The sequence below is a fragment of the Salmo trutta genome, chromosome 30 (genome assembly GCF_901001165.1).
Source record: "Salmo trutta chromosome 30, fSalTru1.1, whole genome shotgun sequence".
In the NCBI taxonomy this organism is placed as follows: Eukaryota; Metazoa; Chordata; class Actinopteri; order Salmoniformes; family Salmonidae; genus Salmo; species Salmo trutta.
In genome coordinates, this window is record NC_042986.1 from 13,853,871 (window position 1) to 13,998,049 (window position 144,179).

A 144,179-nucleotide genomic window follows, 5' to 3' on the forward strand; every position below is an offset into this window, starting at 1 on the left:
CTCGAAACCTTAATGACTTGGAGAAGATCTGCAAAGAGGAGTGGGACAAAATCCCTCCTGAGATGTGTGCAAACCTGGTGGCCAACTACAAGAAACATCTGACCTCTGTGATTACCAACAAGGGTTTTGCCACCAAGTACTAAGTCATGTTTTACAGAGGGGTCAAATACTTATTTGCCTCATTAAAATGCAAATCAATTTCTAACATTTTTGACATGCGTTTTCCTGGATTTTTTGGTTGTTATTCCGTCTCTCACTGTTCAAATAAACCTAACATTAAATTATAGACTGATCATTTATTTGTCAGTGGGCAAACGTACAAAATCAGCAGGGGATCAAATACTTTTTTCCCTCACTGTAAGAGTCACATTCTTTCACAGATTATTTCACCTTGTCCCATTAAGCTACTCCTACTGCATGCATGTGACCCATCTAAGCCTTTACATGGGGCTTCAACTTTGAGACAGGTGGTAGTAATACTGTACATGTGCAGGTCTTTTAGTTTCCCATTGTCTGATATTGAAAAGCTCCTAAACCTGAACATATTCTGGTTTAATATGCCTCTTACTATTAGGGCAGGACAAGAAACCCAAAGGACAGTGTTGGGAAGAGGTGCATACTGAGCAGGGAGGGAATGTTTTTTGCTTGATGTGCAGATTACGAAATTCAATGTCTGCTATGGAAACCCAATACGAACCTGTGAAGGTCATGGCAACCTTATAAAAAATACCAAGACTCATCCAGCAAGAGTAATTGGATAGAGTCACTATCACTCTGATTACAGCAGTTATGTGGGTGATGGCATGCCGTTGTGCGTATGAGTACCCCACCCTTTGAAAAAGAGAAATCACGTTTCTTAAAGAGCACATGAAGAGAACTGAAACGTCATGGATTTACAATCTTCAGAAGGATAAGAGTACAGGGTCACTCCAGTCCAGACCCCGCCACCGACTGTCTACCAACCATGCACTGTTTTGGAAATGGGGTGGCTGTGAGAACATGAGAATGTTACAATTATAAAACAAGAGTGACAGGGAGGTTTGGGCTCCACTTCTCTTGGACACACGCCTGAAACTTGCTTGTGGCATGTACACCACCCAGACAGCCAGCCAGCCCAGGCATGAGGAGGTCAGAGGGATCACATGCCGGACACAAGCAGCCACGTGAAATAAAATAAAGCTAAGGCCCAGAGCAGTCAGAGGCAAATGCAAGTGTCTGGAAATATATAATTTTATACTAATTCAATTTCTCAGAAAAAAAGTGTACTTTGTTTAACAAGTAAAAATAAACAGTGGGGGATTTGGCCTCAAACGAAGGATTCATATGCAGAAAATAACCTCATACCTACTGCAAAATATGGTGGTGGATATTTGATGTTATGGGGCAATTTTGCTTCCACAAGTACTGGGGGCCTTTTTAAGGTCAACAGCATCATGAACTCTATAAGTAAGAGGACATTTTAGGCAAAAATGGGGTTGCGTCAGACAGGAGGCTGAAACTTGGTGGATCTTCCAGCAAGACAATGTTCAGTCTACAGACTTGAACCCCTTTGAAAACATGTGGTTTAAATTGAAGAGGGCAGTCCATAAGCGCTGCAGACCAAATGATATCTAGGATCTGGAAAGATTCTGTATGGAACAATGGTCTAAGATCGCTCCCAATGTGTTCTCCAATCTCATTAAACATTACAGAAACATACTAAGTGTTGTTATTCTTACAAGGGGAGGGTGCACAAAGTATTACAAATAGGGGTGCCAATAATGTCAACACCTATCTGAGTTTTTTCTCTGAGCAATTGTATTAGTATAAAATAATAAAATAAAAAATGTTGAGTATACAGAATGGCTCACTATTTTCATTATTTATGTATTGCTCAGTATTTGCATTATTAAATGACTATCGGCCTGTAGTACTCACTTCTGTCATCATGAAGTGCTTTGAGAGGCTAGTTAAGGATCATATCACCTCCACCTTACGTGACACTCTAGACCCACTTCAATTTGCATACCGCCCTGATAGATCCACAGACAATCCAATCGTCATCACACTGCCCTATCCCATCTAGACAAGAGGAATTCCTATGTAAAAATGCTGTTCATTGACTACAGCTCAGCCTTCAACACCATAGTACCCTCCAAGCTCATCATTAAGCTCGGGGCCCTGGGTCTAAACCTGCCCTGTGCAACCGGGTCCTGGACTTCCTGACGGGCCGCCCCCAGGTGGTGAAGGTAGAAAACAACACCTCCACTACGCTGATCCTCAGAACAGGGGCCCCACAAGGGTGCGTGTTCAGCCCCCTCCTGTACTCTCTGTTCACCCATGACTGTGTGGCCACTCACGCCTCCAAATCAATCATCAAGTTTGCAGACGACACAACAGTAGTAGGCCTGATTACCGACAATGATGAGACAGCCTACAGGGATGTGAGGGCCCTGACGGGGTGGTGCCAGGAAAATAACCTCTCCCTCAACGTCAACAAAATGAAGGAGCTGATTGTGGACTTCAGGAGACAGCAGAGGGAGCACGCCCCCATCCACATCGACGGAGAAGGTGAAAAAGCTTCAAGTTCCTCAGTGTACACATCACTGACAATCTGAAATCATCCACCCACACAGACAGTGTGGTGAAGAAGGTGCAACAGTACCTCTTCAACCTCAGGAGGCAAAGACACTTACAAACTTTTACAGATGCACCATTGAGAGCATCCTGTCGGGCTGTATCATCGCCTGGTACGGCAACTGCACCACCTGCAACCGCAGGGCTCTCCAGAGGGTGGGGTGGTCTGCCCAACGCATCACCGGGGCGACACTGCCTGCCCTTCAGGACACCTACAGCACCCGATGTCATTATTTTACTTTAGATTTGTGTGTATTGTTGGGAATTGTTAGATATTACTGCACTGCACGGAGCTAGGAAGACAAGCATTTTGCTACACCCGCAATAACATCTGCTAAATATTTGTATGTGACCAATAACATTTGATTTTATATTATACATAATTTTTTGCTCATCTTTTTCAAGGGTGCCAGTCATTTTGGAGGTGACTGTAAATGACATGTGATGAGAGATTGGTGGCATTGGCATTTGATGAAATGCACCCATTGCATTCTTATTCATTGGTGGCACCATAGACTGTAGTCTCTCACGCTGGGACAAGGAGTAGGCCCACCAAAGCTGTTAACAGACATTGCATGTTCAGATTCAGCAAAAGTGTAGATTCAGTGCCTTCAGAAAGTATTCACACTCCTTGACTTTTTTCACATTTTGTTGTTTTACAGCCTGAATTTAAAATGGATTAAATTGAGATTTTGTGTCACATGCCTACACACAATTACCCCATAACGTCAAAGTGGAATTATGTTTTTAGAAATGTTAACAAATTAATAAAAAATGAAAAGCTCAAATGTCTTGAGTCAATAAGTATTCAACCCCTTTGTTATAGCAAGCCTAAATAAGTTCAGGAGTACAAATGTGCTTAACAAGTCACATAAGTTGCATGGACTCACTCTGTGTGCAATAATAGTGTTTAACATGATTTTCGAATGACTACCTCATCTCTGTACTCCACACATACAATTATACACATACAATTATCTGTAAGGTCCCTCAGTTGAGCAGTGAATTTCAAACACAGATTCAACCACAAAGACCAGGGAGGTTTTCCAATGCCTCGCAAAGAAGGGCATGTATTGGTAGATTACAAAAAAAAGAGCAGACTTTGAATATCCCTTTGAGCTTGAGAGCCCTCCCTTTGAGTATACTCTACAATATTAACCTAAAGTACAGAGTAAAAAGAAAGAAGCCTGTACAGAATAAAAAATATTCCAAAACATGCATCATGTTTGCAATAAGGCACTAAAGTAAAACTGCAAAAAATGTGGAAAAGAAATGTACTTTATGTCCTGAATACAAAGGGTTGTGTTTGGAGAAAATCCAGCCTAGCACATGAATGACTACCACTCTGTCACATCTGCTCCTGTCACAACCTCTAGTGCTCATCTGGTGTCTCCTTGACCTGCCTCCACTCCCCCAATGCTCTCTCCCTCTGTGTGTGTGTGTGTGTGTGTGTGTGTGTGTGTGTGTGTGTGTGTGTGTGTGTGTGTGTGTGTGTGTGTGTGTGTGTGTGTGTGTGTGTGTGTGTGTGTGTGTGTGTGTGTGGGAGGAGACAGGTGTGCTGGAGTCAGAGCTGATCCCCACCAGCTGCAACCTGTTCCATAATCAAGACCTCTACAAATACTCAGTCCTGTCACTTCCACACTGCCAAATCGTAATCTCTGCCCAGTCACTCTATGTTTCTAGCCGTTTGTTCCTGTTGTGCCTGGTTTCCCTTGCCTGACGCTGTTTTCCTCTCCACTACAGTTCTGCACGCTCTAACTCTGGTCCCTGTCTCCAGTCCGACTTCTTGTCAGTCCTGCTACTCTGTCCTGGATTCCACACTTTACGCTCCCTTGGATTCCCCTCCGGACCTGCTTACCCTGTCCCAACCCCTCTTGCTCAAGCCTCAGCCTCCGCACCTGGTTTCCAGCAACCCGCCCAAGTTTCCCCTGGCCTGCACTCAATCTTCCCCCTGTGTTTTATTAAATACCTTGATTACCTCATCCCAGTCTCCTCATCTGAGTCTGCTCCTGTTCCGCTCCTCGTGACACACTCTTCATACTTTCAAGCATGGTGGTGGCTGCATCATGTTAAGGGTATGCCTGTCATTGGCAAAGACTATGGCGTTTTTCAGGATAAAAAGAAACGGAATAGAGCTAAGTATAGGCAAAATCCTAGAGGAAAACCTGGTTCAGTCCGCTTTCTAACAGACACTGGGAGACGAATGCACCTTTCTGCGGGACAATAACCTAAAACAAAATGCCAAATATACTCTGGAGTTGCTTACCAAGACAATATTGAATGTTCCTGAGTGGCCTAGTTACAGTTTTGACTTAAATTGGCTTGAAAATCTATGGCAAGAAATGAAAATGACTGTCTAGCAATGATCAACAACCAACTTGACAGAGCTTGAAGAATTTTTAAAGGAATAATGGGCAAATATTGTACAATCCAGGTGTGCAAAGCTCTTACAGAGAAAGACTCACAGCTGTAATCACTGCCAAATGTGATTCTAACATGCATTGGCTCAGGGGTGTGAATACTTATGTAAATGAGATATTTCTATATTTCGTTTTTAATACATTTGCAACATTTCAAAAAATATGTTTTCACTTTGTCATTATGGCGTATTGTGTGTAGATGGGTGAGAATGTAATACATTTTGAATTGAGTTGAATTCAGGTTGTAACACAACAAAATGTGGAGTAAGTGGGTATGGGTATGAATACTTCTGAAGGCACTGTATGGGCTGGCAGACAGATCGAGGAACCTCCCAGTCAGAGCACTGGTGGGTGATCAGTTAGAGCACCTGCTCAATAGTTATTCTAAACTAGGGGTGGCCAACAGTCCTCCCTGAGACTTTAAGTTAAGGTGAGGCCAGATATGAGTCAAAAACAGCAGGTTCATGAGGATTGCCACCCCCACCCCTATTGAAATACAGGGATATCTTTGTATAGGCCAAGGGAATCCCAAGCCATGTGCCTAAACCAATTACCATCTCAAGTAGTTGTTAGGCTAGAAGGAACTTATTTGTGAGTTTCTGATGTCCACATATTGTAGGATTTAGGCCTACATATAACAATATCATTTCAGCAGCTCAATCAATGCAACAAAAAGGGTATTTCATTATGAGAATCACACATATTCAATGGCTCCAACTATAAAAGGGATTAAAAAGAAATTAAACTAGTTGAAGTAAGTGCCAGCCATGTCTTGTTCAGAGTATAGGCCTACGCCATGTTTTAGGGGGATTCAAATGATCTCAGCCCAGATGGCGACAGGGAAGGAGGCAAGCTGTCATCTGAACACCTCCAATATTAGACGCCAATTTTAAAATAGCCAGTCATCACATGAATTCAATAATGCCACTTGGATGAGACTCAGTATGTGTCGGCAGGGCAAATCCCAATTCTCGGATTAACGCACCACTTGTGGCCTTGGAGCTCTGTAAACGTAATTTGTACCGCTCATGCTTACTTACCTGTGGCTTGAGAAACATCAAATTCCCACCAATTGGAACAAGGACATTTTGGAGATATGAAATAAAAGTGCCCGTGAGAGATAACACAGTATCACCAATGTAATAATCGAAGCAGACTGGACAGGTTTTTCCAAATTCTAATCGATATAATCCGTTCGGTTGTTGAAATTAGTTATATGAGTAGTCAGTGGAAAGAGGAAAACATCAATAATAGGCCTAGATGTATATGGAGACGATATGTTTCAAAATGTTATTCTATTTTTTGTTTGCTTGTGTGCATACAAAGTCAAGAAAATAGAATACTCAGCTTCAAATTCATTAACACTGCCATCAGGTGGACATGACAAGTGATGCAAAGGCCACCCAAGAATGTCGAGAAGCGCGCGCGAACACACACACACACACACACGCCTACTTTAAAAGCCTCGTGTCATAGCTTGGCAAAGAACCTTCAGAGAGCAGTGTGTCGTTACACTAAAAAGAATGGAAGTCTTTGCGGTCTCGTTTTTACTCAATAAATGTTGAACCTTTTATTAACCTTCATCTGACTTGAACGCTGACCCTCGTGTCATGCTTTATTTAGTTGTTCTTGAAATATCATAGTTCGGGGAGTAGCCTATTTCACTGGGAATTTGAGAATAATTTCACCCAAGAATCACATTTTCTGAGAATCATGAAACATTTGCCATTCTTCGCTTCTAGCCTACAGAAGACGATTGAATAACTTCATAGAGTTGGATAAGTCCGATTTAATTGAAGAAAAAAGAAAGCAGACAATTTATTGCAGGAAAAAAACGATTTCAACAACATGGATGTCGCCGGGAAAATACTGAATAAAACAGTGTCCGAAGAAGAGCACTCAGGATTTGACACTGTGCGTGTATGCTGCAACGTTTCAGCAGCAGCAGCAGTTATCACCGACAATGGATTCGGTGCGTCTCATCCAGAGGAACATGACCTCTTCATAATGCGTGTGGTGCAGATCGCGGTCCTGTGCGTATTGTCACTCACTGTGATTTTTGGCATATTTTTCCTTGGTTGCAATCTTCTAATTAAAACAGAAAGTATGATCAGTCTTTTTGTAGAAGACCGGAGACCGTCTACGGACAATGATATGATCATGGTTGCCTCATAGGCCTACTTGTTTTTTAAAGTAATGCATTTAAAAAAAAAACATCTTTATTTTATTTTCAAATCATTAAGTTTCCAGTGTGTTTCTTGAATATTATTATTCACTGTTCTAATCACTTCTTTTGTTGAAAGAGAACCCTTTAAAAGTTGAATTGTCAAAATCGGGCTTGTTTTCCTTTTACAGCCTATACCCTACCCTATAGAATGTTTTCCATCATTGTAGGAACACCAATAAAAATCTATGTGTGGGATATCAGTAAACTTCTTTTGCTTCTTTTGTGCGAGTTTAAAAACAAATTACATTATGCAGTTGAATGCAAATAGCTAATGTCAAAGGTAAGGCATGTGTCTTCTAATAAACGTGCTGCTGGAGGCCATCCACTAATCAGGTTGACCAAAGCGGGTGGCAAATACATGTAACCGAAACTAGTGGAAAAACCATAATCCAAATAAGGGATTAGAATGCCATACGATCTAAAATCCACCTGCCTCCTCCGCATCCTATAGCTCTCAAATCTTACTACAAACTTTTTAGCACTATAGCTTTCCGCAGTCATGTATCACAAGCATCGTGTTTTACTAGAGAGTATCTTGGTTTAGGAGATCACGATCAACCACAACCTGGTTAATTCATCTTGTTTTGGAGCTATGCAATATATGGTTGTACTCGAGGCTTTTATGCATAGCCTACAGTTTTTACACTTACAAACAAATAGAGTAAAATTCAAAGGGAGTGAGAGGTGTACTAAGCCACAGCAATGCGCCCATGCAACCTCTGATTATGGAAGGGATCTATACATTCATCTTCAGTAGATAACCAACAGTCATTTACAGTCTATTGATGATTTTGAACGAAGATAGCACAATGCGATAATTATTTCCTGTCTAATGCACTGCTACATGCCAAGGGCTATGTCAGACCATTCATCTTTGGTGATTTGATCATGCGTATTTAGTTGCTCTGACCAATCGCTATTATGATCGTGTCTTTAGGTTCAGACTGCTAGAGGAACTCGTCCCCCATATTTCAAGTAGAACAGTCGGACTCCTAGAGCTTCAACCTTGAGCTCATCATCATCATCATCATCATCATCATCATCATCAGTGAAAACAGCTGCAATACCTTCCCATCACGACAAGGGCAGAACGGCCCGGCACTCCAGTCATGTGTTATGAATAGGAAGCGACAAGGGAGTCCCACCCACCCCCCATCTGTTTCCATTTTGCTCCTTGTTCAGTCAACGAAAAGGTGATTGACAGCAAGAAAAAAATCTCCACTTGGACACTTATGACAGAAACATAAAGACCATACTAAGATGTGTGTACACACAGTGCATAACTCCTAGTCACTTTCTTTGTGTATCTTTAGCGATACACACAGCTACAGCTTTGCTGTAAAATGCTAATATTTTCAGGAAGCAGCCACAGCAAGCGCAAAACTTAACCATGTTAACGGAATTTTGCTACCCATGACGACCATGTTTGACAGAGAAAAATAAAACGTGGATGCATTTTCCACCAAAGGCAAACAACTTCAAGAATATAGGCTAGCACAGGGGGAGCTGTCAGACAAAAGCTGTCATCGCAGTCCCTCTTACCAGAGAACCCACTTGCTCAGAGCTGGTGTGCTCAACTGCCACAGTGGATTAAATGAGCCAGCTGAGATGCGTCTAGTTAGGGCAGACCTGTGGCTCTGAAACAAATTTAATGAACATTGACAGTGATGACGCTTGCAGTAGCTAGTCTTTATGAACAGTACATCCAGTCCAACTTAAATCCAATCTGATCAAATGTCCCTTCCATTTCACTCCTTCAGTTCTCTGTAGCACAACATGCAAATTAGTAAACATGTAAACGTTCATGGGGACAGAACATTACTCTACCTCACATTATGAACCATTTTTACAGGCCAAAATCCAATTATATCAAATTAAATCACTGAAAGATCAAAGCAAGATCCATTGAGGCTAAATCAACTTTACACAGTCAGCGTAATGAGCATCTTGAAGATATCTAATTATGTGCAATACCGTGGAATATCTTAATCTCTCTGCAGGAGGGCGTCAGGAACATACACTAACAGCCTACATGCAGAGTTTGTATAAGGAAACACTTCTGCAAAAATCATATTACAAAAGGGGACACACAAACACTAATCACCATGTCAAAGGTTAGGTTACAAACCATGCATTTACAGTCAAACAAAATAGTCAATGTGATTTATTTTCTCAAATGTGCATAGTCAATGAGTCAAAGTGAAGTAACATTTTATTTAACCTTTATTTAACTAGGCAAGTCAGTTAAGAACAAATTCTTATTTACAATGACGGCCTACCCTGGTCAAACCTGGACAATGCTGGGCCAATTGTGCATAACAAAATGTTGCTAGACTGCGGGACGGTAAACATTGGGTACATTACGGTAATCATACAGCCAATCACGCAGACAGAAGCTGTCAATCTGCCCTTCTAAAAATGGCGCTTTCCTGTGCGAGGGTGTGCCGCCGTTTCTCTGTGGATTTGTACGGAATCAGAACTAATGGGGTTACAGTTATATACTCCTCTTTCACGGCCACCTCTGGAGCAAGGTATGAAAACCCATGCAATATGTTATATACTTGTATCGTGATGTTGTCGAGTCGCTGTTATGTGGCACTTCTCTGGAGTAAACTCATTGACTGTTCGATCTGGGCGGGCAACACCCAACCACTGTTCACTGTCAGATAAAGGCTAACTGTACAACATTTTGAATTCTAACGTTACATTTTTGGCATGACAACGACTACGAGAGTTGTTGGACATAAGTCGGCACAAATGGATCTGAACCAGCTTGTAATATTAAAGTTCTGTTTTTTTTTTAAATCTTATTTTGATACTGTCGAGTTGTCATACAAACAGTACTACTTTTAAAGACGAGTCAAACTCTTAAGTACTTGACCGTATGAGCCGCTCTTGTTTCATTACAATCGTTTTGTGTCCTTTACAGACACTACTCATCCCCCAAATCCAGGCTAGGGATTGGCCTGCAAATTGTGTCAAGGCTGCAAGGGGCCAATGCCAAATATGAACTCTTCCTCCAAAGATATTTTCCTCGGTTTTATGTTCTCTATCACACTTTTACGAAAGGTAAGACTACTTGCCATTGAACTATGTTAAACTTTATAAGTGATATTGATTGGTAGTCAAGCCGCCTCAGTTTATCCTTTGTTTGGCATAATGCATCTCTTTTTGTATCTATTTACAGATCTACATTACCTTAGCAAAATTATCTAGATACAGTAAACCAATAAGATCTCACGTTTGAAGGCAGAAGAACACACAGGTGGCCTAGCTCAATATGTAACAATTCCATGCATCACATAGGCAGGCTTCTGTGCTGCCAGTACACTGAAAATTAGCCATCTTTTGTATTATAATTTTTCAGGTATTCAACTCCTTTTCCAAGATGCCAAAGAGGTGACGGTGATAAAAACAAGGATGCTCACCAACAGTGTCGAAGTCCAGGACTTGCCCTATCGTGATATGGAGAAACTCAGGCAGGTCGGTCGAGGCTAGGGCATACACTTGAATAACAAGGAAAGTTCTTGATAATGTGGTTAGCAGTCTTTAATCTGCATTAAAGGCTTTGAACTGTAACACTTTGACCTGCAATACATAGTACTACTTTTACTATGTCTGCATGTCCAAGTCTGAAAAGTTTTCCTTAGCATGGGTTATAGTAAATGATAACTTTTCCTTTCTTTGTTTTTCAGTTTCGCAGAGACATGATCAAAGCCATTCCACTGCTGTTAATTTCTATTCCTCCATTTGCCAACTACCTGGTTTTTGTCCTAATGTGAGTTTATTTCAGTCATCTCCTCAACATCCTCCTTTGATTCATAATGCATGAAATGTATGCATTCACTACTGTAAGTCACTCTGGATAAGAGCGTCTGCTAAATGACTAAAATGTAAATATTTAGTTAGAAAATAGCCTAATTCTCAAGTCAATGGGAGTTAAAAGGTTGATAAATCATTGTAAACATACAGTATGCCCCCAATAATACATTGTGCCCCCCTTACAATGTATTAACCCCCCCCTCGTGTCCTGTCTTCCCTTCATCTCCCTGCCTTACATATTCCTCCATCTGCCCTTCCTCCCTCTGCTTCCCTCCTCTTTTTCACAACCAGGTACTTTTTCCCCCGCCAGCTCCTGATCCGCCACTTCTGGACCCCCCAGCAGCAGACTGAGTTCCAGGAATTGAACCATTCCCACAGGGCCCAGCACCACTGGGCTGTGCTGAAGGGTCTTGAGAGTGCAGGTTCACATGTCAAAGATGGCCGCCTAAAGATCAGCCTACTAGACCTCTGCAACAAGGCGGGTGATAGAGAAACACTTAACCCCTCCCTTGCATACGTCAGATGTTAAAATGTGTCCATTGTCCAACATTTTGTTGGGCAAACATGGATGTTTTCCCATAGATGACTAATGCAGCTAATAAATGCCTCTAGACACTGATGTCAAATAAAATGTTATGTCACATGCGCCAAATACCTTACAGTGAAACGCTTACTTACAAGCCCTAACCAACAATGCATTTTTTGTAAATACCAAAAGATATAAGAAATGAAAGTAACATGATTGAAGAGCAGCAGTAAAATGTCTAACCAGTCCATGTTTATTTTTTTAGGTGCAAAGTGGGGTACACCCTAACATATCTGACATCCAGGCAATTCGAGGCTTGTTTTCTGGAGCTCCCCTGAGTATCAAGAGAATAAACGCAAATCAGATGGTTAGTTTTTAGTCTTTATTCAGAAAATCCCTAAAACATGAGTCCATGGGTTTACTGCATGTACAGTACCAGTCAGACGTTTGGACACAGCTACTCATTTGAGTTTCTTTATTTTTTTACTATTTTCTACATTGTAGAATAATAGTGAAGACATCAAAACTATGAAAGAACACAAATGGAAGAATTTAGTAACCAAAGAAGTGTTAAACAAATCAAAATATATTTTAGATTCTTCAAAGTAGCTACCCTTTTCCTTGACAGGTTTGCACACTCTTGGCATTCTCAACTAGTTTCACCTAGAATTCTTTCCTAACAGTCTTGAAGGAGTTCCCACATATGCTGAGCACTTGTTGGCTGCTTTTCCTTCTCTGCGGTCCAATTCATCCCAAACCATCTCAATTGGGTTGAGGGCAGGTGATTGTGTAGGCCAGGTCATCTGATTCAGCACGCCATCACTCTCCTTCTTGGTCAAATAGCCCTTACACAGCCTGGAGGTGTGTTGTGTCATTGTCCTGTTGAAAAACAAATGATAGTCCCACTAAGCGCAAAACAGATGGGATGGCGTATCGCTGTGGTAGCCATGCTGATTAAGTGTGTCTTGAATTATAAATTAACCGGAGAGTGTCACAAGCAAAGCACCATTACACCTCCTCCATGCTTCACAGTGGGAACCACACAAAGACACAGTGGTTGGAACCAGAAATCTCAAATTTGGACTAATCAGACCAAAGGACATATTTCCACTGGTCTAATGTCCATTGCTTGTCTTTCTTGGCCCAAGCAAGTATTATTGGTGTCCTTTGGCGCAATTTGACCATGAAGGCCTGATTCACGCAGTCTCCTCTGAACAGTTGATTTTGAGACGCTTCTGTTACTTGAGCTCTGAAGCATTTATTTGGGCTGCAATTTGAGGCTGGTAACTCTAATGAACTTATTCTCTGCCGCAGAGGTAACTCTGGGTCTTCCGAGGAGTCAGTTTCATCATAGCGCTTAGTGGTTTTTGTGATTTAAGACATAAATCAGTCAATCTGGAAAATTTTTAAAGTATTGGACTGTTGTTTCTCTTTGCTTATTTGAGCTGTTCTTACCATAATATGGACTTGGTATTTTTCCAAATAGGGCTATCTTCTGTATGACACACCTGATTGTCTCATGCATTAAGGAAAGAAATTCCACAAATTTAACAAGGTACACCTGTTAATTGAAATGCATTCCAGGTGACTACCTTATGAAGCTGGTTGAAATAATGCCAAGTGTGCAAAGCTGTCGCCAAGGCAAAGGGTGGCTGCTTTGAAGAATCTCATAACACTTTTTTGCTTACTACTATTCTACAATAAACACTTGAATGAGTAGGTCCAAACTTTTGACTGGTACTGTATCAGACTCACTGTATTTGTCTCAACTGAAAAATATTACATCAACATAAGTCCCTCTCTCTCTCCAGAGGCAACTCTGTCCCCTGTTCTTCCTGACTCCCCGCCTCCCAACTCCCATGATTGGCACTCGACTGAACAGCCACGCCATAGAGCTGCTACAGCTGGACCGTGCTCTCAGCAGACATGGCCTGCACCAGTTGGATGACTCTGAGCTGAGACAGGTCAGTGCACATCTCTTGACCTCCTAGTAAATACAGTGGGAATAGCAAGTCACCAACCCCTTTCAAAATGTTCACCTTTTGTTGCCTTACAGCCTGAAATGAAAACAATGTGACTTTTTCCAGCTTCATTTACACACAACCCACAATATCCCAAGTATTTTTTTTTCTTCTCAAACTCTGAAAATGTATTAATAGTAAAATACCCTATTTGGATAAGTTCCCCCCCCCCTTAGAGTTGCAATTGCAAACTTTGAGGTATAACCAACCACCTTCCAGATCACAAATCAAGCTGATTGGCTTCCATCTGTGATCAATTGTAGTGACTTTGATTAGTTCAGAATAAAAGCAGTTCATAAAGGACTCCACTGCTTAGTAGTGCATTTCAAAGCAAAGAATCCACAATGGGTGGAAAGGTACTTTCAAAAGATCTGAGAAAGTTGTGTAAAGGCACAAGTCAGGGGATGGATGTGAAAGGATTTCAAAGGCTTTGTCTATCCCTCGGAGCACAGTTTCGACCATTTAAGGAGTGGAAGGCGTATGGCACCTCCCAGACCCAGCATAAATCGGGCCGTCCCTCCAAATTGGATGACCGGGCAAGGAGACTGATCAGAGGCTACCAAGAAACCAATGGTGACTTTGAAGGCGCTTCAGGCCTTTATGGCAAAGACTGGTTAATGTGTGCATGTGACCACTATCACAAGTGCTCCACAAATCTGGCCTCTGTGAGGGTGGCAAGAAAAATACCGCTCCTCAAAAAAAATCCACAAGTCTCGTTTGAGCTTTGCCAAAAAGCACATTTGTAGATTGAGGCCAAGTAGCAAAAGGTGCTTTGCCCAGATGAGACCAAAATTGAACTTTCTGGCCTTGACGCAAAACGATATGTCTGGCGAAAACCCAAATACCACCACGCCTACGGTGGCAGCGTCCTGTTGTGGGGGTGTCTCATCAGCAGGGACTGGAGCACTTGTCAGGATAGAAAGGAAAATGAACAGTAAAATATACCAACAGATTTGAGAACCTAGACCTCTGCCAGGAAGTTGAAAATGGGAAGATAGTGAAACGTGAACCATGACAACACAAAGCAACCATACAGTGGCTGAAGGACAAGGTGAATGTCCTTGAGTGGCCTAGTCAGAGCGCCAACCCAATCGCATCTGTGGAATGACTTGAGTGCAGTCAGCATGCAATTTGACTGAGCTTGAACAATTCTGCAAGGAAGAATGGGCAAATATTTCAGTCTAGGTGTGCAAAGTTAGTGGAGATGTATTCAAAGAGACTCATGGCTGTAATTCAAGCAAAAGGTGGTTCCACCAAGTATTTACTCATCCGAATAGGGTATTTTACAGTTTAATAAATAGATTTTTTTTCCCCTCTCACTTGGATATTGTTAGTTACTGTGTGTAAATGACAAGTCTTTCAGGCTGTAAGGCAAACATGGACTTTCTATACCCACTGTAATCAGAATGTCAGCAAAAACCCACATGTACAAATGGAACACATACTAGTCATATTGATAACTTGACCCTGGTCTCATCAGGCCTGCTATGTCAGGGGGCTTGATTCTGGCAGTCTCAGCATCAACCAGTGTCAGGAATGGCTTTCACAGTGGCTCCAGTTCTCCTCTCACCTGAAAGGTATCTAATCTGTTTCCTGATAGCGTGGTCTTTTCAATTAAAATATGTGGGGGAGGATGATGTTTGTCCTCATGACTCTCTCTATGTCCCTCTGTCCCAGAGTCAGAGGTGTCTCTGCTTGTGCACAGTATGGTCTTTCTCTCTGCCAACTACCCAAAGCCCTCCCACCATTGACAGGAAGGAACAAGGAGTGATCTGCCACTTCCATTAATTCAGCCATCTCTCACCCTGCTGGGCAGGGCAACTTTTCCATAGGGTGCCAACATCTGCAATCTACCAACGGAAGAAATGCCAAGCTTTACAACTCACTTTAAGAAGGACAAAGTGATTACTTAATGTAGTGGATTTGTGGTGAAGGAAAATGTGATTACTGGCCAATGTTTTCAGGCTCAAATTGTCACGTGTACAGGATACAGCAGGTGTAAATGGTACAGGGAAACGCTTACTTGCAATCTCTGCTCAAGTGCAGTACTCAGCCTTGAATGTCGTTTTGTTTACTTGTAAAGCTGATGTTTTCACATAAGATGTGGAGCATAGCTGGGGGGGGGGGGTCAATGTTCAGCTAACCATATTAATACAGGTTACATTTGGAAAAATAGATTGTCTGCAGACATTCCAACCCACACCTACTACATAGCCTTTTGAGAGCATATGGTGTCATAGTACTGTACCACCATAACCCCCTGTATAAGTAAGCTTTTCAGATTGGGGAAGAGCAACTTAGAGTTGAGTAGATGGAATGTTACAGAATCTCAAGACGCTGGGGAATGCCATTCAGCAGATGCTTTAATCATGTGGTCCTGGGAATTGAACCCGCTATAAAGGACACACTGCAATTCAACAGGCCTCTAACATGTTTCAGCTATGACAGCATGGTTTACTTGATAGGAAATGCATTTCATTTAAGTGGAACCTTTCGAGTAACTGCACAGCTACAGTGCTGTTAATGTTTTTTTTACCTGGAAATACTGGTGGGGGGGAAGAAAATGCCCTCATGTGCCTTGCTGCAATGAAATTAAAATGATCAATAGTCAGTGGTTTTGAAGTTGCCAATAAGATTCTCATACTAAATATGCAAACTAATGTTCTTACTCTTTCTACTTGTTCAACTCCTTTTAGATTGCTCTGGTGTATTAAGGTGATTGTGTCAAATAAAATGTACTATCTGAAATACTTGTCAATGTAGAGAAATGCTATTTACAGTAAGAAGAAACGAGTTAGATCTGCACATTGCATTGTCACCAATTACTTACGTCAACTGTTCTGCTCAGTGAGGCTCTACAGCAGATGCTCCACTAGGACAACACTAGAGGGCATCAGTCAATCAACACTAAATTGAAAAGGTATTGACTGAAATCTTTAATAAAAATCCTTAAATTGGGGAACCACGAAGAACGACACAGATGAAATAGCTTTTATGAAAAATACATTCTAGAGTAGATGTTCATAAGATCAAAAGTTAAGAACATTTCACTTTCAAAAACAAGTGCAAATGGCAATTTGCAAATGCTGCCCTATTTAAATAAAAATATAATTTTCTAAAAAAATAACTAAACATTGATATTCTTGGCAGGAGTCATTCGGCATCAGTGCAAAGGCACGTGTTAACATCTTGAATAAGTAAATAAAAATAAAAAAGTTATTGAAGTCAATTACAAATGTTTGAACATAACTTGACCTGACAGTGCAACTGACTGTCAGCCACTCCCCTCTGCTATTGGCCAACTGATCACATGACTTCGTAGCCACTGCGAATGCCCCCCATCAACATGCAGGCGAATATGATGCCCATGATCTGAAAACACACACAAAAACACAGTTAGAAAACATGCAAAATTGTGTTGGTGTTGAACTAGCATCTACAACCAGCAGCTCTTCCAAGCCCAGGATTTGTATGTGCAAATGTATATACTTCGTTGTGTGTGTTTGCTCCTACCTGCAGGAAAGCGATCACCAGTGCTGCTATAATGACCCACATGATGTTCTTCTTCAACAGCTTCTCTACAACAGTTTCACACCCCTACATAGCAATCCGAGACAGAAACGTCATTCCCGACCCATACACTGTTCTGGAGGTATTTTTGCTTGGATGAATTGGTATTTTAGTTCACATTTTCATAAATCAACCACTGGGTTGGACCTTACCGTCTGGTGTATCTTGAGTGCATCTCCCATGGCCCCCTGACCACAGCCAGCAGTGACATTGATGCAACAGGAGTCTGGAACAGAGTCTTTCACAGACCCGAACTTGCCTTTCCAGTCAGTGGCGTTGGTCACGCCACAACATTTCAGCTGGATGAAGAACAGCAAGAATGGTGAGAATAAGTTTGAGCATGACACGGGTAGACAGAGAGGAAGAGACAACCGCAAAATGAGGTAGTAAGGTTGTTGGTTAGATGAGGGGGAAACAGACCGGAAGCAGGGCAGGATATTGCTCAATAATGTCAACAGAAGACGAGACAAGATAAACATGGCATAGAAGACTCACACTAAAAAGGATAGAATGTTACATGGGGAGGTACCAAATTAAGCAAATAAAGTCCAAAATACATACACAATGCATCTTCTTAACATTATGACAAATGTCTCTTCACATTTGCAGAGTCAATACAGTGCCTTCAGAAAGTATTCACACCCCTTGACTTTTTCCACATTTTGTTATGTTACAGCCCAAATGTAAAATGTATTAAATTGAGAGTCACTGGCCTACACACAAATGTGGAATTATGTTTTCAATGTTTAAAAAAAACATTAATATAAAAGGAAAAGATTGAATATCTTGAGTCAATAAGTATTCAACACCTTTGTTATAGCAAGCCTAAATAAGTTCAGGAGTACAAACATTCATAACAAGTCACATAAGTTGCATGGACACACTGTGTGCAATATTAGTGTTTCACATGATTTTCGAATGACTCCCTCGTCTCTGTACCCCACACATACAGATAATTGTAAGGTCTCTTAGTCGAGCAGTGAATTTCAACCACAAAGACCATAGGTTTTCCAATGCCTCACAAAAGGGCACCTATTGGTAGATGAAAAGAAAAAAAGCTGACATTTAATATCCCTTTGAGCATGGTGAAGTATTACACTTTGGATGGTGTATCAATACACCCAATTATTACAAAGATACAGGCAGCCTTTCTAACTCAGTTGCTGGAGAGGAAGGAAACCGCTCAGGGATTTCACCATGAGGCCAATGGTGACTTTAAAACAGTTAGAGTTTAATGGCTGTGATAGGAGAAAACAGAGGATGGATCAACAACATTGTAGTTACTCCACAATAGTAACCTAATTGAGACAGAGTAAAAACGAAGCCTGTACAGAATATAAATATTCCAAAACATGCATACTGTTTGCAACATGGCGCTAAAATAATACTGCAAAAAAATGTGTCAAAGCAATTAACGTTTTGTCCTGAATACAACGTGTTATGTTTGGGGCAAACCCAATACATTACAGAGTACCACTCTCCATATTTCCAAGCATAGTGGTGGCTGCATCATGTTATGGGTATGCTTGTAATTGTTAAGGACTGGGAAGTTTTTCAGGATAAAAAAGAAACAGAATGGAGCTAAGCACAGGCAAAAACCTAGAGGAAAACCTGGTTCAGTCAACTCTCCACCAGTCACTAGGAGATTAATTCACCTTTCAGCCATCTCAAACAAGGCCAAATCTACACTGCTGTTGCTTACCAAGAAGACATTGAATGTTCCTGAGTGGCCGAGTTACAATTTAGATTTAAATCAACTAGAAAACCTATGGCAAGACCGGAATATGGTTGTCTAGCAATGGACAACAACCGATTTGACAGGGCTTGAAGAATAAAAAAAATATTTTAAAAAAATGGGCAAATGTTGCACAATCCAGGTGTGGAAAGCTCTTAGAGACTTACCCAGAAAGACTCACAGTTGTAATTAATGCCAAAGGTAATTAATGCCAAATGAGATATTTCTCCATTTAATTTTTCAATACATTTGCTAAAATTCCTTAAGACATGTTTTCACTTTACCATTATGGGGTATTGTGCGTAGATGGGTGAGCATTTTGAATTCAGGCTGTAACAAAATGTGGAATAAATCAAGGGGTATGAATACTTTCTGAAGGCACTGTAAGTGGTGTCGCACATTACTACACCTAAAAATATCAAATGCATGTCAGTTTCTTCGGTCAGATGTAATGGTTGATACTAACGTCAACTTGCAGGTTGTCCAGGGCCTTCTTGAATTCAGCGGTGCCATTGCTGTACTTGGTGACCATGTCATTGAGACCATCATGGACAATGACTGTCAGCTAAGTAGAGGACAAAAACATAATTTAGTAATTCCACCTGTTAACCATGTTGATACTATATAGACAGTCTGTAGACTGTACATACAGTTACTGTATAGACACAGATGTGTAAAAAAGCTGCCTGAAATACATGAGTATACTCACTTTGCCTCTGAAGACATATCCAGCGATGGCAGCACCAATCTCAGTGATAATGATCAGACCCAGAAGAATAGAAAACTTGAGAAAATATATGATTAAAAAAATATATTAGCGCAAAGTTCAGATAGAGACACTACATGACCAAATGTACGTGGACACCTGCTCGTCAAATCTCTCATTCCAAAATCATGGGCATTAATATGGAGTTGGTCCCCCCCCTTTCTGCTATAACAGCCTCCACTCTTCTGGGAAGGCTTTCCACTAGATGTTGGAACATTTGCTGCAGGGACTTGCTTCCATCCAGCCACAAGAGCAATTGTGAAGTTGGGCACGGATGTTGGGCGATTAGGCCTGGCTGACAGTCGGCGTTCCAAATTATCCCCAGGGTGTTCAGTGGGGTTGAGGTCAGGGCTTTGTGCAGGCCAGTCAAGTTTTTCAACACTGATCTCGACAAATCATTTCTGTATGGACCTCACTTTGTGCACGGGGGCATTGTCATGCTGATACAGGAAAGGGCCTTCCCCAAACTGTTGCCACAAAGTTGGAAGCACAGAATGTCATTGTATGCTGTAGTGTTATGATTTCCCGTCACTGGAACTAAGGGGCCTGGCCCAAACTATTAAAAACAGCCCCAGACAATTATCCCTCCACCAAAATTACAGTTGGCACTATTCATTCGGTCAGGTAGCCTTCTCCTGGCATCTACCATAACCCAGATTCGTCCATCGGACTGCCAGATGGTGAAGTGTGATTCATCCCTCCAGAGACTGCGTTTCCACTGCGCCAGAGTCCAATGGCGGCGAGCTTTACACCACTCCAGCAGACGCTTGGCATTGCGCATGGTGATCTTAAGCTTATGTGTGGCTGCTCGGCCATGGAAACCCATTTCATGAAGCTCTTGACGAACAGTTCTAGTGCTGACGTTGCTTCCAGATGCAGTTTGGAACTCTGTAGTGAGTGTAGCAACCAAGGACAGACGATTTTTACACGCTATGCGCTTCAGCACTCTGCAGTCGCCCTTCTGTGAACTTGCGTGGCCTACCACTTCGCGGCTGAGCCATGGTTGCTCCTAGATGTTTCCACTTCACAATAACAGCACTTACAGTTGACCGGGGCAGCTCTAGTAGGGCAGACTTGTTGGAAAGATGGTATCCTATGACAGTGCCATGTTGAAAGTCACCGATTTCTTCAGTAAGGTCATTCTACTGCCAATGTTTGTCTATGGAGATTGCATGGCGGTGTGCTTGATTGTATATACCGGTCAGCAATAGGTGTGGCTAAAATAGCCAAATCCACTAATTTGAAGGGGTGTCCATATACTTTTGTGTGTGTGTGTGTGTGTGTTATATATATACACTTTTGTGTGTTATATTAAAGGACTTAACACATTGATAAGCTGATGAACTGAACATTAATAAGGATTTAGATTGAGCTACTGTAAAATCCTTCTCTAATTCAGGTAACAATGGATGTAACAAACACTGCATTCACTACAGAATAAAAGGTTGCCTAGATGTAAAAGAGAAGTATGGAGCGTTGTCAAATGTTGGTTCAGACTGCTTTTCAACAAGATCAAACATGCATGCGCTTAATGGTTTGGATACATTACGTTTTGTTTGGAATACCAGGGTGACCACCATGCAGCAGCCCCCTCCCCTAATACAGGTTGTCATGTGGCATGTGTACATACCATGGTGACCATGCAGTAGCTCTCCTCATAAATGTTATGTCATGTTATATGTGTACATACCATGGTGACCATGCAGTAGCTCTCCTTCCAGGCTCCACAGCAGCCAAAGAAGGCGATGAAGAAGACGATGACCCCCACAACGATGAGGACCAAGGGGGCTGATGAGGCTGAGACATTATTGATCACTACGGTGCTGTGGAGAGCCACCTGAACCAAAATTCCCAGCACTACCAGAGCCAGACCACACAGCTAGAGAGAGAAAAAAAGAAAAAAGTTAAATGATTAGAGGTCGCAGAAATACACATTTAAATCGTTCAAATTATTTAATATTAAATTTACATCATGCATGCATGGGCTTCTACAATCATTGAATATCTGTTGCGTTGTACAAACACTTTGAAATATGTTATGTGAACAGGATCGTACTTAGCCTAAACCCGAACAGCCAAGTTCGTAGTGTGTACAACTGAAGGATAAATTGGTATTGTATGAGGTCATACTTTTAAATGGCAAGAAAGTGCTTAAGTGTATGTCAAATTTCAATCAAATGCGTTTATAAAGCCCTTCTTACATCAGCTGACATCAAAGTGCTGTACAGAAATATGTGAATGTCAGACAAGTGTACATCAAATCCTGCCTTATTCCCATTTTTAAGTTATCATTCCTGTATTAGTTCATTTAAATGATCAAGGGCCCTAATGCGAATAAGTCATTTACAGATGTTTTTTTATTTTTTAAAGACACTGTCATTCTAGAATGACAGTTACTATCATGGTTATTTGCTAATGGTGTCCAGCCCTAGTCATTTAAACAAACATCCCGAGTAGGTTGAGTAAACAGGAGGGTCACACACACACACACACACCTCTGTATGCATTGGGTGACAGGTGCTGAACCGCTTACAGCAAGGCTGTACTACATGGAGACATGGATCATTTATGTATTAGGATATAGGTCCAATCTCACTGGTGTGTTGCTCACAATCAGATGACAGGACAGGCTACTAGTTATCCAGGATACTAGTTACTAAGTATGACGAAACTATGGAAATAAACAAATCATGTACCATATCCTAATTTGAGCCATAGTTTAGATAGGTTTAGGCTCTAGGTCAAATGTGGGTTATATAGCATGATGCTACATCATCACTTTCTGTTTCATAAAAGGTGTTTTGACTCAGATTTTATGAAGACTACCTCTTTCCCCCTTTCAAAAAAAGTCCTGGAAATAAATGTGCAGTAGCTCCAGGAACAACAGCTCGGAGAATGTCGAGAAAGATCGGTTGTGGTTCGACCAGTTGACTTTCGGTATCAAGATAAAACACCTAGACAATATAGCCTAATGTTAACAGGAGGAAGAACCCAGCGAAACCTACACCCACAATGGCAGGTCAGTTCTGTGGAAAATCACCTGACTGGTGTGATAAGTCATTGCCCTAGTTTTTTTTTTTTTATCCAGGTGCATCCGGTCCAAACTCAGGTCCTTTCATCACAGGTAATACCAATGTAAATATTTGGCATGGGTTAGGAATAGGATTGGTCAATGCCTGGTTTCTATATTAGTGGAGACAGGTAGGTACACAGAGGGATGAAAATGACGACATGCAGAAGAAAGAGGCCATGACACTAATTGTAGCCTTACATCTCAATACAAATACTCACTAAGATTATCATGTAAAAAGAAATGTACAGCCATTAAACACCCGAGAAGAATGAATATGAGAAGAAATCAAAATCATATTGGTCACATACTTAGCAGATGTTATTGCGGTTGTAGCGAAATGCTTACGTTTCTAGCTCCAACAGTGCAGTAATATCTAACGATAAAAGAAAATGCACAAAAACCTACAAAGTTAAATAATGTAATTAAGAGGAAGATTAAGAAGAGCAATGTCAGAGTCTGGAATATTAATATATGCAGTGCATTCGGAAAGTATTAAGACCCCTTGAATTTTTCCACATTTTGTTACAGTACAGCCTTATTCTAAAATGGATTAAATAGTTTTTGTTCCTCAATCTACACGCAATACCCCATAATGACAAGGCCACTGTGTCCTTGGGGACCTTTAATGCTGCAGACATGTTTTGGTATCCTTCCCCCAGATCTGTACCTCAACACAATCCTGTCTCGGAGCGCTACAGACAACTCGTTCAACCTCATGGCTTGGTTTTTGCTCTGACTTGCACCGTCAACTGTGGGACCTTATATAGACAGGTGTGTGCCTTTTCAAATCATGTCCAGTCAATTAAATTTACCACAGGTGGACTCCAATCAATATCTCAATCAAGAAACATCTCAAGGATGATCAATGGAAACAGGATGCACCTGAGCTCAATTTCGAGTCTCATAGCAAAGGATCTGAATCCTTATGTAAATAAGGTTTGTTTTACAACGTTAATACATTTGCAAAAATTTCAAAAAACCCGTTTTTGCTTTGGCATTATGGGGTATTGTGTGTAGATTGATGAGGAAAAATTTGTATTTTTATTACTTTTAGAAAAAGCCTAACGTTAACATTTTTTTTTAAAAAAGGTTGAGGGGTCTGAATACTTTCTGAATGCACTGTATGATGGGACATAGTATATGGATAGAATATGTAGTACATCTGTAGAATAGAATAGTGAATGTACAGTAATAGTTACAGGGCCTTCAGAAAGTATGAACATAGGGCAGCAGCCTTTAAGGTGCGGGTTGAGTAACCGGGTGGTAGCAGACTAGTCACAGTGACTAAAGTTCAAGGCAGGGTACCGGGCGGAGGCCTGCTAATGGTGACTAACATACTGATGGTCTTGACAGAAGCTGTTTTTCATTCTCTTGGGCCCAGCTTTGATACACCTACACTGACCCCACCTTCTAGATGGCAGTGTGGGGGGGAGGGGGGGGGGGGGCGTGGCTGAAGTCCTTGATCTTCTTGGCTTCCTGTGACACCGGGTGCTTTAGATGTCCTGGAGGGCAGGCAGTGTGACCTCTGGAGAGCCCTGTGGTTGCGGACGGTGCAGTTGCCGTATCAGGCGGTGATAGTGCCTGAAAGAATGCTCTTAACGGGGCATCTAAAAGTTTGTGAGTGTCTTAGGGGCCAAGCCAAATTGCTTCAGCCTCCTGAGGTTGAAGAGGCGCAACACCACACTGTCTGTGCGGCTGGACCATTTCAGATTGTCAATGTGTACACCAAGAAACTTTCAACTTTTCACCGTCACTGCAGCCCCGTCGATATGGATGGGACGTGCTCCCTCTGCTGTCTCCTGAAGTCCACAATCAGCTCCTTCATTTTGTTTACGATGAGGGAGAAAATGTATTTATTTTCCTGGCACCACTCCGCCAGGGCCCTCACCTCCTCCCTGTAGACCGTCTTGTCATTGTTGGTAATCAGGCCTACCACTGTTGTGTTGTCTGCAGACTTGACGATTGAGTTAGAGACATGCGTGGCCACGCAGTCATGGGTGAACAGGGAGTACAGAAGGGGACTGAGCACACACCCTTGTGGGACCCCTGTGTTGAGTATCAGCGTAGCAGAGGTGTTGTTGCCTACCTTCAACACCTGGGGGCAGCCCGTCAGGAAGTCCAGGACCTAGTTGCACAGGGCGGGGTTCAGACCCAGGGCCCAGAATTTAGTGATGAGCTTTGAGGGTACCTAGGTATTCCCCTGGTCCAGATAGGATAAGGCAGTGCGATTACGTCCTCCATGGATCTAGTGGAGCAGTATGCAAATTGCAGTGGGTCTAGGGTGTCAGGTAAGGTGGAGGTGATATAATCCTTAATTAGCCTCTCAAAGTGCCCGTGACGTGGCTGGTTTTCCCTTTAGAGTCCGTGATTGTCTGGAGTCCCTGACACAAACATTGTGTGAGCCGCTGAATTGCGACTCCACTTTGTCTTTGTACTGACGTTTTGCCTGTTTGCCTTACGGAGGGCATAACTGGACTGTTTGTATTCGTCCGTGTTCACAGTTACCTTGCCGTAGTTAAATGTGGTGGTTCATGCTTTAATTTTTGTGTGAATGCTGCAATCTATGGTTTGGATAGGTTTTAAAAATTGTCAGTGGGAACAATATCCCCAATGCACTTCCTGATGAACTCAGTCACCGTATACGTCAATGTTATTCTCAGAGGCAACCCGGAACATATCTCAGTCCGCGTGATCAAAACAATCTTGAAGCATAGATTCCAATTGGTCAGACCAATGTTAAACTGTCCTTACCACGGATAGTTCCGGTTTTAGTTTCTGCATATAGGAAGGGAGGAGCAGAATGGATGCGTGATCTGATTTGCCGAACGGAGGGCGGGGGAGAGCTTTGCAGCCGTCCTGGAAAAGAGAGTAACAATGGTTGAGAGTTTGAGGCGCGAGTTACGCAGGCGAGATGTTGATCAAACTTCGGTAGCATTTCCCTCAGATTTGCTTTATTAAAAGTTCCCAGCTACAATAAATGCTGCCTCAGGATATGCGGTTTCCAGTTTGCACAAAGTTCAGTGTAGTTCCTTGAGAGCCGTCGTGGTATCGGCTTGAGGGGGAATATACATGGCTGTGACGATGACCGAAGAGAATTCTCTCGGGAGGTAATGCGGTCAGCATTTGATTGGGAGGTATTCTAGGTCAGGTTAACAAAAGGACTTGAGTTCCTGTAAACTGCCACAATGACGAATAAAGGATACAATTTAGGAATGTTGTATTTCTGGTCAAAATGCTGGTGAGTGACCGCCAATCTAATATCCAAAAGTTATAGGTAATAATGCAAAAAACATTAAGCAAATAATGTGAGAAATAACAAAAAAATATATAAAGTGCAAAGTTGCTTAGGAGCTAGGAACAAGACAAAGAGATCCCACTCTGGAACTTCGATATGTCTGTACAGTATATTATGTTCAACGATATATTGAAACATTTGACATAAACAAAATTGTATATGTTCAATATTCATGTTTACATTTTTCTACATTTGTAAATTAAGGTTTCAAAAAAGGTTTTGGAAATCAAAATGTTACTCACATTACAGAGCAAGTGGTAAAGCTTCATAGGTCACCAATGTTTGATTTGTAGCAGAGCATGTAAGGAGAGTGGAGCTTGAGCGTTGCCAATTTGACTGGAGTGCGGAGCGAATTTCCTCAAAGGCTGGAACATTGGCCTTCTCGCCCGCTCCAATTTCACTTCACAAGCTCAGGACATGCCCGGCCCAGCATGCATTTCTAGTCTACTTGTGTGCTGCTATAGCCCCTTGCTTTAGCTACTGTCATGGAGTTAGCTAAATATTTTCATAAAGAAACTGATAAATCAAAGGGGTGCAAAATTAGGGTGACTTACAAAGAAGGAAGGACCAAGAGAGGGAGTGATGTAGCATCCACAACTAAATAATCAGGAAAAGTGTATTTTTAGAAAGCATGTTTTAATATGTGCACATGCTAACAGAAAGGAACGAGGTGGGAAGCTAGCTAAGTGTGTTTTTCTAGCAAAGTATTTATAAACAAAAACCCTAACCTCTTAAAAGTTTTGTTCATGTTTGTTCTATTATCTATTCAATACGCTGTCATTGATTTTGGCACAATAGGCCCGACATATTACCTCGTTCAAAGACGCTTTCCGTTTTGGTAGGGTTATTTTGCCTAAACCTTTGTCCTAACTATAGAAAAATTCAAAAACAACTCTGCATCCATGCCCAGCCTGACAAGAGTAGCCCGAAGGTTGTTTAGCATCCCCAGTGGCTCTGCAAGCTTGGTATTTACCGTTTCTGGCCTGCTCTCCAGGCACCATCGCACAAGCCGCAAGCCACAGAATCTGTCCAAACTTGTGTTTCTAAAACTGAATTCAAAGGCATTGTAGACAACCTAACAAGGAATGTTTTGTTTCATTTGTATTTAATTCTGAGTAAGTCAAAGCCTATATGCACAATAATGATTTAATAAAGAGGAAATGTTTAAAATGTTGGGCGCTTAATGTTCCTGTCAGCCTAGCGTGCCGCACTCGCAAAAGCTTCACAATTTATTTATTTGTAATCTAAATCCTTCTTAGTCACCTTCAAAATCATATGGTTTGGTTTCAATACTTCAAAACCAAAATGGTAGGTCCAGGTAGTCACAAAAATAGATGGGTGTTTGTTAAATGGGGACAGAGCGATGCACATGCAGTTTCTGACCTCTTATTACAACATAGCCCATGGATTAATCAAGAGATCTTAACCTTTCACATGAAGGCAGACCATAAAAATGAACGAGTCACATGATATTTTCATAACACTTTGAACAGGTCACAAGACTCATCACATGCCCTCTCACTCACTCCCTCCCTCCCTCCCCCCCTCTCCCGCTCAAGTCATTACTTCCTCTTTCAATAGAAACTTTGTTAAACATTAACACCATTTTTTATATTTCCAATAGGAGTGTGTGTGCGTCCTGGGTCAGCTGACAGACTCCTGCGTATTGGCCTTACAATAGGAGGATTAAAAGACTAAGTGATGGCAGTCTTGAGGAGTTAGAAAGAAATAGATTAAATAAAGATGAAATAAATACACATAACTAACTATAAGCTACATATAAACTAGGTCAAGTAACTAAAATAACAGTTTAATGCCAAACAATTAAGAGGCTCAGAAACTGAGGTAAGCTAATGGAAAGTAAGAAACATTGCTCTCAGTCTCACACCAAACATAAAAATGTCCTTTTGTGGCATATCTAACTACATCACAACCAACAGTTGTGGAGGAGGCTTGTATAACTTTTACAGCTGTAAAGAGTCATGATCACATGCCCTTTTCCAGATTTGTAGATGTTTCTTTTCAGTATTAGTGAAAATAAGGGACTTTTCTTAGTAAGCCTACCAATTACCTAACTTGTCTAACATATCACATGGACCAAACTAATACACCACATTAAAACTACATCAGTTCGAGGAACTGTGAAACTTCCTTAATTAATCATGAGATGTGTTAACTGGGTGTCAGAGGGATTTCACAATCAATCTAGATGCGGGTTGTATTAGTGCCACCACATGTACAGAACTCAAAAAGGCCAGAAGCAGCACATCCTAGCCAGTCACGATTTCAAACCTCCACCTGCATTACTCACCCAGAAGATGAAGTTGAAAAAGAAGAGTAGGTACTTCACACATTTCATTCTTCCCTCGACACCCATGGTGAGTCCGAATCAAGACCCTGGCTCAAGACAAAGACAAATAAATTTTAACTAGTGAGACTGTAAAGAACTATTATTATTATTATGTATTACAAATACAAAATGGCGTGGAGGAGTTTTAGGATATCACTTGTTGCTTCATCCCCTAGTGTGCTCTGCTAAACACACAACAGGACAATGACTCATCACACTTCCAGGCTGTGTAAGGGCTATTTGACTAAGAAGGAGTGATGGAGTTCTGCACAATCACCTGACCTCAACCCCTCCACAATCACCTGACCTCAACCCAATTGAGATGGTTTGGGATGAGTTGGACCGTAGAGTGAAGGAAAAGCAGCCAACAAGTGCTCAGCATATGTGGGAACTCCTTCAAGACTGCTGGAAAAGCATTCCAGTTGAAGCTGGTTGAGAGAATGCCAAGAGTGTGCAAAGCTGTCATCAAGGCAAAGGGTGGCTACTTTGAAGAATCTAAAATATATTTTGATTTGTTTAACACTTTTTTGCTTACTACATGATTCCATGTGTTATTTCATAGTTTTGATGTCTTCACTATTATTCTACAATGTAGAAAATAGTATAAAAAAATTAAGGAAAACCCCAGAATGAGTAGGTGTGTCCAAACTTTTGACTGGTACTGCATGTCTACATTCCTGTTAGTGAGCATTTCTCCTTTGTCAAGATGATCCATCCACCTGAGGCATATCAAGAAGCTGATTAAACAGCATGATCCTTACACAGGTGCACCTTGTGCTGGAGGCAATAAAAGGCAGCTCTAAAATGGGCAGTTGTAACACAACACAATGCCACTGATGTCCCAAGTTGAGGGGGCACGCAATATGCATGCTGACTGCAGGATTGTCCAACAGAGCTGTTGCCATATAATTAAATTTTCATTTCTCTACCATAAGCCACCTCCAACATCGTTTTAGAGAATTTGGCAGTATGTCCAACTGTTCTCATAATCGCAGACCATATGTAACCACACCAGCCCAGCACCACCACATCTGGCTTCTTCACCTGCAGGATTGTCTAAAACCAGCCACCGGACAGCTGATGAAACTGTGGGTTTGCACAACAGAAGAATTTCTGCACAAACTATCAGAAAACGTCTCAGGGAAGCACAGCAACGTGCTCGTCATCCTTACCAGGGTGTTGACCTGACTGCAGTTTGGCGTCGTAACCGGCGTCAGTGGGCAAATGCTCACCTTCGATAGCTAATGGCATGCTGGCAAAGTGTGCTCTTCACAGATGAATCCCGGTTTCAACTGTACCGGGAAGATGGCAGACCTTGTGAATAGAGTGCCCCATGGTGGCGGTGGGGTTATGGTATGGGTAGGCATAAGCTACGGACAATGAACACCATTGTAATTTATCGTAGGCAATTTAAATGCACAAAGATACCGTGACGAGGTCCTGAGGACCATCCAAAATGAACAATAACGTCTTCTGATCCCTCCTGTCTCAGCCTCCAGTATTTATGCTGCAGTAGTTTATGTGTCGGGGGGCTAGGGTCAGTCTGTTACATCTGGAGTATTCTCTTGTCTTATCCGGTGTCCTGTGTGAATGTAAATATGCTCTCTCTAATTCTCTCTTTCTCTCTTTCTCTCGGAGGACCTGAGCCCTAGGACCATGCCTCAGGACTACCTGGCATGATGACTCCTTGCTGTCCCCAGTCCACCTGGCCATGCTGCTGCTCCAGTTTCAACTGTTCTGCCTGCGGCTACGGAACCCTGACCTGTTCACCGGACGTGCTTGTTGCACCCTCGACAATTACTATGATTATTATTATTTGACCATGCTGGTCATTTACGAACATTTTAACATCTTGACCATGTTCTGTTATAATATCCACCCGGCACAGCCAGAAGAGGACTGGCCACCCCTCATAGCCTGGTTCCTCTCTAGGTTTCTTCCTAGGTTTTTGGCCTTTCTCAGGAGTTTTTCCTAGGGAGTTTTTCCCAGCCACCGTGCTTCTTTCACATGCATTGCTTGCTGTTTGGGGTTTTAGGCTGGGTTTCTGTACAGCACTTTGAGATTTCAGCTGATGTACGAAGGGCTATATAAATAAATTTGATTTGATTTGATATATTGTTGTCATAATATATGCACAAGTCACCACTTCACTGTTGACGTTGAGACTGGTGTTTTGCGGGTACCATCTCATGAAGCTGCCAGTTGAGTTATGAGGCATCTAGATCTCAAACTAGACACTAATGTACTTGTCCTCTAGCTCAGTTGTGCACCGGGGCCTCCCACTCCTCTTTATATTCTGGTTAGAGCCAGTTACGCTTTCTGTGAAGGGAGTAGTACACAGCGTTGTATGAGATCTTCAGTTTCTTGCCAATTTCTCACATTGAATAGCCTTCATTTCTCAGAACAAGAATAGACTGACGAGTTTCAGAAGAAAGTGCTTTGTTTTGTTTCTGGCCATTTTGAGCCTGTAATCGAACCCACAAATGCTGATGCTCCGGATAGTCAACTAGTCTAAAGATGGCCAGTTTTATTGCTTCTTTAAATCAGAACAGTTTTCAGCTGTGCTAACATAATTGCAAAAGGGTTTTCTAATGATCAATTAGCCTTTTAAAAAGGATAAACTTGGATCAGCTAACAATGTGTCATTGGAACACAGGAGTGATGGTTGCTGATAACGGGACTCCATTAATAAATCAGCTGTTTCCAGCTACATTAGTCATTAATAACATTGTATTTCTGATCAATTTGATGTTATTTTAAAGGGACAATTATTATTTTTTTTCTTTCAAGAACAAGGGAATTTCTACATGACCCCAAACTTTGTAATGGTAGTAATAGTTTGCCTAATAAGAGTTTGAAATTGGGTATACTTCTACTTTTGATAGTTAAGTATATTTTAGCAATTACATTTATGTTTGATACTTACGTCTATTTAAAACCAAATACTTTTAGACTTTTACTCGAGTAGTATTTAATTGGGTTACTTTCACTTGAGTCATTTTCTATTAAGGTATCTTTACTTTTACTCACGTTTGAATAGGCTAGTTGATATAATATTGGAAATTCTGAATATTATTTTATATTATATTAAAACAGTTCGAAATGGAGGCAGAAAGGCAGAGTAGAGAGATGAATGTGATTGAAAATGCAGGTTCTTTCATCAGGATATTTTCCACTGTTTTTAATTATCGGCGTTATGCCTATGCATTTTACTTAGTTGACTATGGAAGATATGTCTACTGCATTTCTTTAGCCGCCAATGGAGCACAGTGTATCAATGTGTCCATATGGCAAAGGCTAGTGCTCTCGCCATAATTGAAATTAAACTAAGATTTGTATCATTTTACTTAAACACATGACAATGACTTTGAGAAATGAAAACGTTATTGTAATGTAACTGTTCCACGAAAATGCGCATATAAAAATAATCATAACTGGCACGCAGAGCGGTAGAAATGGTAGGCTAAAACGTAAGCTTCCCCAAATTTGACACTCACGAGCTGCCTATGTTCTTTACTATTACACCCATTTAAAAAATGGCAACGCGCAAGCGCCTGCACACATGGGCTCCAGTGAAAACGTGCCCGCCGATGGAAATCAAAGATCCGTACAATTGATTCGTTCTGCCGCTAGCCCTGAAAGGCCTCATATGATTGACGTGACAAATGGGCTTATTAAAAAAAATATATAATGTAAAATAAATCAGGAGTAAACAATTGATATTGGAACTATTACTGACTGGGGAGCCTAATAGGAATTCTGACTTTTAAAAATTTTTTACTTCTTAAAAATCAAGACTGCGACACCCATCGCTGAGGTAACAATGACCAACCAAACCTTTAAATCAGAGGGCGCGGGATACAATGTAACTATTGTTCTAGCTTATCGTTCGTAACCAAATTCAATTAGTTAATTATATAAACCAAATTCAATTAGTAAAGTTATCTTGACTACTAAGTAACCGTAAAGACAACAAAGGTATATTAGACTACTGCTTTAGTTAAACGTGTCGTTTCCGCATTCTCAAAACGAAACTTTTTTTCCTTTCTTTATGGATTTCAGATTTAACAGTCATATTATAATATTAAAGAATTGAAAAACAAACTTGAATGAAATAACACTAACCTTTGTTTTCAAGTTGGAAAAGTAGAGGCGGCGAAGCGATGTGAGGCGTTGTTTGAAATTTGGAAACAAGTTCTTGGGGAAGTTGACGAAGCAATTCTCCGTTTTGTAAGCCCCTCCCTCCCTCTCTACGTTGCCCTCCATGATCTAATCTGGTTCCAGAAAGTGTTCATGGAAAATGACCGTCAACAAGTTTCACTATCATCCGCAGTACACACAGTAGCAGTTCCATTTGCACAGCCGTTATTAGGCCTATCAGTTGAGCCTGTAATATTTCAAGGTGAAGCAAAATTCATTTAATTTCATCGGTGATGCCCTAGCCTGTAAAATGCATACACTTATTAATGTAACTTTAGGCCTAAAACAAATGTGTAGTAGACTTAATTTAGTGACGACTGAAATAATTAAATCAATCTATTTGTTGCGCTCAATACAGAAGTGCTCGGACGAAACAGACGCGAGGCTACAAGACTGTTTCGCTAGTACAGACTGGGGTATGTTCCCAGGATATATTTGATAACATTGAGGAGTTACCACAACAGTCACAGGCTTCATCAATAAGTGCATAGACAATATCACCCCCCTCCCCCGTGACTATAACAACGTATCCCAACCAAAAAACATGGAATACCGTTTACAATGAACGGGACATGGACACGCATAAGATATCCCACTACGACCTCCGACGAGACATCAAACATGCAAAAGGACAATATAGGAGGAGGGTGGAATCCTATTACATCGGCTATGTCGTATGTGGGCCCAGCGATACAGAACACCTAAACGAGCTAAATGCCTTTTATGCTCGCTTCGATGAATATAACACTGTGCCTTGCGAGAAAGCACCTGCTTTTCCAGATGACTGTGTGATCTCGCTCTCCCTGGCCGATGTGAGCAAAATGTTTAAACAGGTTAACAATCACAAGGCCACCGGGTCAGATGGAATACCAGGGCACGTTCTCAAAGCAGACCAGCTGGCAGGTGTCTTCACAGACATTTTCAATCTCTCCTTGTCCCAGTCTGTAATCCCAACATGCTTCAACGTGACCACCATTGTCCATGTTCCCAAGAGTGCCAAGGTAACCAACCTACATGACTATCACCCTGTAGCACTCACATCTGTAATTATGAAGTGCTGGTCATGGACACACATTACATTTTTACATTTTAGTCATTTAGCAGATGCTCTTATCCAGAGCGACTTACAGTAGTGAGTCAACACCATCATCCCAGACACCCTAGAGTAGACCCTTTCCAATTCGCATACCAATTGCATTTCACACTGCCCTCTCCCACCTGGACAATAGGGGAAATAACTATGTAAGAATGCTGTTAATAGACTACATTTCAGCCTTCAACACCATAGTCCCCTCCAAGATAATCACCAAGCTAGGGACCCTGGGACTTAACCCCTCCCTCTGCAACTGGATCTTGGACATCCTAATGGGTTGGCCCCAGTTGGTGCGGGTAGGCAACAACACATGCTGACCCTCAACACGGGAGCCCCTCGGGTGTGTACTTAGTCCCCTCTTGTACTCCATGTTTACCCACGACTGCGTTCAACACCATAGTGCCCACGAAGCTCATCACTAAGCTAAGGACTCTGGCACTAAACACCTCCCCCTTGCACTGAATCCTGGACTTTCTGACGGTCCGTCCCCAGGTGGTAAGAGTAGGCAACAACACGTCTGCCACGTTGATCCTTAACACTGGGGCCCCTCAGTGGTGTGTACTTAGTCCCCTCCTGTATTCCCTGTTCACCCACAACAGCGTGGCCAAACACGACTCCAACACCATGACACAACAGTGGTAGGCCTGATCATTGACAACGATGAGACGGCCTATAGGGAGGAGGTCAGAGAACTGGCAGTGTGGTGCCAGGACAACAACCTCTCCCTAAATGTGAGCAAGACAAAGGAGCTGATCTTGGACTACAGGAAAAGGCGGGCAGTACAGGCCCCCATTAACATCGACGGGGCTGTAGTGGAGCGGGTCGAGAGTTTCAAGTTCCTTGGTGTCCACATCACCAAGGAACTATCATGGTCCAAACATACCAAGACAGTCGTGGAGAGGGCACGACAAAACCTTTTCCCCCTCAGGAGGCTGAAAAGTTTTGCCATGGGCCCTCAGGTCCTCAAAAAGTTCTACAGCTCCACCATCGAGAGCATCTTGGCTGGCTGCATCACCGCTTGGTTTGACAATTGCACCACCCTTGACTGCAAAGCACAACAAAGGGTGGTGCGGACGGCCCCTGCCATCCAGGACCTCTATAACAGGCGGTGTCAAAGGAAGGCCCGAAAAATTGCCAGACTCCAACCACCCAAGCCATAGACTGTTCACTCTGCTACCGTCCGGCAAATGGTACCGGAGCATCGGCTCAAGGACCAACAGGCTCTGAGACAGCTTCTACCCCCAAGCCATAACTGTTAAATAGCCAAACTGCTAAATAGTCAATTAATGGTACCCAAACTATCTGCACTGACTCTATCTTGCACTGACCCTAAGCTCACTCACTAGACTTTATATACACACCATATACACACTCACTCACACACACACTACACAAATCCCTCACATATTCAAATACTACATATGTGCACATACACACACACATAACACGCATCCTGACACAACACAAACAAACACACACACACACACACACACACACACACACACACACACATACTTTTACACTCATAATTTGCTGCTGCTACTGTTCTTTATTTTACTCTTATTATTAACTATCTGGATGCCTTGTTACTTTACCCTGCTTTCATGTACATAAGAACCTCGTACCCCTGCACATTGATCTGGTACTGGTACTCCCTGTATATAGCTCCACATTGATCTGGTACTGGTACTCCCTGTATATATCTCCACATTGATCTGGTACTGGTACTCCCTGTATATAGCTCCACATTGATCTGGTACTGGTACTCCCTGTATATATCTCCACATTGATCTGGTACTAGTACTCCCTGTATATATATCTCCACATTGATCTGGTACTGGTACTCCCTGTATATAGCTCCACATTGATCTGGTACTCCCTGTATATAGCTCCACATTGATCTAGTACTCCCTGTATATAGCTCCACATTGATCTGGTACTCCCTGTATATAGCTCCATTCTTGTGTATTTTATTTTATTCCTCTCGTGTTAGTTACTATTTTATTTTGTATATATCTTTTAAAACTTTGCATTGTTTGTAAGGTTTGTAAGCAAGCATTTCACTGTAAAGTCTACACCAGTTGTATTTGACGCTTGTGGTAAATACAATTAGATATGATCTGTTCAGTGTCCTCAGATGACTTGAAAGTTCCTAAAAAATGTATATATATGTATACTATTCAAAAATGCCATGTTTTTTTACATGCAACTCTGCCTCGTCACTCACAGAGCTATGGCATGGAGACAGTCCTCCACGGAAGACAAATTGGCATTATAAATCATGAGAGCATCAGTGCAAAGAGATGCTCTCATTGATAATGTCTTGCTCAACTGCTAACTGCTATGGAACATGATGCAATGCATCCTCACGTGTACCAGTGTCAGCTTCCAGTCAAAGAACATAAGAGAGGCAGGCCTTTAGTACAAACTACATTGTACATCTGTACTGTATGCACATTTCAGTATGATTATTACGTCAGATGGACCACATTGCCTACATATTTTGCGGAACAGTATAGAGAAGTAAGAGCTGGTGAGGGATGGAACCATAAGGAGATATAGGGCAGGGCAGGCACAAATAGGAATGAGCTGATCGGAGCTCTCAAAAGCTGTGTTGCATGGGGATGAGGTTATCGAAGGCCAGGGGACTTAGTCATGATTACAATTCTGAAAGAGTTCACAGGGTGATTCACAAGTTGGTCGCATTCACACTATATCACATGGTGATAATCTTGTAGTGTGAACATTTTATTTTCATTTAAGATTCAACTATATAGGCTCAACAACAGTAGCCAACTCACAGACAATATTGTAGTCATTGTTCTACAGAGTTTCTATTTTGAAAGGACCAAAGAGCAACAAGACCAAACTCTATTAAGTGCTACAGATAGTGCTGTTCCCTGTGACATAGGGGATGATATCAGAGGATCTGATGGTTAAAAATAAGTGGCAAGAGTTGTGGAACAGGGTGTGTAAGGGAAGACACCTGTATAAGATCCAGGAAAAGGTGGGGGCAGAGAGGTCCTCAGGCTGAGAGAGAAGGGAGGAAAGTGTAGTCACAAGGCTGAGACTGGGACGTACAAGGCTAAATAGTACATTGAAAGTGGTGGGGAAACATCCGACTGGGAGGTGTGATCATTGTCAGGAGAAGATGAACACAGTGGAACATGTTCCATTTCAGTGCCAGAAATATGTGAGAAAGGGAGCACATTTTATTAGATTTGTGGAGTAATGGGGCTGAAGAGCCAGGATTAAGTGAACTGCTGGGGAAATCTTCAGGGGATGTAGTATTTAATTATGTATTTCGTTTCCTTAGGGAGATTAGATTATTGGGTAGGATTTAGACCTTCACTGTCTCTAGTTCACACTCCAGTCGGTGGCGGTAATGCACCTTAAATTGGTTGCCAACAGCCGTATAAAATCCACAGACGAAGAAGAAAAAATAAGAAGAAGAAGAAGAAGAGTTTTTCAAATAATCTCAAAGCGGTTCAAGAGCAAAAAACAAACAAGCAATGTACAGTATTATGACAGGTCGACCAAGAGAGGCCATGTCTTTGAATGCTGCATCCTCTGAAGATGGAGAGGGTCAGTTCATTGCTTGAGTGAAGGGAGCTGGTCAGAGGATGGTAGATGATATTGATGGAGTCTGCTGATGATCTTGTAGATATGGGCAAGTCTGGGAACCAGCCTGAGTCTTATAACCACTGGGCTTCCACTCTGTGTAGCCCCCACTTGGTTGATGCAGCTCTGGGCACCAAAAAGCTCACTACACAGAGTTCAGAATAGTAGCCAGTCGTCCTCACTACAAGCCCTCTGCCTCAGCACTGCTGTATTCATTAAGTTCTCAAAGGATCACGAACTGGCAACAAGGTGAAACAAACAAGCTGGTAATGTGTCCCTATAGGTGCATTTTTTTAAACTAAAACATTAGCTAGCTAGCCAGCCAAAAATATTTAGCCTGTCAGTCAACCACAAATCCGTGGCTCAAAACCACCAGATGTATGCAATAAAAACTAATTGTTATCAAAATAAATTTTTAAAAGTTGAAAAAACACATTTGTACAATAATTACAGAGCTCTCTGCCTAGGCTTCCTATAGTAGTTAACCATCTGCGTTGAGGGACCAAGCGGTCAGCACTATTGCAGAAAATAAAGTGCATGTGAATAAAGTCCTTCGTGTTATGTAGTGTTATAATTCACAACATCAAAAGGTGATGTGGTGTATGTGATATAGAAACACCACCTACAGCAATTGATTGAAAATCGAGCCACTTTACCTTTAAGGTAAGCGGATGGCTGTCCCCTGTGGTAGAAGAAAGACAGAACAGGAAATATTGTACCTTTTCAAGTAGATTGTGACGCATTAGATTTTTTTTCTTCCGCAGACCAAGGTGTGATTTATTTATAATCTACAGTCTTTCAAATAAACATCACACGAGTAGAAAAATATACCCCCATAACAAATATACTTATAATCAAGATTTGTTCTATTTGTGCCCATATGTCTTATTTTCGCATTATTTCGACACATTCATAAGGAACAGTTTACCTCTTACGTGATTGGGTAGTTGTTTCTGTAACAAGAACCACGTGGTTTCGGTGTAGACTTCTGTCATGGCGGGATACATGAAATGGAAAAATGGACCCCTCTCCAAAATAGTTTTGCTAATTGTGCTTTTGTGTATATTATGTACACACCAAACCGCAGGTATAGTATATAGCTAGCTAGGAAATTTGAGGCGGGATGGGGAATTGATAGCCAATTTGAAATGAGTGATGCTAACTTTTTGTTTGCGATGAGGCAAGCTATCGAGCTAACGTGCAATTTTAGCAAACGTTTTAACTGGTCCAGCCAGGTGACCTAACGTTATAGCTAGCGAACTAACGTTAGCTATTCTGTCAGTATCCAGGTGAGATTAGACCCTTATTATATACACAGTCATTGGATTTTATATATATATATATATATCATTCTAGCTAGCTAAGTGATTAAAATGGAAAGTTAAACTAGTACCAGAAACTAACGTTAGCTAGCCAGCTGCTGCAACCCTCCGAGTCCACATTCCACAACCTTTACTTGCTTAGCTAACGTTAGCTATAACATACATGTTCGGCTATAACCACGTCAGCTAACGTTAGCCAAATACTTAAATCGTGGTCTGTTTCTGGTGTCTCACTTACGTTACATAAGCTAGTAGATATGTAGCTACTAGCTAAACCCTGTCATGGAAGCCAATGTCCAGCTTGACTTTAGTTGGCTTGCTAGCAGATTGTGCAAAGCATACAGAAGTTTGCTGGTGAATACAGTCCGTGCCCTCACATCTTGCAATTTTCACAGGAAGTAATATCAACATAATCAATATCAAAGATGGCCAGGAGTCTGAAAGAACAGGGTCGAGTCACTTCTGCTATCTCAACCCAATTGTCCCAGGTTGGAAGGAAACATGGACAAGAATCCAGGTAAGAGAAAAGTAGGCTAGTCCCAAATCTGTTTGGGCTCTTGCCAACTTCATTGTTGTCATGCCAATGAGTGACAAGGAGTAAGGAGTTGGCATGATAGCACAAACAGGCTGGTTCTCAGATTTTACCAGTTAAATGTAGACACATACATTTTTTGTATATTTAACTTTTCTGAAATATTTTATTAAAGGGATATTTCAAGATTTTGGCAATGAGGCCCTTTATCTACATCCCCAGAGTCAGATGAACTTGAGGATACCATTTATGTCTCTGCTTGCTGTGCTAACTAGCGTCAGCACAATGAAGAAGTAGATACCCATAGACTTCCAGTCATTGTACTAACACTAGTTAGTATTGGCTTGTGAAACTACCTCGAGCTTCCTACGTACTGCAGACAGACATAAATATGGCATCCACGAGTTCATCTGACCCTAGGGAAGTAAATTAAGGGCCTCGCTGTCAAAATTCCGAAGTATCCCTTTAAAATATGCAAATATGGTGATATCTCATTAAATATGTGAATATTTGCATATCGCGCTATTCCATTTTTATGGACACTGGTTGATATTTTGGTTTAATTTTGATTAAACATTCTAGGACCGGACGTGTCCAGAGCACATAGAAAGATGAAAACAAGTATTTATCCACAATCTGTAAAATACAAAAGACAAAAAAAAAAGTTTCCTAACATTTTCTTATGTAGAATCAAAAATGGACAACAACAATTTTCTCTGGGCGATTCTGGAGAATATACAGTTGAAGTCGGAAGTTTACATACACCTTAGCCAAATACATTTAAGCACAGTTTTTCACAATTCCTGACATTTAGTCCGAGTAAATATTCCCTGTCTTAGGTCAGGATCACCACTTTATTTTAAGAATGTGAAATGTCAGAATAATAGTAGAGTGATTTATTTCAGGATTTCTTTCTTTCATCACATTCCCAGTGGGTCAGAAGTTTACATACACTCAATTAGTATTTGGTAGCGTTGCCTTCAAATTGTTTAACTTGGGTCAAACGTTTCGGGTAGCCTTCCACAAGCTTCCCACAATAAGTTGGGTGAATTTTGTCCCATTCCTCCTGACAGAGCTGGTGTAGCTTAGTCAGGTTTGTAGGCCTCCTTGCTCACACAAGCTTTTATAGTTCTGCCCACAAATTTTCTATAGGATTGAGGTCAGGGCTTTGTGATGGCCACTCCCAATACCTTGACTTTGTTGTCCTTAAGCCGTTTTGCCACAACTTTGGATGTATGCTTGGGGTCATTGTCCATTTGGAAAACCCATTTGCGACTAAGCTTTAACTTCCTGACTGTTGCTTGAGATGTTGCTAAAATATATCCACATCATTTTCCTGCCTCATGATGCCATCTATTTTGTGAAGTGCACCAGTCCCTCCTGCAGCGAAGCACCCCCACAACATGATGCTCCCACCCCCGTGCTTCACGGTTGGGATGGTGTTCTTCGGCTTGCAAGCCTCCCCCTTTTTCATTATGGCCAAACAGTTCTATTTTTGTTTCATCTGACTAGAGGACATTTCTCCAAAAAGTATGATCTTTGTCCCCATGTGCAGTTGCAAACCATAGTCTGGCTTTTTATGGCGGTTTTGGAGCAGTGGCTTCTTCCTTGTTGAGCGGTCTTTCAGGTTATGTCGATATAGGACTAGTTTTACTGTGGATATAGATACTTTTGTACCTGTTTCCTCCAGCATCTTCACAAGGTCCTTTGCTGTTGTTCTGGGATTGATTTGCACTTTTCGCACCAAAGTACGTTAATCTCTAGGAGACAGAACGCGTCTCCTTCCTGAGCGGTATGACGTCTGCGTGGTCCCATGGCGTTTATACTTGCGTACTTTTGTTTGTACAGATGAACGTGGTACCTTCACGCGTTTGTAAATTGCTCCCAAGGATGAACCAGACTTGTGGAGGTCTACAATTTGTTTTCTGAGGTCTTGGCTGATTTCTTTTGATTTTCCTATGATGTCAAGCAAAGAAGCACTGAGCTTGAAGGTAGGCCTTGAAATACATCCACAGGTACACCTCCAATTGACTCAGATGATGCCAATTAGCCTATCAGAAGCTTCTAAAGCCATGACATAATTCTATGGAATTTTCCAAGCTGTTTAAAGGCACAGTCAATTTAGTGTTTGTAAACTTCTGACCCACTGGAATTGTGATTAAGTGAAATAATCGGTCTGTAAACAATTGTTGGAAAAATGAATTGTGTCATGCACAAAGTAGATGTCCTAACTGACTTGCCAAAACTATAGTTTGTTAACAAGAAATTTGTGGAGTGGTTGAAAAACGAGTTTTAATGACTCCAACCTAACTGTATGTAAACTTCCGACTTAAACTGTATCTAAGGATAACCACACAAAATGTGGTGAATGCAGATGCTTCTGAAGCTGAGAAAAGGAGTTGGCATGTGGTTAGAGTCTCACTTTTGGGAAATTTAGTCTGCCAAACCCCTATTTATACCCAATCACCATATCTTCAAATTAAGTTACTAAATATACTCCAGTTTGTAACACTATGAAATGGGCTTTGAAATTGGGTGTAATTTAATGTACTGAGCTTCGAAATTATTGATGTATGTCCATTTTAAAGATATGTTGACGGTTATATGATAAACCAAGGAAAATAAACATTTTCATAAAGTTTACATTTTTGTTTACTTTTTGAAAATATTAATGGAAATTTCATTTCAGCCTGTGGTGCCTTGCTTTAACAGAAAATGCCTTTGGGAAGTATTCAGACCCCTTGACTTTTCCCAGATTTTGTTACGTTACAGCTGTATTCTAAAATGTATTAAATCATTTTTTTTCCCGTCATCAATCTATACACAATACCGCATAATGAAAAGCAAAAAACAGGTTCTTAGAAATTTGTGGTCATTTATTTAAAAAAAAATGTATAAATGAAATATTACATTTACATAAGTATTCAGACCCTTTACTCAGTACTCAGCAATTACAGCCTCGCGTCTTCTTGGGTATGACGCTACAAGCTTGGCATACCAGCATTTGAGGAGTTTCTCCCATTCTTCTCTGCAGATCCTTTCAAGCTCTGTCAGGTTGGCTGGAGAGCTTTACTGCACAGCTATACTCAGCAAAACAAAAAGGTCATTTTGAAAGACAGGGTCCTGAAAAGATAATTCGTAAAAATGCAAATAACTTCACAGATCTTAATTGTAAAGGGTTTAAACACTGTTTCCCATGCTTTTTTAATGAACCATGAACAACTAATGAACATGCACCTGTGGAACGGTCGTTAAGACACTAACAGCTTACAGACGGTAGGCAATTAAGGTCACAGTTATGAAAACGTTGGACACTAAAGAGGCTTTTCTACTGACTCTGAAAAACACCAAAGGAAAGATGCCCAGGGTCCCTACTCATCTGCGTGAATGTGCCTTAGGCATGCTGCAAGGAGGCATGAGGACTGCAGATGTGGCCAGGGCAATAAATTGCAATGTCCGTACTGTGAGACAGCACTACAGGGAGACAGGACGGACAGCTGATCGTCCTCGCAGTGGCAGACCACGTGTAACAACACCTGCACAGGATCGGTACATCTGAACATCACACCTGCAGGACAGGTACAGGATGGCAACAAAAACTGCCTGAGTTACACCAGGAACGCATAATCCCTCCATCAGTGTTCAGACTGTCCGCAATAGGCTGAGAGAGGCTGGACTGATGGCTTGTAGGCCTATTGTAAAGCAGGTCCTCACCGGTAACAACGTCGCCTATGGGCACAAACCCACCGTCGCTGGACCAGACAGGACTGGCAAAAAGTGCTCTTCACTGACGAGTCGCGGTTTTGTCTCAGCAGGGATGATGGTTGGATTTGCGTTTATCGTCGAAGGAATGAGCGAGGCCTGTACTCTGGAGCGGGATCGATTTGGAGGTGGAGGGTCCGTCATGGTCTGGGGCGGTGTGTCACAGCATCATCGGACTGAGCTTGTTGTCATTGCAGGCAATCTCAATGCTGTGCGTTACAGGGAAGACATCCTCCTCCCTCATGTGGTACCCTTCCTGCAGGCTCATCCAGACATCCCTCCAGCATGACAATGCCGTCAGCCATACTGCTCGTTCTGTGCGTGATTTCCTGCAAGACAGGAATGTCAGTGTTCTGCCATGGCCAGCGAAGAGCCCGGATCGCAATCCCATTGAGCACGTCTGGAACCTGTTGGATTGGAGGGTGAGGGCTAGGACCATTCCCCCCAGAAATGTCTGGGAACTTGCAGGTGCCTTAGTGAAAGAGTGGGGTAACATCTCACAGCAAGAACTGGCAAATCTGGTGCAGTCCATGAGGAGGAGATGCACTGCAGTACTTAATGCTGCTGGTGGCCACACCAGATACTGACTGTCACTTTTGATTTTGACCCCCCCCTCCCCCTTTGTTCAGGGACACATTATTCAATTTCTGTTAGTCACATGTCTGTGGAACTTGTTCATTTTATGTCTCAGTTGTTGAATCTTGTTATGTTCATACAAATATTTACACATGTTAAGTTGGCTGAAAGTAAACGCAGTTGACAGTGAGAGGATGTTTCTTTTTTGCTGAGTTTATTTTCAGGTCTCCAGAGATGTTCGATCAGGTTTATGTCCGGGCTCTGGCAGGGCCACGCCAGGACATTCAGAGACTTGTACCGAAGCCACTCCTGTGTTGTCTTGGCTGTGTGCTTAGGGTAGTTGTCCTGTTGGAAGGTGAACCTTCGCCCCAGTCCGAGGTCCTGAGTGCTCTGGAGCAGGTTTTCATCAAGGATCTCTGTACTTTGCTCCGTTCATCTATCACTCGATCCTGACTAGTCTCTCAGTCCTTACTACTGAAAAACATCCCAACAGCATGATTCTTCCACCGCCATGCTTCACCATAGGGATGGTTCCAGGTTTCCTCCAGACGTGACACTTGGCATTCAGTGTTCCATCTTGGTTTCATCAGACCAGAGAATCTTGTTTCTCATGGTCTGAGAGTCCTTTAGGTGCGTTTTGGCAAACTCCAAGCGGGCTGTCATGTGCCTTTTACTGAGGAGTGGCTTCCGTCTGGCCACTCTACCATAAAGGCCCGATTGGTGGAGTGCTGCAGAGATGGATGTCCTACTGGAAGGTTCTCCCATCTCCACTGAAGAACTCTAGAGCTCTCTCAGTGACCATCGGGTTCTTGTTCATCTCCCTGACTAAGGCCCTTCACCTTCGATTGCTCAGTTTGGGCGGGCGTCCAGCTCTAGGAAGAGTCTTGGTGGTTCCAAACTTCTTCTATTTAAGAATTATGGAGGCCACTGTCTTCTTGGGGACCTTCAATGCTGCAGAAATGTTTTGTACCCTTCCCCAGATCTGTGTATCAACATAATCCTGTCTCAGCACTCTACGGACCATTCCTTTGACCTCATGGCTTGGTTTTTGCTCTGACATGCACTGTCAACTGAGGGACCTTATATAGTCAGGTGTGTGCCTTTCCAAATCATATCCAATCAATTGAATTTACCACAGGTGGACTCCAAACAAGTTGTAGAAACATCTCAAGGATGATCAATTTCGAGTCTCATAGCAAAGGGTCTAAATACTTACTGTTCCAGTCAGAAGTTTGGACACACCTACTCATTCAAGGGTTTTACTATTTTCTACTTTCTCCAATTTTCTACTGAAATAAGACATATGGAATAATTTAGTAACCAAAAAAGTGTTAAACACAGATTTAGATTCTTCAAAGTAGCCACCCTTTGCCTTGATGACAGCTTTGCACACTCTTGGCATTCTCTCAACTAGTTTCACCTGGAATGCTTTCCTAACAGTCTTGAAGCAGTTTCCACATATGCTGAGCACTTGTTGGCTGCTTTTCCTTCACTCTGCGGTCAAACTCATCCCAAACCATCTCAATCGGATTGAGGTCGGGTGATTGTGGAGGCCAGGTCATCTGATGCAGAACTCCATCACTCTCCTTCTTGGTCAAATAGCCCTTACACAGCCTGGAGGTGTGTTGGGTCATTGTCCTGTATAAAAACAAATGATAGTCCCACTAAGAGCAAACCAGATGGGATGGCGTGTCGCTGCAGAATGCTGTGGTAGCCATGGTGGTTAAGTGTGCCTTGAAGTCTAAAGAAATCACTGACGGTGTCACCAGATAAGCACCCCCACCACATCACACCTCCTCCGTGCTTCACGGTGGGAACCACACATGCAGAGGTCATCCATTCACCTACTCTACGTCTCACAAAGACACTTCGGTTGGAATCAAAAATCTCAAATTTGGACTCATCAGACCAAATGACAGATTTCCATTGCTTGTGTTTCTTTGCCCAAGCAAAGCTTTTTTCTTATTGGTGTCCTTTAGTAGTGGTTTCTTTGCAACAATTCCACCATGAAGGCCTGATTCACACAGCCTCCTATTTTTTTGTATTTTTTTTACCTTTATTTAACTAATGTTGAGATGTGTCTATTACTTTAACTCTGTGAAGCATTTATTTGGGATGCAATTTCTGAGGCTGGTAACTCTAATGAACTTATCCTCTGCAGCAGAGGTAACTCTGGGTCTTCCTTTCCTGTGGCGGTCCTCATCAGTGCCAGTTCCATCATAGTGCTTGATGGCTTTTGCGACTGCGCTTGAAGAAACTTTCAAACTTCTTGAAATTGTCCAGATTGACTGACCTTCATGTCTTAAAGTAATGGACTGTTGTTTCTCTGCTTATTTGAGCTATTCTTGCCATAATATGATTTGGTATTTTACTGACTTGGTCTTTTACCAAGTAGGGCTATCTTCTGTATACCACCCCTATCTTGTCACAAGACAACTGATTTGCTCAAACACATTAAGAAGGAAGGGAATACCACAACTTTTAACAAGACACACCTTTTAAGTGAAATGCATTCCAGGTTTTTACCTCATGAAGCTGGTTGAGAGAATGCCAAGAGTGTGCAAAACTGGTCATCAGGGCAAAGGGTGGCTACTTTGAAGAATCTGAAATATAAAATATATTTTGATTTGTTTAGCACTTATTTTGGTTACTACATGATTCTGTATGTGTTATTTCAGAGTTTTAATGTCTTCACTATTATTCCACAATGTCGAAAATAGTAAAACATAAGAAATACCCTGGAATGAGTAGGTGTGTCCAAACTTTTGACTGGTACTGTATGTAAATAAGGTATTTCTATTTAAGTTTTAATACATTTTTAAAAATGATTGAAATCTTTTTTTGCTTTGTCATTTATGGGGTTTTGTGTGTAGATTGCTGAGGATTTGTTTTAATTTAATCCATTTTAGAATGAGGCTGTAACATGTGGAAAAGGTCAAGGTGTCTGAATACTTTCCAAAATGCACTGTATGTTTTACATTTGTGTGTAGCTAATACTTGTCTTATTGCCGACCAGATTCGAGTATGGAGCTCGAAACAGCTGAAGGTGACTGTTGTGGAGGATGAGGAGAAGCTGCAGGAACTAGAACACTTCAGTGTCTGGGGTCTTGTGCAGTACCTAATGCTTGAGCAGACCAATGAAACCACCCTCAGCATCAGCCTGTTCAGCCCAAAGACCTGCTTCAAGATCGACCCCATCAACCTTGGAGCACAATACACTGTAATGCCCATACGAAGTAAGTTAAAGGAAAGGTGGGGTATCTTCATAAGTTACATGCCTATTACATATTGATTTCATGTGGAATCTTTGCTGTCTCTGCTTTACTCCTGCAGAATTTGACATTTACATGTTTGTGACATTCCTGGCTGGAGTGCTGTTATTCAACTTTGCAGACTCACTCAGCAGGTAACTAAATGAATTGTGTTCACATTTTACCCTCTATTTTAATGACATGATCCTGATAATCTCGCCTTTATGATTGACATGGCTGCGGGAAGATGTTTAGGGGTGGGGCTGTAGAGAATTTATTCTCCCCGCGTTGCTTAGGACAATTTCTGTCCGCTCATACAGGAGTAATAAAGGCCCAGTGAACACCATTTTTTTTTCTCACAAAATGTGGATTATTATTTATTTCTGATTTATCAGGTGGTGCACAGCACCCCTACTTCCCGCAGCTAGGATGATTGATGTGTTTTTGTGTTGCTATCTAACAGGAGTCAGGTATTCTATTACTCTGCTGGCATGAGCACAGGTATGATTGCCTCCCTTATCATCCTCATCTTCATCATGGCACGCTTTCTGCCCAAGGTAAGAAGTCAAGTCTTCTATATCAAGGCCTCACCCACTACTAACACATTTTGATTTGAACAAAGCAAAAAGTCGGGGTGTACCCTAATAGTTCATATTTGGGAGACATTTCTGATTTGTATCATGTACGAGAGTCATAAAAATATATGTTTAGATTTCATACCCCATATCTTCATTTTCTTTTCTCAGAAAAGCCCATTTTACATGGTAATAGTTGGTGGCTGGTCCTTTTCCGTTTACATCATCCAGCTTGTGTTCAGGAACCTGCAGATGATTCTGAGAGAGCACTGGCACATGGCTTTCGGTAAGTATCGATTGTAATAAACACAATCGCAACAAACTGTAGGAAGTACCTTGTTTATCGCTCAAACTTTTTTTTTGTGGTGTAAGTTCACAACCATTGCTCCATGTTTGTAGTAGGAACAGTTGAATTAATTGTTTCTGTGTACTTTAGGCTATGCTGCAGTGGTTGGGTTTATCAGTTTTGCTGTGTGCTATCATCATGGCCCTCTTGTGGAGGAAAGGAGTATAAATATCCTGTCCTGGACACTGCAGTTGTTTGGCCTGCTACTGATCTACAGTGGGATCCAGGTTCAGCAAGTGGCGTTGGCCATCATCGTGGCTGCCTTCTGCTCTAAGAACCTGGAGTATTCCATTTCATTGATCCTTCTTGCTTGGCGGTAGTTTTTTATAACTCTAAAGATTCCTTTATTCGTGTTTATTGGCATTTTTAATAATGTTAGAATTCTCATTGTGTAGCAAAGTCAAGCCAACTCTGCGCTGGAAGCCAGAGCCTCGTCGGCTGCTGACTGAAGAGGAGTTCCAGAAACAGGGGGAAGTGGAGACGCAGCATGCCCTGGAGGAGCTGAGGAAGTACTGCAGTAGTCCAGACTTCAGCAAATGGAAGACCGTCTCTCGACTTGCGTCCCCAAAAAGGTGACAGTCAGTAGCATTGAAATACATACTGAAATGTATGTACTGCTATCCTGAAAAGCTAGATTTCGGTCCCAGGGTGACTTGCCTTTTTAGGTCTACTACTAGTCACGTAACTGTCTCCCATTCCTGGTTAAAACTAAACATATGATCAGTATTGTTCAAAAGCTTGACGTTAAAAGCAATGATGTTGTGATCCATAGGTTTGCCGATTTTGTGGAGGGCTCACCTCACCTGATATCGAATGAGGTTTCTGTGCACGCGCAGGAATATGGATCGTTCTTTGAGGATGATTTCTTTGACACGGATGAGGAAGATGATGAGGAGAATATGATGAATGCTTTGAAAAAAGAAGACCTTGGATGGAATGACAGAGACTTGTGAAGGTGAATAGATGTGGTTATTTTCCTGTAGCAAGGTTAATGGAGCATAGTGCTGACTGGCTTTCAGCCCCTACAGCTCTCCTCCAACCATAAGACAGGTGCTCATGAATCGTCATGGAGATGGTAGGATCTGGCCATGGTAGGATCTTGCTAGGCCTGTGAGATGTCTGGCATCCAGATTGTGGCATACATTATATTGTACACTGAGTGTACAAAACATTAGTAACGCCTTCCTAATATTGAGTTGCTCCCCCTTTTGCCCACAGAACAGCCTCAATTTGTCGGCGCATGGACTCTACTAGGTGTCGAAAGCGTTCCACAATGGTGCTGGCCCATGTTGACTCCAATGCTTCCCACAGTTGTGTCAAGTGGGCTGGATGTCCTTTGGGTGGTGGACCATTCTTGATAAACACGGAAAACTGTTGAGCTTAAAAAACCCAGCAGCGTTTCAGTTCTTGACACACTGAAACCGGTGCGCCTGGCACCTACTACCATACCCCATTCAAAGGAACTTACATTTTTGTCTTGCCCATTCACCCTCTGAAAGGCACACATACACAATCCATGTTGCAATTGTCTCAAGGCTTAAAAATAAAAAAAGTTACCTGTTTTCTCCCCTTCATCTACACTGACTGAAGTGGATTTAACAAGTGACATCAAGAAGGCACCATAGCTTCACCTGATCAGTCTGTCATGGAAAGAGCAGGTGTTCCTAATGTTTTGTATTCTCAGTGTAGATTGCTTATGGCAACCTGTTTTGGTTATCGACACAAAGCCAGATTCTGACTAGAGAAATGAGAATGTAGTATTTCTCAAATTAGGACTGAGTCCTGTGTTTGAATTCAGCTAAGAAACCTATTGGTCAGTAAGTGAAGGATTATGACCACTAAGAATGGGGTATTTTATTTTATTGGAGGAATGTCACAACTTTATCTTGGTCTTAACTGCAAGGTCATTTTTGGACATTTGTTTTCTTTGGTACTATTGTTGATTTTACGTAACAATTTTTTTTTGCGTCATCAAACACGTGCCGATGTAAACGGGGAGCAATTCATAGCTGACAAGTTTAAAAAATAAATAAATAAAGGCGAACTGACATCTGTTTGGGAAGAAATTCATATTTCGGTATTTAAAGCACGATGTTTACAGCCATTGACCCTGAATTTATATCATTTTTAAAATGTAGTGGAATAAAAACAGTAATGTGTAAGTGTACCATTGCAAGTATTATAACCTTTCTTTGACGGTGTGTGACATGTCTACATTAGTTCTTAGTTACTTTCATGTTTTGTTTGGACTGAGATTTATAGGTTTCTTATCCATCTAATGTGTTTATAAATCCCTTTTTACATCAGCAGTTGTCACAAAGTGCTTCTACAGAAACCCAGCCTAAAACCCCAAACAGCAAGCAATACAGATGTAGAAGCACAATGGCTAGGAAAAACTCCCTATAAAGGCTGGAACCTTGGAAGAAACCTATAGAGGAACTAGGCTCTGCGGCGTGGCCAGTTCTCTTCTGGCTGCACCAGATGGAGGTTATTTGGAGTACATGGCCATTAAAGCCAGATTGTTCTTCAAGATGTTCAAATGTTCATAGATAACCAGCAGTCAAATAATCACAGTGATTATAGAGCACGTGTCAGATTCATTCCACGGAGGGCCGAGTGTCTGCAGGTCTTTCCTGTCCCTTGTATCTGATTAGTAAGGAACTCCCCTCACCTGGTTGTCTAGGTCTTAATTGAAAGGAAAAAAACAAAAACCAGCAGACACTTGGCCCTCCATGGAATGATTGTGACACCCATGTTACTTCTGAGGTGCTGACCTTTTGCACCCTCTGTAAATGTCAGTTGGCTTTTCAAATCTGAGCATTCAGAGGTCGAGACAGCAGGTGCAGTAGAGAGGGGGTCGAAACAGCAGGTCCTGGACAAGGTAGCACGTCCAGTGAACAGGTCCGGGTTCCATAACCGCAGGCAGAATAGCAGAAACTGGATGAGCAGCACGACCAGGTGGACTGGGGGCGGGGACTGCCAGGGGTCATCAGGCCAGTTAGTCCTGAGGCATTGTCCTAGGACTCAGGTCCTCCAGGAGGGGAGAGAGAAAAGAATTCGAGAGAGAGCATACTTAAGATCACACACAGAACACCAGATAAGACTGGAGAATTACACCAGATAGGACAGACTATCCTGCCGGCATAAATACTGGGGACGGGGTTCGAGGACACAGGCCCGTCCAAAGTTACCCTCGGACAGCATTTCACAAGCATTGCCTTAAAAATGGATAATACTTTTATACTGTGAGATATTGTACTTTTGTATTCTGGCCTCTATTCTGTGTTGTGGAATTGGCTATGCATAAGCCTTTACAGATTTGGTGGCCAGGTAGTTGTGTACTGTTCATTGTAAATAATCATGTGGATGTCAATAAATTAATGATATTGTAAAATCCCACTTCATATTGAGACATAATTTCCACCAGTGGAAAGCCCACTCACCTGTTACTGTAGAAGGGGAATACTGAGAGGAGCATAAAGCCCTAGAAAGATGGTGGTACTGAATGATGCATTGTCTGTATGAGTTGTACTGAAACTGCTATACATGAACAACAGGGGGTGCAATACACCTTTTATGTGGATATACAGTATTTCACAGTAAGCATACAGGTAACCCAATTTTGCAGTTACAGTAGTCTCTGGTGAGGTGGGTTTCCTCCAACAATAACCTGCCATCAGAGAAGACTTATCTTTCCCCACCCATTTTTATGAGGTTCTCAAGCTACTCAGGGACAGTTACCTAGAATCCCCAAAGTTTTCCTGATGAGCAAGAGCAGAGGTTCACAAAATTATTTCCAAACTGAATAATGTATTTTTTTTCTTCTTTTTCACATTTTGGAGAAATATCTAGTTTCATGAGTTGTGGTTTCTTAAAACACTGATAGCTGCATATTCCTGGATGATTCTATGTGAAACTTCAAGGGTACTTCTGATATGCTTCAGATAACAACCTATACTCTGAAATTCAGTTAATAAATGACACAGTCCCCCTGTATTTAACAGAATGCTGTTGATGGGAATAGTTATAAATACTGGCGTTGTTATTTTTGCATGTTGTAATTCAAAGGCATGCATCATAAAATCACTGGTTGTGGAAAAAAAAGTGGAAGCAGAACCACTGATGACCTATTTGACCTGATGACCTGTTTTTTGGGTAAACCTGGATATTCATCATCAAGTAATGTGGTTGTAAATGGGGGTATCAACATGTATCCTGGAGGTATGGCTAATTGGTATTATTATGCTGTATATTTATTTTAACTAGGCAAGTCAGTTAAGAACAAATTCTTATTTACAATGACGGCCTACCCCGGCCAAAACCGGACGACGCTGGGCCAGTTGTGTGCCGCCCTATGGGACTCCCAATCATGGCCGGATGTGATACAGTCTGGATTCGAACCAGGGACTGTAGTGACTCCTCTTGCACTGAGATGCAGTGCCTTAGACCGCTGCGCCACTCTGGTATTTTCTGGTATTTAGGGACAAACACCCAATGCTTTGACTAACTAAAATGTTCACCTTGACAACCTTCAATATTACCACGTTTCAGAATAGATTGTCATCCTGTTAGCTGCTGCAGGGATGACCATTGATGTTCTCTTGATAAGTATGTGAATTGGACCATTTTCCTGTCAAACTGCAACGAGTACTTTTGGGTGTCAGGGAAAAGGTATGGAGTAAAAAGGACATTTTCTTTGGGAATGTAGTGAAGTAAAAGTAGGCAAAAATATATAAAGTAAAGTACAGATACCCCAAAAAACGACTTAAGTATTATGTTTTATTATTTTTTATTGAGTACTTTACACCACTGCCGCTCACTCATTATAACTTTATTATTGGGAAGCTGTTGTGCGGTAAGATCCGATTCTGATAATAACTGACATGCACCATTACAGCCAATCCTGAACGAACAATGGAATGAGCATGTTTAGGGATTTCCTGGTTACAACAAAAGGTGAGTTTCTAGCTAGATTGTAAGGAAAGTTTCATCTAAAATGCTAAATGTCATGGGTTAGCACCTATTCACATAATCTAAATAGATTTTGCAGATTAATTTTAGTTTTCACGGCACAAACAGCTGTTGTTATTTAGCTACAGTAGCTAGCCAGTTTATTGGTGGAGTTAGCTTGCTAGCTAGATAGATTTTTAGCTAGCTAGCTAGTTAGTTAAAGCAGCAATCAGCGGTGGAAACAATAACAAAGCGAACTCCCCACCACTGTTTCGGTATAAAGCAGGTGTATGGGGCTTGAGAATTGTAAACACTCGCAAATTCAAAGACAGGACTGACCATCCATGATATCAAAAGTATACCCTTACGAAAAAGTTTGCAGTATAACTGAAGTACGTATTTACAGTATTTTTTTTACTGCAGTAATTTTGCAGTGTAACTGCTGTACAGTATCTGCAATACCACAGTTGACTGCATTTACTGCACTTTTTTGCAAGGGTAGTTTTAACCATGTTTATTATGCAATACAGTGTTTGTTTACATTTACTTAGTTTACAAACATTGGAGTAAAACAAGCGTATATTTTGGGTTCTGATGGGGTACGACAGTTGAACTAAGGCATTTGTAAGTAATATTTTTCAAAAATCAATGGGTACATGTAAGTATGAAAATGGATGTAGGCACTGCAGATAGCCCATTTAACTCAAAGAGCTAGCTGACTTCTAAATGACCGACTGTAGTCACCAAATCAGGACTAAAGTGGCATGAGCTACTCAGTCAGATGAGTTGACGTTAGACCCACTTGCTATATCCACAACAAGATATTAGCTCGTTTTCGTAGTAGTTAGCCAGTCTGAGGGAGGGATCATGGCTGTGGGGATCAGTGGCAGAATTCTCAATTTCTCAAATACACTTGGATTGGAATATATTTTTTTTTTATACAAGCCATGAAATATGTACAGTATATTGATAGCTACCTACCCACGATAATAGGATGCAGTAACAGATGGTCACTTTACCTGACCTAGTGGTATACTGGAAAGAGAACTAGGCCACTAGATTTCTACTTCCCACTTGACATCAATGTTCTATATCTGACATAGCCTACCTCATCTTCTCACATTGATCTGTGAAATGAGTAATTGAGGGAACTGTGAAATATGCAAATGATGTACTCATTCTCTTTTTGTTTAGTACAATTTTCACAGAATTGAATTCTAGATCTTATGTTATTCATATACCAATACAAAAATCTGCTCTTTCAAATTTTCCATTTAACGTCAAACTTCAATTCTAGAAATGAATAGGAATTTCCCAAGCCATAGGCCTAGATCCCGTAGATTCCTTTCCTGCATTAAGCTTCCATGTTTTCTGTATCAAGCTTCAATGTCCAATGACCATCATTTGTAATCATCCTTTGTTCCCTCAGGATGAATGTGGGTGTGGCTCACAGTGAGGTGAACCCCAACACACAGGTAATGAACAGCAGAGGGATCTGGCTGGCATACCTACTGCTGGTCACCGTGCTGCACGTCTTCCTGTTGAGCATCCCCGTCCTCACAGTGCCCCTTGTCTGGACCCTCACAAATGTCATCCATAATCTGGTCAGAATAAGTATTTATAGTTTGTTTTTTGTTTTTCCAATCAAATGTAGGCCTCATTTAACTATATTTTAGCCCCTCTTTTTGATAGATATAGCAATTGAAGTTATTGGATCCCCATAATTTTGAACATTAGAGTAATGCGGACTTGTGTTATGACATTGTAATGACTAATAAGTGTGTCTGTAGTAGAGGTCGACCGATTATGATTTTTCAACGCCGATACCGATTAATCGGCCGATTTTTTTTTATTTATTTTTATATATATATATATTTGTAAAAATGACAATTACAACAATACTGAATGAACATGAACCCTTTTTATTTTAACTTAATATAATACATAAATAAAATCTATTTAGTCTCAAATAAATAATGAAACATGTTCAATTTGGTTTAAATAATGCAAAAACACAGTGTTGGAGAAGAAAGTAAAAGTGCATGTAAAAAAGCACTAAAATATGTGCCATGTAAAAAAGCTAACGTTTAAGTTCCTTGCTCAGAACATATGAACATATGAAAGCTGGTGGTTCAATATTCCCAGTTCTTCAATATTCTCAGTTAAGAAGTTTTAGGTTGTAGTTATTATAGGAATTATGACGCGTCGACTATTTCTTTCTATAACATTTGTATTTCATATACCTTTGACAATTGGATGTTCTTATAGGCACTTGAGTATTGCCAGCCTAATCTCGGAAGTTGATAGGCTTGAAGTCATAAACAGTGCTGTGCGTCAAGCATTGCTAAGAGCTGCTCGCAAACGCAGTAAAGTGCTGTTTGAATGAATGCTTACGAGCCTGCTGCTGCCTACCACCGCTCAGTCAGACTGCTCTATCAAATATCAAGTCATAGACTTAATTATAATAAACACACAGAAATACGAGCCTTTGGTCATTGATATGGTCAAATCCGGAATCATTTTGAAAACAAAACGTTTATTCTTTCAGTGAAATACGTAACCATTCCGTATTTTGTCGAACGGGTGGCAACCCTAAGTCTAAATATTGCCGTTACATAGCACAACCTTCAATGTTGTGTCATAATTATGTAAAATTCTGGCAAATTAATTACGGTCTTTGTTAGGAAGAAACACAGTTAGCAACGAGCCAGGCGGCCCAAACTGTTCCATATACATTTGAAGTCGGAAGTTTACATACACTTCAGTTGGAGTCATTAAAACTCATTTTTCAACCACTCCATAAATTTCTTGTTAACAAACTATAGTTTTTGCAAGTCGGTTAGGACATCTACTTTGTGCATGACACAAGTAATTTTTCCAACAATTGTTTACAGACAGATTATTTCACTTGTAATTCACTGTATCACAATTCCAGTTGGTAAGAAGTTTACATACACTAAGTTGACTGTGCCTTTTAAACAGCTTGGAAAATTCCAGAAGATGGCATGGCTTTAGAAGCTTCTGATAGGCTAATTGACATCATTTGAGTCAATTGCAGGTGTACTTGTGGATGTATTTCAAGGCCTACCTTCAAACTCAGTGCGTCTTTGTTTGACATTATGGGAAAATCAAAAGAAATCAGCCGAGACCTCGGAAAACAAATTGTAGACCTCCACAAGTCTGGTTCATCCTTGTGAGCAATTTCCAAATGCCTGAAGGTACCACGTTCATCTGTACAAACAATAGTACGCAAGTATAAACACCATGGGACCACTGTTTGGCCATAATGACCATCGTTATGTTTGGAGGAAAAAGGGGGAGGCTTGCAAGCCGAAAAACACCATCGCAACCGTGAAGCACGGGGGTGGCAGCATCATGTTGTGGGGGTGCTTTTCTGCAGGAGGGACTGATGCACTTCACAAAATAGATGGCATCATGAGGATGGAAAATTATGTAGATATATTGAAGCAACATCTCAAGACATCAGTCAGGAAGTTAAAGCTTGGTCGCAAATGGGTCTTCCAAATGGACAATGACTCCAAGCATACTTCCAAAGTTATTGCAAAATGGCTTAAGGACAACAAAGTCAAGTTATTGGAGTGGCCATCCCAAAGCCCTGACCTCAATCCTATAGAAAATTTGTGGGCAGAACTGAAAAAGCGTGTGTGAGCAAGGAGGCCTACAAACCTGACTCAGTTACACCAGCTCTGTCAGGAGAAATGGGACAAAATTCACCCAACTCATTGTGGGAAGCTTGTGAAAGGCTACCCAAAACGTTTGACCCAAGTTAAACAATTTAAAGTCAATGCTACCAAATACTAATTGAGTGTATGTAAACTTCTGACCCATTGGGAATGTGATGAAAGAAAATAAAAGCTGAAATAAATCACTCTCTACTTCTATTCTGACATTTCACATTCTTGAAATAAAGTGGTGATCCTAACTGACCTAAGACAGGGAATTTGTACTGGGATTAAATGTCAGGAATTGTGAAAAACTGAGTTTAAATGTATTTGGCTAAGGTGTATGTAAACTACCGACTTAAACTGTACCCTGACTCTGCTTACACTGAACGCAAGAGAAGTGACACAATTCCCCTAGTTAATATTGTCTGCTATCATGCATTTCTTTTAACTAAATATGCAGCTAAAAAAATATATACTTCTGTGTATTGATTTTAAGGAAGGCATTGATGTTTATGGTTAGGTACATTTGTAATGATTTTCCTTTTTTCGCGAATGCGCTTTTGATAAATCATCACCTGTTTGGCAAAGTTGAATTAGGCTGTGATTCGATGATAAATTAACAGGCACCACTTTGATTATATGCAACGCAGGACAAGCTAGTTAACCTAGTAATATCATCAACCATGTGTAGTTAATTAGTGATTATGTTAAGATTGATTGTTTTTTTATAAGATAAGTTTAATGCTAGCTAGCAACTTACCTTGGCTCCTTGCAGCCACAAGGTCCTTTTGATGCTGCTCAGGTGGTCAGCCTGTCAAACAGACTCCTCGTGGATTGCAATGTAATCGGCCATAATCGGCATCCAAAGAGCCGATTACCGATTGTTATGAAAACTTGAAATCGTCCCTAATTAATCGGCCATGCCGATTAATCGGTCGACCTCTAGTCCACATCCTTTTGTATATATAGTGTATGTGTGATCTGTCCACCACAGGTGATGTACTTGTTTCTGCACACGGTGAAAGGAACTCCTTTTGAGACACCAGACCAGGGCAAAGCTCGCTTACTCACACACTGGGAACAGATGGACAACGGCATCCAGTTCACATCCTCACGCAAATTCCTCACCATCTCACCCATTGTACTGTAAGACAGAACATTTGTGCATACTAGTATTATCCATCCGCTTTGGAGCAAAACCTTTATTTAGTTTTTTAAAGTTTTTCTTATGGCTTGCAATGATAAATTAACGTAGACGAGTAAGTATTGAATTATTGCATTCTTGTTATCAGCATTGAATAATAACCCTAAACCATCTGTTAATTATTCAGGTATATTCTTGCCAGTTTCTACACCAAGTATGATGCCACGCATTTCCTGGTCAATACAGGCTCTCTCCTCAGTGTCCTCCTTCCAAAGCTGCCCCTGTTCCACGGAGTACGAATTTTTGGGATCAATAAGTACTGACACAACTAGATAGTATCAGATGTATGTTTTATTTATGTGTAGTTCACTTCTAAGGTCCAGAGGCAGAAGTGAAGAAGACATGTTCGGTAACTTTGAGCTGTTTTGAAGGAAATTGTTGTTTTTATTGCACAGTTCATGTTACCTCTCTGACCAAAAACAAAGGATGCAAAATGCGCTGAACACCAAGCAATATGATTAAGAGTTACTGAGTGGCCTCTGCTTTATTTCACTATTCATTTTCATTATTTGATATTCAATGTGCATGTATCCTCAAACCATTCTTCTCTCTTTGGTTGGATAACATGTATTTGCCATTTTTTTCTAGAAAGAGCTTTAATGTGAACTTCGTCACCTTGAAAACTGTCTTCATAATTACTTGCATTTGTCTACACATTGGAATGTGTGATTAGAGAGTTTAGAAAGGTGGCAGCCATACAAATGGAATGGTGGGCACCAGTATGTTTGTGGTGCCTTAAAGTTTTCAGTTGGCTGCCACATTCTTTTCATTTAGTTTGGTGACCAATCCATGTGAAGACTCTTGGATATACATTGCCATGTGAGCATTCTCAATATGTGATAGTGCCTAAAAATAAATGTTCCAATGTCATGTTTGATTCTTCAGCCTAAATCTAAATACTTCCTGTGTTTGTTTGGAAATTTGGGGTACATCCTTACCATTTTGTACACACACACAAGTGCACTGTGCAGCAGATGAATTACACAAGACCAAGTTTAATTATTGCATTGATTGTTCTCATCTAATCCCACAATGTTCCTTTTGTAATTCCTTGGATGGTGTGGGTTTTGAATGACATGAGGGAAACCTAAGGGGAATGTTCAGCAGTGAGGAACAGCAACACAGGAGTATAGTAACATTGTGCAGGAGTGAGGGGTCGGACCATCATGTAAATTCTCAGATTGCCTGTGTGGGGAATCTGGGGAACTCCACACACTTTACATGAGGCCTATTACATTTCCTGTGATGTGCTGATAAAACAGAGGGATTTCCGCCTGAGCTATGACCATGTTTGCATTTCAGTTATGAGGTGTCTCCCTACTGAGGTGGTGTGTTTGCTCTCCTGGGGGAAGTAGTGGAAATGGTGCCCTGGGTAATAATTTGACTACGCTGTAGAATATGCCAATCTGTTTACCTGGGAAGCACATGCAAATGATATAGTAGCTCCATCATCAGCTGTCAGACTGCAGAAACGAATATGGGGGTGACTGACTTGCACCTACTGTCTGGAATGCAAACAACATTTGCGTGACCTTTTCAGAGGTAGAAGTGAAAAGCAAAAGTGTTGCACCACCTGGCTAGTGAATTGCAGCCTCTGATCTGGTGGACTCACTAAACACAAATGCTTCGTTTGTAAATTATATCTGAGTGTTGGAGTGTGCCCCTGGCTATCCGTCAATAAAAAAAAACTAGAAAAGTGTCCCGTCTGGTTTGTGTAATATAAGGAATTTCAAATGGTTTATACTTTTACTTTGTCTTTTGATACTTAAGTACATTTGAGCAATTCCATTGACTTTTAATACTTACGTTTATTTAAAACCAAATACTTTTAGACTTTTACTCAAGTAGTATTTTACTGGGTGACTTTTACTTGTACTTGAATCCTTTTCTCTTAAGGTATCTTTACTTTTACTCAAGTATGACAATTCAGTACTTTTTCCACAACTGGTGAGCAGGCAGAAAAAAACAAATATGCATAATGTTTGGGGGGAGAAATAAAATACAAAATAATGCTTTTACTTATGTATTACCAGTACGTCAGTGTGCTTTTTAATTCAATGTCTTCAAAAGAGTTCTGCCCATTCAGTGAAGGAATGAGTCATAAACCAAACTTCCTTGTATACATTAGCTTATGTGCACCGAGTGCAAGTTCCTTTTTTGGGGAAAGTGAGTACAACATTATTTTTTGACAGTTTGAATTACTGTCAACATTACGTAATCATTATTTGAAGGAATTGTAGTCAGCATTACACGTCTACCCACAATAATAGACATATTGAAGTATGGGGCAACAATAGGAAGCTGTACACCTCCATAAAGAATAACAGGAATGTTTTAGGAAAGCACAGCTTCCTTCTTAAGTAGCGTAGTGCTTGACTGCAGTTTGAGAAATCCTGTAACAGCCATTAGAGATTCCTTGATGACCTCCCTAGCATAGATTATTAGCTGTTGAATAATATTTATTATTATAGTAGATCAGGGGCAGACTGGGAAAATAATTTGACCCTGGCATTTTATCACCACCAGCCCACGTCACTGCGCTTCCAGTGGGGGTTCAATAGAGATTAACTACATACATCTGTATGTGCACTAACTAATATCATAGGCTAATTAAATTGGGGTTCAACACCTGAGGTGGAAACACAAAACACAGTTGTAGGCTACTACCCATGAGACCTATAGGCCTATTCCCTCACAATGGCCGGTTCACAATTTGCGTACATGCCGCTCCATATCTCAAAGCCATATAAAATATCATGATTGTAAAATAATTGCAATTGAGCTGAATATCGAAAGTTGATAAATACAAATTATACCTACAGAAAGATTAAACCCTCCACTCTTCGACAGGGCCAAGGGTACGAAGCTTCCTAAGCTGTGTTTTTCCCACAATTGCATTTTTAAATGTTATATGATCAGAACAATTTTCTCTCAAGCACATGGGAGGAGAGGAGAGTGCCTCGTTCATCACAGCAGCAGGCCCCAGCAAGGGCACAGGCACAGGGGCAGGGCATTCACTTTCATTACATGAATCCATGAGGATAATAGTTTTTGACCAATTTATAGTTTTAGCCGCCCCAAAAATAAGACATTTTGAGTGAGGTGACAATGTAGAATGTGCTCTTTCTAGGTTTGTAGGCACCCTTTCCGTTTTTTACGATCCATGATCTTGGCTGTCTAACTGATGACAGAGTCTGAGCAGGTCTCTTTGCTAATGCTGCATTTGACTGAATGAGTTTGTATGACCTCAGCTCAGCCTATCAGAACACCGGCCCGGCCCATCTTGGTAGGGGAGCCGGCCTTTGCCCATTGATCAGCTAAATGCTCATTATATACTGAACAAAAATATAAACGAAACATGTAACAATTTCAAAGACGATCCCACAGGTGAAGAAGACCGATGTGGAGGTCCTGGGCTGGCATATTTACGCGTGGTCTGGGGTTGTGAGGCCGGTTTTACGTATTGCCAAATGCTCTAAAACGACATTGGAGGCAGCTTATTGAAGACAAATTAACATTTAATTATCTGGCAACAGCTCTGGCGGACATTCCTGCAGTCAGCATGTCAATTGCACGTTCCCTCAAACTTGAGACATCTGTGGCATTGTGACGTGTGACAAAACTTCACATTTTAAAGTGGCCTTTTGTCTCCAGCACAAGGTGCACCTGTGTAATGATCATGCTGTTTAATCAGATTATTGATATGCCACACCTGTCAGGTGGATGGATTATCTTGGCAAATGATAAATGCTCACTAACAGGGATATGAATAAATGTGTGCACAAAATTTGAGAGAAATACACTTTTAATGCTTATGGAAAATGTCTGGTATTTTTTCAGCTCTAGAAACATGGTACCAACACTTTACATGTTGCATTTATATTTTTGTTTAGTGTAGATTAGAGCAACAGAGAAATTGCTCAAAAAAACAAACCAAAAACATATTTTTCATTGTTTTATTTTTATCAGCAACAAAAAAATTGGGAGTGTGTGTCAATTTTGACCAGCCCAGCCAACTATAAAAATGGTCCAGCCTATCTGGCATTTTCCAGAATTGAAAGGTGGTCAATCCACCCCTACAGTAGATGTAAGGGCAAAAATAGACACGTTATTGACACAACAAGAGTTAAAAGTTAAAAGTTGTTTATTTTTTTAAGCAATTTAACACGTGGAAAATGATATCCAATAATAAATACATTTTGTTTAAAAAATATTACATAACAGATAAATAGGTGTTAACATAAATTAAATAAGTAAAATAAATAAATATGTAAAAAAATATGTTAAGTTACTTCACAAATTCATACGTTTGATAAATATACTAATATGGATAGATACATATATAAATACATTCCTAAATATAAACAACTGTTCCAAAGTGGAACACAGGCAGATATATAAGTGTGTTAATGAAATGTTTATGAAACATTGCAATAACATACAACACCACAAAAGTTACTTGTCATTTCAGACTATTTTGACCAAATTGATCGTACAATGAATGTAGATGTCCATCTACTACTAAGTTGTCTAATACTGAAACAGATCACAGATGATGAATCAATTGTGGCCTGCTTCGGAGCTATAGATACAATATTTAGGCGAATCCACTATGTGTTTTGCAGGATCACCAGGGGCAAAGACCCGAGCCATGAGGATGGAGAAGGAGAACAGCTTCTCAATATTGTCACGGCACAGTCCTGGCTCTTCCCAGCTCTTCACTTCCTGCCACTTCTCTTCTGAATGAGGATGGGGCTCCTACAAGACAATTAAGAGTAAGGATATGCAGTCCCTCAATTAATAAGTTATTGAAATATGATTCTGTAGATTGAGACATCAGTAGGTTCAGACATCAAATACACTGGACTTACCTTTAATTCTAAAAGGAGTTCTTTCACTACTGTGTTCACCTTCTTTCCAGTTTTTGCACAGTTATTCTTGAACTGACTAATTATCCCAAATACTGTACTGTAGTTCTTCAGAGCAAAAACCATCTTCTTAAGACAAGGCTTAGGTGGATCATGGTAAAAAAGACAAAAGGTGATTAATCATCTCAGTTTTGTACACTTGGTGTTGTGTATTTGTTTCTCAACCAATTAACATTTGTGTCTGACCGGATGATAGAATTGGTTAGTTCTTTAAACATTTTGAAAAAAAATTGCATTTGTATAACCATTGACCACATACGTGTCTTATTGAAGTTGTTGGTCCAAGTTAACTCACTATCAGAATGGAACAGAATGGAAGTTGTGACTTACCATTGAATCTGCTCTTAGGTTTTTTGGATCACATTTGTCTGTGGCTTCCACCAGCACTCTTGGCCCTTTGACAACTCTTTCCACATTTTTCAAATGACTGAGCTCCTGCAGGACATGATTAAATGTTTCAGAGGCAGATTCAATACAAGTTGCCTACCTGTAGCAGGCACCTATTCATTTCCACTTCTAACGGTCTGACTACCCACTGGGCACAGATGTCAGATCAATGTCTAGTTTTGATTTACATTTGATTGAGCTGTCAACTAAAGTGAATTTAACTTTTTTTTAAATACACAATGTCATTGGATTTCGGTAAAAAAAAGTTGGGCGGAAAAATGACGAAATGCTCTTAAATGTATTACTTTTGTCAATCCAATAAATTTCCCACGTTGATTCAACGTCATCACATTGATTTTGGGGGTTGAAATAAAGTGGAAACAACGTTATTTGAACCAGTTTTTAACCAATAGGTACCAAATATCCCACAAAAGCATCAAGAACCAGGGTAGTTTAGGCCTACTTTAATTCAGTTTTATCATCACCCTACCATTAGCAATACTGAATACTGATGATAATCCACTTACCTCAGTTAAGAGTCTTTTAGCAAGTTCATTTAGTTTTAAAGAGCCCTCTGTGACTTTATTCCAACTGATTCCAACTGTTTGGTTAACTGGAGCGCCTAATGCAACTGTAAATACCGCAAGAAGGCTAACAACGGTTATGAACGGCAGGTACATGACTCTGATTTCTTCTACGATTGATGACAGTTCTGCAGGTCCGTATTGCATGTGTTTATAAATCGCAGTGTCGGTGACATTGCAGCCGAGTCCCTGCCCATTTATATGCTTACTACAGGCCGGTGAGTCACGCGAGGACTTTCCGGGGGCATCCTTCAGGTGAGTTTTAGCCTATAGTCAATAGAGTTCAAATGTGGAGTTTCGTTTTCGTTTATGTTGACCACGCCATATTGTAAAGAATGTGCTTGCAAAGTATTTGACTATTTTCCAATGACAAATGAACAAATGTTGTCTATTTATTATTACATTTATTGTAGCGTATGTGTTCGCCTGACAGTATGAGTGCAGGCAATAAATGCACTTATACCCTATTCAATTTGTAGAGCTTGGGACTTTTATAGAAAATAAGTATGCAAGCTAAAAGTCTTAATTAGCCTAATCGCCCAAACGCACGCCTATTCATCAAATGGTTCATAGTGAATACAATTGTTTTGAAGCCTAATTGCTGTTTTATTAAAATGTTCGTCTTATTTATTTAAAAAGGTATTAAACTTGTTATTTAATAGGCCTAGCCCTAGATATTTAAGTTTAAAGTACTCTTGCCTGATGAATATTCCCCAAAATAAACCCCCTTTTTTAATAAAAGTATGTTTTATATTTGATAAAATACATTAAGCCAACGACTCTGCATAATGATTCAAACATTTGGACTCAAAATTATACAAGAAGAATGTCAATTGATGACATTTCATTGATGACATTTCATCAATGACTCCTGTTGGCTAGCTCTGTCATCATCATTTACAGATGGATTTCCTCTTTTGTAATGTTTGCAGTTTGGCATCTGTAGAACTACAGCTTCCAAGTGAAATTAGCCAACATTTGTTACATAAAGAACCACTGTGAAATGTACATTAATGGCTTCTAATGTGTGGGGCTGTGAGTAGTGTAAACTTTCCGCTTACTTCTTGAGCCCCTGACAAATTCTCTTCATGAGAAAAATATTTTGTTGACCACTAAAATGGAGGTTAGGCGTACACTGAAAAGTACACAGGCAAATACCGCAATGAATAATGTCATTGTTATGAATAAGTATGAGAACACATCTATTGTTCTTTGTTTAAATTAGAGAACACATTTTTATTTCACAAGGAAAGATAAAGGGAAGGAAATGTAGAACAGAAATGTATTCAAATTCACTGGTCTGGTGGAGCCAATGCGTGAATATGCATGATCAACACAAAAATGTCTTCAGTTGAGAACAGGCAACTCCCAAAACACAAACACTTGCCATCAGGCCTGTATTAGAATAGTCTATGTTCTGATTCCCACCCAGGTTCAAAACATACATGTCATCAGATCTAGATTAGGCCTAAGCATAGGCTAAAAAACATTCAATTGTGTAGGCCTACTGCACAGGCAAAGAGGTGAGAGTTCAAGGATTTACTTTTCACTGTAAAACATTAGACTACCAACACTTTACCTACAACCGATTGCAACATTTTTAACATTGAGGGTTTGGAATAACATCAAGACGAAGCAGCTGCATTATAAGTGGGATGCACTGTTGAGTGCAACATCCCGAGGGGTTCATGCTGATTGTACGGAGATTGTGACAGCCGGTTAAATGGCGTCCCTTGAGAAAGCAAGAACAAGATGTATGTCAGGAGAAGCACAGTATTATCATAAGGAGACGTATACGGAGGAGGAATGGAGGGAAAAGAGAGGCAGAGGAGGTCTAAGAGAGAGAGGGAGGAAGATGGTGAGCTTGAGTCAGTTGGAAATGGCGGAAAAAGGGAGATGGTTTGTTAAAGAAGAATGGTAGAAAGTGTAAGCAGAGTGAGCTGAAGACAGGAGGAGAAATGGAAATGAATGAGGGAAAAGTATCGGAGGTGGTAGGTGTGGTGAAGTTCTCGGAGCCCGAGGCTTGCGCCAAGGGTTGGGATAAAGATGAGTCTGTGACAGTAGGAGTGAAGTTTTTGGAAAAAGTGTCCCCTTGCCTTTTGGCTGATCCATTTGTGGTTTCAGGGTGGGTGAAAACAGAGTTTGGTACTGTGGAATCCGTGAAGGTAGAAGGCGCTCGGCGTTGGGGGCAAGAAATGTGAATTGTTTCCATCTCAAGAAAAGGGTGCCATTGAAAGAGTGATTACTGGGGTAGCAGTAAATGTTAAAGTTGACCAACTGAAGGGGAAGATTCCCGGTGTTTGTGATGCTCGTCATTTGGTGCGACGCAGACAGGGTGGCGAGACGCAGACAGGGTGGCGAGACGCAGACAGGGTGGCGAGACGCAGACAGGGTGGCGAGACGCAGACAGGGTGGCGAGAGTGGTGAAACAGAAGAGTCATTGTCTGTTCTTTTGAGCTTTGATGTTGAGTCTTTGCCCGACAAAGTGATGTTAGGATATATAAGTTATCCTTTACAAACTTTCGTACCGAATTGTTACAGGTGTCAAGCTCATGGGCATGTGGCAGCAGTGTGTAGGATGGAGATTCCTAGGTGTGAGAAGTGTGCAGAAGGGCATGAGACAAAGGAATGTGTACCATTGGGGAAAGTAGTGGTATGTGTTAATTGTAGGAGTGCTCATGGGGCTGGGGATCAGAAATGTTCCGTGCGAGAGAGGCAGGTGGAGGTTTCCAGGGGTAGAGTAGTGCAGAAGTTGTCATGTGCTGAGGCAGTGAAGCAAGTAGAGGAAGATGGGTCAAGGGGCAGGGATCCTGAGAGGAGTAGATCTGTACCAGTACAGAGGGATAGGCCAACAAGTGATATATGTTTCAGTAAGATTGCATTTTTAGCATTTATAGCAATGGTTATCAACTGTACTGCAGGGATGGAATGTAAGTTGCAGAAAAAGTAGGTTGTGGTGGCAGCTGCAGAGAAGTATTTGGGTGTGTGAGACTTGACATCAGAAGAGTTACAGGGTGTTTTAAATGGTGATGTCCCATCCTTTCAGGTTGTTGGCATGAGGTAAGACTAAATAGATTTAAATAGTGGAGTAGGGTGATATTTATATTTTTTTATTTTTTTTATTTTTGTTGATAGTGTAGTGTTAGATGGTAGGGTATTTGTTTATTTATTTTTCAAGCAAAGTATAAAGGAATTGTACTCCAGTCTAGTAGGTGGCGGTAATGCAACATATTGGACGAAGAATAAGAACATTGAGGGTTGGTTCTGAACTTTGTCGTTTCGTGAATGTAGCAACACTATTTGCTCCGGAAATACTTGGTTGCTCGTTGGTTTTATTGTTACTCTGAATGAAGCAATCATGGACGCAAAGAAATCTACATAACAAAATTAGCAACTGAGAAGCTATTATTTGGGGCACGGTGTACAGCTATACATTTAGTAAATGATTAATGTCTTTGTTTCCATTGATTTTGAACATGGGATTCGTATTAGGAGTTGTGTTATCCAAACTAGCTCATGCTTACTAACGTTGCTAACTAGCAAACAGTTGCATGAAATCCGCACGTTGGGCCGATACAGCTAACTAGTTTGTCCTCTTTTAATTGCCTTAAAAACAATGAGCACTGTACTATTGTAATCCAGTATAGCAATATTGTAATTCTTACCTAGTTTACGAATACAGCAGACCAACAACTATATCCCTGATGGTTACCTATTATGCTTAGCATGCTGACAGGGCTAGATTAGCTGGGGTGTAATCATTAGTCCAAACAGTTGCAAAACGTGTAACTAAAATAAGTGTTTCTATTGAACAAATTCAGGTAAGTGCCATATACCTCAGCGGTAAATCCTTCCACATTTCATTATGTTTGCTTCCGTTTAAAATACGTTTTGCAACAGAATCTGCGGAATGAATACGCCTCTGTTACGCCCAGAGGTCACTGGTGTTTATTTATCTTTATTTAACCTTTATTTAACTCTGCTAGTCAGTTAAGAACAAATTGTTATTTACAATGATGGCCTAATGAGAATGCTACCTAAATATAATTCATAATCTGTAGCTAACTGGCTACTACAGTCAGTCTATAATCCAATTTGCAAGCCTATTTGAACAACATGCACCCATTTCATTTCCAGGACAGATGTCCTCATGATGAACTTCGATGGTCTGGACCCAGGAATGGGTGAATACGCACCCGCCCTCCATGGCAATCTAGAGCCGGGTAGGGAGCCCTCCATGGACCCACGGCTCAATCCGGGTTTGTTGCAAGGTGTGGAGCTTGATCCAGATGGTCTTCCCGTGGCCATACCTGAGTCTGTGCACATGATGGAGGGGATGTTCTCTGAGCTCCACAGTGTGCATGCAGAGGTGGGCGTTCCTGTCACAGCAACTCACTTTGACCTGCAAGAGGAGCTACTCTGGATGGGGAACCACAGGGTAAGAGACAAATTATTATGTGCGAAAATAGGGTCATTCCATGTAATTTCAGCAAGCCATGACACCTACTATCTTAGATTATCTTAGATGGTACCTATGTTAGCATTTTCACGCTTCATATTCAAGTAATCTGTAAGTAACAGTAAAAAAAAATTATACTTGAGAATGATTTGGACATGATGCGTGAAATGCTGATATACGTACCATTAACTTGCATTGGATTTGTGCCACAAATGCAAAACAGTTACCATTTGAAACGGATGACAACAAAACCAAAGCATGGATTGCTGTCAGACCTTGTCTATAGACTGCTTACTTGGTAAGAAAATCAATCATTTTGTAATTTGGGTGAACGATCCCTTTAACATTGAGGGGGGTACTTAAAAAAACATCACCCAATAGCAGGAAAAGCACCATCTGGTGGTCAGAACCTGGTAATATCAGTATGTAGGATGGGACATAAACCTAAAAACTTAAATGACATATTTCTCTTAACAGGGGAGAAAAAAACAATCACCAAATTCACTGAGAGTACATTACACAGGATGAAGAAAAATACTCGGAGCCGCAGCTCCGTACTACTTGTCAGACATAGAGACCTGACACTATATACTCTGTTGGGGTGGGATTTCCATGGGATGTGGGGTGGCCTTTGACCGTTTCTTTGGATTCCTCAGGTCTAACTCATTTGGTCCAAATCGGATGTTAGTTACTATATTTACTAAATATTATATGAGTCCTATAAATTAAAATGGCCAGTTTGAATGCAAACAATTAGCTTAATTGATCATAGATCAAAATAATATTTCAACAATATAATGTTGCAGGAATACTAATCTTATGAACGACCCAATAGGGTATTACTAGTACTTCGAACATGTGTGTCCACAAATGTTTTGTTCACTTCCGTTTCAGTTGGCACTTTTTGTGTAATTTTGCAATATGAGCTATTCACCACCTTTTTTCCCAGTGATATTAACTTGTTTCCCCTCTCTTTTCCATAGGGACATGCGATGTCCTTCTTTGGTTCGACAATGGGCCGCTACTCATCTTTCCAGGCGCACTCGACTGATGACATTCGTCAGATTCAGAGCATGGAGACAGGGGTTCTGTTTCTCTCTAAGAGTAATCTCAAGTGCCAAACTCGTGGAGGCCTCGTAATGTTCGACTACCCGTGAGTGGCATGCAAATGCTTTTGCACATTGTAGTTTTCTTACTGATTTTAGTTCTTACTGATACCCCATTAATGTTATTATGCGAGCCATGCAGCCATGTTTGCTTAGGTTCAAAGGTGGGTGCTGAAATGACGCTTGCAAAAATATATCTTTAGAATCAACATTCAGCTGAAGCGAAGTTACAGCTTCAGTTTGGATGTGCATCTTGAATACTGTACAGTATAGTGTAATTGTCTTAATGAATGAATGTGTACATTGCAGAATGGAGGAGGGAGCTGACATGCATAGTCTGCTTATGACAGAAAACAATGCAATGCTCATGGGTGGACTACAGAATTATGTGCTTGAATTTGACCTTAATACTGTGCAGCAGACCCAAAAGGTATTGCATAACATCAGCATGTGAATATATAACTATAGTTGCAATAAATAATTTTGCCTGTATTTTTTTGGCCTATAGGCTCTTGAAAAGAATTGATTGAATAGATGAATAATTGTAAATATTGTGATCTTTCCTTCCAATGCCTAGTTCACAGTCGAGGCTCCAGGGGTAGCTATCATGCGGCAGTCCAATCGTTTCTTATTCTGTGGGAACACATCTGGGAAGGTAAGGACAGCAAGAGAGGCCCAAGGCCACCCATGTTTCTCAGTGTTTGGAAGATGCTACTAGGGCTTTTTACATACTTAACCATTCATATAGCTCATCATCTTGCCTTCCACAAAACCAGGTGTCCCTTTGTGACCTGCGCACTTTCAAGCTAGAACATGAGTTTGATGCCTTCTCCGGTAGCCTGTCAGACTTCGATGTCCATGGCAACCTCCTGGCTGCATGTGGGTTCTCCAGTCGAGGGCTGAACAGACTGGCATGTGACCGCTTCCTCATGGTGTTTGACCTGCGCATGATGCGCACTGTGACGCCACTCCAGGTGCACGTGGACCCCCACTTCTTGCGCTTCATCCCCACATACACGTCACGCCTGGCCATCATCTCACAGACAGGTATTGATCAAATGGGGAATGTGTTTGTTATGCAGCCTGCTAGCTGTGTTTATCAGACTGCAGAAAATAATTGACCGTCTTTTCCCTCCATCCCCAGGAGAGTGTCAGTTCTGTGAGCCCACTGGACTAGCTAACCTGGCTGACGTTTTCCATGTCAACACCGTGGGCCAGTTGCTCATGAGCTTCGACGTGTCCTCCAGCAAGCAGGCTTTGGCCTTTGGGGACTCTGGGGGAGGTGTGCACCTTTGGTCAGACGCCCCAGAGGTCTCCTACAACAGCTACTCGCGGGAGACAGAGTTTGCTCTGCCCTGTCTAGTGGACTCCTTGCCTCAGCTGGACTGGAGCCATGACCTGTTGCCCTTGTCCCTCATCCCCATGCCTTTGAACAGCTCAGAACCACTACTTTCAGACTGGGTCACCACACAGGCCACTCCCAGCCCTAGGTAGGTAACACATTGTTTTAATACAAGTGTTGTGTCCTTTTGGGACTTTGATCTGCTGAAGTAGGCTATGGGGTGAATTCACTGCACCTTAAGCTGGGGTAATGCCAGTCTCTTCCCACAAGTTCCTCTAGATGTATTCTCTTGTGCCAGAAGGATCAATTGTCTTCTCCCCTCCCCCCCAAAAGTGTATTTTCTTGCTACCACTGATTGCTGATAACTTCTTTGAGGTAACATTTTCTTGCGACTGTGGTATGTGGTTGTCCCACCTAGCTGTCTTTAGATGAATGCACGAACTGTAAGTCACTCTGGATAAGAGTGTCTGCTTAAAGGGCTAAAATGTAAATGACTAAGTTAAAGTATAAAAATATTTCTCACCTTTTTATCCTCCAGACGAGCACCCCCAGTGGACCCAGAGATCCTGCGCACTATGAACTCTGTAGGGTTCATTGGTTACGCCCCCAATCCTCGCACACGTCCCCGGAACCAGGTACATCAATCATCCACAAATTCAGTATATTTTTATTACATCAGAAGCAATGCGTTTTCATCCATTTTTTTTTTGTCCAGGCAGTGTTATCCAGGAAGAGTTGCATACTGAACTATGCTTGGCTTGTATAGAAATCCTCTCTTGGTGACCCAATGACCTGTGTTTCAGGTTCCTTACAAGATCAAGGAGGTGGAGCTGGACTATGACAACTACAACCAGGGTGTTCCTGAGTCTCTTATTGGTCGAGATGAAGAACCACACCTGTACATGGTGCCCAAGAAATACAGGAAGGTGTGTCTCTTTACTAATTACATTGTTATCTACCTGTAATGGTGAAATGTGTGGTTTAATAGTATGAATATGTGTTATGAGCACAGTTCAATGTGAGTGATGAGGTTAGCTTGTTGTGTTGACGATAAGACCGTACATCTTGGATTGTTTTGTGCCCATCAGGTCACCATCAAATACTCCAAACTTGGCCTCGAGGACTTTGACTTCAAACATTACAACAGGACCCTGTTTGCTGGTCTTGAACCTCACATTCCCAATGCTTACTGCAACTGCATGATTCAGGTGAGAATTGGAAATGAGTGGCGTTAAGTTATATACTGTAAATACACCAAGGTTGATTTATATTTGTTTAAGTTATCAAGCTCATGATTATTTGTACATTATTTGTTCCCATTTACAAATAAAAATGTTGTAAGATTATTTCAGTGTGTGTTTTCCCTGTGTGTCTGATTGGTTAGGTGTTGTATTTCCTGGAGCCAATCCGCTGCCTGGTCCAGAACCACCTGTGTCAGAAGGAGTTCTGTCTGGCGTGCGAGCTGGGCTTCCTCTTCCACATGCTGGACCTGTCACGAGGAGACCCCTGTCAGGTAGTCACCGGTCATAGAAATAGAATGAATAGAAAGGCCTTCTCCATTCAAGTCAATGATGGCATAATGGGTGGACTGGCAGCCATTTTGAGTGTACAGGAAGTTAAAGCAGGAAGTATTCCCTTCAATCTGTGCTGTGATTTGTTAAGTCAACTCAACTGACATAGATGCGGTAAATAAATCAATGGAACGCAGACTGCGGGGGATAGAAGGATGCCGGATTTGGGCACATTCAACAAATCTAATTTAACGAAGTGGTTATTCGTCAAATCCGTCTGATGTGCATACATTTAGCTATTTTTGCTGCATTTAGAAGTTGTCCCTTTTTAGGTTTAGAAGAAGTGACGGCTAAATGCTAACTCCCATTCGTGTAAACTGGTAGCATAGCTAGCATACAGAAATCAATGGTGGTAGTGAAAGTTGTTTTTAACTAATGCAGTTGACTGGTAATGATGACATGAACCTGTATTGGGGTTCACATCCATACAGCATTATACTCAGATTTTTACCTCAACAGTGTGAAGTACACATATACACTTATCAAAAATATAAACGCAACATACAACAATTTCAAAGATTTTACTGGGTTGCAGATAAGGATCTGGGTAGGAAAAACTTATCCAAAACTGTACCTTAAACGAACCTTCTAGATACATTGTTGACCTAGCACTCTGACTTATACACCAAATCTAGCAATCACACTTCTGCCAGACTGACCTGGTTGAAGGTGACAAACTCAGCGTCCAGTCCCACGAGGTCTCCGGCCTGGGGCATCTCACTGACCATGAGGGGGATGAACGTGGCGTGGCTCTTCCTCTGCTTCCTCGCCAGTGATGCCTCTGTCAGCAGCACACTGGCCTCGATGGGGTTTTTAACTGGGAAAGACAGACAGAAATCAAGTGTTGGGGTGGGGGTGTTATCAAACAGGTAATAAGTGCAGTCATACACAGTACCACAAACAACACCCATCTTCACAGAGGAGGTCAAGGTTATGTTGCGTACTGGTTTGGACTGACACCAAGACAAATGTCCTGTACATTTGTATACTGAACAAAATTATAAACGCAACTTGCAACAATTTCAAAGATTTTTACTGAGTTACAGTTCATATAAGGAAATCACATACCTTAAAAAAAAGTAGGGGCGTGGATCAGAAAACCAGTCAGTATCTGGTGTGACTACCATTTGCCTGATGCAGCATGTCACATCTCCTTCGCATAGTGTTGATCAGGCTGTTGAGTGTGGTCTGTGGAATGTTGTCCCGCTCCTCTTCAATGGCTGTGCGATGTTGCTGTACAGTACCAGTCAAAAGTTTGGACACCTACTCATTCAAGGGTTTTTCTTTATTTTTACTATTTTCTACATTGTAGAATAATAGTGAAGACATCAAAACTATGAAATAACACACATGGAATCATGTAGTAACCAAAAAAAAAAATGTTTTTCTTTCCTTCATAATGCGTTGAGCCAATCAGTTGTGCTATGACGAGGTGGTATACAGAAGATAGCCCTATTTGGTAAAAGACCAAGTCCGTATTATGGCAAGAACAGCTCAAATAAGCAAAGAGAAACGACAGTCCATCATTACTTTAAGACATCAGTCAATCCAGAAAATGTCAAGAACTTTGAAAGTTTCTTCAAGTGCAGTCGCAAAAACCATTAAGCGCTATGATGAAACTGGCTTTCATGAGGACCGCCACAAGAATGGAAGACCCAGAGTTACCTCTGCTGCAGAGGATAAGTTCATTAGAGTTACCAGCCCCGGAAATTGCATAAATCCAAATAAATGCTTTACAGAGTTCAAGTAACAGACACATCTCAACATCAACTGTTTAGAGGAGACTGCGAGAATCAGGCCTTCATGGTCGAATTGCTGCAAAAGAAACACTACTAAAGGACACCAATAAGAATAAGAGACTTGCTTGGGCCAAGAAACACTAGCAATGGACATTAGACCGGTGGAAATCTGTCTTTTGGTCTGATGAGTTAAAATATTCAATTTTTGGTTCCAACCGCCGTGTCTTTGTGAGACGCAGAGTAGGTGAATGGATGATCTCCGCATGTGTGTTCTGACCGTGAAGCATGGAGGAGGAGGCGTGGGGGTGCTTTTCTGGTGTCACTGTCAGTGATTTATTTATAATTCAAGGCACATTTAACCAGCATGGCTACCACAGCATTCTGCAGCGATATGCCATCCCTTCTGGTTTGCGCTTAGTGGGACTATTGTTTGTTTTTCTACAGGACAATGACCCGTCACACTTCCAGGCTGTGTAAGGGCTATTTGACCAAGAAGGAGAGTGATGGAGTGCTGCATCATATGACCTGGCCTCCACAATCACCCGACCTCAACCCAATTGAGATGGTTTGGGATGAGTTGGACCGCAGAGTGAAGGAAAAGCAGCCAACAAGTGCTCAGCATATGTGGGAATTCCTTCAAGACTTGGAATAGCATTCCAGGTGAAGCTGGTTGAGAGAATGCCAAGAGTGTGCAAAGCTGTCATCAAGGCAAAGGGTGGCTACACAAAAATCAGACATACCTTATTTTCATAAATATTCAGACCCTTTGCTATGAGACTCGAAAATTGAGCTCAGGTTTATCCTGTTTCCATTGATCATCCTTGAGATGTTTCTACAACTTGATTGGAGTCCCATCTGTGGTAAATTCAATTGATTGGACATGATTTGGAAAGGCACACATCTGTCTATATAACGTCCCATAGCTGACAGGGCGTGTCAGAGAAAAAAACAAACTCATGAGGTCTAAGGAATTGTCCGTAGAGCTCCGAGATCTGGGGAAGGGTACCAAAAAATGTTTGCAGCATTGAAGCTACCCAAGAACACAGTGGCCTCCATCATTCTTAATGGAACCACCAAGACTCTTCCTAGAGCTGGCTGCCTGGCCAAACTGAGCAATCGGGGGAGAAGGGCCTTGGTTAGGGAGGTGACCAAGAACCTGATGGTCACTCTGACAGAGCTCTAGAGTTCCTCTGTGGAGATGGTTGTCCTACTGGAAGGTTCTCCCATCTCTGCAGCACTCCACCAATCAGGCATTTATGGTAGAGTGGCCAGACAGAAATCACTCCTCAGTAAAAGGCACATAAAAGCCCACTTGGAGTTTGCTAAAAGGCACATAAAGACTCTCAGACCATGAGAAACAAGATTCTCTGGTCTGATGAAACCACGATTGAATTCTTTGGCCTAAATGCCAAGCGTCACGTCTGGAGGAAACCTGGCACCATCCCTACGGTGAAGCATGGTGGTGGCAGCATCATGCTGTGGGGATGTTTTTCAGCGGCAGGGACTAGGAGATTCATCAGGATCGAGGGAAAGATGAACGGAGCAAAGTACAGAGAGATCCTTGATGAAAACCTGCTCCAGAGCGCTGAGGACCTCAGACTGGGGTGAAGGTTCACCTTTCAACAACAACTCTAAGCACACAGCCAAGACAACGCAGGAGTGGCTTCGGGACAAGTCTCTGAATGTCTTTTGAATGGCCCAGCCAGAGCCCGGACTTGAACCTAATTGAACATCTCTGGAGAGACCTGAAAATAGCTGTGCAGCGACGCTCCCCATCCAACCTGACAGAGCTTGAGAGGATCTGCAGAGAAGAATGGGAGAAATTCCCCTAATACAGGTGTGCCAAGCTTGTAGCATCATACCCAAGAAGACTCGAGGCTGTAATCACAGTCAAAGGTGCTTCAACAAAGTACTGAATAAAGGGTCTAAATACTTATGTAAATGTAATATTTCAATTTTTTAATACCTATTTTTTTCTTTGTTGTTATGGGGTATTGTGTGTGTATATTTATGACGAAAAAATACAATTTAATCAATTTTAGAATAAGGCAGTAACGTAACAAAATGTGGAAAAAGTCAAGGGGTCTGAAAACTTTCCGAATGCACTGTATAGACACACCATATGTGTTTTAATAAATCAAATCTATGTAGGTTACTGAGCTTGTCAGATGCTTTAAGCAAACAGTAATTAAATAATTAAGACAAATGACTCGAGGGAGCCAGAGATGGCCTAACCAGAAGAAAAAAACCTGTTCTCGAACAACCTCCTGCTGCTGGCCTTTACAGATTCTGCTATTCAGCAACCTTTTCAATTTGGAATGTCAGTTATGATTTTCATATGCACATTTTCGTGGAACAGTTTCATTTATTTTTATAATAAAATCATCACATCTCAAAATCATTATCATAGAATTTTTATTAATTAAATCTAGATGAAAATGATACAAATCTAAAAGTAACTTCTATTGCCATTGCCAACTATGTAAAAATAGCATACATAAAGACAACAACTAATAACATTGCAAGCTACAGGTAGAAAAGGTCCTGATTTTAAAAAGTATTACATTGGCTACACATGGCCTGTCTAAAGGAACTTGAAAAATTTGATCAACTATCAACTGGATCCAACCCAAAGCTTGCCCTAACTAAAATATTCTGGACCCTCGAGTTTCCAGTACCAGTGAGTTCCAGACAGACACAGCGGTGGGCTATTTGCGCAAGGGATAAAAAGTAATCAGGTAGGCCTGTTTTTATGTTGTTTCCACTGGATCAGAACATGACATTTTTTCCCTTTCAAGTAGAGTGTTTATCGAAAGGGAGAGAGCTGGAAAGATTTTTCAAATGGGCTACATTGGGGAACTATTGTCATTCTCAATGGATTTAAAAACAGACTTTGTTTACTTGCTGTTTGTAGAGAAACCAAAAATGTATTTGAGAAGCTCCACAGCTCATTAGTGGTGGTAAGTTAAGACGATCAGAAATACCATCAGATCCCCAAATGGCCACATTTCTAAGCCTACATTTGCATGCTGGCCAGGTAGCCTAGGCCTACTTCTATGCATAATCAGGTGCACGTCCTTACTCAACATTGACAAGAGTGCTCAAAACAAAACAACTCGAAAATGGAAGGACAACCCCCCCCCCCCCCCCCCCCCCCACACACACACACACACACACACTTTTGCCCTCAGAACAGCCTCCATTCGTCGGGGCATGGACTCTACAAGGTGTCGGAAGTGTTCAACAGGGATGCTGGCCCATGTTGACTCCAATGCTTCCCACAGTTGTGTCAAGTTGGCTTAAAAATCCTTCTTTAACCTGTCTCCTCCCTTTCATCTACATTGATTGAAGTGGATTTAACAAGTGACATCAATAAGGGATCATAGCTTTCACCTGGATTCACCTGACCAGTCTATCATGGAAAGAGCACGTGTCCTTAATGTTTTGTATATTCAGTGTAATTTACCTGTGTAAGTGCCTAAGTGTAAAATAAAGTAACGGTTGATGTTTTCATCTTAAATCAGCCATCTAAAAAAAAAAAAATGGAAATGTCTGAAACTGTACTTTTTACTTGTGGATATTAAACATAAAAAATCTAAACTCAAGATGGGCGGCAGCTAGCCTAGCGGTTAAGAGTGTTGGGACTGTATCTGAAAGGTCGCTGGTTTGAATCCCCGAGCCGACTAGGTGAAAAATCAGTCGATATGCCCTTGAGCAAGGCACTAACCCTAATTGCTCCTGTAAGTCGCTGTGGATAAGAGCATCTGCTAATATGTCAATGTAATGTGTAAATCTCTTTGTCTACATGCCATTTTAAAAACAATGCAGCTATTGGAGCTATTTTGGATTAAAACGAGTAACCATGAATAAGACATCTGATTAACACTTTGTTTATAACGGTTGGCTTTATTATAGCTAATAAATAACCAAATCATTGACGGATCAATAGATAAGAGACATGGATTTCTTTTATCTGCCCCTGCAAGCCGGTCGGCATGCGTGTCATCACACTCCCTCATCTGATTGGTCGAGTCGGTGGGCCTTCTGACTTTGGCTGTGGTAACAAGTGACGACCTGTAGGGTCAGAGGTTCCAAGCCATTCTATTCATTCTAGCTCTATGCCACCAACAGCCATGACACATGTCACACTCTGTCATATGGTCCATCTGTCAATACAAAATAATAGACCCCTGTAGTAATGTTCTTATGTAGATGTAGTAGAGTTGTAATAAAGAGTTTGATGTAGTTGTAATAGAGCACTGTAATGTGTTTTATGTATGCACTGAACTGACGGACCATAATTGAACCATCCTGCTGCCTACTCCCATTGCCATTCACTCATTGCAACCACTGTACCCTCTAACCCCTCTCAAAGGCCAGTAATTTCCTCCGAGCTTTCCGAACAATCCCAGAGGCATCTGCCCTGGGCCTTATCCTGGCTGACTCTGATGAGCAGACGGGGAAGGCCAGGCTGGGCCGTCTCATCCAGAGCTGGAACCGCTTCATTCTAACCCAGCTCCACCAGGAGACCCAGGAGCAGGAGGGGCCACAGGCCTACCGAGGAGCCAGCAGCAGGTGACACCTTTTTCCTTTTGTTTTACATTTTTAACAGCCCCCCCCCCCCCCTTCCCCAAAAAAAGATACTAGTTAAAATGATGTGCATTTCTTAAACTCTCAATGTTAGGAAGTAAATCAGCTTTTAACATTTCTTTAGTGTATACTAGAGCATCTTCTATTTGTGTTTGGTGATGACTTTGGCTTGATAATTATTTTATGCTTTGTTGGTGACAGTGCTCTGGGCTCCTCAGGCGAGTCTGTAATCGGAAGGCAGTTTGGATGTGAGGTTGAGAACAGCAGCCTGTGTCGCTGTGGAAAGGAGACCGTACGCTCCTCTCTCACCTTGCTCTTCACCATGCACTACCCTGAGCAGAACTCACTTGGTTAGGTTTCCCCTAATTATCTTTACTCTGCAAGTATTTGACTAGTATCACTGTTATTTGGGTAGTACAATGGATTTCTTGATCATATATTGGTGTTTTACTGTAAATCCAATTCTGTTAGATAAGACGATAAAGGAGTACGACTTTGCTGAGATCCTGAAGAAGAGTATATGTCTGGAGCAGAGCACACAGGCGTGGTGTGAGAACTGTGAAAAGTACCAGCCCACAGTAAGTCACACTTTTTATAAACCTTTTTTAGTTTTAAAATAGCTTTGTTTATGGTTTGAGTCGATTCTTTAATGTGTTTTTCCTGTATCCATCTACCTCTAGGTGCAGACACGGAACATCCGCTGCCTTCCTGATGTTCTGGTTATTAACTGTGAGGTGAACAGTGTCAAAGAGGCTGAGTTCTGGAAGGCTCAGGCAGAGGTGAGCTCTTAAATCCAAACCATGATCGACCACTTGAGTATTTCCTCCTACAGTGGCAAATGCTGAATACAGACTGCTATTGATATTTACAATGACATGATGGCCGTATATTTACAGGAGCACATTAGAGATTTAGTCATATCCCGATGATGTTGTTTGTGTTTCCAGTGTCAGTAATATTTTGCCACAAAATTATTACAGTGAATCAAGCTGTTCCTCTCTCTCCACAGTACGCTTTCATCAAGGCCAAGAAGAAAGAGGAAATGGAACCCCATAAGCCCAAAGAACCTCCACCGCAACAACCAACTGAGTGGTGCTTAGAGTACGAATGATGAACCTTTCCACATATTTGGCTAGTGAGAGTTCATACTCTCATGGAAATATTGATGGGAAAGCTTGTCAAAACAATGATCATCTGACATTTTGTTTTTGAAATGTTACCCTGCATCGGGGCCAATTCAGGGAGTAAACTGAAATTCAAAATTTCCTCAATGCACTTTTGATAACCTCCATGTTGTTTAGGGAGGGGCTGGTCAATACGGAGGGCCTGACTTTTGACACCAGAGTGGAGGACCTGCGTCACGTCTGGATCCCTCTCACTCTGAAGATGTCCATCAGCAAAAGCCAGGGCCTGGAGATAAGCAGTTGGCCAGAGGAAGAGGAGGTGAGAGAAGGGTTGCAAAATTCTGAGAAATTTTTATAAATTCCCTGTTTTTCAAGAAATCCAGGGAACTGATTGAAAGTTCATGGAATTGTGCAACCCTAGGTGAGACCAACAACTACTTTTACTTCACATTCATAGGTTCACTCACCAAATAATTTTTCTATATGTTTTTTCCATTTGGCTCCTTATAGCTTGTTTTTGTTTTTCCGTACTGGTTTCAGTTTAATAGAATGATCTGTATTAGTGCTGTATGTATGAAAATGCTTTTTCTTGAACCAATCGTTTAGCTGAACTCCACTGAGGAGGCTGAAGGAGCCTCTCTCTATGACTTGGTGGTTACTGTGCCTCATGTACTGGACGCTCGCACCGGGGGAAACCTGGTAGCACACATCAAAGTGGGAGAAACCTATCACATCAGAAAAGAGGTGAGTGGATAGATAGATCTGTTAGAGCCAAAGTAAGAACATCAACAAACATCAGGACAATTGAAAGCTACACTGACTGTACAAAATATTGAGAACACCTGCTCTTTCCATGACAGACTGACCAGGTGAATCCAGGTGAAAGTTATGATCCCTTATTGATGTTACTTGTTAAATCCATTTCAATCAGTGTAGATGATGGGGAGGGTATTAGGAAGGTGTTCTTAATGTTTTGTACACTCAGTGTATATATGCTAATAATAATATTGTGAAAACCATATTTGACTAATTTATTTTTGTTCATTTTGTGGTTTAAGGGGGTAACACACCAGCAGTGGTATCTATTCAATGACTTCCTGATTGAGCCAATTGACAAGGTCATCTTTGATTACTCACTGAATCAACATATCAAATATCTTGTTAATTCCTCAAATATAAAAAGAGTCTAAAAAATGTGTTTGTATTTTTGTTTTTGTTTGTGCGTTTCAGGCAGAAGCAGCACAGTTTGATGTGAACTGGAAGGTGCCTGCCATCTTATATTACGCCAAGAGAAACTACCACTCCAAATACGACCTACGCAGTAAGCAATCCACTCATTGGCAGTATGTCCAACCGGCCTCACAACCGCAGACTACATGTATGGCGGTATGGCGTCGTGTGGGCGAGCAGTTGGCCGATGTCAACATTTTGAACAGAGTGCCCCATGGTGGCGGTGGGGTTATGGTATGGGCAGGCATAATCACAATTGCCTTTTATCGATGGCAATTTGAATGAACAGAAATACCGTGACGAGATCCTGAGCGAGACCCATTGTGAGGCCCACTTTTTTTAAGGTATCTGTGACCAACAGATGCATATCTGCATTCCCAGTCATGTGAAATCCATAGATTAGGGCCTAATGAATGTGTTTCAATTGGCTGATTTCCTCATATGAACTGTAACTCAGTAAAATCTTTGAAATTGTTGCAAGTTGTGTTTATAATTTTGTTCAGTATACATTATACGTACAGGACATTTGTCTTGGTGTCAGTCCAAACCAGTACGCAACATAACCTTGACCTCCTCTGTGAAGATGGGTGTTGTTTGTGGTACTGTGTATGACTGCACTTATTACCTGTTTGATAACACCCCCACCCCAACACTTGATTTCTGTCTGTCTTTCCCAGTTAAAAACCCCATCGAGGCCAGTGTGCTGCTGACAGAGGCATCACTGGCGAGGAAGCAGAGGAAGAGCCACGCCACGTTCATCCCCCTCATGGTCAGTGAGATGCCCCAGGCCGGAGACCTCGTGGGACTGGACGCTGAGTTTGTCACCCTCAACCAGGTCAGTCTGGCAGAAGTGTGATTGCTAGATTTGGTGTATAAGTCAGAGTGCTAGGTCAACAATGTATCTAGAAGGTTCCTTTTCAGGTACAGTTTTGGAATAGTTTTTCCTACCCGGTTCCTAACCGTAATCATTAAATAGGTGTGTAGGAGGGGGAGCTTCACCCTAGCAGCATAATCCACGGTTTAAATTCCCCCCTATTGATCGAATCAATGTCTTTGGGTATGTAGGAGGAGGCAGAGCTACGCAGCGACGGCACCAAGTCCACCATTAAGCCCAGTCAGATGTCTGTGGCACGGATCACCTGCGTGCGCGGTCAGGGTCCCAACGATGGAGTACCATTCATCGATGACTACATCTCCACTCAGGAGCAGGTAATGCAGCCCCTCTCGACCTGGCGATAATATCAGTACTTTAACAGGATGGATGGATGTTCAGATAATTATTGCTTTGCAGTAAAATCGGATGTTGAATAACCACAAACAATACAGCTTCTTAACAAAAATACCTCCATTCAACTCATCTTAGTTCTTGAAGTTGAATCTACTTCACTCTTTTGCTGGTGCAGGTGGTGGACTATCTGACCCAGTACTCAGGCATCAAACCAGGGGACCTAGATGCTAAGATTTCCTCCAAGCACTTGACCACTCTGAAGTCAACTTACCTGAAGCTGCGCTTCCTCATTGACACCGGAGTGCGCTTTGTTGGCCATGGTTTACAAAAGGACTTCCGGGTTATAAATTTGCTGGTAAATTTGTGTACTTTAATTTATCTGATTGTGAAATTGAACCAAATTTACCTGTTTCTATACCCCTGGCCGCAGTTTTAGTAAAGATTATGGGCCGGTTTCCCAGACAGAGATTAAGCCTTGGACTAAAAAGAATGCTCAATGGAAAATGTCCTTTTTAAAATGGCTTTTTAGTCCAGAACCAATCTTAATCTGTGTCTAGTAATCCAGCCCTATTGGTTAGCTAGAAACAGTAGACAGGGTCATTTCAGTGGAGGGAATTTGGGAGCTCATCTGTGTTTTTATGTTTCCTTGCTTAGGTGCTGAAGGATCAGGTTGTTGACACAGTCTACCTGTTCCATATGCCTCGTAAGAGGATGATCTCTCTGCGCTTTCTCGCCTGGTACTTCCTGGGTAAGAGTTTAAACTCCTCAACCACTGTTTTGTTCATATAGAAATCACTTCTTAGTCTGCCATTTTCCAAATGTCTCTATGTAACACAAAATTGTGTGTGATGGCAAAACTGCTACTTGCTTCTCCAGACCTGAACATCCAGGGTGAGACCCATGACAGTATCGAGGATGCACGCACCGCACTTTCTCTGTACAATAAGTACCTGGAACTGAGTCGTGGAGGAGGAAACAACGAAGTCCGCAAAGTTCTGAAGGGACTCTACGAGAAAGGCCGCAAGATGGACTGGAAAGTCCCGGACTGTGACACAGGAGATGGTTAAGGTAGCTGAAAAAGTGTGAAACTGGCATTGCATTAGAGAGTGTAATGTTGGTGGGGTTTAGGAATTATTGAGGCTGACTAAACTTTACTTACTATTATTAGCAGTTTACAGTGTCAATCAATCCACACTGATTGAATGTGGTCCCCTCCTACATGTACAGCTTGTCTTCCTCAATGATGGGACTGTGAAGAGTGCCGGAAGACAAACTGATTCACTCTCTATTTCAATCAGCCTTTTCTTTTGTATTGTTACAACTAGGGCTAGCACAATTACCGTACAACCATTTAACCAACAGTGATGGATGAAGACTGTCATGAAAATCAAATAACCGTTGTAACTGTATTTTTAAAATGTTTTGCTATTTGAAAGGTTATAATGTTGATCGCGGTAATTTGGCTGACCAATAACCGTCATCAAAAGTTCCATGACGTCGCAGCCCTAGTTAGAATAAGTTCAATAAGGACCCCATACATGAAACTGGACAAGCCATTGACAAGAGCAGAATCCTGACAGAGGTTGTGCCAGTGTCCCAACGTTCCACATAGTCTTGCTTGCCTGTACAGTATTTGAATAAGGACTGAACAGCTTTGATCTTCTCCAAAGCATAAACCAAAACTATTTCTGATTTAATTTTTCCTTTTCTATTTTTCATTAGATTTGTAAAGAATGTTTGTCATTATGCTGTACATTATGCTGCTTACATGGGCAAAGAATAGTATTTTGAAAGTGTGCTGAAGTTTTTGTAGTGATGTTTCTATTGGCCTGTAATTAAAACAGAATATAAACTCAACAAAAAAAGAACCGTCCCTTTTTCAGGACCCTGTCTTTCAAAGATAATTTGTAAAAATACAAATAACTTCACAGATCTTCATTGTAAAGGGTGTAAACACTGTTTCCCATGCTTGTTCAATGAACCATAAACAATTAATGAACATGCACCTGTGGAACGGTCGTTAAGACACTAACAGCTTACAGACGGTAGACAATTAAAGGTCACAGTTCTGAAAACTTAGGACATTAAAGATGCCTTTCTACTGACTGAAAAACACCAAAAGAAAGATGCTCAGAGTCCCTGCTCATCTGCGTGAACGTGCCTTAGGCATGCTGCAAGGAGGCATGAGGACTGCAGATGTGGCCAGGGAAATAAATTGCAATGTCGGTACTATGAGACGCCTAAGACAGCGCTACAGAGAGACAGGACGGACAGCTGATCGTCCTCGCAGTGGCAAACCACGTGTAACAACACACCTGCACAGGATCGGTACATCTGAACATCACACCTGCAGGACAGGTACAGGATGGCAACAGCAACTGCCCGAGTTACACCAGGAACGCACAATCCCTCCATCAGTGCTCAGACCATCCGCAATAGGCTGAGAGAGGCTGGACTGAGGGCCTGCAGGCCTGTTGTAAGGCAGGTCCTCACCAGACATCACCGGCAACAACATCGCCTATGGGCACAAACCCACCATCGCTGGACCAGACAGGACTGGCAAAAAGTGCTCTTCACTGATGAGTTGCGGTTTTGTCTCACAAGGGGTGATGGTCGGAGTAGCGTTTATCGTTGAAGGAATGAGCGTTACACCGAGGCCTGTACTCTGGAGTGGGATCGATTTGGAGGTAGAGGGTCCGTCATGGTCTGGGGCGGTGTGTCACAGCATCAAAGAACTGCGCTTGTCATTGTAGGCAATCTCAACGCTGTGGGTTACAAGGAGACATCCTCCTCCCTCATGTGGTACCCTTCCTGCAGGCTCATCCTGACATGACCCTCCAGCATGACAATGCCACAAGCCATACTGCTCGTTCTGTGCGTGATTTCCTGCAAGACAGGAATGTCAGTGTTCTCATTCCCATTGAGCACGTCTGGGACCTGTTGGATTGGAGGGTGAGGGCTAGGGCCATTTCCCCCCAGAAATGTCTGGGAACTTGCAGCTGCCTTGGTGGAAGAGTGGGGTAACCTCTCACAGCAAGAGCTGGCAAATCTGGTGTAGTTAATGAGGAGGAGATGCACTGCAGTACTTAATGCAGCTGGTGGCCACACCAGATACTGACTGTTACTTTTGATTTTGTTCAGGGACACATTATTCCATTTCTGTTAGTCACATGTCTGTGGAACTTGTTCAGTTTATGTCTCAGTTGTTGAATCTTATGTTCATACAAATATTTACACATTAAGTTTGCTGAAAATAAACGCAGTTGACAGTGAGAAGACGTTTCGTACACTGAACTGTCTATTCATATTTATATTTACTCCAAATTCACATTGTATGTGATAAAGATGTGGGCTATATGTTTAAGAAAGGTTTTACTTTGCGGATTATTTATGCCATATATTCTACTGTAGTGTGAAATTAATGTGACATTAAGATGTTGCCAAGGCCTCAACGGCTCAGGGTTATACCACCCTCTGCCGACCATACTTGGGAAGGTTTTCTGTAATTCCAGGTGAAACTGACCGGTGTAAACATCTGGTAAATCAACCCGGGCTACTTCCAGCCTGTCTATCAGGAGTTGACACTGGATGAGTGTATTTGTGAATGTTATGGATTTGATTTAGGTTTCAAACGAGGTACCCGACGTTTCATCAGCCGGGAGCGCCAAAACGAGTTTTTACGTCATCTGTTGTGACGTAATCGATGGAGTGGTTTTCAGAGGTCAGACAAGTAATCATACGGTAATTATTGTAAAGAAGATAAGAAGGTAGTCGATGAGCAGAGATCATTAGCCAGTCATCCTACTCAGTAGACCTAGAATAGATCATACAGCGCCGTTTTTCTCTACTTAGACAATGTACCTGTAATCATGTATAGCAGGGCCGGCGCCAGAACGAATCAGTTGGAGGGGACTTTGATTTCTACCTTCTATGTGTGCACGTAGGAGGTCCATTCATCTTTTGAATGGGTGTAATGGTAAATAACAAGATGGCCCGCACACTGTTAAAGTTCCCAATTCACTGCTTTATTGACAACGATTCGATCAGGTCGAACAAACTGAGTGCTCACGTCCCAAAATACACACATTTCACCTCATATGACCATTACGCAAAATGACGCATGGTGGGTCCAAAAACAATTTGTTTATCTCTAATTATTTGATATCAATTAGATGGGCACGTAGCGTACTAGGGTGTAACTAGCCCCCCCCAAGAACAATGTATAATTGTTGACACAAAAAACAACTTTTAGGGGGAACAAAATGATATGTGGATGAAGGTCTTACTTAGGCGAATAAATTATGAAGGGAAATAAATGGTTGAAGTTTACACTTTTTTTGTTATTTCATAAAATGTTGTTCCCCCCACACACGTGTTAAAATCAATCGGTTTTATTTAGGAATACTTTATTAAGTAATACTTAAAATCTAAGTCTAGTTGGCTTATTTTGGTTATCTAAATAAAATATGGGGGCGGGAATGGTGTGGCACATGTCACCATTAATTTCCGCACTATGAGGAAATGTTATGTAAAGTCCCGCTTTTTCCCCCCAATATACTCATCTAACATATTTCTACTATACAAAAAAATCTTTCATCTCAATATATCTACAATTTTTCATCCTGGGTCATGTAGCCGTTCCTCTGTGTAACCCCGCTGTCTGAAAGGCGCATCCAGACGGCTTGTTTGTCATAGTCACACTGTGTACGACAAATCCTGTGTATGCAAATGTATTGGCTTATGGGGAGGCTCGTTTTTTTTGGTGTACGGTGGAAGCTGTGTCCGCGTTACAGGGAATTCCTGTCCATCGGCTTCCTGTATAGGTCCGTGCTAAAGCCACCCACTCCTTTCCGCTAGCAGTGAACATTTGGCACAAACATAACGCTATGTTTCATATCGCACTGCTTTCTTCCATGCCGATTTGGTCCTGCTGTACATACCTACACGTACACTACTCAAACAGCTGGAGGCAGGGCTTTCTCCTATAGAGCTCCATTTTTATGGAATGGTCTGCCTACCCATGTGAGAGATGCAGGCTCGTCTCAACCTTTAAGTCTTTATTGAAGCCTCATCTCTTTGGTAGGTCCTATGATTGAGTGTAGTCTGGCCCAGGAGTGTGAAGGTGAACGGAAAGGCACTGGAGCAAGGAACCGCCCTTGTTGTCTCTGCCTGGCCGGTTCCCCTCTTTCCACTGGGATTCTCTGTCTCTAACCCTATTACAGGGGCTGAGCTGTCCCTAGGAGGGGTGCGTCACTTGAGTGGGATGAGTCACTGACGTGATCTTCCTGTCCGGGTTGGCGCCCCCCCTTGGGTTGTGCCGTGGCGGAGATCTTTGTGGGCTATACTCGGCCTTGTCTCAGGATGGTAAGTTGGTGGTTGAAGATATCCCTCTAGTGGTGTGGGGGCTGTGCTTTGGCGAAGTGGGTGGGGTTATATCCTGCCTGTTTGGCCCTGTCCGGGGGTATCGTCGGACAGGGCCACAGTGTCTCCCGACCCCTCCTGTCTCAGCCTCCAGTATTTATGCTGCAATAGTTTGTGTCGGGAGGCTAGGGTCACTCTGTTAAATCTGGAGTATTTCTCCTGTCTTATCAGGTGTCCTGTGTGAGTGAATTTAGTATGCTCTCTCTAATTCTCTTTCTATCTTTTTCTCTCTCTCTTTCTTTCTCTCTCTCGGAGGACCTGAGCCCTAGGACCATGCCTCAGGACTACCTGGCCTGATGACTCCTTGCTGTCCCCAGTCCACCTGGCCGTGCTGCTGCTCCAGTTTCAACTGTTCTGCCTGCGGCTTTGGAACCCTGACCTGTTCACCGGACGTGCTACCTGTCCCAGAACTGCTGTTTTCAACTCTCTAGAGACAGCAGGAGCGGTAAAGATACTCTGAATGATCAGCTATGAAAAGCCAACTGACATTTACTCCTGAGGTGCTGACCTGTTGCACCCTCGACAACCACTGTGATTATTATTATTTGGCCCTGCTGGTCATCTATGAACATTTGAACATCTTGGCCATGTTCTGTTATAATCTCCACCCGTGACAGACAGAAGAGGACTGGCCACCCCTCAGCCTGGTTCCTCTCTAGGTTTCTTCCTAGGTTCCGGCCTTTCTAGGGAGTTTTTCCTAGCCACCGTGCTTCTACACCTGTATTGCTTGCTGTTTGGGGTTTTAGGTTGGGTTTCTGTACAGCACTTTGACATCAGCTGATGTAAGAAGGGCTTTATAAATACATTTGATTGATTGATGCGCTGTGATCTCCTGACGCCTAATAATTAACACTTAATATTAATTCAATGGATTGTGATCAGTGGAATATGGTGTTAATAATATATATTTTTAAATCTATTAGCAAGTACAAATTACAAGTGCATAGCTATATTGTAATTTTCCATGAAGAGCATTTGTTTCTAAAAGTATTTATCATTTTGTTGCAATGTTTTCATAAACCATGTCTAATGTTTGGTTGGCAAAAAAAAAAAAAAAAAAAAAAAAACCTTGTTGACTTTAGTCACATTGCTGCTGACTAATGTGAGCTAGTCATGCTGCGCATTCTATGCAGCTCCAAAATAATCCAAATGGTGGCAGCATAAACCACAAATTAATGTTTTGAATGAAAAACGTTTCCAGTTACGTGCAATGTATAAGGATTGGGATTTTAGGATGCTATTCTTCGGATTATGTTGGAACTGCAAAAACTCACATTGGGGAAAGGGGGATACCTAGTCAGTTGTACAACTGAATGCATTCAACTGAAATGTGTCTTTCGCATTTAACCCAACTCCTCTGAATCAGAGAGGTGCGGGGTACTGCCATAATCGACATCCACGTCTTCGGTGCCCAGTGGGTTAACTGCCTTGTTCAGGGGTGCTTGTATTATAACTGTAGAGTGGGGGACACACAACTTTTGCAGATATGTACAAACGCAGGCACCAAACACGCTTGAAAATCATGATGTTATACTATTTGTGGTAATAAATCACAGATTCCAAGGTCAATTGGCTACAGGACAATATTTCTTCCTAATTAATTACACAAAAATAGATTCACGGCCTCCCGAGTGGCGCAGTGGTTTAAGGCTGTTGCATTAGAGATTCTGGGTTCGGGTCCAGGCTCTGTCGCAGCCGGCCGCGACCGGGAGACCCATGGGGCGGCACACAATTGGCCCAGCGTCGTCCGGGTTAGGGGAGGGTTTGGCCGGCAGGGATGTCCTTGTCCAATTGCGCACTAGCGACTCCTGTGATGGGCCGGGCGCAGTGCACGCCTACACGGTTGCCAGGTGTACGGTGTTTCCTCCGACGCATTGGTGCGGCTGGCTTCCGGGTTACGTGGGCATTGAAGCAAGAAGCAGTGCGGCTTGGTTGTGTTTCGGAGGACGCACCGCTCTCGACCTTCGCCTCTCTCGAGTCCGTACGGGAATCCCAGCGATGAGACAAGACTGTAACCACCAATTGGATACCACGAAATTGGTGAGAAAAAGGGGGTATATATAGATCTCCTATATTATTACAGAGACGGTATATATATACAGTACCAGTCAAAAGTTTGGACACCTAGTCATTCAAGGGTTTTTCTTTATTTTTACTATTTTCTACATTGTAGAGTAATAGTGAAGACATCAAAACTATGAAATAACACATGGAATCATGTACTAACCAAAAAATTGTTAAACAAATCAAAATATATTTTCAGGTAATCTGATGCAGCACTCCATCACGCTCCTTCTTGGTTAAATAGCCCTTACACACCCTGGAGGTGTGTTGGGTCATTGTCCTGTTGAAAAACAAATGATAGTCCCACTAAGCGCAAACCAGATGGGATGGCGAATCGCTGCAGAATGCTGTGGTAGCCATGCTGGTTAAGTGTGCCTTGAATTCTAAATAAATCACTGACAGTGTCACCAGAAAAACACCCCCACACTCTCCTCCTCCATGGATGATCTCTGAGTGGCCCTAAGTGGGGTCAGGAGACAGAAAACAGACACCTTTTGCAAATCAGCAGACCGTCTTATGATCTGCAGGGAAGAGAAGTCAGAAACTTTTACTCTTTGTAACAAAGGAAAATTGCGCCAATACAGCCCAGTGACAATTAAACACATTTTCGGAACAATGTTGGTATAACTTGAAGCATAATGTGGCAATTTTCTCCTGATTTTCCTGTCATAAAAAGGGGTATATTGAGGATTTTCTGTAATATAGAGTGGATGTTTAGATCCTACAGGCTACGTATTTCATCCTAGGAACTGTTCAACTGTTTTCTGTACGGTAGAAACATTCTGTGAACACTTATGAGGAAATCTCAGGTTTAATGTGCGGGGTTCTCCGAATCAATGGGGCTGTCCGGTGATTCCTTGTCCGGTCTATCGAGGCCCGCCCTCTGTGAGTATCCGTATAAACTACAGGACTTGCTAACAGATGTGGGATCAAGTTTCTTCGCGGTGCGGCCAGGTCATGAGGAACCAATGACCTAAATTCTCCCCGGAAACCAAACTCCTATCGACAAAACCTTCTAGCAACAAAACACCGATCAAGACCTATCCTACTCAGACCAAAGCAAGCATCCCGGAGGTGGTCCTTCAGGAACTCACTGTTTGCATTCGAGACTGAGTGAGTTTGCAATCCATCCCGGGTGGGAGCAGAGGAATAATTCACTGCACGGAAGAGCTCTCATAGACTTTCCAGGACTGAGAACTGAGAGGGAGATGGAGAGAGTCTTGGACAGCATGCCCTTTTCGTCTCCATGGCTGCTTCATCGACATACAAGTAAATTACCCCATTGTATTATTAATTTCTGGGGAAAGTGGCGCTTTTTGTGTGTAAAGTGGTTGAAGTCATTGAGTGTTGTTAGACGGCAGGTCTAATTTACAAACCCATGGTATATACTGTCCCAGCACTGTCCACATCAGATGCCAATCGGTAGCCTAGTTCATGTCTATTCCTGGTTGGGGAGCTCTAGGGTTTCACGGTTGTGAAAGCCTATGTCGACTTGGTCCTCTCACATTTTCGCTTTCAATTAATGAGATTGTCATTCTCAAAAGTCCAATGAATGTTCTGTTGTATTTGCCTGAGTTGAGTACCGAAGCCTATTTTATATTGACCTGTGGAGCTTCTCACCTCAATAACTGTGTTGTACCCCATTGTACCCTGTCTTATATTGTCTTTAATTACCTAATTTTTTGACTTATTTAGTCTTGTAAATAAATCGTTGAATTAATTATGTGTGGCTTTGAGTTCATTTGTGAACGATTGGGTTCTTGCAGTTCCAGAGCTGACGACTGTTCAGAATGAGAATATTGTACAATTTACTGTGATTATATTGTTGATAGTATGGTATAACAATTAATGATACCTGCTGATATAATGAATTCAAGGGGTTCTCTATATATTCCTTAATGGTGACCCTCTTAGATTAATTTGGATACGATAACCAAATTAATCAAATATATTTGTAATTAATCAGTAAATTATCTTGAATATGAATTAGTCAAAAGTCACGAAAAGCAGTTTTGCAAGCGGTGCAGTAGAAAACGTAGCCTGCGTGGTGATACGTCAACACGTATGTCAAGCAGCAGGGCCAGCTAACTTGTACTGTCCACTTCTATGAATACAAGTTTGAGGCAGTTTATGGAAAGGTTTGATATTATAGATATTTGGAGAGTAAAGTTTCCTAATGACAAGTCTTTCACATGGAGTAATAAGGCACGCTCCAGACAATCACGCATAGATTTTTGGCTGGTGTCTAAATGTTTTGATAAACAGGGTATTTCTGTTAACTTCCTCGCCGCTCCCCTTGCTGATCATGGAGCTATTTATATTGACATTAAACTTTTTATCTCTGACAATGGCATTGGCAGAGCATCCTACTGGAAGCTGAATAGCTCTATATCAAAACATGAGTTGGTCAAGATGGAGATAAACAATTTAATTACACACTTTTGGAACAAAGCTATAAGTGACAACTCTTACAGTAATAACTGGGAGCTTTTTAAATATGAGGTTATAAAATATTTAAGAAAATATGGGAGTTTTCTTGCCAAGACAAGGAGAGCTGAAGAAGAAAGTGTAGTTACAAAGATCACCTCTCTTGTTCAAAAGCCTGTTGAAAGTCTCTCAGAGGACAAATCTGTTCTGTTTGAGCTACAAAACAAGTTGGATGATATGTATAAACTGAAAGCAGAGGGAGCCTTTGTCAGATCTAGGAAGAAGTGGCTAGAGGAGGGTGAACAGAATTCATCTTATCTTTTCAGGTTAGAAAAATACCACGAAAAATAATACAATTCAACAATTAAATATTAATGGTCTCATCACAGATGATCCCAAATTAATCTCTAACTTTAGTTGCAACTTCTACAGGAATTTATATAGTTCTAAGTATTGTGAGGTTTCCTCAACTCTTTTTTTTACTCTCTGGGGGATGTGAAATCAATTGGGGAGGCTGAGAGGGAACAGTGTGATGACCCTATTATAGTTGAAGAGATCTTTTATTCTTTTGAACACCTTCAAAATAATAAGTCTCCTGGGACTGATGGTATATCTGCTGAGTTTTACAAAACTTTTTCTCAACAGTTGGCCCCATTTCTGTTGGAGGTATTTTCTGAAAGCATTACACATAATGCTCTCCCTCCCAGTTTGACTCAAGGTCTGATTACATTAATACCTAAGCCCAAGAAAGACTTGCTTCTACTCGATAATTGGCATCCAATCTGTCTGCTCAATAATGACAACACAATATTAGCCTCTATATCTGCAAAAAGAATGAAGGCAGTATTGGACTCAATTATAGAAGAGACCCAATCTGGCGTCATGAGGAATAGACATATATCTAATAATATCCGACTGGTGTTAGACCTTATTGACTATTCTGATTTAATCTTCGAAGATAGTTTTTTATTGACTTTTATAAAGCCTTCGATACAGTGGAACATGAGTTTCTATTTCTCTCCCTTGAGAAATTTGTTTTTGGGAAATTATTTTGTAGTACTATTAAAACTCTTTATATGAATGGGAACAGTTCAATTAAATTAAAGCATGGCACTTCTCCTAGATTTGATTTGAAAAGAGGGATTAGGCAAGGTTGCCCAATTTCGCCTTACCTCTTCCTGCTTGCAACCCTTCTTACAAGTTCTGTTAAATCCAGCAATATAAAAGGGATCTATATTGCTGACAGAGATATTATCATAAGTCTTGCAGATCATAAGTCTAACTTGCAGATGACACAACCCTCTTTTTGAAAAGATGCTGACCAGATTCCTAGAGCAGTCGATGTGATAAATATATTTTCCAAAGCATCTGGTCTTTTCCTAAACCTTAATAAGTGTGAATTGTTTGCTGTTAAAGACTGTGTGATACCCTCTATATGCAATATTCCAGTCAAGGAAAAAGTAACATACCTTGGGATTAGCATATCTAAGGATCAACAGGAAAGATGCTCATTACATTTTATACCTATTATTGAAAAAAAAGAAGAAGTTGAACCATTGGTTGCAGAGGGATTTATCCTTGAAAGGTTGAGTATTGCTTTCTAAAGCTGAAGGTATCTCCAGACTTACTTATGCAGCCCAGTCCCTATATCTTGACAACAAAATAGGTAAAGCAGTTGACCAGGTGCTTTTCAACTTCATCTGGAAAAATCGAACATATTATATTAGGAAATCTGTTGTTATGAACTCATATGAATATGGTGGTCTCAATTTTTGGGATTTTCCTATTTTGAATAATACTTTTAAGATAAATTGGGCTAAACATTTTTTTAAAGAATCCAACTTCAATTTGGAATTTCATCCCTCATTATATCTTCTCCCATTTTGGTGGCCTCAATTTTATGTTACTATGTAACTATAACATTGATAAGATTCCTGCAAAATGATCTTCTTTACATAGACAAGTATTCATAGCGTGGTCGTTAATATATAAAAATAATTTCCCCCCGCATAGGTATTTCATTTGGAACAATAAGGACATTTTGTATAGAAACAAGTCTTTATTTTTTAAGAACTGGTTCAATAATCATATCCTGCTGGTGAGTCAACATTTTAATGCAGAAGGACTGTTACTCAATTATGAGGAATTTTTATCTCGTTACAATATCCCTGTAACACCTAGAGAGTTCGCCATAGTCTTTGATGCTATTCCATCTGGAACTCTCATGTTATTTAGAGTTGTAGCCAGACCTCACCTTGACCTACCCTCGCTTAATCCAGTTGACTCTCCAATAGGGAAAATGTGTTTCTCCTTGCTCCCTCAGAACAACAGATCTATACGTGCTTTATTTCAAAGGGATATTGTATCCATTCCTTATGTCACAAGTTACTGGAATACATTGGTCACTAATATCTGTTGGAAAAAAGTCTGGTTATTACCACACAAATACTTGCTTGTTAACAAGGTCAAAGAGGCCTCTTTCAGAATGATCCATAAGTATTACCCTGCGAATCATTACCTGAAGAAACTCAAAAAAGACATTAACATTGATAGTACTTTTTGTGTTGAGCATCCAGAAACAGTTTCACATTTATTTTGGCATTGTCTACATGTAAAACAATTATGGAAATATTTTCACAATTATATAATTGTTAATATTCTTGATGACTTCTGTTTGTAATGGGAGAATGTTCAGCTCGGTTTCCTTAACCATAATAAAGATAAAGAAAAACAATTTTACCTCATAAATCTAATTGTGCTAATGGCAAAATTTCATATTCATAAATGTAAATTCACTTGTAAAAAAACACTCTTTCGTGCTTTCTATAAGGAATTTTAGCAGTACATTAAGATCATTCTACATTCTTCTAATAAGAAAGCTGTTAAAACAATCAATATGTGTGTTTCTTTTAAGGTCTTTGTATAATCTGTCATTTGTTCTACCCCCTAGCATATGTTATCATTGTCTATTTATGTACTTATTGTATGTATACAGACTTTTCTACATTGGTAATATATATATTTTTTTAAATCAACAGTTATTCTTGATTTTTTTTTTATAATAAAAAAAAAAGTACAATCTAGCTAGCTGGCTAACTAACAGTTCACAGAGTCACGTTTAAAGGGCCAGTGCAGTCAAAAACGTGATTAATCTGTGTTTTATATTTTCACATGATGAGGTTGGAATAATAATGTGAAATTGTAAAAATGATGATAATGCCTTTTAGTGTAAAAGCTGTATGAAAAGACAGACTGAAATGTCAGCCTGTTTTGGTGGGATGGAGTTTTGGCTTGCCTGGTGATATCAGTGTTTCAACATAATTTCTCAACGTATTATGACGTGGAATCAACGTGGAAAATAAATTGGATTTGAAAAAAGTCATCAACCAGTACTGTTTTTATTTCAACCAGCGTGGTAAGTTTCGAAATTAGCGTGAAACTTCAACTTAAATACATTGACTTAACCTGATTAACAGGTTGTTACATCAATCTAATATGAACATAATCATCAGAACTATGTATACGTTGAAATTGCGCTGAAAATTCCACATAGGAACATAACAAATATTTTTCATCCTATATTTAATATACAGTAAGTGCTAAAATAATGGAAACACTTGAGTAATGAAGGAAACAAAGTATATGGAAAGCAAGGTATATGGAAAGCAGGTGCTTCCAAACAAGTGTACTTTCTTGGTCAATTAAGCAATTAACATCCCATCATGCTTAGGAAGTTAAAGCATAGCACTGGAGCCCTCCATAAAGCTCCCACACAACACAGGTGAGGCATCATTGGGTGTGCTAGATATCCTCTTGGAAGGCTTGCGGACTTTAATTGATTGTGACAATTTTTTCAATACTTTCACAGAGCCTACAGTCTTTTGGGAGCAAGTCCAATTGGTTTCCCACATTATCCTTAAAATGGTCCAAGCTAAATTGAAGAAAATGTTCACTGTACAACTACTCCTCAAGGTCAAGGAATCCTTTTATACTGAAAGCGACATCAGATTTAATCAACACGGTATTGTAACCAGTGCAAAAGAGATCCTGAGCCGGATCTTGATGAACATCTAGGAGGGACTGCCAACATGTGAGTTGAAAGGGTCCAGGAAGGTACTCGCACGGAAGTTTTTGGACTCCCTAATCCATAACCTCGAGCTGCTGATCACCAGGGATGTGGAGCAACAGCCAGAACAAGGTGCTTCCAGCTGCTTTGGCTAACAAAAAGTGGCTGACATTAGTGCCGCAATTATTCCAGAGGCCAGATGCAGCACTCCACTGGAGCTGGAATGTATGGTTGCTGATAGGCCTATAACAACAAATGTGTATCATGCCATTGTGGAGACAGCAAATGTCCTCTCTAAGGATTCGATTCACTTGTCCTCCGCTGTGCTCATTGCAAAGGCCCAGCAGGTAACGCTAGATTTCAGCAGCACCAATATACTATGCTTGGCAGTCAGTAATTCACAGATGGCTGTCCAGAAATCATGCCCTTTGAAGGAGGACCTTCAGAAACAACTTAGTTTTGTTTTTGTATTTATTACGGATCCCCATTAGCTGCTGCCTTCCTGGGGTGTTAACAAGATTAAGGCAATTACATACAAAATAAAACAGTACATCACACAACACATTACTACACATTACTCTACCACAACATACAGTGCCTTCAGAAAGTATTCATACCCTATGGCTTATTCCACATTTTGTGTTACAGTTTGAATTCAAAATTGATTTAAAATGTTTTTTTCTCACCCATCTGCACACAATACCCCATATTGACAAAGTGAAAACAGGTTTTTAGAAATATTTGCAAATGTATTTAAAATTAAATACAGAAATATTTAATTTACATAAGTATTCACACCCCTGAGTCAATACTTTGTAGAAGCACTTTTGGCAGCAATTACAGCTGTGAGTCTTTCTTGGATTGTCCAACATTTGGTCATTATTCTTTAAAAAATTCTCTAAGCTCTGTCAAATTGGTTGTTGATCATTGCTAAACAACCATTTTTAGGTCTTGCCATAGATTTTCAAGTAGATTTAAGTCAAAACTGTAACTCGGTCACTCAGGAAGATTCACGGTCTTCTTGGTAAGCAACTCCAGTGCAGATTCGGCCATGTGTGTTAGTTTATTGTCCTGCTGAAATGTGAATTAATCTCCCTGTGTCTGGTGGAAAGCAGACTAAACCAGGTTTTCTTCTAGGATTTTGCCTGTGCTTAGATCCATTCCATTTCCTTTTTATCCTGAAAAACTCCCCAGTCATTAACGATTACAAGCATACCCATATAACATGATGCAGCCACCACTATGCTTGAAAATATGGAGAGGGTACTCAGTAATATGTGGTATTGGATTTGCACCAAACAAAACACTTTGTATTCAGGACAAAAAGTGAATTGCTTTGCAACATATTTTTCAGTATTGTGTTGTTTCAAACAGGATGCATGTTTTGGAATATTTGTTATTCTGTACAGGCTTTCTTCTTTTCACTCTGTCAATTAGGCTATTATTGTGGAGTAACTACAAAATTGTTGATCCATCCTCTGTTTTCTCCTATCACAGCCAATACATTCTATAACTGTTTAAAAGTCAACATTGGCCTCGTGAGTTAGGAAGGACACCTGAATATTTGTAGTGACTGGATGAATTGATACACCATCCAAAGTGTAATTTATAACTTCCCTGTGTTCAAAGGGATATTTGTCCCTATCTTCCAATAGGTGCCCTTTCTGTGAGTAGCATTTGAAAACCTCTCTGGTCTTTGTGGTTGAATCTGTGTTTGAAATTCACTGCTCGACTGAGGGACCTTACAGATAATTGTATGTGTGGGGTACAATCATTAAAACATCATGTTAAACACTATAATTGCACTATTAGTCCATGCAACTTATTACGTGACTTGTTAAGGACATTTTTACTCCTTAACTTATTTAGACCTTGCCATAACAAAGGGGTTGAATATTTCAGCTTTTCATTTTTTATTAATTTGTTAAAATGTTTTTTGCAAAAAACAATTCCACTTTGAAATGATGGGTTATTGTGTGTAGGCAAGTGACCAAAAAAATCTCAATTTAATACATTTTACATTCAGGCTGTAACACAAGGGGTGTGAATACTTTCTGAAGGCATTTTAACTACAATCCAACATCCATAATACAGCAATATAACACTACTACAATGTACATGTGTACAGTGCATGTGTTAGTATGTGTGTGCGTATGCGTGGGTTTTTTCAAATTAGATTTTACTGCTTGCATGAGTTACTTGATGTGGAATAGAGTTCCATGTAGTCATGGCTCTATGTAGTACTGTGCGTTTCCCATAGTCTGTTCTGGATTTGGGAACTGTGAACAGACCTCTGGTGGCATGTCTTGTGGGGTATGCATGGGTGTCTAAGCTGTGTGCTTGTCTTAGACAGCTTGGTGCTTTATACATGTCAATACCTCTCACAAAAACAAGCAGTGATGCAGTCAATCTCTCCTCTACTTTGAGCCAGGAGAGATATACATCTTATTGATGTTAGCTCTCCGTGTATATTTAATGGAAAGCTGTGCTGCTCTGTTCTGGGCCAACTGTAATTTGCCTATATCCCTCTTTGTGGCACTTGACCATTTGACTGGGCAGTCATCCAGGGAGGCAGGTGTGACATAACTAGGGGCTGTAGGACTTGTTTTAATTGATAATGATGTCAAGAAAGCAGAGCAGTGCTTTATTATGGACAGACCTCTCCCCATCTTAGCTACTGTTGCATCAATATGTTTTGACCATGACAATTTACAATCCAGGATTACACCAAGCAGTTTAGTCTCCTAAACTTGCTCAATATCCACATTATTCATTACAAGATTTTGCTGAGGTTTAGGGTTTAGTGAACGATTTGTCCCACATACAATGCTTTTATATTTTTTAAATATTTAAGACTAGCTTATTTCTTGCCACCCATTCTTAAACTGACTGCAGCTCTTTGGGTAGTGTTGCAGTGATTTCACCTGCTGTGGTAGCTGACGTGTATAGTGTTGAGTCATTAGCATACATAGACTGTAGACACACAGGCTTTATTCAGTGCTAGTGGCAGGTCATTAGTAAAGATTGAAAAAAGTAAGGGGCCTAGACAGCTGCCCTGGGGAATGCCTGACTCTTCCTGGATAATGTTCGAGGCATCCATTAAAGAACACCCTCTGTGTTCTTTTAGACAGTTAACTCTCAATCCACAATATAACAGGGGATGTAAAGCCATAACACGTTTTTCCAGCAGCAAATTATGAGTGTCAAAATCTGCACTGAAGTCTAACAAAACAGCTCCCACAATCTTATCAATTTCTTTCAGCCAATCATAAGTCAATTGTGTAAGTGTCATAAATGTTGAGTACCCTTCCTTATAAGCGTGCTAAAAGTCTATTGTTAATTTGTTAACTGTGAAATAGCATTGTATCTGGTCAAATACCATTTTTCCAAAAGTTTATTAAGGATGGGTAACAGGCTGATTGGTTGGCTATTTGAGCCAGTAAAGGGTGTTTTGCTACTCTTGGGTAGCGGAATGACTTTTGCTTCCCTCCAGGCCTGAGAGCGCACACTTTCTTGTAAACTTAGATTGAAGAGATGACAAATAGGAGTGGCAATATAATCCGCTATCTTTCTCAGTAATTTTCAATCCAAGTTTAGACCCAGGTGGCTTGCCATTGTTGCTCAATGAAAATTTGTTCACCTCTTCCACACTCACTTTACAGAATTCAAAATTACAATCCTTGTCTTTCATAATTTGGTCAGTTATGCCTGGATGTGTAGGTTCAGAATTTGTTGTTGGCATGTCATGCCTAAAGGAGCTAATCTTGCCAATCAAAAAATCTTGAAAGTAATTGGCTATATAAGTGGGTTTTGTGATGAATGAGCCTTCTAATTCAAGTGAAGGATTTTCTCCCAAAAATGTAAGGTGCTCCAAAGCTTTTTACTATTATATAATTTATCTTTGTTTCATAGCACAGTTTGTTATTTTTGTTAAGTTTACATGATCTCAATTTACAATATGTCTGCCAATCGGCTGTGCATTGACTTATTTGCCATTTCTTTTGACTCTTCCCAACCATAACAATTTTAAATTCCTCATCAATCCCCAGGGATTTCATTGTTTTTAGTAATTTTCTTAATGGTTGCATGTTTATTACATTTATACACTACAGTATATTAGGCCCAGCCTTCGAAACCATATCTAAGAAAACCAAAGTTCTAATATTATGATCACTACAGCAGATGGTTGTGGATATTGCTTTAGAGCAGATTTCTGCAACATTACTAAGTGTAAATAACACATGTGGATGATTTCCTTCCTGAGATGTTCCTAAATACCCTGCTAGGTTGACTGATAACCTGAACCAGGTTGCAGGCACTGGTTAGTTTTAAGCTTTTTCTTGAGTAGACAGCTTGATGACATGGCACAATACGAAGACAAATTACATTGAAACAACGTTGATTCAATACATTTGTGCCAAGTGGGAATGGCTGAGCCATCTCGTAACACTAACACTCAGGGAAAGCAAACCAATAACAGGCGAGAGAGATCCAAACTTTTGTCTCCAGAAGAAAAAGCCGAACAGAGTTTCACTTCTACTTTGTCAGACAAATTATTTCCTCTAGATCCCAAGAAGTGCTACCCCGAGTCTATGCAATACAACAGAAATCCAATCAACAGCTACAGGAACTATCTACATGTGTTTTTCCACAGTTCAGGCATATATTATGACAAAATGGTGACTTGTTTTGCATCGTCTGACTGGTCAACAATAGACGGGATTCTTCAATTAAGTGTTCGCCGTCATTCAACAAGAGAGCACAGCAGCAGCTAGGCCCTACTGTCTGCAGTCACTATTAGTTTTCATGCAAATGTTTTCACTTGAGAAGTACTGCACCAAACAGCCTAGCTAGATGTAAAATTGCACGGCTAAGACCGACAAGAACGTCAAATTAGATTAATTCGGACCATTGTGAGGAAGTGTTATGGCTATGTTGTTGCTACAGTGGCTCAAGAGGGACAAACTGTAATACTGCTGCTTTTTTCTAATTTTTGAAGCAATGGTCTTTAGGAAGGATGTGAGCACAGACATTCACTTCGCCTAGCCAAGTTCTGCTAGGAGCAACCCGAACCGGAGGACGCCTTAAGACACCTACAATGCTGAAGATGCTAAGGCAGGGGTTCAGAAACTTTTTCCCCAATCGTGGCCCCCCTTTCCAGCATTGGGGAACATCGCGCACCCCCGGCGCCACATCCCTCCCCGTTCCACATCTTAAACAACCTTACTTCCTCCAGTATGGCAAATTAAATTACAATTCTTACAAACCAAATCCAAAATGCTGGAATGTAGAGCCAAATGTACAACTTTAAGCTTCATTGTCCATATAAATTGTGGGGAGAGCAGTTATTTATAAAATGAGAGGTGATAGTCGAGCTTATCACCATTTTTTTGCTTCCAGTTAACCTACAGATCTATAAAATACTGTCACATTGAAATGGACTGTGCAGATTAAGACAAAGGACACTAATGTATTGCAAACAATCGTTTAATAGTAAAGGAAAAGTGTGCCTTTCTGTGTATTGGGGGGGTGGGGGGTGGTGCTTCTATTGGAATGGATGGGGAGGGCAGATGTCTTTGGTCCATACTGGGTGGTAGTGGTAGGGAAGGGGGGTAGTGAATGAAGGGAGACAAGAGAAGGCACTTAAGTTTACAGTTGTCATAGGTAAACCATATGCTCAATATGTATATAACATACAAAATGCACCATGTGAGCACAACTAAATTATAGCTACATATATACAGTAAAGATCCAGGAAAGAAAAAATAATGTAAAAGAAACAATGTTACTCAACCTAGAACAGATTATCCCATTGCAAAACAATCATATTTTTTTAAATTCATAAGCAGAGTAAGAAAAAAAGGCAGCAACTCGAACAAGACAACATGATCTCTTTGGCGATAACCTATCCAGATAGTTTGGAATGCTGTGAATGTGACTACATACATTTGGAAAAAGATTGATTGAGACAGGCATCATTCATTCCCTATGCAGAATCAGTTCAGCTATTAAAATCAAACCTCAACATGCCCAGCACCAAAAGGTAACAACTAGCAGTGTTGTGGAGATAGAATTCTCTGTACTGTAATGCATGCAATCTCCACTACTGTGCATTATGATTACTGAGACTATATTTACAGTGCAGATTTGAGATGAGGAAAGATTTGCTGAAGGCTGGAAGATCTTGGTGTTGGCTACCAAGCCTTACCTGCTCAAGCACAGTTGCTGATACATGCCAAGTGATCTGCCCTACTGTATACTCTGCACTTCCACAGAATACTTTGTAAACCACTGAACAAACAAACCAGAACCACATAATCTTTACGTTGATGTGCAATATAACAAAACCCCAAATTAAGTTATTTTTCTCATGACCAAACTACACTCCTATAAAAAGAAGACTTAAGTGGGGGGGGGGGGGGGGGGGGGGGGGGGGGCAGTTAGTCTAAGTTTCTCTCAATTATTCTACTCATCAGTATGACCCTTTGGTGCAGAGGAAACAGCTTGTTTGTATGATCTTATACACATGCCTTGCAGTTTGACATGAGACCACACTGCTTTCGCTAAATGGTAAGCCATACCAAGCCCTATTTCAAAAGAGTATTCAGGCCTCTGTAAAGCAAAGTCCCAAAAGCAACATTATGCTACCAGGCAGTGTACAAGGGGCAACAATGAGGTATTTCTCCAGATTTTGTTCAGTTATTGTAGACATTACAAAGCATCTTATATCCTGGTATTACCATCTCAATTTGTCCCAACTCAGCAGCCATAAAACATGTTCAAAATAAGACCGAAACAGCAGACACAAATTTGATCAAATTTCTCTTCTCTAGGATATAATTAAGAGGAACGTGAACGTATCAAAAAGGACAAAGTTCCTACAGCTCACTTTTCAGTAATGTAAAAGATCAGAAGACTGTGCGCTTAACAGTGTTCGTGATGCAGAAAGGCAAAGGAAGTTGCAATGTGATACGAGCATGTCAAGTGTACGCTGTTTATGGTCCTGTCTGACACGCACTAAAACATAAGGAAAGAATGAGAAGACCAAATAACAGCAGAATAGATGTACTAACAAAAGGAAGTCCTAATACAGACCATATGTGAAGGGGAGTGTAGGTTCCTTTCTCATACCTGAGATTTGAGAAGTGGAGTCCCACATAATAAAGGATGAATGTAATAAAGAAAAAGGAGCCCTCTCCTTGGATTATACAATAACAATAAGGAGGACAGAAAAACAATCCACTAAAAAAAAAATTCTGAATTTACATGTGAGGGAGGAAAATAAACTGCTATCAGGCAACAACAGACGTGATTACCTCTCTGGTTGACCTGCTAGTTCTGATTAACAACATATTCATCATACATTTCAATGAGTACATATTATTTACAGGAGCAACCAGTATATATGGAAAGCTCTAAAATAATAAGATACAATTATGTAGTGTTGATTCTATGCCATTGATGACAATCTCCCATACATACTTGTGAAACCATAGTAAGGGTGTCATGTATCGTCTAAAATAAGGAACTAAAATGGTTTGATAGACTGCAAAAAACTTGCAACCTAAAGCAAAATAAAATTAATTTGATGCGAGAACAAAAACTAAAATAAATCATAAAATAAAAATGCTACAAAACGCATATAAACACATCACCAGATAACACTGGCCTCTGAAATAGCAAAGATTAAATCACAGACTCACATGAGGGGACCTGGGTAGCTGCTATATCAACAGGCATGAGAAAATGGGTCTTAATAGCTAATTCTAAAGGATGGAGAAAGTGGCAGAACATGGGTAGCTAATTTTCAAGTTAGGAGGATGAATGGTTGCCTATGGGTGGCACTACAGCTCAATTGACAAAAATAAATGTAAACTTGTATTCTATTCTTCATTGAGAGGAGTTAGTGGGGTGGAAGGGGCAGGGTATTGAGGGTGGAATGCCAGGGTTAGTAGGGGGTTTGACAAATGGGCCAGGTAGTTCTGGTGTCAGGGGCAGTGTGTCCGCGGAGGCCTTTGGGGCAGACCGTTATGAGAAGGGTGGTCTTGACGGTAAGAAGAGGATGGAGCGGAGTTGGAAGGGGCTCTTGTGGAGTTGGAGGATTGTGTGGGAGTAGGATGGCTGGGGCCATCGCCTTGGCCCTGGTAGCCCTGGGAACGGTAGCCTCCACGATTGGGGTTCCTGTCACGATAGGAGCTGCCATTATACCGCTGCCCACCGGGGTGGTACCCCGGACCCGCCGTGTAACGCCTGTTGCCTAGGAAAGTCTGAAATTTCAAGTTTAAAATCAAAGTTAAATCAAATATTGATAATTATTACTCCTAAGGAAACAACATCAATGAGAACTTAGTTGCATGTTTATGATTGCTTTGTGAGCTAACCGTTTTGTTTGGCTGCGTAGGGCGTCCTTCGTAGCTGGAGGGAGGTGGGGCTTCTAGGGACCCTGGGCCTGTGATGGAGGAGGAGGTGGAGCTACAGCGGGAGCGGCTGGAGTAACCCGTCTGAGGGTGGTACACTGAACGGGGAGGGTGACACGAGGGCAGGCGTTACCATAGAGATACACACTCAGCAAAAAAAACATCCCTTTTTCAGGACCCTGTCTTTCAAAGATAATTTGTAAAAATCCAAATAACTTCACAGATCTTCATTGTAAAGGGTTTAAACACTGTTAACCATGATTGTTCAATGAACCATAAGTAATTAATGAACATGTACCTGTGGAACAGTCGTTAAGACACTAACAGCTTACAGACGGTAGGCAATTAAGGTCACAGTTATGAAAACTTAGGACACTAAAGAGGCCTTTCTACTGACTCTGAAAAACACAAAAAGAAAGATGCCCAGGATCCCTGCTCATCTGCATGAACGTGCCTTAGGCATTCTGCAAGGAGGCATGAGGACTGCAGACGTAGCCAGGGCAATAAATTGCAATGTCCGTACTGTGAGACGCCTAAGACAGCGCTACAGAGACAGGACGGACAGCTGATCGTTCACGCAGTGGCAGACCATGTGTAACAACACCTGCACAGGATCGGTACATCTGAACATCACACCAGCAGGACAGGTACAGGATGGCAACAACAACTGCCCGAGTTACACCAGGAACGCACAATCTCTCCATCAGTGTTCAGACTGTCCGCAATAGGCTGAGAGACGCTGGACTGAGTGCTTGTAGGCCCGTTGTAAGGCAGGTTCTCACCAGACATCACCGGCAACAACGTCGCCTATGGGCACAAACCCACCGTCGCTGGACCAGACAGGACTGGCAAGAAGTGCTCTTCACTGACGAGTCGCGGTTTTGTCTCACCAAAGGTGATGGTTGGATTCACGTTTATCGTTGAAGGAATGAGCATTACACCGAGGCCTGTACTCAGTAGCGGGTCCGTAATGGTCTGGGGCGGTGTGTCACAGCATCATCGGACTGAGCTTGATGTCATTGCAGGCAATCTCAACGCTGTGCGTTACAGGGAAGACATCCTCCTCCCTCATGTGATACCCTTCCTGCAGGCTCATCCTGACATGACCCTCCAGCATGACAATGCCGTCAGCCATACTGCTCGTTCTGTGCGTGATTTCCTGCAAGACAGGAATGTCAGTGCTCTGCCATGGCCAGCGAAGAGCCCGGATCTCAATCCCATTGAGCACGTCTGGGACCTGTTGGATCGGAGGGTGAGGGCTAGGGCCATTCCCCAGAAATGTCCGGGAACTTGCAGGTGCCTTGGTGGAAGATTGGGGTAACATCTCACAGCAAGAACTGGCAAATCTGGTGCAGTCCATGAGGAGATGCACTGCAGTACTTAATGCAGCTGGTGGCCACACCAGAACCTGACTGTTACCTTTGATTCTGACCCCCCTTTGTTCAGGGACACATTATTCCATTTCTGTTAGTCAAATATTTGTGGAACTTGTTTGGTTTATGTCTCAGTTGTTGAATATTGTTTTGTTCATACACATTTTTACACATGTTAAGTTTGCTGAAAATAAACGCAGTTGACAGTGAGAGGACGTTTCTTTTTTTGCTGAGTTTATTATTATACAAATATGTGTTCTATTTAATTCTGTGGGTGTTACGATCAAGGATATGGATATACTGCCCTATAAATAGCAATGCAATACTCTACCATAATGAGTTTCTGTGAGAGGAAAGACGTCAAGAGAAAAACAAAAAAGGACTGTACCTGATCCAAATCCTGTGATGCTTGTCTTCAGTGGTTCTAGCTCGAAAGTGAACTTCACAGCTTTTCCCAGGTCTTCATCAAATTTACGCTCACTCACAAAGTGCTGCAAAAAAAGGAGCGAAAACATATCATTGCTCACCAGGGGTTACGGACTTGTCTTAAGTCAGATCATGGCTCAATTCCCACACAACACAGTCCCTGAGACGGTTGCACAATTGTCTTGATTATATAGTGTAAGTGTTATTACGGTAGTCAACTTACCTTTATGTCAGCACGCAGCTCACTCAGTTGGTCCTCAGACATGGATGCCGATTGGTCAGTCAGCCTGCGGAGCTCCTCTGCTCTCTTTTGACGGCCATCCAAAATGGCCACTGAAACAGATACACATTATTAGTTGACCACTCACCCCATATTCAGAGGCCTTCAGTTGTACAGAGACAAATCCACAAAGAGGCAATACCATACTGAAACTTGGGACTAGGCATGTCCTCAATATTATAAGGTAAAGGATAGGCCTATTAGCTGACTGGTTTCTCCAAAATAGATCAGATACAACACTGCATCCATAAATAACTCCACAGGCTTTTCCTGGTGCTGACCATTATCAGGACAGAGGGGGGGGGGGAATAAACACATGCAAAACATGACCAGAGGACGAGCACTTTGTGTATCAGCTGCCAAGGAGATTCAAATGACAGGAAATACTTTTTTCATGAGGGGAAAAAAAAGGAAGGGAAGAAAGCAAGTCTCATCCATTAACAGTAACACATCTAAACGAGGGGAAGAGATTAGGGCAGAAACTGGTACATTTCAAGGAATGTTGGGTTTTTGTAATGGCAAAGAACTGCTCTAGTGTTCCCTCTTCTTCCCTCAATTCCCCACACACCTGGACACAAAGACAGCATTTAGTCTGCCATGACACCTGACACTCTTCCCTTTTTCCAGGCTCAGAACACACAACACTGTGCATTGGGAAGAAGGAAAGAATGAGGAAAGAATGGCCCACTTGTGGAAATATGCAGTCTTGCTCTGTCATGTTTCACTACATAGAAGATTCTGGTATGTCTAACGTCTAAAATAACCCTGAGGAAATACATTTAAGACAGTTAGTCTATTTGGAATACCTTAACTGTAGAGCTGACCCCATTTAGTCGTTTGTTTGGTCGATAGGTTGCTAGTCGACAGATTCCTTTAGTCAAGCAGTCACAATTTTGTTTATGGTTTGCCTATTTCAGTGGACTAATCCATTGGAGGCCACAGGGATGGCACAGTCCATCACTAAGACGTGATACTGAAATTGTATAATGTTTAAAGTACGCTTAAAAAAAGTGCAACATTAACAAATCAAATATTATTTTTGAACAAATGTGCTTTCTCCCGCCTTGGATATGGTCGCTGTCCGCGGTTCTGAAACAATCTTCAGTGCGCCATAGAATCGGTGCATTTCCCTATGTTGCTATGTGCATAATAGCCAAGTTAATGAGCATATTGGGATTGAGAACAATGCGCAGAGGCAGCAGCAGCGATGAGGAAACAGCCAATGCCTTAGCCTAATTGTCTAAGAAAATTGAGGACAGGAGAAACCCCAATTTAATTAGGTCTATAACTCAATAGCCTAACTGTTAAATGTGCCTGGCTTTATAAATGATCCATATACATCTACAGAAATAAGACAGATCCTGCTTCTGTTGCCTGTTTGAGTGTTTAACCTCTCTTGGGTAGAGGGCAGTATTTTCACGGCCGGATGAAAAACGTACCCAAATTAAACGGCCTACTACTCGGGCCCAGAAACTAGAATATGCATATTATTAGTAGATTTGGATAGAAAACACTCTGAAGTTTCTAAAACTGTTTGAATGATGTCTGAGTATAACAGAACTCATATGGCAGGCAAAAACCTGAGAAAAATCCAACCAGGAAGTGGGAAATCTGATGCGTGTAGTCTTCAAGTCATTGCCTATCTAACACAGTGACTTAGGGTTCATTTTGCACTTCCTAAGGCTTCCACTAGATGTCAACAGTCTTTAAAACCTAGTTTCAGGCTTTTGCAGTGAACAGAGAGCGAACAAGAAGGCCGGGAAGTTGGTGACTCAGAAAATGACATGAGTTTTGTGGCGCACGTTCACATGAGGTAGCTGTGTTCCATAACGTTTTTCAAGACATTGGAATCATCCGGTTGGAATATTATTGAAGTTGTGTTTAAAAGGCCCTAAAGATTGATGCTATACAATGTTTGACATGTTTCAACGAACGTAAATATAACTTTTTTTAACTTTTCGTCGTGAAATTTTGGGCGCGCTGCCTACATTTGGAGTAGCTTACTGAACGCACTAACAACAAGGAGGTATTGACATAAATTATGGACTTTATCGAAAACATTTTTATTGTGGACCTGGGATTCCTCGAAGTGCCTTCTGATGAAGATCAAAGGTAAGTGAATATTTATAATGCTACTTATGATTTTAGATGACTCCAAAATGGCAGGTATCTGTATTGCCTGGTGTATTTTTCTGAGCGCCGTACTCAGATTATTGCAAAGTGTGCTTTCCCCGTGAAGCTTTTTTGAAATCTGTCACAGCGGTTGCATTAAGGAGATGGTTCTATAATTCTTTGAATAACAGTTTAATATTTTATCAATGTTTATGATGAGTATTTTTGTAAATTGTTGTGCTGATTCACCAGCAGTATTGGAGGCTAAATATTTTCTGAACATCATGCGCCAATGTTAAATGCTTTTTTTGGATATAAATATGAACTTTATCGAACAAAACATACATGTATTGTCTAACATTGAGTCCTAGGAGTGTCATCTGATGAAGATCGTCAAAGGTTAGTGCTTAATTTTTGCTGAATTTCTGGTTTTTGTGACCCCTCTCCTGCTTAGAAAATGGCTGTGTGGTTTTTCTTGTGTTGTCCCTGTCCTAACATAATCTAACTTTATGCTTTCGCCGTAAAGCCTTTTTGAAATCGGACAATGTGGTTACATTAAGGAGAAGTGTATCTTTAAAAATTGTGTAAAATAGTCGTATGTTTGAGAACTTTGAATTATGACATTTTGTTGTTTTGAATTTGGCGCTCTGGTTTTTCACTGGCTGTTGAATAGTGTAAACCGTGGGACGGTAGCATCCCACCTGCCCAAGAGAGGTTAATAGCCTACTGATTCCGTGAGCGCCATGCCTCCTGTAACAGCAAAACGTCAGATTAAGCAATTTCACAGATTTGGCTGTAATAAAGGTTTTACACAAATGTTTGTTGTAAGTAATACCAGTTTTTTCGCATTTATTTAGTGTCGTTTACACTGTTCCAAACAGGCAGAAAAATGATATTGTAATCTAACAGCATCGGTTTCTCAGATATGCATGCAGCTCTCACTCCTATATCCTCTTAATCTCCTTACTGTTATTACAATTATGATCATCGTAATAATAAGTAATGTCGTTATCATTAGTAAGCTTAGTATAGTACCCTTGTATAACCACCATCGAGTTCAAGGCCCAAGAGCGCATCCTGTTAAGTCTTAATACAGTAACTTAGGCCTACATTTCAATTTATAGGCTACTGTATCAATCAATCCATTTGTTCATGCTATCAAAATGCATGAGACATTTATGCTTTGAAATGCAATCAAGCATTTTAGTCTTCCCTGTTGCTCAGTTGGTAGAGCATGGTGTTTGCAACACCAGCATGGTGTTTGCAACACCAGGGTTGTGGGTTCGATTCCCACGGGGGGCCAGCACAGAAAGAAAAAAAATGTATGAAATGTATGCATTCACTACTGTAAGTCGCTCTGGATAAGAGCGTCTGCTAAATGACTAAAATGTAAATGTAAAAATGTTAAAATTAAGTAACACAAGGGAGCTTTGAATAATTAGCCTAAACAATGGATAAACCGCAATTAATGAAGGCATCAACTGTTTAGTCTACTGTAATAAAGGCTTTACATACATCTTATGTTTGTTGTTAGAACAAACTTACACTTATTTAGTGTTGTTTACACTATTCCAAAGGGTCAGGAAAAAATTATAATATTGTAATCTAAAAGCAACTGTTTGGCACACAATGCTCACCAACGCTTGGTCCTACACCCCCCCCCCTTTTCTTGATATCCCTCTTGATCTTCAGTAGCTTCCACAACTAAGTCAAATGTCTTTCCCTCCTGAACAACCTGTAAACATTCTTCCGTTTCCAGTTTCATTTTCACATTCTCCGCTTTTATTTTGCTGTCGACATTGGAGTTTGTTATAACCAATTTATTGATGTGATTATGATAGGCTATAGGTCAGGCCTATTGGTCATATGCATGCGATGTTTACATGTTGCAAATAAAGAGAGCTATTGGAGAATAGGAAATATTTTTTTTGTAAACAACTTAGGAATTTTGGTAACAGAACTTTCCAGTCAGAAACAAGAAACTAAATGGCTGTAATGTGGCAGCTTCAGCACAATAAACACTTGCTGTGCTGCCTTTTCGCTGCAGTAGGGAGGAGAGCGAGACACTGCCCACCACTCACAGAGGAACTCGCTGTCATTACATTTTAACAGTGATTGAGTAATTTGTGTGTCTTAATTATTTAATCAAACAGTGTTCTTAAAGCATCAGACAAGCTCAGTGCATACGTATTCTAACACAGGGTGTGTGTGTCTATATATGGAAAAATAAGTTGAAACATTTCGACCAATCGATTGGTCGAAAGACCAGCACGACTCTGGGACAAAGGCTTTCAGAAAAAAATGTAAACATAGTAAGAATAGAAATAAAGTATAATACACATTGAAGTCCAAACGCTAATTAAAAAGGTGTTGTACTCACTGGCCTCTGCTTTGACTTTGTCCATCTCAGTCAACAGAGTAACCTCTCTGTCCATCAGGCTGAGAGAGGAAGAGATATGAAATTACGTTCTTCACTACGATAAAGGGATCATGATTCAATAGATTTCTAAGATAGTCTCTGTACTTTGATTTTGGCTACACTCAACATTTCTATACTACAATAACACTGGTTAGACTACAGCAATAGACTACATGTTACACTGAAATAGATATTGGTGGTGGTTGTTGTAGAGCAGTTGAGAGCAATGCACTTGGAGCTTTAGCCTGCCTGGTGACATCAGGTGATAAATTAGTGAATAGGCCAATAAAAATAATTCCAAACATCTCTTTCATCAACAGCTAGTTTAAAGTATTCCCCTCCCTCCCAGACAGTCCTAGCAAAATTATTGCTTATGAAATTGCTCTTGGCTAAAAAGCTATTTGTTTCTTTTTTACCATTTTAACTGAAAACAAAATCACAGTAAAGTACTTAGTTGTTACCCAAAAATGATTTACTATTGGGTTAAGAAAGGCTGCATTGGACCTTAAAAATCAAGGCTCCTAAATTGCTTAGGTAAACATTCTGCTTAACATAAGGGAATTTGTGCTGTTATATCCCACCATAAGTTTATATTCCAAATATAAACTACAACTTTACAAACTAATGTAGTGGAGGTAATGATGGTAGATGTACCAGCTCTGGAGCTCAGCAAATGTCTGCTTCATGGTCTTGATAGAGGAGTCCATCTCATCCTTGACCACCACTCTGTAGCGAGTGAGCGACACTGTGCATCTCTGCAGGTCCTTCACAGAGCGGTCAATGTTGGGCGCTGAGAGTCAAAGAACAGGGTTAGACTAGACATCACCTATTGTCTTAGAAAAACAAAAGCATTACCATTTTTGTTTTAAAGAAATTTGTCACTAACCAATCTTCTTGGCTCCAGACGATCCCTGTTGGTTCTCGTCAGTGGTGAGCACAGAGGAAGTGGATGGCTGGGAGCTGGTTCTAGAACGGAACTTGTTGCCACGGGGAGGCTGGTGATTCCTTCCTCCTTGAGCATGGTGAGGGGTGGGGCTTGGGCCACTACAAAGAGAGTCTGCTTCCGCACCTGTTAGGAAAAAGATGTATTCTGATCTGTAGGGGTTGGTTTCAACTACATGGAGGATTATGAAAACTCTTATATTGTCGCCACAATCCAAAGGTTGTCTGATGGATAAAATAAAGCCACTGAGAACACTCCATTACAATACCTGTAATGTCCGACGTGGCAGGTTCAGAATCCAACTCAGCTGCGTCCAAGGAAGCCGTATCCAACTGCTCACTCAGAGAGTCTAGTGAGTCTCCGTCCAACACGGAGCCATTGGCATGGAACCCATTCACAGCTTCCTTACTCTCAGTCTCAGAGGGCTGCATGGTCTCGGCTGGAGCAGGCTCCTCTGCCAGAGGCTCTGGCTGGGGCTTGGGCTTCTTTTTCTTCTTGGGCTGAATGTTGAATAATCAAAGTTGGATTTTAACCACTAGAATATAAACTTAAACAGCTTTTGAAGTTCATACATAATTCATATATAGCAACGGTTGAGCAGGTTGTAGGTCCTCATGACACAGATGCCATATTTTCAGCTAGAGCTTCTGACGTCAAAGAAAAATAGATGAAAGAATAAAACATTTCCTTTGACTAGCATTTACAGTTTAAAGTTAAGTGCTTTTAAAGTTAACATTTTTCCCTCAAAATCTGGATGGGCTGTCACTGGAAGAATATCTTTGGAACTTGTTTTAAAAAGTGCCGTCTCAATCATGTGAGGGATAGGCCGTACTTAAAAACGCCATGACGCATGATAGGACATTTCATTCATACTCATGTTGCCCTTGCATATAGAATGCAATACCCTGCAGAGTATAGGGCAACAAACAAGTTTACCTTCTTTTTACCAGTTACATTCCACTCCTTCAAGATTTCCACAGCACTACCTGAGAGGAAAACAAAGTCATTATGAGGAATGCTTTCTCCTTAACAGCCTTGACACTGTTCATGACATACAGACAACCTTTCACATTATCTAGGCCTAAATAGATCATTAAAAAAGCCCTTTAAAAAGAGTAGGTCTACAGTGACCAAAAAGCCACCTGTAACAGTAGGCCTACATGAGATGTGGAAGAACCCTCATTGTTCTATAATTGGATTCATGACTCATTCTTGCAATGCATTCCATTACACCTAGAAGTTATGAATGACACGAGCTATGTACAAAATAAACCTCTAAATCCACACGATACATGTGCCCGCATCCTACATCAGGTAATAAGAGGGTGACAAGTTGTACTTAATGTACGCAGTTTGAACCAGTGTATTCTTAAATTAGTCATCAAAAAGGTATTTTCCATTCATTTGACTACGGTGTCTGTTCTATATCACAACAAGAATTATCACTATGGCATTTCCATACCTTCTAGGAAAGCCTGGACGGCCTTATCGACGCAGTTCTCAAAGTGCTGCAAGACCAGAACTATCTCATTGTTGCTTTTGTTGGGAACAACGGCCCTGACAGCACTAATCTGTGAAGAGAACGAATAAGAGAAAGATCTGGCAAATTAAGAAAGGATATGTATCACTATGCTAAACCTAAGGCCATGGGCCTTCTCACCCAATAAATCCTACTAGCTAAAGAGGAATAGCACTTAATGTATTCAAATCAATTGGAATGTTATGCCTAGAGAGAAATCATTTGCAGTCCTTACCTTCTCCTTCATCCTCTCAAAAGTCCCTCCCTGGGACATAACCATTTTCAAGTTTGTGTCGAACACCATACCAGAGGTATCTGGAGGAAAAAGGGAGAAAGGGTTGATTTGGAATTTCTCATTGTTTTCTGCTAGACCCAGGTCTATTTGCAAAACAATTGTAAGCGCATAGGCACATCATTTGCTAAACAAAACTCTCCCCATACCTAATCATTCCTGGACATTCAAAGTTAGGCCTATTTGTGTTGAAAGTAAACCATGGCAGAGAACACAGGGAATATCATAAATCATGTGGAACAGACAGAGGTGATTTACATGAAAAACCTATTAGGACCCAGATATTTCCTTTATGGGTAAATGTGACAAGATGCTTGATGACCTCTCAAGTAAAATATGTACACGTTTAACAACTGTTTCAAGTTTCTTGAGGCCTATAGATTTTACAGCACTTCTAACGGCTTTATATATGCTAGGACCAAAAAGAACTGGCCCTAGAGCCATGAGATTAAACTCAAGAAATATTGGCATCTGGACTGGCCGTAAAGGACCCGAGATCTGCATTGAATTTGAACCGGTTATAACTGATGTACAGTTGTAGAAACAGAATGAGTCAGCAAAGCAGGAGTTTATGCATCAGATGGATAAGAATACAGCCCCAAACAAAGTAAGCTCAATGAGATGAGAAACAGCTGGGTTGCTGTGACCCAAATACATGTGGCATGACCAGAGAATGCCAGAGGACAGTTTAACAAAGACAAACTCAACAGAAAATGTTGTGCTCTGTAAGTCAAAGACAGTCTTAATGGAGAGCTTCATTTCAGAAATAGCTTAACTTTATTCCGGAGAAAAGCTGGGACCCTTCTTAAGGTATCCCATCTAAAGTGGACTACACAGATGCGAGTTCATATTGCTGTCAATCTCTCTCAGCTATCCCCAGCTATTGTGTTTGAAAGGATCCATTCTAACTCAAGAGGTCTGGAAGACACTTGATGAAGTTGCATGTCAAGTGCTGCTCCTTCAGCCTAGTGCCAGCTATGTTTTGAGAATCAACTCTAAACATTTCAAATGCATTCTCACACTAGTTATTGCATTCTCAATACTAGTTCATCTGCTTTTAAAAACATGGCAGAGACGAATGGTAGCACACATACCCTTCTGGCTGTTTTTCTTCGCCATGTTGTAACACCACTAGTCCAAAAGGTACAGTAAGTAGGTCCCAACTGATCCCAGTGTACAGCGTCCCAGTTTATAGCCCAAGTCAAAAACAAATCAATAAAATAATGCACTTTTCCAGATATTAAGTTTGAACTTGTTTCCTAAGTGAAGACTTCAGCTCTTCATTTGTAGAAATGTTCCTCCTTGATTTTTCCCTCTCAGACAGGAAGCCAACAAAGGCTCACAAATCTGGCAGTAGGAGGGGTTGGAGTAGGCAGGGTCAGATCAGGCCTCCACCACTTAGGCTTGGATTCAACTTTTCTTCTCCGTTCTCCACAAAGTTGATCCAACTCTGAAAAAAGGAGACAGTGAAATAAGGTTACTGTCTAGGGTGGATGTAATAAGCACACAGGATTAAAAACAGAGTTTTATGAGACGATCCAATGGAACAAACTAGTAGTTCGTAATGAATCTTGACCCATCAAATGCACAAAAAAGAAAATCATAACATTTAGCATATTCAGATAGAACTATTACATTGGTGCCGGAATTACACTTCGAGTCAGATTTTATACTTAAAAATACCCCCCCCCCCCCCCCCCCAAAAAAAAAAAGTATGCCAGAAAATACATTATACAACTCTATGCACAAGGACTACTATGTTTACTGGAAGAAGTGTGCAGATGCTAAATTTGGTTACAGAATTATGGTCAAATCTCCCCCATTTATGCAACCAAAAACATACATTTCTGCTCCAAATTAAGATTCAAAGATGTCTGCAGAAAGAATGCGGTGTCAGCTATGACAGGACACCTTGAGTTTAAAAATATATACTGTATATATTTTAGTTGTTGAACTACTGTAGGTGAAGTGAATTTACATCATGGTTTCCTGATCTGCACTATACAGAAATGTATAGGCTAATTATGGATCTGAATATCACTCGTCAAGGTGATGCATCCTGAATAGGTACACAAAGGCGGAAATATGCAGTAGCTCTCTTTAGCATATTTGGGTATTATTCTACACACTGGCTATTATTGTAATGAGCTCCGGCTCCAAACAAGACCAGAACAAATATGTACCAATCATAGACGTCTATGCTTCACAAGTTTGGACATCAGAGTACTATACAGTAGATATGTTCAGTATAGTACAATACTAGGGCTGGGAATTGCCATTGACTTCACAACAGTTTGGTGCCGATACAATATGTATTGAGATTCGATACTGTGATTTTATTGTGATTCGACGTTCCAAACATATTGCTCACCATGTGTCTGCTGCAGAGGGACAACAGAAGCCATGAGAAAAGTTTTGATCAGTCATGGAAATAAAGTGCTGAAAACAATATTGGGCTCCAATTTAAAGAGAGCAAGCTATGAAGGAGGAGCTGCAGGTATAGAAAATTAGCGCAAAAATAAAATTGCCATATTGTCAAAATTATATCAAAATAATATCCCGATATGTAACTGTATTGACCCCCCCCCCACATTATACTGTACTATAGTGTGTCCTACTGTACCGGATTTTCCAAACTTGTGAAATGTCTGATTGGTTTAGATTTGGTCCGGCCAGGCCAGAATGACCAAATTTAAACTACTATTCTAAGGTTCATGGACGTCCGGTGTTGGTCGGTGCTCAGTGGATGAGGATGCTCGTTTCAGTAAATGGAAAGAGGGAATGCGGTATGCGACAGTAGGTGTAAGTAAGAGCAGGCAGGGGTGGCATTAACTGGAGACCAAGCGGCAGAGCGAGAGGTTGTCCAAACTGTTTTCACAGTATTACTTTGAACAAAAATATGTGAAAAAATATACTGTCCTCCTTTCCACTGGTATACTGTTATCCACTGGTATACTGTTATACAAGTAGCAGGTGACCCAACTGTTTGTGACTACTATGATTTCCCGTTGACTTTTAATTGCTTAATAATACATAAACTTGATATCAGTAAAAACACTAACTAATTGGTAGGTCTACCTTTACTTGTTACTTCTGTGAACATTCATTAGCCTCTCACACGAGGGAGAAATGTAAAAATATCTTAAAGGTGTGGGTTTTTGGTAACAGAATTACAGACAAGGCAATGTTTCTTAAACCCTTTGTGCAAAGCTGTCAAGGCACTCTTGGCATTCTCTCAACCAGCTTCACCTGGAATGCCAGCAGTCTTGAAGGAGTTCCCACATATGCTGAGCACATTTTGGCTGCTTTTCCTTCACTCCACAGTCTGACTCATCCCAAACCATCTCAATTGGGTTGAGATAGGGGATTGTGGAGGCCAGGTCATCTGATGCAGCACTCCATCACTTTCCTTCTTGGTCAAAAATCCCTTACACAGCCTGGAGGTGTGTTGGGTCATTGTCCTGTTGAAAAACAAATGATATTCCCACTAAGCCCAAACAATATGGGATGGCGTATCGCTGCAGAATGCTGTGGTAGCCATGCTGGTTAAGTGTGCCTTGAAATCAAAATAAAATCACTGCGTGTCACCAGCAAAGCACCCCCACACCATAACACCTCCATGCTTTACGGTGGGAAATACGCATGCGGAGATCATCCGTTCACCCACATGGCGGTTGGAACCAAAAATCTCAAATTTGGACTCCAGACAAAAAGGACAAATTTTCACCCATCTAATGTCCATTGCTTGTGTTTCTTGCCCCAAGCAACTCTTCTTATTGGTGTCCTTTAGTACTGGTTTCTTTGCAGCAATTCGACCATGAAGGCCTGATTGACGCAGTCTCCTCTGAACAATTGATGTTGAGATGTATCTGCTACTTGAACTCTGAAGCATTTATTTGGGCTGCAATTTCTGAGGCTGGTAACTAATGAACTCATCTTCTGCAGCAGAGGTAACTCTGGGTCTTCATTCTTGTGGCTGTCCTCGTGAGAGCCTGTTTCATCATAGCGCTTGATGGTTTGAGACTTTTTTGGTTACTACATGATTCCATATGTTATTTCATAGTTTTGATGTCGTCACTATTATTCTACAATGTAGAAAATAGTACAAATAAAGAAAAAAACATGGAATGACTAGGTGTTCTAAAACTTTTGACTGGTAGGGTATATGCCTTCATTTCTCAAAGACTCTTGGCTTTCATCTGATATGCTCCTATAAACATCACTTTAGTGCTCCTGGATCTGTATAGATGGAAATGCCCTGAAATCAAGCCTATAGCTAGGCGATTCTAGGGAAAACTAATAGAAATGTATACTACTATGAATGTACATTGTCCTGATTTAAAAAAAATAGTAAAGCACATCCCATCCACCCCAAAAAAATTAAATGTATGTGTGTGTGTGTGTATATATTATATATATATATATATATATATATATATATATATATATATATATATATATATATATATATATATATTATATATATAATATATATAATATATATATATAAATATATATATATATATATATATATATATATATATATATATATATATTATATATATAATATATATAATATATATATATATAATATATATATATATATATATATATATAATATATAATATATAATATATATATATATATATATTTTTAGCTGGCACTAGGTTGAAGGAACAGCACTTCATCAAGTGTCTTCCAAGAGGGCTGATGCTTGAATACGTTCTGCCCCTGAACAAGGCAGTGTTCCTTTAATCTACACACAGGTAGCCTAGTGGTTAGAGCGTTGGACTAGCAACCGGAAGATCTAATCCCCGAGCTGACGAGGCAAAAATCTGTTCTGCCCCTGTCGTTCTGCCTCCTAGGCCGTCATAGAAAATAAGAATTTGTTCTTAACTTAATAAAGGTCAAATAAAATAAAATTAAACTGTTTTACTGTTTCTCTTTTCTTCTTTTGCATTGTTGGGAAGGGCCTGTAAGTAGGCATTTAACTGTTAGTCTATACCTGTATACAAAGCATGAGACATAAAATTGTATTTGATTCTTGAGAACCTTGAACACCACCCTCAGTAAACTGTGGAGTCATTTATTGGCCAGCTGTTTTCCACTTAGGTTTCTCTTTCTGACCCAGCAATCATGGAAAAGGAAACTTACAGTGTAAACCCACACCCTTTTCATTATCCTTTTACGTCACACTTACTGCATGGCATTCCACCACCACACCTTTGAACACATCAAACATGCACTGTCAACAAGTGACGCCAGCATGTGCACAACAATGTTTCAAGTCAGTCAAGACATTGATGCATTGTGTTTATCAAGAGGGATGGTGCTTGAGTTCCCAAGTAGGTTACACATAATGGTGTTGACTTAGGCAAAACACTGAAGAGGATCATGCAATATAAAATATATAAATTGGCCTACATTCTAAAAACTGAATTTGAGATTAGCAAATTGGAGGAAACTGAAATAAGAGGTCCGTTTGAAGCGTGAAACGAATTGACACGGTTTATCATAACTCAAGATACTGGTAACCCACTGTCTTGTGAGGTGAACAGCACTGTTAGTTCAATCAGTCGTGATCTTACAGGCAATGTATCCTGCAGGGCCTAGATTCAGAAAACTCACAGATGACCTCAGATAAAAAGTGTAGCCGTGTTGATCAAAGTTGTTAGGACTTCAGAGACAGATTATACCACCTGAAAGACTCAACACCAGGCTGTGTGTTCCATAATGGATAAATACATTGAAAAATTATTTTGCTTAGAATCTGGACCACTTTGTAGTTTGTGTAATCAAAGGACATCACACTGATCCAACCAACCAAACTACTTTGCAGTGCTTCCAACTCACACATTTAACCCTCTTCACACAAGCCACACCTTTCATTTCTCACGCTTCGAAAAACATATTGCTTTAATTTTTTAATTAATCGTGTGTGTGTGTGTGTGTGTGTGTGTGTGTGTGTGTGTGTGTGTATATATATATATATATTTTCAGTGTTATTTAACTTCTTTTCAACTGTGCCTTCTAATAGTTTTGACATTGGAGCATTATCACCTGCAATTCTAAATCACGAGCATTGCAACTGCAACATTATCAGTTTCCCACTTGTAATTGTGAGAATGCTATTCATTGACTACAGCTCAGCGTTCAACCCCATAGTGCCCTCAAAGCTCATCACTAAGCTAAGGACCGTGGGACTAAACACCTCCCTCTGCAACTGGATCCTAGACTTCCTGATGGGCACCAACAGGTGATAAGGGTAGGTAACAACACATCCGCCATACTCCTCCTCAGGGGTGCGTGCTTAGTCCTGTACTCCCTGTTCACTCATGAATGCACAGCCAGGCACGTCTCCAACACCATCATTAAGTTTGCTGATGACACAACAGTGATCACCGACAACGAGAGCCTATAGACCGTGTGGTCCAAGGACAACAACCTCTCCCGCAACGTGATCAAGACAAAGGAGATGATTGTGGACTACAGGAAAAGGAGGACCGAGCACGCCCCCATTCTCATTGACGGGGCTGTAGTGGAACAGGTTGAGAGCTTCAAGTTCCTTGGCGTCCACATCACCAACAAACTAACATGGTCCAAGCACACCAAGACAGTCGTGAAGAGGGCACGACAAAGCCTATAACCCCTCTGGAGACTAAAAAAAAAAAAGTGTCATGGGTCCTCAAAAGGTTTTACAGCTGCACCAGAGAGCATCCTGACGTGTTGCATCACTGCCTGGTATGGCAAATGCTCGGCCTCCGACCGCAAGGCACTACAGAGGGTAATGCGTATGGCCCAGTACATCACTGGAGCCAATCTTCCTGACATCCAGGACCTCTATACCAGGCGGTGTCAGAGGAAGGCCCTAAAAATTGTCAAAGACTCCAGCCACCTAGTCATAGACTGTTCTCTCTGCTACCGCACAGCAAATAGTACCGGAGCGCTAAGCCTAGTTCCAAGAGGCTTCTAAACAGCTTCTACCCCCAAGCCATGTTATTTACTATTGCTCTTGAACTATTTGTTATTCTTATCTCTTACGTTTGTTCATGTATTTTCTTAAAACTGCATTGTTGGTTTAGGGCTTGTAAGTAAGCATTTCACTGTAAAGTCTACACCCATTGTATTCAGCGCATGTGACAAAATTTGATTTGATATACGCACCAATTGAATTTCCACAGATCCATAGGCTACATTACATTGACTCGTTTGGTCATTGGCAATTTAGTTCTAGGTTCATTAGGCTTTAACAACAAAAAGGCAGCATCCAGAGTGAATTTCAGTAGAGTGACCTGATTTGTCCAAACAGATTGTGAACCCAAATGTGTAACTTATCTACTGGGAGGACAATACATTGAAAGAATTTGGGTTGGGTGTAGGGGCAGATTTAGGCTATATCATGCAGTCTTCAGGATATGTTATTATCAGTTAAATGCATTTTGTCTTTCACAATAGCTTATGTAGCCTAAGTCAATAGAAGAATTCCCTCTACAATGGGCTAAAATATAGACTAATTAGTGTGCTTCTCTCAGCAAGAACACTACCATTATTCCCACTACTTTGATTATTTAACCTCTTGGCAATTTTGATGGTTATTTGAAATCTGATATGCCAATGTGTCTCCAAAAATAAAATGTACTTTTTTTAAATAAAAAAAAGTTAAATTAGAGGCTATGCATTTTGTAAGCATTTATATTGAAATGCCCCTTGCCTCCAATATCTGGTTTTGACCTTTTAGCGGATAGACAGAAACCATAGGCATAAACGCAAAAGATCTTGCCTATGTAGACGGCAAAGTTTTGCAAATCAGCCTCAACCACCTGAAATCTAAATAATATCAGTATTTTCTTGGTGGTGTAATTCTGTAGAAATCAATATGTCACATACTCAAACCTTCAGTATTTAGGAAACATAGACCAGGAGCAGGTGGCCAACCATCTTGGAGAGCAACAGCCAAAATAAACTGCCAAAATAAAAGGAAACACTTGAGTAAATGAGGGATACAAAGAATATTGGAAGGTGCTTCCACACAGGTGTGGTTCCTGAGCTAATTAAGCAATTAACATCCCACCATGCTTAGAGTCAATTATAAAAATGCCCAGTTTCCCATTATTTTGGCTACCATGGCTAGAAGAGATCTCACTGACTTTGAAAGAGGGGTCTCAAAGGAGCATAGGGGGTTTAAAGGGGGTGTGTGTGTCTCAGTAACCAGATTTCAACCCAATTGAACATTTATTGGAGATTCTGGAGCAGCGCCCGAGAGAGCGTTTTCCACCACCAGCAACAACAAAACACCGATTATTTATCTTGCTCCTTTGCACTCCAGTATCTCTACTTGCACATTCATCTTCTGCATATCTGCGATTCCAGTGTTTAATTGCTATATTGTAATTACTTCGCCACCATGGCCTATTTATTGCCTTAACTTACCTCATTTGCACTCACTGTACATAGACTTTTTGTTTTCTTTTGTTCTACTGTATTATTGACTATGTTTTTTTTTTTTTCACCTCCATGTGTAACTCTGTTGTTGTATGTGTTGAATTGCTACGCTTTATCTTGGCCAGGTCGCAGTTGCAAATGAGAACTTGTTCTCAACTAGCCTACCTGGTTAAATAAAGGTGAAATAAATAAAAATAAAAAATTGATGGAATTTCTTGTAGAAGAATGGTGTCGCATCCCTCCAAGAGTTCGACACTTGTAGAATCTATGCCAAGGCGCATTGAAGCTGTTCTGGCGGCTCATGGTGGCCAAACGACCTATTAAGACACTATATTGCCGTTTTCTTTATTTTGGCAGTTACCTGTACCTCTAAGCTGGATATTCTACAGTCCTATTTTAAAAAGTGTTAGTTCACCTAAATGAAGTACATATTGTTTTTTTATGGACAAGGAGAGACTGCAATCCATCCTATGGTTAGCCACCAACCGTTAATATTATATGTGAAGTCCCCCATATGGGGGGCTTTGAGCAGTTCTGGACACGTTCCGACTGACATCTGTCTGCTCTCCCCTTTCACGCTCTTATCGGAGCTGACTTTAAATGTCTGGTTTCCCACCCCACAATTCATGAAAAAATGTCATAGAAATGAAACAATATCACATTTTATTGGTCACAGAAGGAAGAAATCCCTGTGCTTAAAGCTGAAGTTGTAACAAGTCTGCATATATTTGAATGGCATGTGTGCTCCGCTCAGTGGACATCGAGGAGAAAATTGTCGGCAATTATATGAAATAGTGCCAATATTGTACTGTCACCAAGTATGGTCATATTTATTTCACAGTTAGAAGAAATGTTAAATCTTATACTAAGTAGTTTAAAATTTGACTGACGATCTTGGAAGTTCAGGTGTTGGTGATTGGCATGCCATATATACGAGTCATCGGGTGGAGACGACAGGGGGAGTGCATTCCATGCGTCATCACATTTGCAGAGTTATGCAAGATAGCTGACTATTCCTAATGTGATTAGTATATTGGATAGTCATAATTTAAGCTAATAATATAACTCAATCACTGTTCGCAAAAAATACTTCAACGCAGCATGTGGTGGAGTACGCCTAGGCTAGAGCAGATATTCCTTTTTCTTTCCTTGCACAGGAAAAAGTAGGCCTTTTTATCATGCAATTCTTTTACACTTGACTGGAGAGATTAACAGAATCATTTTTTTTAAATATATGAGTTTCAAGGTGGCACTGACCCAATGCTTAAAAACTGAATACGCACGCTCACCGGGGATATGGCCGATGCTCCGCTAGTGCCAACAATAGTGTAAGCACAATTAAGTTGAGAATTTTGATATGTCTTTTAGTTTAGTCTTTTCATTGTCTTCTTTGACGCAATAGCAATTCCCACGATTGCATTTTGAAATATTGCTATATGCCTGGCTGGGCCTCTCTCTCACTGATATTCGCAACTTAATCATCTATTTGGTAGCCTATTTGCTGCACCCGTTGCCTTCCGACAGGCTATGCGATCGGCATGGCCGATTAATTAGGACCGATTTCAAGTTTTCATAACAATCGGTAATCTGCATTTTTGGACGCCGATTACATTGCACTCCACGAGGAGACTGCGTGGCAGGCTGACCACCTGTTACGCGAGTGAAGCAAGGAGCCAAGGTAAGTTGCTAGCTAGCATTAAAAAAAAAACTATCAATCTTGACATAATCACTAGTTAACTACACACGGTTGATGATATTACTAGTTTAACTAGCTTGTCCTGCTTTGCAAATAATCAAGCGGTGCCTGTTAATTTATCATCGAATGACAGCCTACTTCGCCAAACGGGTGATGATCATTCAAGCCCATTCGTTGCACCAATGCACCTAAGCATAAACATCAATGCCTTTCTTAAAATAATACACAAGTATATTTTTTTAAAGCAGGAAATATTAACTAGGGAAATTGTGTCAGTTCTCTTGCGTTATGTGCAAGCAGAGACAGGGTATATGCAGCAGTTTGGGCAGCCTGGCTCGTTGCGAACTGTGTGAAGACCATTTCTTCCTAACGAAGACTAATTAATTTGCCATAATTTTACATAATTATGACATAACATTGAAGGTTGTGCAATGTAACAGCAATATTTAGACTTATGGATGCCTCCCATTCGATAAAATACAGAACGGTTCTGTATTTCACTGAAAAAATAAACGTTTTGATTTCGAAATGATAGTTTCCAGATTTGACCGTATTAATGACCTAAGGCTCGTATTTGTGTGTTTATTATATTATAATTAAGTTTATGCGGTGGTAGGCAGCAGCAGGCTCGTAAGCATTCATTCAAACAGCACTTTACTGCGTTTGCGAGGAGCTCTTAGCAACGCTTGAAGCACAGCGCTGTTTATGACTTCAAGCCTATCAACTCCCGAGATTAGGCTGGCAATACTATAGTGGCTATAAGAACATCCAATAGTCAAAGGTAAATTAAATACAAATGGTAGAGAGAAATAGTCCTATAATTCCTATAATAACTACAACCTAAAACTTCTTACCTGGGAATATTGAAGACTCATGTTAAAAGGAACCACCAGCTTTCATATGTTCTCATGTTCTGAGCAAGGAACTTAAACGTTAGCTTTCTTACATGGCACATAATGCCCTTTTACTTTCTTCTCCAACACTGTTTTTGCATTATTTAAGCCAAATTGAACATGTTTCATTATTTATTTGAGACTAAATTGATTTATTATATTAAGTTAAAATAAGTGTTCATTCAGTATTGTTGTAATTGTCATTATTACAAATATATATATTAAAAAGAAATGTAAAAAACTGCCGATTAATTGGTATCGGCTTTTTTGGTCCTGCAATAGTCAGTATCGGTGTTGAAAAATCATAAAATCGGTCAACCTCTAGTTGAGAATGGTGTTTTGCGGGTACTATTTAATGAAGCTGCCAGTTGAGGACTAGTGAGGCCTCTGTTTCTCAAACTAGACACTAATGTACTCTGTTGTGCACCGGGGCCTCCCACTCCTCTTTCTATTCTGGTTAGAGACAGTTTGTGCTGTTCTGTGAAGGGAGTAGTACACAGTGTTGTACGAGATCTTCAGTTTCTCGCATGGAATAGCCATCATTTGTCAGAACAAAAAGACGGGCAAGTTTCAGAAGAAATGTATTTGTTTCTGGCCATTTTGAGCCTGTAATCAAACCCACAAATGCTGATGCTCCAGATACTCAACTAGTCTAAAGGCCAGTTTTATTGCTTCTTTAAAATCAGAACACTTTTCAGCTGTGCTAACATAATTCCAAAAGGGTTTTCTAATGATAAATTAGCATTTTAAAATTATAAACTTGGATTAGCCAACACAACATGCCATTGAAACACAGGAGTGATGGTTGCTGAAAATGGGCCTCTGTACGTCAATGTCTGCCGTTTCCAGCTACAATAGTCATTTACAACATTAACAATGTCTACACTGTATTTCCGATCAATTATATGTTATTTTAATAGACAGAAAATGTGATTTTATTTCAAAAACAAGGAAATGTCTAACTGGCCCCAAACTTTTGAACGATAATATATACATATACATATATATATATATATATATATATATACACATACACACACATACGTGTTCGCTGATATTTTGAATTTTTTACTTTTGGAATTGTGTGTATTGTTTTGTATTGCTAGGTATTTTGTATAACTGCATTGTCGGAGCTAGAAACAAGCATCTCGCTGCACCTGCGATAACAATTGCACATTTGTGTACGAGACCAATTAACTTTGGGTGTGCTCATAGTGCGCTCTGGGCGTTCGTAAATTCAGAGCATTGTCATGTCAGATTGTCCGTAAAGTCCAAGCGTTTCGGCGGTTGGAGCGTTCAGAGCGCACACTACGCCCAGACAAATGAGAGAACACCTCACTCTGACCATTTTACTCAACCCAGAAGAGGCAGCTTTCATGTTATCCATATTGTTGGTGACTAATTGTGCTGCTGGCAACAATTTAATTACACTTTTTTTTGCCGACGTTTACTGACATACAGCCAGAGCGAATTTATGTGTAATGACAATAAGCCATTGGATTTTCTTTTTAGTCCCTTCTCAAACAATTGCTACATTCATCTGTGTGCTTCCACAGCATGGCAACTAATTTCACTAGTAAACAAATCTGATATATTAGTAGTCTGTCTCTTGTGGGCAATATAATGTCACCACTCAGTAAAGATAAGGCAACATTATTTGGGTAAACTACACCTTTAAAATACTTCGCAACCTAATACGTTCGTCTGTGCGAGCTTCTGAAAAATACCACCAGTAGCTAACGTTAGCTCGCTACCTGCTTCTAATTATTAATAAAAAACACAATTCTTGCCAATTAGTTAGGTAGCGAAGTCTCAAACTAGAACTAATTTTGTGCAATGTGTTGGTGACTGTATCTTAGCAACGCCAGTCCTGGCTAGCCAAACTTGCCCCATTTTATAATTAGCTAGTTGTTAGCTATATAGATTGGCCTAAGTGCATTTATTTATTTAACTAACTAACGTTAACTGGCCGGGTACCATCATAATAATCTACGGAATGAAGCAAACTAGTGCTGGAGACCACCCAACGCGTTAGCAAGCTAACCTAGCTAGTTAAGACCACCCAACGCGTTAACAAGCTAACCTAGCTAGTTAACGTTAACTCTTCTCGCTTTGTTAAAATAACGTGCCAAATCCACAATGAACTGTTCGCAAGGAAGGTAGCTAGCAAACTATTGGTGTTATTAACGTTACCTAATTAACGTTAATATTTTCACAATCCCCTGAGACTGCAGTGAAGTTTATCACTGTATTATTCGTCAACTACGCTAGTTAAATTAATAACGTTAGCTAATTAGCTGCTAGTTCAATTGACAAAGCTAGCTAACGTTAGCTAGCTAACGCTCGTCTCTCCAGTTTGTGACACACAGCAAGCTAGCTAACTGGGTCTGTTTACTAACTTACTAAGATTGCTAGCCATGTAGTTCGCTAGCAATATAAAACTTGTATTTTTGAGTGATGCAGCGCTTACCTGGGTGTCTTTCTCCGCAACGTTACCAGTCGTCTATGGTCTCCAATATTTTTGCCCTCAGGCTTAGTCACAAATCTATCCACGTCGTCACTTCCGAACAGACTGAAATCGGTCATGCACGCCACGCATGCCAAAATAACCTTTGGACAACGCGAATGAGTTCATAGAGGCGTGCATTTATGTAAATTGGAATTATTAACACATACTCTTGATCATTTCAAGGGGTAGTCTTGACTGTATTATAACTTTTCTGAGCCATTGATATTCTGAACAGGGACCATGGAGCGCTGTGCAAATTATAGGATTGTAAAAAAGATGTAGGCAGAGGGAGAGCTAGTTATGTGGGCTCAATCCTGGCTGCAGCGGTATGTCATGTCTATTTGCACGGTGGGTGCCTAATTACCTTTGACCTGGACCACAAAAGTCTAACACTAAAATACACAGTGTTACAGGATCTTGACATTGATGTGGTGCCTGATATTCTCCAGGCATTGTAAAGATCTGATAATCTGCACAGAGTCTATCTGGAACATAGACTCTGAACAATACGTTTTCCTATATATACAGTACCATTAAAAAGTTTGGACACACGTACTCATTCAAGGGTTTTTCTTTATTTTTACTATTTTCTACATTGTAGAATAATAGTGAAGACATCAAAAATATGAAATAACCCAAAAAAGTGTTACACAAATCAAAATGTATTTTCTATTGTAGATTCTTCAAAGAAGCCACCCTTTGCCTTGACAGCTTTGCACACTCTTGGCATTCTCTCAACCAGCATCATGAGGTAGTCACCTGGAATGCATTCAATTAAAAGGTGTGACTTGTTAAAAGTTAATTTGTGGAATTTCTTTCCTTCCTAATGCATTTTTTAAAATTTTATTTAACCTTTATATTTAACTAGGCAAGTCAGTTAAGAACAAATTCTTATTTACAATGACGGCCTACACCGGCAAACGCTCGACCAATTATGTGCCACCCTATGGGACTCCCAATCACGGCCGGTTGTGATACGGCCTGGATTCAAACCAGGGTCTCTGTAGTGACACCTCAAACACTGAGATGCAGTGCCTTAGACTGCTGCGCCACTAAGTAGCCCTTAGGTAGGGGTTGTATACAGAAGATAGCCCTATTTGGTAAAAAACGAAGTCCATATTATGGCAAGAACAGCTAAAATAAGCAAAGAGAAACAAGAGTCCATCATTGCTTTAAGACATGAAGGTCAGTCAATCCGGAAAATTTAAAATCACAAAAACCATCAAGCGCTATGATGAAACTGGCTCTCATAAGGACCGCCACAGGAAAGGAAGACTCAGAGTTACCTCTGCTGCAGAGGATAAGTTCATTAGAGTTACCAGCCTCAGAAATTGCAGCCCAAATAAATGCTTCACAGAGTTCAAGTAACAGACACATCTTAACATCAACTGTTCAGAGGAGACTGCTTCAATCAGGCTTTCATGGTCAAAATGCTGCAAAGAAACCTCTACTAAAGGATACCAACAAGAAGAAGAGACTTGCTTGGGCCAAGAAACACAAGCAATGGACATTAGAGCAGTGGAAATCTGTCCTTTGGTCTGATGAGTCCAAATTTGAGATTTTTGGTTCCAACCGCTGTCTTTGTGAGAGTAGGTGAGTGGATGATCTCTGCATGTGTAGTTCCCACTGTGAAGCATGGAGGAGGACGTGTGATGGTGCTTTGCTGGTGACACTGCCAGTGATTTATTTAGAATTTAAGGCACACTTAACCAGCATGGCTACCACAGCATTCTGCAGCGATACGACATCCCATCTGGCTTGCGCTTAGTGGGATTATCATTTGTTTTCAACAGGACAATGACCCAACATACCTCCAGGCTGTGTAAGGGCTATTTGACCAAGAAGGAGAGTGATGGAGTGCTGCATCAGATGACCTGGCCTCCACAATCACCCAAACTCAACCCAGATGGTGCCGAAGAACATGGCCGACGTTTTAAAGTTGAAGTCGGAAGTTTACATACACTTAGGTTGGAGTCATTAAAACTCGTTTTTAAACCACTCCACAAATTTCTTGTTAACAAACTATAGTTTTGGCAAGTCAGTTAGGACATCTACTTTGTGCATGACACAAGTCATTTTTCATTAACACCATGGGACCATGCAGCCATCATACCGCTCAGGAAGGAGATGTGTTCTGTCTCCTAGAGATGAATATACTTTGGTGCGAAAAGTGCAAATCAATCCCAGAACAACAACAAAGGACCTTGTGAAGATGCTGGAGGAAACAGGTACAAAAGTATCTATATCCACAGTAAAACAAGTCCTATATTGACATAACCTGATAGGCCGCTCAGCAAGGAAGAAGCCACTGCTCCAAAACCGCCATAAAAAAAGCCAGACTACGGTTTGCAACTGTACATGGGGACAAAGATCGTACTTTTTGGAGAAATGTCCTCTGGTCTGATGAAACAAAAATAGAACTGTTTGGCCATAATGACCATCGTTATGTTTGGAGGAAAAAGGGGGAGGCTTGCAAGCCGAAAAACACCATCCCAACCGTGAAGCACAGGGGGTGGCAGCATGATGTTGTGGGGGTGCTTTGCTACAGGAGGGACTGGTGCACTTCACAAAATAGATGGCATCATGAGGTAGGGAAATTATGTGGAAATATAGAAGCAAAATCTCAAGACATCAGTCAGGAAGTTAAAGCTTGGTTGCAAATGGGTCTTCCAAATGGACAATGACCCCAAGCATACTTCCAAAGTTGTTGCAAAGTTGCTTAAAGACAACAAAGTCAAGGTATTGCAGTGGCCATCACAAAGCCCTGACCTCCTCCTATAGAAAATTTGTGGGCAGAACTGAAAAAGCGTGTGCGAGCAAGGAGGCCTACAAACCTGACTCAGTTACACCAGCTCTGTTAGGAGGAATGGGCCAAAATTCACCCAACTTATTGTGGGGAGCTTGTGAAAGGCTACCCAAAACATTTGACCCAAGTTAAACAATTTAAAGGCAATGCTACCAAATACTAATTGAGTGTATGTAAACTTCTGACCCACTGGAAATGTGATGAAAGAAATAAAAGCTGAAATAAATCATTCTCTCTACTATTATTCTGACATTTCACATTCTTGAAATAAAGTGGTGAACCTAACTGACCTAAGACAGGGCATTTTTACTAGGATTAAATGTCAGGAATTGTGAAAAACAGAGTTTAAATGTATTTGGCTAAGGTGTATGTAAACTTCCGACTTAAACTGTACATTCTCCCAACCAATTGTGCAATTTTGTTTGTTCTTTTAGCTTTTGTGTAACTTATTTTGTACATAATGTTGCTGCTACCATCTCTTATGACCGAAAATAACTTCTAGACATCAGAGCGATTACTCACGGCGGACTGGAAGAAACTTTTTCCTTTAATGAGTCCGACTAGAAGGATATCCTGCTTTCACTGGAAAAGGCCCAGACCCAAGCCTTTTGCGTGAAGAAAAGATGCAGGAAAATCGGCCGTAGATCGGGCAGCCTTCTGAGAATCCGTTGGTAAGCGAGTAAACTCCCACTGCCATCCTTTCTTCTTGCTAACATGCAATCATTGGAAAATAAAATTGATGACCTACGATTAAGATTATCCTACCAATGGGACATTAAAAACTGTAATATCTTATGTTTCACCGAGACGCGGCTGAACGACAATATGGACAATATAGAGCTAGCGGTATTTTCCATGCACCGGCTGAACAGAGATGCAACCTCTGGTAAGACGAGGGGTGGGGGTGTGTGTCTATTTGTCAATAACAGCTGGTGCGCAATGTCTAATATTAAAGAAGTCTCGAGGTATTGCTCGCCTGAGGTAGAGTACCTTATGATAAGCTGTAGACCACACTATCTACCAAGAGAGTTCTCATCTATGTTATTTGTAGCCGTCTATTTACCACCACAGAACGAAGCTGGCACTAAGACCGCTCTCAACCAACTCTATAAGGCCATAAACAAAGAAGAAAATGCTCACCCAGAAGTGGTGCTCCTAGTGGCCGGGGACTTTAATGCAGGCAAACTTAAATCAGTTTTACCACATTTTTACCAGCATGTCACACGTGCAACCAGAGAAAAATAAATCCTAGACCACTTTTACTCCACACACAGAGATGCATACAAAGCTCTCCCCCACCCTCCATTTGGCAAATCTGACCATAATTCTATCCTCCTGATTCCTGCTTACAAGCAAAAACTAAAGCAGGAAGTACCAGTGACTTGCTCAATACGGAAGTGGTCAGATGACATGGATGCTACACTACAAGACTGTTTTGCTAGCACAGACTGGAATATGTCCAGGGATTCATTCAATGGCATTGAGGAGTACACCACCTCAGTCATCGGCTTCATCAATAAGTGCATCGACAACGTCGTCCCCACAGTGAATGTACACACATATCCCAACCAGAAGCCATGGATTACAGGCAACACGTCTGCCACACTGATCCTTAACACTGGGGCCCCTCAGGGGTGTGTACTTAGTCCCCTCCTATATTCCCTGTTCACCCACGACTGCGTGGCCAAACACGACTCCAACACCATCATTAAGTTTGCTGACAACACAACAGTGGTAGGCCTGATCACCGACAACGAAGAGACGGCCTATAGGGAGGAGGTCAGAGAACTGGCAGTGTGGTGCCAGGACAACAACCTCTCCCTCAATGTGCGCAAGACAAAGGAGCTGATCGTGGACTACAGGAAAAGGCGGGCCGAACAGGCCCCCATTAACATCGACAGGGCTGTAGTGGAGCAGATCGAGAGTTTCAAGTTCCTTGGTGTCCACATCACCAACGTACTATCATGGTCCAAACATACCAAGACAGTCGTGAAGACGGCATGACAAAACCTTTTCCCCTTTCAGGAGACTGAAAAGATTTTGCATGGGTCCCCAGATCCTCAAAAGGTTCTACAGCTGCACCATTGAGAGCATCCTGACTGGTTGCATCACCGCCTGGTATGGCAACTGCTCGGCATCTGACCGTAAGAAGGTGCTACAGAGGGTAGTGCAAACGGCCCAGTACATCACTGGGGCCAAGCTTCCTGCCATCCAGGACCTATATAATAGGCGGTGTCAGAGGTAAGCCCATAAAATTGTCAGAGACTCCAGTCACCCAAGTTAGACTGTTTTCTCTGCTACCGCACGGCAAGCGGTACTGGAGCGACAAGTCTAGGACCAAAAGGCTCCTCAACAGCTTCTTCCCCCAAGCCATAAGACTGCTGAACAATTAATAGAATCGCCACCGGACAATTTACATTTACCCCCCCCCTACCTTTTATACACTGCTGCTACTCACTGTTTATTATCTATGCATAGTCACTTCACCCCCACCTACATGTACAAATTACCTCAACTAACCTGTACCCCCGTACACTGACCCTGTATATAGCCTCGTTATTGTTATTCTTATTGTGTTACTTTTTATTATTACTTTTTATTTTAGTCTACTTGGAAAATATTTTCTTGACATTTCTTGAACTGCACTGTTGGTTAAGGGCTTGTAAGTAAGCATTTCACAGAAAAGTCTACACTTTTTGTGCATGTGACAAATAAAGTTTGATTTGATTGGAATTGAGATGGTTTGGGTTGGACCGCAGAGTGAAGAAAAAGCTCAGCATATGTGGAAACTCCTTCAAGACTGTTGGAAAAGCATTCCAGGTGAAGCTGGTTGAGAGAATGCCAAGAGTGTGGAAAGCTGTCATCAAGGCAAAGTGCGGCTACTTTGAAGAATCTAAAATATATTTAGATTTGTTTAACACTTTTTTGGTTACTACATGATTAAATATGTGTTTTATTTCATAGTTTTGATGTCTTCACTATCATTCTAAAATGTGGAATTTTAAAAAAAATAAAGAAAAACCCTTGAATGAGTAGGTGTGTCCAAACTTTTGACTGGTACTGTACATTTTTTTTATTAACAACAATACAAGGGCACACTCATTATGCATCGCCCGATGCCCTGGGTGAGTTTCCCTTTAGGACCAATGGAATGTTCTCAAATGTGCAAGCTCTGCTCACCCCGGGCAAGGGCGAACACACCCACAGACTACACACTCTCCCTCCATCATCTGAACCCCATCATCTGTTGCACTCCTGTAGAGAAATTCCATCTCAACCCTCCCTGTGTCCAAGCGGCCACTGCCACATTCAGATGTCCCTCATCCCCTTCAGGATACTCTCACCGCATCAAATCTCAGCCCTCCCTGCGACCTCCTTGCTGGCCCCCATTGCCCCCAAACCGGGTCATCCAGCTCCCGGATCCAACCTCTTCAACCTGAGGTGCGTTGAGTTCGCTTGAACGTTGCGGAACGGTTTGCACTGAACGACACATTTCCCCAAAATGTTCTTGAACAGACTTTGAGGTACATTTGCTCCGGTTCGGTGGGTGTGGTGTGGTGTGGCTTGAAGCAATCAGTGACATATTTAAAGGGCAGTGCCTTTGCTGACAGCATTCCCCAACCCAAAACCCAAACCCCCAGTACCGTTTACATTCAATTGAACGTTCCAGAACGTAAAAACATACTGTACGCAGCCCTTGCCTCCCTTGTGGGGTGGTTTTGCTGTGCCAGGACTACCCACAGTTTAGTTCAACTCAAAGCAGATTGACTAATTATTTTATAAAAAACAAGGGAGGCCATCAATCAATCAAATGCTACGGCAACAACATGCCATACTCTTTTTGTCCAGACAGCATCAGATACATGGGCTACACATACTGAGACAGGGGGGCAGTGTTTCATTTGCTCTGATGATTTCTCGGGTGAGATTCACACACTAATCCCAAAAATTTTAAGAAAGGAATTAAGAAATATCAGAATGAGCAATGTCAGAGTTCAGAATATTCATATATATGTATATAATGGTGTGTATAGACATTATGGACAGTATATGAATAGAAAAGGTGTGTACAGCACTAGTTAAATAGGATGAGCCTTTATTAGAATACAGTCTATACATATGAAGTGGGTAAAACAGTATGTAAACACTATTAAAGTGACCAGTGTTCAATGAATATGTACATACTGTAGGTCAGCAGTCTCTAAGGTGCAGGGTAGAGTACCGGGTCGTAGCCGGTTAGTAACAGTGACTAAGTTCAGGGCAGGGTACTGGGCAGAGGTGGGATAGTGGTGACTATTTAACAGTCTGATGGCCTGGAGATAGAAGCTGTTTTTCAGTCTCTGTGACCTGGCTTTGGCGCGCCTTCCAGATGGTAGTGGGTTGAACAGGCCATGACTCTGAGGTCCTTGATACGCTTTTTGGCCTTCCTGTGACACCGGGTGCTGTAGATGACCTGGAAGGCAGGCAGTATGCTCCTGGTAAAGCGTTGGGCTGACCGTACCACCCTCTGGAGAGCCCTGCAGTTGTGGATGGTGCAATTGCCATACCATGCCGTGATACATCCCGACAGGATGCTCTCAATGGGGCCCAAGACAAATTTCTTCAGCCTCCTGAGGTTGAAAAGGCACTGTTGCGCCTTCTTCACCACACTGTCTGTGTGGATGGACCATTTCAGATAGTCAGTGATGTGCATGCCAAGGAGCTTGAAGCTTTTCATCCTTTCCTCTGCGGCCCCGTTGATGTGGATTGGGATGTTGTTCTCTCTGCTGTCTCCTGAAGTCCACGATCAGCTCTTTCGTTTTGTTGACGTTGAGGGAGAGGTTATTTACCTGGCACCACTCCGACCAGGGCCCTCACCTCCTCCCCTGTAGGCTGTCTCGTCATTGTTGGTAATCAGGCCTACCACTGTTGTGTCGTCTGCAAACTTGATGATTGAGTTGGAGACGTGCATGACCACGCAGTCATGGGTGAAGAGGGGGTACAGGAGGGGGATGAGCATGCACCCTTGTGGGGCCCTCGTGTTGAGTATCAGCGGAGGTGTTGTTGCCTACTTTCACCACCTGGGGCCCGTCAGGAAGTCCAGGACCCAGTTGCACAGGGCGGGGTTCAGACCCAGGGCCCAGAGCTTAGTGGTGAGCTTGGAGGGCACTATGATGTTGAAGGCTGAACAGTAGTTCACTCATTCTTACATATGTATTCTTCTTGTCCAGATGGGATAGGGCAGTGTGCAGTGCTCTGACGACACAGCTTGGGATGTCATCTGGGCTGGCAGCCTTGTGAATTCTCTGTATTACCGAGGCGATTCGGATCCAACCTTTAAGTCATACATTGTGCTCCTGGCCAGAGAGGATTGAAGTTCAATATGTAGAAGGCTTATGTTAACTAGCTGGCGTTGCCCATGACAGAACGTTAGGCTAGAGAGCAAGCATTTTAACCAGGTAGCATAGGACAACAAAAAATAAAAACGTGTATTGTATGACATAGTGATAGACGTTTCATCAACATGAAAGAGAGGAGGATGGCATTGGCGTGTCTCTAAGTAGGGTGAATTCACATGCTTTTTCTACTTGCACGCACACGCACACACACACACACACACACACACACACACACACACACACACACACACACACACACACACACACACACACACACACACTATATTGAGTTTACGTCGATTGGACAAAATTCTGGTATCTTTTTGGGGCAGCTAGGAAGACATCACTTCCTGTCATTTCTACCAGCCAACGGAAATAGATCACTGAGCAAAATGGCTCAAATGGCAACCCCCTATGTTGAAGATGAATCTGGTAAGGCTAATTTAAATTATAACTCTAATAAAAGTATTGGTGGAGTGTGAGAATAAATACAGTTTAGAATTACTAACCCGTTTGTCTTTAGGTCGCTTCCCCAGAACAGTAACCCAGCAACGCTCGCGTTATGGCGCGAACAAATTGTCCAAGCGTGCTGCTGGCTAACCAGTTAGCGTAGTTAGCTAGCTAACAAACACACTAGTTAAAACTGCATTGTTGATTAACGTAGTTAGCTAGCTACCAGATAACTAGCGTAGCCAACGTTACTACTAGATAATGTCTAGTTAATAGCTATGTCTTAACTATCTTACGTTAGCTATATGGGACACTATATTCTGTTGGCTAGCCTAGCCAAACTAGGGCGCAAAAGTACCTAACTAGTAGTAACTAGTAGTAGTAGTAGTAGTAGTAGTAATAGTAGTAGTAGTAGTAGTAGCCCTAAATCAGGCTTTAATACACAATTGGCATATACAGCCGGAAACGTGTGCAAAATCGTGTAAATGTTCCTTACAAGTCAGAATGTTGAATACAATTCTGAATCGGGCAGGATGGCGAACAATCCACACATTTTTGTGTGTACATTTTATTTTTCGGATTTCGTCTTTAAAAAAAGTGTAGATTGTTTTCCATCTTCCCCTTATTCAAAATATGCCATTTTCATTGTCACCATGGCATGCTCGGTGTAATAGCTATTAACGAAGAACCGAATATTCAAAATAAAACTAACTTTACCTTGGTGCCGAACCGAACCATATAACGTTACCCACTGGCTCTCTAAAAAGTCTGGTAAATAATACTTTCCTGTGGATATTTTCTCAAATTTCGAGCAGCTGTAAGACAAACCGCACAAACAACCGGTAGAGTACGTTCAAATGTAATTTTATTCAACGTTCTCTTGTAAGTAACATTTACACGATTTTGCACGTTTCAGGCGTTCCGCAACGTAGAAAATTAATTGTGTACTACAGCCTGATTAATCAGACTACAGTAGCCCAATAATTTACTGTTAAGGAGTGTAGTCCAGCGGTTTTCAAACCTCTCCTCGAGGACCTCTAGACGTTTCACAATTCATAGCCAAGGGATTTAAAAAAATATTTATTTTTGTCAACAAAAAAAAAGTTAATTTTAAACACAATATACTTGCAGTGAAGCCGCTCAACAGCTACATCACATTAGTCATCTAACAGCCTCCCATCCAGAGCACACACAGAAGCAACCAGGGCCAACACCCTGCTTAAGGGCAAGTTGACAGATCTCCCACCAGCCCTCCAAGATCCCTCCCACAGTTCCCCAAGAGCTGACCCCCCCCCCCCCCCCCATGCACCAACAAAATGAACAAAAGAAAACGGAAAACAACAATGCAAAAAACAAAAGACATCAAGGACAACAAAAATCATAACAGCAAGGCCAACTGAATATGTTTGACTGCATGTATGGCACTATTTACATGTGTGTCTGTGTATGTGCCCATGTGTGCATTTGAATGAGAGTGTGTGTATATTGCATGTGTACAAACACCTGCACTGCATCAGACTCAGGCAAACCTGCATTAACTGTAAAAACACTGCCCCTCAGTGTCATTCAAACGTACTTTTTGTTATGTTTTATTTTGACTTAATTTTTTTGACTTTTATCTTTTTAGTCAAGGGATTGATTATTAGTTGAGAAGTTTAATCGAGTATGCTAGCTGTGGAATAGTTCAAATTCATGGAATGGCTAGGGGTTCCAGAAGAAAAGTTTGAAAACCCCTGGCCTAGTCAAACTGCATGCTGTGCGTAGCTTTGCACGCTGACCAACGAGAAGTAGGACTATTCCTGATCTGGCACATCTGCGTGTCACGTTTTTTGATATGCAGGGTGAAGTTGACAATTTCGTAATGAAGAGAGCGATCACTTTTACTACTAGCACTGCATGGTTGAAGCAGGAGAAGAGTGTCAACTTCCAAATGGTCTAAACCACGTGTATTCAACTCTTACCCTACGAGGTCCGGAGCCTGCTGGTTTTCTGTTCGACCTGATAATGCTTCTTCGTCGATGAGGTTTAACGGCGGTTGGCATCCAATATGTTGCGTTATTGCAACCTACTAGACTGGAGTACAACTCCCTTAGACTTTGCTTGAAAAAATACATAAATAAGCATACCCTACCATCTATTACTACACTCACAACAAAATAAATAAAAATAACACCACCCTACTCCACTATTTCAATCAATTTAGTCTTACCTCATGCCAACAACCTGAAAGGATGGGACATCACCACTTAACACACCCTGTAACTCTTCTGATGTCATGTCTCACACACCCAAATACCAATCTGCAGCTGTCACCACAACCTCTATTTTCTGTGACTTACATTCCATCCCTGCAGTACAGTTGATAGCCATTGCTATAAACGCTAAAAATCCAATCTTAGTGAAACATAGATCACTTGTTGGCCTATCCCTCTGTACTGGTACAGATCTACTCCTCTCAGGATACCTCCCCCTTGACCCATCTTCCTCTACTTGCTTCACTGCCTCAGCATATGACAACTTCTGCACTACTCTACCCCTGGAAACCTCAAACTGCCTCTCTCGCACGGGACATTTCTGATCCCCAGCCCCATGAGCACCCCTACAATAAACACATACCACTACTTTCCCCAATGCTATACATTCCTTTGTCTCATGCCCTTCTGCACACTTCTCACATTTAGGAACCTCCCTCCTATACACTGCTGCCACATGCCCATAAGCTTGACACCTGTAACAACGTAATGTATTCGGCAATAAAGCTCGTACAGGATAACTTATTTCCGCCATTTTTAACCGACTCAAGCTCACCGTCTTCGTCCCTCTCTCTCTTAGACCTCCTCTGCCTCTCTTTTTCCCTCCACTGCACTTCTCCTGACATACATCTTGTCCACTGCACTTCTCCTGACATACATCTTGTTCTTGCTTTCTCAAGGGACGCCATTTAACCGGCTGTCACAATCTCCGTACAATCAGCACGAACCCCTCGGGATGTAGCGCGCATCCCACTTCTAATGCAGCTGTTTTGTCTTGATGTTATTCTTTATCAAAAACTACCGCTACGCTTTTCAATTTCAAACAAGCGTGCTCTTCCAACCACCATCCCTGTGTCGATAGCTCACCGCGTGATTCCTACCTGATAATTAATTGCACACATCTGGTGTCCCAGGTCTAAATGAGTCCCTGATTAGAGGGGAACAATTAAAAAGGCAGTGGAACTGGCTTTGAGTCCAGAGTTGAGTTTAAGAGGTCTAAACCATTATATTATGAGACGGGTGAAATCCAAAGTTGTACTATATATATTTTTTTATCCTTAAAATTGACACCATAGACATATACATCATTCACACAGACACACACACACACACACACACACACACACACACACACACACACACACACACACACACACACACACAGAGAGTCAGCTCAGACACACAGTCAGCTCAGACAGATCCAGCTCAGAGGCCCAGCTCATGAGCGCCATCGGCAGCAGATTTGAATTTGGAATGGAAAATAATTGTTTAAATCAAATTTTATTTGTCACATGTGCCGAATACAACAGGTGTAGACTTTACCATTAAATGCTTTCCTACGAGCCTTTAACCAAGAATGCAGTTCAAGAAATAGAGTTAAGAAAATATTTACTAAATAAACTAAAGTATTTTTTTTAAGTAACACAAGAAAATTACATTAGTCAAGGTAATTTGTAAAGTGACTATCCATGGATAATAAACAGTGAGTAACAGCAGTGTAAAAACAAAGGGGGGAGTCAGTCAGTCATTGTACTTAGTCCAGGTGGCCATTTCATTAATTGTTCAGCAGTGTTATGGCTTGAGGGTAGAAGCTGTTAAGGAGCCTTTTGTACCTAGACTTGGTGCTCCGGTACCGCTTGCCGTGTGGTAGCAAAGAGAACAGTATGACTTGGGTGACTGGAGTCCTTTTTTTGGGGCCTTTCTCTGACACCGCCTAGTAAACTAAGCAAAAAAAGAAACGTCCTCTCACTGTCAACAGCCTAACAAGATTCAACAACTGAGACATAAACTGAACACGTTCCGCAGACTAACAGAAATGGAATAATGTGTCCCTGAACAAAGGGTGGGGTCAAAATCAAAAGTATCAGTCAGTATCTGGCGTGGCCACCAGCTGCATTAAGTACTGCAGTGCATCTCCTCCTCATGGACTGCACCAGATTTGCCAGTTCTTGCTGTGAGATGTTACCCCACTCTTCCACCAACGCACCTGCAAGTTCCCGGACACCAATCTGGGGGGAATGGCCCTAGACCTCACCCTCCAATCCAACCGGACCCAGACGTGCTCAAGCTGGCCATGGCAGAACACCGACATTCCTGTCTTGCAGGAAATCACGCACAGAACGAACAGTATGGCTGGTGGCATTGTCATGCTGGAGGGTCATGTCAGGATGAGCCTGCAGGAAGGGTACCACATGAGGGGGGAGGATGTCTTCTCTGTAACGCACAGCGTTGAGATTGCCTGCAATGACAACAAGCTCAGTCCGATGATGTTGTGACACACCGCCCCAGACCATGATGGACCCTCCACCTCCAAATCGATCCCGCTCCAGAGTACAGGCCTCGGTGTAATGCTCATTCCTTCGACGATAAACGTGAATCCAACCATCACCCCTGGTGAGACAAAACCACGACTTGTCAGTGAAGAGCACTTTTTGCCAGTCCTGTCTGGTCCAGCGACGGTGGGTTTGTGCCCATAGGTGACGTTGTTGTCGGTGATGTCTGGTGAGGACCTGCCTTACAACAGGCTTACAAGCCCTCAGTCCAGTCTCTCTCAGCCTATTGCGGACACTCTGAGCACTGATGGAGAGATTGTGCGTTCCTGTTGTAACTCGGGCAGTTGTTGTTGCCACCCTGTACCTGTCCCGCAGGTGTGATGTTCGGATGTACCAATCTTGTGCAGGTGTTTTGTTACACGTGGTCTGCCACTGCGAGGACGATCAGCTGTCCGGATGCTCTCGATGGTGCAGCTGTAGAACCTTTTGAGGATCTGGGGACCCATTCCAAATCTTTTCAGTCTCCTGAGGGGGAAAAGGTTTTGTCATGCCCTCTTCACAACTTTCTTGGTGTGTTTGGACCATGATAGTTTGTTGTTGATGTGGACACCAAGAAACTTGAAACTTTCGACCCGGTCCACTACAGCCCCGTTGATGTTAATGGGGGCCTGTTCAGCTTCCTTTTCCTATAGTCCACGATCAGCTCCTTTGTCTTGCTCACGTTGAAGGAGAGGTTGTTGTCCTGGCACCACACTGCCAGGTCTCTGACCTCCTCGCTATAGGCTTTCCCGTCGGTGATCAAGCCTACCACTGTTGTGTCGTCAGCAAACGTACTGATGGTGTTGGAGTCGTGCTTGGCCACACAGTCGTGGGTGAACAGGAGGTACAGGAGGGGACTAAGCACGCACCCTGAGGGACCCCAGTGTTGAGGATTAGTGTGGCAGATTTGTTGTTGCCTATCCTTACCACTTGGGGGCGGCCCATCAGGAAGTGCAGGATCCAGTTGTAGAGGGAGGTGTTTAGTCCCAGGGTCCTTAGCTTTGTGATGAGCTTTGTGGGCATTATGTTGTTGAACGCTTAGCTGTAGTCAATGAACAGCATTCTCACATAGGTGTTCCTTTTTCCTTTTGTCCAGGTGGGAAAGGGCAGTGTGGAGTGCGGTTGAGATTGCGTCATCTGTGGATCTGTTGAGGCGGTATGCGAATTGGAGTGGGTATAGGATTTCCGGAATGATGGTGTTGTGAGCCATGACCAGACTTTCAAAGCACTTCATAGCTACCGACGTGAGTGCTACGGGGCAGTAAGCGTTTAGGCAAGTTACCTTTGCTTTTTTGGGCACTGGGACTATGGGGGTCTGTTTGAAACCATGTAGGTATTACAGACTCAGGGAGAGGTTGAAAATGTCAGTGAAGACACAAGTTGGTCTTCGCATGCTTTTAGTACACGTCCTGGTACTCCGTCTGGCCCCGCGGCTTTGTGAATGTTGACCTGTTTGAAGGTCTTGTTCACGTTGGCTACGGAGAGCGTGATCACACAGTCGTCTGGAACAGCTGGTGCATGCTTGCTTCAGTGTTGCTTGCCTCGAAGCGAGCATAAAAGGCATTTAGCTCGTCTGGTTTATTGATTATTGATGAAGCCAGTGACTGATGGGCTATTCTCCTCAATGCCATTGGATTAATCCCAGAACATATTCCAGTCTGTGCTAGCAAAACTGTCCTGTAGCGTAGCATCCGCGTCATCTGACCACTTCCGTATTGAGCCAGCCACTGGTACTTCCTGCTTTAGTTTTTGCTTGTAAGCAGGAATCAGGAGGGTAGAATTATGGTCAGATTTGCCAAATGGAGGGCGTGGGAGAGCTTTGTATGCATCTCTGTGTGTGGAGTAAAGGAGGTGTAGCGTTATAAAAACATTTTTTTTTTAAATTAGTTTAATTATTTAAAAAGATTTCCCCTCTCGTTGCACATGTAAGATGCTGGTAGAAATTGGGTAAAACGGATTTGTATGTCTGCATTCAAGTCCCCGGCCACTAGGAGCGCCGCTTTTGGATGAGCATTTTCTTGTTTGCTTATGGCCTTAGACAGCTCGTTGAGTACGGTCTTAGTGCCAGCATCGGTTTGTGGTGGTGAATAGACTGCTACGAATAATATAGATGAGAACTGTCTTGGTAGATAGTGTGGTCTACAGCTTATCATGAGGTTTTCTACCTCAGGCGAGCAATACCTTGATTAATATTAGACATCACGCACCAGCAGTTATTGACAAACAGACACACACCCCCGCCCCTCGTCTTACCAGATGCAGATGCTCTCTCCTGCCAATGCATGGGTAATCCAGCTAGCTCTATTTTATCTGTGTCGTTGTTCAGCCACGTCTCGGTGAAACATAAGATATTACAATTTGTAATGTCCCGTTGGTAGGATAGTCTTAATTGTAGATCGTCCAGTTTGGTTTCCAATTATTGCACTTTCGCCAATAATAAGGAGGGTAGTGGTGGTTTACCTACTTACCAGCGAATTCTTACAAGGCACCCCGCCCTCCTCTCCCTTTTCTCTTGTCTTTTCTTCACGCGGATGACAGGGATTTGGGCTAGGTCTCGACTAAGCAGTATATCCTTTGCGTCGGACTCATTAAACAACAACTTTATGCAACAACTGTTAGTGCATCACATCAATTCGTTCTTCTAATCAAATTGAAATGTATCGGAGCGCAGGTATATTGGTCATGTATTGAATCGTCTTGAAAGGGAAACATGTACATCCCTAGACAGTATATGTTTAGCATTACCGTCTATGAGTGGGCTATAGTAGTAGTAGCAGCAGCAAGTGGCTCATTTGAAATGCATTAGCTAGCTAGCTAAATCTTTCTAAGTTACCTATAGTCTCTACAGTAATGTTAGCTAGCTAGCCAGTAATCCAGTGTCAATTTGGCTAGCTAGCGACTAGAAAACATTCAATTATGTTAGATTGTTCTCGGTCCTGTTCTTGCTAGTTCCGATGCAAATGTGGCTAGCTAATGCACTGTAGTAGAGCAGTGCTGGAGCGCCAAGTCTTGGACCAAAAGGCTTCTAAACAGCTTCTACACCCAAGACATTAGACTGCTGATCAATTCATAAAAATCGCCACCGGATAATTTACATTGACCCCCCTCTTGTACACTGCTGCTACTCGCTGTTTGTTTGTTACCTATGCATAGTCACTTTGCCTCCACCTACATGTACAGATTACCTCAACTAGCCTGTACCCCCGCACTGACTCGGTACTGGTGCCCCCTGTATATAGCCTCGTTATTGTTATTCTTATTGTGTTACTTTTTATTATTACTTTTTATTTGAGTCTACTTGGTAAATATTTTCTTCTTGAACTGCACTGTTGTTTAAGGGCTTATAAGTAAGCATTTCACGGTAAAGTTTACACTTGTTGTATTTGGCGCATGTGGCAAATAAAGTTTGAATTTATTTAATTTTTATTTGTATATTGTTGTAACACACACACATATCAATGTTTTATCAAGCCTGAGTCGACCAGCTGAGCGTAACACATTAATTGGTACAAATGTAAATGCAAGGTTTTCCGTGAATTTGTAATATTTGCTCATGTTTGCTCCTCCTGTTATAGGGAAATACATTGCTGCTACACAGCGACCTGATGGAACCTGGAGAAAGCCTCGGAAAGTGAAGGATGGTTATACCCCTCAGGAAGAAGTCCCTGTGTAAGTAATTCTACCTGACAGTGACCTCTGTCAAGTCAACCTTTATACTCATTTTGTATTTATTTTGATAGAAGCCTCTGCTGTAAAATGGTTGTTTCCTATTTTTCTCTCTGCGAATCTGTCTTTGTTTTCAGCTACGAGAATAAATTTGTGAAGTTCTTCAAGGGCAAGCCCGACCTGCCACCA

The 144,179-nt window shown here is 41.3% G+C and overlaps 8 protein-coding genes across 15 annotated transcripts in view; 6 read left to right on the forward strand and 2 right to left on the reverse strand.

The window, feature by feature from the left end:
• Nucleotides 1–6,489: 6,489 nt before the first annotated feature.
• On the forward strand, nt 6,490–7,464 carry rprm3 (reprimo, TP53 dependent G2 arrest mediator homolog 3). The gene has a single exon (XM_029724366.1). It carries the CDS (start codon nt 6,885–6,887, stop codon nt 7,209–7,211), a length of 327 nt encoding a protein of 108 aa, XP_029580226.1. The 5' UTR covers nt 6,490–6,884; the 3' UTR covers nt 7,212–7,464.
• A 2,194-nt stretch (nt 7,465–9,658) lies between these two features.
• letmd1 (LETM1 domain containing 1) lies at nt 9,659–16,382 on the forward strand. The gene is made up of 9 exons (XM_029722858.1): nt 9,659–9,794; nt 10,193–10,332; nt 10,631–10,746; nt 10,959–11,041; nt 11,377–11,563; nt 11,877–11,978; nt 13,423–13,575; nt 15,113–15,209; nt 15,310–16,382. The coding sequence occupies exons 1-9, from the start codon at nt 9,682–9,684 to the stop codon at nt 15,381–15,383; spliced, it is 1,065 nt and encodes a 354-aa protein (XP_029578718.1). The 5' UTR covers nt 9,659–9,681; the 3' UTR covers nt 15,384–16,382.
• A 162-nt stretch (nt 16,383–16,544) lies between these two features.
• Nucleotides 16,545–38,012, reverse strand: LOC115168015 (CD63 antigen). Of its 2 annotated transcripts, none has more exons than XM_029722860.1 (8): nt 37,992–38,012; nt 28,383–28,468; nt 21,394–21,582; nt 19,647–19,721; nt 19,404–19,502; nt 17,355–17,501; nt 17,146–17,229; nt 16,545–17,004 (listed from the first exon to the last, which is right to left on the reverse strand). In XM_029722860.1, the coding sequence occupies exons 2-8, from the start codon at nt 28,446–28,448 to the stop codon at nt 16,939–16,941; spliced, it is 726 nt and encodes a 241-aa protein (XP_029578720.1). In that variant the 5' UTR covers nt 28,449–28,468; nt 37,992–38,012; the 3' UTR covers nt 16,545–16,938. The 2 variants fall into 2 exon arrangements, with proteins under 2 accessions (XP_029578720.1, XP_029578719.1); XM_029722859.1 differs by lacking the exon at nt 37,992–38,012 and adding an exon at nt 32,547–32,687.
• Nucleotides 38,013–38,288: 276 nt separating this feature from the next.
• On the forward strand, nt 38,289–50,389 carry LOC115168013 (nuclear envelope integral membrane protein 1). 4 transcript variants are annotated; one of them, XM_029722854.1, is made up of 10 exons: nt 38,289–38,422; nt 39,053–39,174; nt 46,544–46,763; nt 46,861–46,933; nt 47,242–47,335; nt 47,525–47,639; nt 47,790–48,015; nt 48,095–48,271; nt 48,472–48,654; nt 50,007–50,389. In XM_029722854.1, exons 1-9 carry the CDS (start codon nt 38,329–38,331, stop codon nt 48,650–48,652), a joined length of 1,302 nt encoding a protein of 433 aa, XP_029578714.1. In that variant the 5' UTR covers nt 38,289–38,328; the 3' UTR covers nt 48,653–48,654; nt 50,007–50,389. The 4 variants fall into 4 exon arrangements, with proteins under 4 accessions (XP_029578714.1, XP_029578715.1, XP_029578713.1 ...); XM_029722855.1 differs by having other exon boundaries at nt 50,010–50,389; XM_029722853.1 differs by lacking the exon at nt 50,007–50,389 and adding an exon at nt 48,918–48,957.
• A 2,189-nt stretch (nt 50,390–52,578) lies between these two features.
• LOC115168016 (ORM1-like protein 2) lies at nt 52,579–58,416 on the forward strand. 2 transcript variants are annotated; one of them, XM_029722861.1, is made up of 4 exons: nt 52,579–52,655; nt 54,079–54,253; nt 57,330–57,481; nt 57,667–58,416. In XM_029722861.1, exons 2-4 carry the CDS (start codon nt 54,080–54,082, stop codon nt 57,800–57,802), a joined length of 462 nt encoding a protein of 153 aa, XP_029578721.1. In that variant the 5' UTR covers nt 52,579–52,655; nt 54,079; the 3' UTR covers nt 57,803–58,416. The 2 variants fall into 2 exon arrangements, with proteins under 2 accessions (XP_029578721.1, XP_029578722.1); XM_029722862.1 differs by lacking the exon at nt 52,579–52,655 and adding an exon at nt 52,899–53,041.
• Nucleotides 58,417–63,639: 5,223 nt separating this feature from the next.
• pan2 (poly(A) specific ribonuclease subunit PAN2) lies at nt 63,640–83,692 on the forward strand. 3 transcript variants are annotated; one of them, XM_029722864.1, is made up of 25 exons: nt 63,640–63,693; nt 67,576–67,876; nt 68,881–69,050; nt 69,313–69,433; nt 69,581–69,658; nt 69,780–70,050; nt 70,148–70,493; nt 70,884–70,980; nt 71,149–71,271; nt 71,434–71,553; nt 71,730–71,858; nt 78,031–78,230; nt 78,447–78,595; nt 78,717–78,823; nt 78,926–79,024; nt 79,255–79,346; nt 79,547–79,688; nt 79,976–80,113; nt 80,428–80,487; nt 80,600–80,690; nt 81,277–81,434; nt 81,665–81,808; nt 82,003–82,182; nt 82,482–82,575; nt 82,704–83,692. In XM_029722864.1, exons 2-25 carry the CDS (start codon nt 67,589–67,591, stop codon nt 82,892–82,894), a joined length of 3,588 nt encoding a protein of 1,195 aa, XP_029578724.1. In that variant the 5' UTR covers nt 63,640–63,693; nt 67,576–67,588; the 3' UTR covers nt 82,895–83,692. The 3 variants fall into 3 exon arrangements, with proteins under 3 accessions (XP_029578724.1, XP_029578723.1, XP_029578725.1); XM_029722863.1 differs by lacking the exon at nt 63,640–63,693 and adding an exon at nt 66,739–67,259; XM_029722865.1 differs by lacking the exon at nt 63,640–63,693 and adding an exon at nt 66,739–67,259 and having other exon boundaries at nt 67,581–67,876.
• Nucleotides 83,693–101,276: 17,584 nt separating this feature from the next.
• Nucleotides 101,277–127,214, reverse strand: LOC115168019 (spermatogenesis-associated serine-rich protein 2). Its single transcript, XM_029722866.1, has 13 exons — nt 127,088–127,214; nt 114,681–115,036; nt 113,530–113,609; nt 113,238–113,346; nt 112,712–112,761; nt 112,044–112,275; nt 111,719–111,901; nt 111,487–111,622; nt 110,794–110,852; nt 106,245–106,354; nt 105,984–106,086; nt 104,187–104,320; nt 101,277–104,072 (listed from the first exon to the last, which is right to left on the reverse strand). The coding sequence occupies exons 2-13, from the start codon at nt 114,703–114,705 to the stop codon at nt 103,794–103,796; spliced, it is 1,500 nt and encodes a 499-aa protein (XP_029578726.1). The 5' UTR covers nt 114,706–115,036; nt 127,088–127,214; the 3' UTR covers nt 101,277–103,793.
• An 8,436-nt stretch (nt 127,215–135,650) lies between these two features.
• LOC115168021 (partner of Y14 and mago B) overlaps nt 135,651–144,179 on the forward strand; it is a 10,076-nt gene continuing 1,547 nt past the window's right edge. The window contains exons 1-3 of the mRNA XM_029722869.1: nt 135,651–135,742; nt 143,900–143,993; nt 144,128–144,179. The exon at nt 144,128–144,179 is cut by the window's right edge and continues 1,547 nt beyond it. Of these exons, the coding sequence (XP_029578729.1) occupies nt 135,703–135,742; nt 143,900–143,993; nt 144,128–144,179 (186 nt within the window). The 5' untranslated portion in view covers nt 135,651–135,702. The remainder of the gene's footprint in view (nt 135,743–143,899; nt 143,994–144,127) is intronic.

Excerpts from the sequence above, each read along its gene's own strand:
- rprm3 (XM_029724366.1), top strand. The coding sequence starts at position 6,885 with ATGGATGTCGCCGGGAAAATACTGAATAAAACAGTGTCCGAAGAAGAG.
- letmd1 (XM_029722858.1), top strand. The coding sequence starts at position 9,682 with ATGGCGCTTTCCTGTGCGAGGGTGTGCCGCCGTTTCTCTGTGGATTTG. Across the intron at positions 11,042-11,376 it reads TACCTGGTTTTTGTCCTAAT|GTACTTTTTCCCCCGCCAGC; the intron begins GTGAGTTTATTT and ends TTTCACAACCAG. Across the intron at positions 11,979-13,422 it reads GAATAAACGCAAATCAGATG|AGGCAACTCTGTCCCCTGTT; the intron begins GTTAGTTTTTAG and ends CTCTCTCTCCAG.
- LOC115168015 (XM_029722860.1), bottom strand. The coding sequence starts at position 28,448 with ATGGGTGTCGAGGGAAGAATGAAATGTGTGAAGTACCTACTCTTCTTT. Across the intron at positions 17,502-19,403 it reads TGGACAACCTGCAAGTTGAC|CTGAAATGTTGTGGCGTGAC; the intron begins GTTAGTATCAAC and ends TTCTTCATCCAG. Across the intron at positions 17,005-17,145 it reads TGGTGATCGCTTTCCTGCAG|ATCATGGGCATCATATTCGC; the intron begins GTAGGAGCAAAC and ends GTGTGTTTTCAG.
- LOC115168013 (XM_029722854.1), top strand. The coding sequence starts at position 38,329 with ATGGCGGGATACATGAAATGGAAAAATGGACCCCTCTCCAAAATAGTT. Across the intron at positions 47,640-47,789 it reads GCACTGGCACATGGCTTTCG|GCTATGCTGCAGTGGTTGGG; the intron begins GTAAGTATCGAT and ends TGTGTACTTTAG. Across the intron at positions 48,016-48,094 it reads TTGATCCTTCTTGCTTGGCG|CAAAGTCAAGCCAACTCTGC; the intron begins GTAGTTTTTTAT and ends CTCATTGTGTAG.
- LOC115168016 (XM_029722861.1), top strand. The coding sequence starts at position 54,080 with ATGAATGTGGGTGTGGCTCACAGTGAGGTGAACCCCAACACACAGGTA. Across the intron at positions 54,254-57,329 it reads CAAATGTCATCCATAATCTG|GTGATGTACTTGTTTCTGCA; the intron begins GTCAGAATAAGT and ends TGTCCACCACAG. Across the intron at positions 57,482-57,666 it reads ACCATCTCACCCATTGTACT|GTATATTCTTGCCAGTTTCT; the intron begins GTAAGACAGAAC and ends TTAATTATTCAG.
- pan2 (XM_029722864.1), top strand. The coding sequence starts at position 67,589 with ATGATGAACTTCGATGGTCTGGACCCAGGAATGGGTGAATACGCACCC. Across the intron at positions 70,051-70,147 it reads GGCCATCATCTCACAGACAG|GAGAGTGTCAGTTCTGTGAG; the intron begins GTATTGATCAAA and ends CTCCATCCCCAG. Across the intron at positions 78,596-78,716 it reads CCCTGAGCAGAACTCACTTG|ATAAGACGATAAAGGAGTAC; the intron begins GTTAGGTTTCCC and ends CAATTCTGTTAG.
- LOC115168019 (XM_029722866.1), bottom strand. The coding sequence starts at position 114,705 with ATGGCGAAGAAAAACAGCCAGAAGG. Across the intron at positions 112,762-113,237 it reads CGTCCAGGCTTTCCTAGAAG|GTAGTGCTGTGGAAATCTTG; the intron begins GTATGGAAATGC and ends TTTTCCTCTCAG. Across the intron at positions 106,087-106,244 it reads AGCTGCGTGCTGACATAAAG|CACTTTGTGAGTGAGCGTAA; the intron begins GTAAGTTGACTA and ends CTTTTTTTGCAG.